Source organism: Cyanistes caeruleus, chromosome 5 (assembly GCF_971803275.1).
Source record: "Cyanistes caeruleus chromosome 5, bCyaCae1.hap1.1, whole genome shotgun sequence".
In the NCBI taxonomy this organism is placed as follows: domain Eukaryota; kingdom Metazoa; phylum Chordata; class Aves; order Passeriformes; family Paridae; genus Cyanistes; species Cyanistes caeruleus.
The window spans coordinates 46,131,191-46,259,021 of record NC_141705.1 but is presented as its reverse complement, the minus strand read 5'-3'; the positions used below and the strand labels follow the sequence as shown (position 1 = coordinate 46,259,021).

Genomic DNA, 127,831 nt, shown 5'->3' with positions numbered 1-127,831 from the left:
GATTTAAGTTGAAGATTTAAAATTTTTTTGTTGTTTGTGACCAGCTGCTGTTAAATTAATAAAACTTAAGAGCTACAACAATTGCCTCAGGTTAGGTGATCAGATGGTGTATATTAACTAGATATGAATTGTCTGAGTTTGTAGCTGCAAAACCTGCCAAACAGATTTATTATTTGAGTAATTGTTGCATTACAACAAACCTCATGTTCATGGCCAATCTGTTGATTAATAGGTGGTCTGAAGTGTGCTCCTGCAATAAGCCTGAGGAATCAAGTGCCAAGTCAGGCAGCCTGCTGAGGGTTTCTGGTGACTTAGACCCTGAGATGATGTAAGTTCTTTAAAGCAGGCTGGCTGTTGTCCTTTCTGTGAAGCTCACAAATTGCCAGTGCAGTCAATTTCCAACAACTCCTTCCAGTATCATTATCCCTTTTAGCTAAACAAACAATGGCAACTGAAAAGCAGTGAGAAAAGTGGAAAAAAAACAAGATTACAAGAAAAAAATATTTTAACATCTGCTTTTATTAGAGACCTCTTGTGGTGGACTTTTGCCTGTAAAATCCTTTTCCCACAGGATCTGCAAAAATGTGGTATTCATAGAGTGTTAAGAATTTTCAAAATACATTCTTTGAAGATTTGTACTGATTGTTGCTAAGTTACATGACATCTGATTGTGGAAAAGGACTATTTTTGCGTAGGTGATATGAAGGAATCATTTAATTTCCCGAGCTTCAGATATTGTACCTTGAAATGAGACCTCTTGTCACATAGTGGCTAATCCAGTCATAATAGCTGGCAACTTGTGTGTACACACCAGGGTGACGAGACTCCCCACAGCTCTCACCCCAGCTCACAATGCCCCAGACGTAGGCCACGTTTTCTGCATCAAAGCAGACCAGGGGGCCTCCTGAATCACCTTTACAGCTGTCTGTGGAGCCATCATAAGTACCTGAAGTGGAAATAAAAAGCAAAAGTAAGTTAAGGTACAAGCTGGCACACAAGGCAGAGAAATTTTTCAGGTCTCTGTCATTTCCTGACAGGTGTTTGTGTAATGGTCGCCAGTAAAGAAGATTCTGAACCTCTTCAAGTTGTGTTACTACTCATTTCAAGTGCAGGGCCTCTCTTTATACTTGTGGCTGGCCCAAATTCTCATTTGCTTTTTCATCAGTCTTGTTCTTGCAGTGCAATAGAAAAGAATTCAGCCACACTCCCTACTATAAAAAGTAGCCCATAAAAATGGAACAAGGTATAAAGATTTGTAGACTGCTTCCTTTGGAAGTGAAGATGCTACAAATGTGTGTACGCCTCCGTGTCTGCCTCTGGTGTCCTCTCTACCCCATAACCCATTGTCCAGTTTCATCTGTACAATTATTTTCTCTACCAGCTTTATGGAAACAGAAGGGCAAGTACAAGAAGGAGAGCACATGACTCCTGGGATGGGAGGGAGAACAACTGTCTCTAAGTGTCCCCACTGCAGAGTCTGTCTCGATGAGAACCTTTAGCAACACCAGTTACTCAAACACAGTGTTCGTGAAAAAAATTAATCAAGATGGATGTGATATAAACAGAAAGGCTGCTACAGAGCTAGAATATGTTTTTTTCCTATATACTCAGTAAAAGTTTATTTATTTCTAACCTCCTTACTACACTTTTGTGATTGGCTGACTGTCCTAGTGTGAAGGAGACCATGCTAAGCATGAGTTCCCAAACTTTTAAAATGTAACCTCTTTATTGAGTGTGTACCATACTGAGAATGAATTATGTGAATTTTTCAGAGTTAGGATTACTAATCCTATGAAACAAGATATTATTGCCTTTAATTGGTTTAATTAATACTTGCTTGTTTACTAACTCCTGTGAACACCAGCCCTTAATTTTAAAGATTTTATTTGCATCAGGGAGAGGATGTTAACCCCAGATATCCCCTTCCTGAATGTGTGTCATGTGGTAAAGTATAATCACTTGAAATATATTGAAGAAAAGGGAGATGAGTTACAAAACTGGTGCACTAAATAAACCCCGTATCTTACAGATGACATCCTGAATTTATCACAAATTATTTCACTTTTATATCTGCTTTTAATTTTCTTGTTGAGTAGATTGTTTAAAGATTGCCTCTACTTTTTGATTTAACAAACAGTTGAAATCATCTGCCCTCTAAATTGAATACTCAGTGCTCCTTTAGTCATGTATTTGTGAGAAGCAAAAAATGTGCATTCAAAATCTTCATTTTAATACTAGGAGGGACAACCAGTTTCCTGGACAGACTAATCTAAGTTTGAAATTGTATTTTCCTGGCATGCAGTGTGGTAGAGGCAAATGAAGGTCTTAAACAGATGAGGAGTTCTATTCTAGGCAACAGGGCTGTGTGTTCTAGGACAGGCATTTGCTTAAATATGTTGCTGAATCAGAATCAAATATAGTAAAGGTAGGAAGTTCAGTAGGCTGTAATGTGCTTGTCTGATTAGAAAAGGTGACTCAAATTACATGCAAAAATTTGCCCAAATAATCATAGAATCTCATCATGCTGTCATCTGATCTCTGTTTACAAATAGGTGCATAGTGGTGGATGCCACAGGCTCCAGTGGCTGGCATTTAGCCAACAGTGATACTGTGATAGTTTGTTTATTGTTCTTCTTAAGTCTAGAAGATTCCTAGCCAGTATGTCTGGTCTAAACTAAGAGCTTGATGGTAGAGAAATTATAGTAAGAAAATTGATGCTTACCTGCACATGCCATTTTTTTTAAAAATCGTCCTGGATACAATTCAGAGCAATTGTGAAATAAATCAACACTTCCCCACTTGAGGATATATGTTCTTTTGTAATCTAGAATAAAAAAATATTTTCAAAATTTAAAATGGCAAGTACACATTAGGCACATTTAATATAATAATTTGAAAATTAGTTATTTACTTATTTACAGAATATCTTCTTCAGTATTATAAACCAGAAATCTTAAACTGCCACTAATATTTACCCCATGTGAATTACAGTGCATTGGCCATGTATTTCAAAATAAAAGCAGAGTGGTTTAATTGCAGATTAAACTTTCAGTACTTTCATTTAGTGACGTTTTCACCCTTTCCATTTCCTTGCATTCCTCAGGGTTTTTTTCATATGTTTTCCACATCAAGGTTTCCAGGCACTTGGAAACATGTACATGGCTTTTTGTGAACTGGTGATGTGGTTGTGATTCCTCCTTATTACCTTTTTTTCCATCTCAGTTCTGTCTTTATGGAGCAGGTACTGAAGATACGGGTGAGCTATGTATTCACAAGTCTAAAGAGATTCTCTGTTCTGTTCTGTCTGTTAGCAATTCCCAACGTTGCATTTCCTGGGTGGATGCTACTGAGTATGGAGAGGAGAAACCTCACAACCAGTATGTGGTAGCTCCAACACCAGGCTGTAACACTGTGATACAAAGCAAATGCTTCCCAAATCTTTGAAAGCATGATTATATTTGGCTTATCTGTCTCTGTGAAAGCTTCTCTGGGCTGAACCCAAACATGGCAGAGACAGGATGTGCTGAGTTTCATGACTGCTGGCTGTAGCTCAGATCCTGTTGTGACAGAGGACAGGCTGTGACTATGGGCCCCTGTGAGCTACCAAACAACGTGTTACATGTTATTAACAGTTCTCCACAGCTGATAGAATTATTAGATGGACAGAAGGAAAATATCTTACTTTCAGGGCAGTTTTCATCCAGGTGCGTCCTCCATATCAATCTACAAAGTGGCTGAAACAGCAGAGGAAGCAGTACAGAAAAGAGAACCCAACAGTGATACTGAGTGCCAAACCACAGCCTACATTTTCTGTACTCAGCACTGAGTGCTTTGTGCACAACTGTTCTTCAGCCTTTTCAAAATAAAAGCTCACCACAATTAGAAAATGAATTATACAAATAATGCATTCCTGAAGCAAGCACTAAAACAAATACCTTTCTCTAGTCCCCATCCAGAAATCTTGCATCTGTCACCAGTCTTAAACATATACTCTGACCAGGGGACACAGGCAGGTATGCTGGTGTCTTCCAGGGAGCATTCACTGTGCCCAAAAACTTTCAGTTCCAGCAGAGCAATGTCATTTTCGTAAGTTGATGCATTGTAGTTTTCATGAATTATCACTTGGTTTACTTTGAAAGTATTTATCTCTTTGTCGTACATCACTGTGCTCAACATTCCAACCCAGACACGGTAGAGATGGACTCGATTTGCCCTGGGAAAAAAACAGTGAAATAAACACAAACCTTACATTTCAACTGGTTTAAAACTATTTCATTTTATGAAAGTTTCCACAGAATAAAGATCCACATTAGATACATATATTTTCTTTCTAGACTTAATTGCCCAGGTTTTTCTGAAGTGTAGCAAATTCAAGGCAGATGACACATGCTGAGTACTGCAACTAATACAGAAAATGATTTTAAAGCCAGGCTCTGTTTAGTGTTGTGACAAAGAGAAAACAGATGTTTATGCTGCTCTGATAAAAGAGTGAGCAGATGAGGATGGGACTGGCAAATCTATGTGTCTGCTCTTGGCGTGTTCTGGGTAATATATGACTCCAAGGACATTCTTTCTCTGGGAACAGATGCTGGACTTCCACAAGGTAGAGATGAAGAGAAGAGGTCCCTTGGATTTAATTTCAAGCAGAGTGGTTACAATGAACCTCTCCTGCCCCCTGCTATCTGAGTGAAGTATGCCATACCTCTTCAAACTCATTGTTACTTTTTATCTTTCTATTCACTGCCAAAACACTCTATTTTCTCTGAATTTTCCTCATCAGTAATGTGTGTGAGTCAGTGTTTTAAACTGTTCTATTCAACAGACAAATAGAAATTAACAAACAGGTAGCTAAGAAGGGCAGTAATATCCAAATCAATCTTTCTGCCTTGCAGCAAGAAAATTATTTCAGAATTAGTTGTTTTTACCTGACACAGTGAGCAGCAGTCAGAACCCAACAGCCACCAATATAAACCCCTCCACAGTGCACTGCTGGACTTTCATTGCTGATGTCTTTAATTGCCACTTGCCAAGGAAATTCACCCTATTCAATCAACAAACAGAAATAATGAGAAATCATTACAGTTGTACAACTTTTAGTGCATAAATGGAAAAACATCTCTTGGTATCACCTAATCTCCTTGACTATGTCTGATTTTAATAAAAGATCTGCCATCCAGAAGTTGTAAATTTGGCTCCATCAGATATAATGGATATATATATATATATGAAAATTCAGTTAATTTTATTCAGTCTTCTGACTTCGTGCAACGTGTCCTTCCCTACAGCTTTCAGTCATGAAACCCCTTGTAGTCAGAAAAACAGATGGAGGATCTGACCTGGTTTGAGTACATTTTTGCTGTATTCTGTTTCAAAGACACAAATTTTAATTCAATTTTTACAGAATTGTTATTTTTGGATGTACTATTAATTATTTTTCTGAGTAAGTTTCAGTGTCTACTTGTACTTCAATGTTTAATTTTGTAACTCCATATTTTACTTTATAAATTGTGCTTCTCTTTACTTTCATTCAGTGCAATGCCACCACTGCTGCAAAACATGACATAAGCATTGTAGCTGATTTTGTTATTTCCATAACTGTAAAAAAGGCAAATAATGCCCATTTAAATCAATGCTGAATGAACTAATATCTGGTAAGGTTATTTTTTTACCTTTCCTGCAATCTCTCCACCTACGATTCTTTTCTGTCGAGTTAGCGTGTGATTCCTAACACCGCAGTGCACTTGGGGAAGGAGCGTCTTTATCATTTTTCTTTCTTTAACAAAAAGGAAAAACGTATTTCAGAGTTCAAGTATACATTCTTACTAAAATTTGAGTGCTGTGAATATGCCAGTAGCTGAAATAGCAAGAAAACAAGGACCAAAAATTTTGGTGCCTGTTTTTGCTTTGAAAATTGCTTGTGTCTTAGCATCACAGTACTTCTCTCCATTTTCCAATACTGCTTGCATTCAGGCAAATAATTTTAAGGGTGTTCTCCTAGATTTGCTGAGAGTTTACCTCAGCTGAGAGTTTATCAGCTGCCAAAACATGCAGACATAGGTCCTCAGCTAGGATGAATTATTATGGCATTCTTGAAATCAGGGGAAAGTGAGACAAGCAGTAAATCCCAGAGTGTGTATCAGTAAATCACAGAGTCAGAATACCTGAGTGTTCTAGATCTGAGCAGCTGGCTGGTAGCTAGACAGGCACTAATAAGAGAGTATGCTGTTGATTTTGGAGGGTTAATTAAACTTACCTTCATCCATACTGTCCTTTTCAGCACCTTGTTCTTTGCCTGTAGTAGAATAACAAAATATTAAAATTACCTGTAAACATTTACTTGAATATATGTTTGTGTGCTGAGATCATGGAACACATTTTAAATCCCTAACAGCATATTGTTTACATGGAGAGCAATACTTTCCAGCCTGGTGCCTGCTGTTTCCTTTTCTGCTAAGCACTGTTTGGCTGCCTCAGCCTAAAAATGACCAACAGCCAGCAGATACTCATTTGTAAGTACAGAACATCTACTCACTCTCCAATCCTAGGGAGCCCTTCTGCCAGGAAACCCTGAGAAATGGCCCTTGTTTTGTTTTTGATCTCTGGGGAGATGTCCCATTCTCCTCCACCAGGAACAACTGAAATTTCTCCTCCTGCCCCATCAACAATCTGAAACTTTCTAAAACCTAAAGGAGCATTAAGTAATAGGTTTATTTGGTTTTTTTCCCCCCAGTATAGATTATGCTCTTGGGTACTGTGTGCCTTCTTTAATAGGGTAAGGGAGGATATTCAACATGAGAGGTAAATTAAATGCTTGCTGAATCTGGTTTGTCAGCTTTTATTCAAAGTGCCCATTGAATTTGGTCCCTAAACAGGGGCTGAGCATTGTGTCTGTTCTCATGTCACTGACAGTAATGTTTACATTTAGAGTTCAGTTTACCTGTACTAATTACCATTTACCAATAGTTTTTACTTTTTTGGCCTTAGACTTTGTCTCTTGAGAGCAAGGAAAACATTCTAATTTTCAAACAAAACATAATCTTCAACAGAGGGGAACAGCACAGCAGAATCACTATCCTGACAAACTAGTTCCTCATTTGTGAGTATTCTTGCTTGCCCTCTCTACACTTTCTTAGGGGATACCAGTTTGATAGCTGGCTACATAAACAGAAGACATAATCTGCCTTAAGCTTCCCAAAACACCATCTGTTTCTTCCTCCCTTTAGTTTTCTTGTCATGCCTTTCCAGAAAGAAAGGAAAGAAAATTCTATGACCTTTTCCTCCTACTATGCATAACATTGGAAGACTGATTCTTGCATAATGAATAAAATAATAATATGCACTGTGTAGCCTCTAGTTAAAAATGAGCTGAATGAAAGGAACAAAAACATCTTTCAGAAGAAAACCTGCACAGAGATGTCCAGCTTCATCCTCTCCTGTGAGGCAGTCGATTTCTTTGTTGCAGACATTCTTATTTGGAATACAGATATTTGACCGACAGTGGAAACTGTTGTCTCTGCACTCTGTAACACAGGAGAATTTCAAATGTAAATCACAGGATCATTTGGTTCAGCAACCTCACTCGGTCAGAGAGCTTTTTAAAATGTAAACCAAAAGTATATCCATATTACAGGGGACTTGGCATTACAAAAGCAGATTCTGTGCATGTAAGCAAAATGAATACTTGGCCTTCCTCACTTCAGAATCTTGAAGTTATAACACTTGAAAAATGTGGGTCTCTGTTACCACTGCAGTAGTGTACTGCTAGACTTGGTGTCACTCCATACCACTTTCATCCATAACATGTCCACACTCAACCTTAGCCAAAAGATCTTCAATTTTGCCAGCATTACTGATCACCTCAAATGAGGAATTGATGATGCTTGTGCTAAATCCCACCCCCACCAAACCAGAGACCAAGCTGGTTTTTGGCTGAATGAGCTAAAGGCCTAAAGGCAGGGTTAGAAATCAAGAGTCCTGATAGGAAAACACTGGATGTAATAACCTACATCTTCTAAAATTCTTGGTTATATGAAAAGATATTATGAACCTGAGACCTCCTTTCTTTTAAATTTTGTGATCCCTTTGAATGATGTCAAAAGCAAAGCAGTGCTTGAATTCATGGCAGAGTCTTTCTAACTAATCTAAAATCTTATGTCAATCTACTATTTAAGATATTCACCTTTAATAGAAAATAAGGTAGTTCTCTAAACGTATCCAGATATCCCAAGATGATCCAAAGAACACTGAACTCAGTTGAAATACTTACTTTGTTTTCAGAAAGCATTGTTTTCAGTCCATTCAGCTGAAACAGCACTATTTTTGTCACTTTGAATCCAAATACATGTCCACTAAATATATGAAATCATAGGTATTTATTACCTTTTTTCTAGAATTACTGTGACCACATTTCCACAATTATCTGATTAAACTGACTTACAATTGTAATACTACAAAATTAAGGTTATGGAGGGATAACGATGGGATTTGTAACCCACATTGGCATTTGGCATCTGAAACCAAAGTTTGAAAGTATTCTCCTGCATTCAGGTCATGCTAGATCCATTCCTCATTTCTAATCAGAATTTTTACAGCTGGAATTGCACATGCTAAAAGAATGCTCATGAATAAGCAGTGTGCCAGGAACTCTTCACAGATGTTCCATGGATGATTTTACATTAGTAATAAATTCAAGAGAGATCTTACTTTGGTTTAAAGATAGTTCATTGGAAAACCAGTGTCTTTGTTTAATTACTATAAATTTTTTTCCAAGAAAAAGTTTTCATTCTATCAGGACTAATTTTTTGTATCAGCCTCCTAAATGACCTCATTGTATTTTCCCATTCTCTGAAGAAATCCAGATTCTCAAGAGATCACTTGTCTGCTTCAAAATGGTATTTCATTCCTGCTTTTTTGCACTTGCCTATGTATAAATAATTGTAAATAACGCAGTGACTTATGGAAAAGAGAATTTAGCTGTTATATCACTGGAAAATTTTTTTGTGGGTCGATTTCTGCTGAAACTATTTTGAAACACCTGACAAAGGAAATTGTTACCTCTGCAGCACAGTTCATCACTCAGGTCTCCACAGTCATTGATCCCATCACAGGTTTTATTCAGAGAAATGCACTTCTTGTTGACACAGTGAAACTCCCCATCTGAACAAACTGTGCAGCAAGATGAAAATGAAGTTAGTGTGGAATTGACTGCAGGTTCATAATTGCCCAGGGAAATACTCTGCCTGCATATTTGATTCTGTCAGCAGTTTGGCCTATCAGCAGTAGGTATGCTGGGGCCCAGTCAGGTAAATAGGAATATTTTTTTTATTGTTTTGGTTACCTTTTTATCAGGGTTTCAGTGTGACCACTCGTTTTCTTCCTCTAAATTCTAGTAGCCTGGCAAAAGGGAACTGAATTTCTTCTAATGAAAGGACTGGTGAGGACTAAACCAGAAATGATCAGTTCAAACCCACTGTTAAATGATTCAAGGATTAGGATGATGGAGGTTCCCCCTCTAGAAAGAACTCATCAAGAGTCTGTGCATAACTACTTCTGTAAGAAAAAATGAGATGATTCATAGCACTTCTAGTCAGCAGCATGTTAGGCTGATGCTCACCAGTACCAAAGAAAGCTCCCTACAGAGAATGAAAAGCTGTTAGAATTCTAAACAAGGCTTTAATTCCCCTTTTACAGTGAGAAACTGAGGAGACAAGAGACAGCAGTTTCACTCTGTAGTCATGCTTGTCTGGCTTCGGTGCTAATGGTGAGCTAATTGATGTCCCTCAAACAGTGAGCACCACATTGACACCTGTTTCCTCTCCAGTTAAGCCAGGAGAGGTAAGATCTGTGGGATACAATATACCTTGGTGCCCTTGGAAGGGATGGTGGAACAAACAGAACCATGGGAGAAATAAGTTTTCTTTGGGGAAATATCTATAAAAATACTTCAGGATCAACAGTGCTTTTTCAAAACTCAAAACTATCTTGACTCCAGATTGCCTCAATTGTCTTAAAGTCTGCAAAAGGATTATTTAAAATAATCAAAAGGCTTCAGGGCAGGTTTTCTGTTGCTGAGAGGTCAGCAAATTGGTCATTATTTAAAATAAATTTAAAATACAAAACCACCAAATAGATATTAAACTAAAAAGAACTACTAACCTCTGAGATTCTCATGGCACTGCAGGCTAACCAGTCCCTCATTACTAGCTCTTGGTTTCATCTCTATGTGACATTCAGCAAGACTTGTCTCTAGGCCCCTGCAACTTATTTGCAGACAGTTCAATGAATTTAAGGCAGATTCTGTGACGTCGAAAGTGGCTTGGTAATACTCAGCACCTCTGTGAAGATAGTAACAAATTATATAATTTCACAATGGATTGTCCACTGCTTTTAATTATTAGAATTTATATGATTTTCCTCAGAGTCAAATAATTTTGGTCATGGCTAAGAAAAAGAGCAGACTTCCCATGGAGTTATCTTGGGGTAAACAGGAGATGTTTGCTTTGGAACAAAAAGTGCTAATTTTTGCAAGCTGCTACATAGAACTATCCCCAAAATCCATATGTAGGACTGTGAAAGTCACTGTGTATCACGATGGATAGAAGTCTCCATATGTAGCAAAACCTGTAAGCTCAGACCTCTATCTCTGTGGACCTGGGTGAGCCGTAACTTGGGAGCCATCCTGCATGGGGCCAGCTATTCTTGTGCCATAAAAACCAGCGAATACTGAGGAAGCTCAGGCCATTGCAAGGCTGGGATTGATAAACTTTATCCTTCTTGGTTTTACCTGAGCAGTATTCTCCTAACAGTGCATGTATCCCCTACCTAAAAGAAATAGGGATCAATTAAATAATTAACTAGAGGGGCTTTCAATGAGACTCCAGGGCTGAGTGCTCTGTCTCAGGGCAAACCCTTCTCTGCTATCTGAAAATCCACTGATCAGGACTAGAAAACACTTGCTTCTCACCTAGAGAGGCATTGCAATATCAGTTTTAGTTTTTTAGGTACTTTTTTTTAGGGTCTTTTTTCGGTAAGGTTGGGGGGCAACGCTACCTAAGTTAAATTAGTTGTACAGGTGTAAAATTATTATGTACAGGATACAGAGGTAACTTCATGAGGAGCTGAAGACACAGCTCGAGCCATCAGTGTGGTCACAGGAAAAAGAACAAACTCCATGTGGCTTCAGCCATCCCTGGAGTCAGAGCAAGCAGTGGCAGCAGGGGCAAGGGGTGAAGGAAAAAAACCCCTGCTCTGCTCCTTGTAAGCCTGGCTAATGCAAGTGGCAAAGCACAGCTGTACCCTGTTGTCAGCTGTTTTGAGAAACCTTTCTCTGCACACAGATCATTGCTCAGAGCTACTTGGGGATGGTCTCTGCATGCACTTCCCTTATCACAGGCCTGAGAGAACACCTCCACATTGACCTTCATCTTTATTTTAAAGTAAAACAGTTATAGTTTGTATAGTTGTAGCCTGTAAGAAAACACAGAAATCTTGTTTACGCTTTCACTCTCAGGTGTCAGTTTAAGAAGTTCTATCAGAATATTGTAGCCAATGTATTGTTCATGAGTTTTCTGTCTTAACTGTTGTTAAGATACTTCTGTAAGCATCACTACTTTTTGAGATCCCCTGCAGTTATACAGAGAAAAATTCCCCAAACTTACAATTCAAAGCCAAGGTGCCTGCAAGCCACATTTGCTTCATTCATAGTCCACCCACTACTGCACACAAAACTGTTATCCTTAGTATTCAGGGGTTTTACTCGAAGCAAACGTGAATCTCCATGACCCAGAGAGACTGAAAATGTTTCTTAAAAAATAGAAAAGAGATAAATGAAAAAAAAATCCCCAAACAAAATCATATTATATAGACGTATGTAGTCAAAAGACAGCACAAAACCAAATCAGGACTAATTTTGTATTTACAGACAAAGTTCATATGGAAAGAACAGTAGACTTAGAATCAGAAGCTTCAGGTATTATTCCTGACTTTTCCTGAATTTGTGTCTTTGAGCCTGCTAATTTCTCGGAACAAGTCAGTTTAAAGACAAATGAGGGTAATGGGTCCATAAGAGTAATTGAAGATCTACCAAGAACAGGTTGCATTTTAGTATAATGACCTTCTTTAGAGGATTTTTGATAACCAGCCAGTAATACTTGAAGTGAGAGGGCCAGATCCTACTTCTACTACCTGTGCAGCAAAATGCCTGCAGCAGTCTGTGCAGCAAAACTAGCAGCAGGGTGACCTGGGCCTGTCAATCACTTCCTTTTTAAATGAAAATCAACAGATACAGCCCATTTTCAGTATTTTTCATTTTCTGTTTCATGTTGTTACTAGTGCAAGAAAATGAACAGCCTTTCTGAACTGTAAACAGTGTAAGCATCTCCTCAGCCACCCCGATGGATAAAGTTCAGAAAGGAGGTGTTAATACCTTCAGGCAGGCATGTTCCCTTGTGCAGAAACTTTGCTTTGGGTTGTTGACACTCATAGCTCTTTAGCTGACAGTAAGTACGGAAGTTCTTTCCACTGGTAGAACAAACTGCAGAGCCATTCTTTGGGCACTGGTAGGGAAGCTTGCAAAGGCATTTTCCCTCCACACATCGTTCCCATGGGTGACAAAAAACTTTTTTACAGGACTTGTGGGTGTACTGGTTGCTTAAGCATTCTTCTATGAGGTAGTTGTCTTGCTCAGCTGGCTGGGCAGGCTTAACCTGTTGAAAGTGGTTTTCCTCAGCATTAGATGCTGCCTTCTCCAAGGAACACAAAAAATAATTAAAGTAAAAGTAAGATTAGGGATTGCACCAAGAGTTTTGCAGATCCCTTCAATGACCTCAGGAAAGTGTCTATTTATAAGCCTTTTCCTATCTAATCAAAAGTTCCTAAATAGCATTTGTAGTGTTTATCCCCTTGTCTTTCTCAGTTTTTCTGGATTCTTTTTTTCTTTTTGGATCATTTACCCAGTGTGATCTTCACTCTTACTGATCTCCCACAAACTCTATACTCTTTACTTTTCAAACATCAGCTGAAGTGCACAGCAGATTATAAACATTTTTAAAAGCATTGGTTTATAACACATCCCAGCAATGAGACTGTAAGCAGATTAAAACATAAAGGAATTTAAGCACCAGATAAATAAAAAAAATAGCAATTTTGGTTGTGTTTTTTTTTTTTTTTTCTAAGATTTGTTTTATTGGACTGGTTGACTATGGATTTATATATCACCTGTAAATATTTATGAACTACTTACAAGCAAATTAATCTATAATTAATGATTTGTTTTGCAGAGTCCACATGACCGCTCAAGTAACAAGTACCTCAAATACCTTAACAACTATCTCAAAGCAATTTGAAAATTAAATGCTCATCCTTATCAGTTTCTTTCCTGTATTTTGCACAGCAGTGGATCCGCAGTGTGGTTGCTGGCCATCACTGTACTGCAGATACAGATTCTGACCCTCCCTCTGATGGCCTCTGGGTGAGTGGCTCTGCACCTGTGCTTGTGCAGTTCTCTGGTGGCTCTAGTGCTGGCTGAGGGCTTTTACTTACAAAGATCTGCAGGGTAGGATGGCTCTTGGAACATGACAAATATATATGGATGCACTCTGTGCAAAAATGGGAGAAAAACATTAGTCCTCAAATGCAACTTATCAGCTTTGACTGTGTCAACAGAACTGAAGTTTAAAGTTCTCATGAAGAAATCCTGCCCACGGTGAAGTCAGTGAGGATGTAGTTGGGGCAGAATTTAATCCAATACCTCTCCTTTTCACGGTTGTATAATCTTTTTAAATTTTTCCTCCTATTCTCAGGTCAGCAGAATCCAAACTACAAGCCGGATCCGGCTTGGTACAACTCCCGTATTGTGCTAGGGGTTCCTCCTTAACGGGAACTACAGGTGCTGATGTTTATCTCAGAATTTCTCTGAAAGACTTGGGTTGTGCTGAGTGCCCAGCCCAAATGGGCTTTCCTGGACACGTCTGCCCGGAGACAATCTGCAGGAAACCTTCTGGCAGTAGGATAATACCATGCTGCCAGACTGCAATCCCATTTCTCAGAAAAGGGAGGTGGGGAAAATCACAGAGCCTTTCTGTGGTCAGCCATGCTTGCAAATTTGGTTTGGGATATGATCGTGATTAAAATCTTTTTCAGAAACCTGTCAGCATAAGCTCTAGGTAGAATCAAAACATGAAAGAGAAATAACAAACTTCAGACATTCAGCCTGGACTAAAACAAATGTATGAAAGGAATCTTTTTCCAAAAAATCAATTCGCTTTGCTTTTATAATAATAAACTGTTTATTAAACGTTTTTTAAAAAAATCCTGCTAACACAATAAAACATATCTTACCTCTGATCCACAAAGACAAAAGAGGCACAAGAAAGCCAAGCAAATTGGGAGCATTCGCATGATGAAATTTTATCTCTTTCTAGACAAATTCCTCTGGCTGGGATTCTTTTGACTGTCAGCTGTTAGATTTGTGTTTAATTTTTAACCATTAGAAAAATATTTTGAAGAGCGTTTAGAAATAAAGTACAGTACCCTCGACTATTAACTGATAAATCTGATCTCTTCAAAAGATCCTGCCTTAACTGGTTTTGTCGTAAGTGTATGACGAGATGACAGAAGTAAAGCCCTTGAAACAAATTATTAAAAGGAAGCGCTTGTTGGGGTTACACTTTTCTTTTCTGTGCGCAGAAGACTCCGACCGATCCACCACACCGGCTCTCCTGATTGCGGCCGTCCATGGCTGTCAGGTTATTGTGAAAAAGCAATGTTGTTATACACGGTGCTGATATACGCAATGTTGTTACACACAGATCAGCTCTGTGGGGAGCGCTCCCGCCATCGCCACGCCCATCCCACAGCGGCGCGGGAGTCATGGGGAATTTAAAGCCGTTTGCGACAGTGTCGGCCGGCTGGTGCCCTTTCATTTACGGCAGGCAGCCCCATTTGCGGCAGCGGGGGTGTTTCCGGGCGGGGCCGGTGCGCACGTGCAGGTATGGCCCGCGCGGGAGGAGATGGAGCCCCTGTCATAACCGCGTGTCTGTCTGTTCGCTCGCTCGCCAGTCACCCCTGTCTGTCTGTCATCCCTCAGGGAATGGCCCCGCGAGCCGGGGTCCCCAGGCCCTGGTTGCAGGCCGCGCCCCGAGGACCCTGAGAGGCGCCGCGGGTGCGCGCCCAGTGCGGCCTCCGGAGGGAACCTCCTGAGGTGTAACGGGGCCGAGCGGAAGGGTCGGGGCGACCCCCGGTACCAGCACAGGCTGGGGATGGACAGACAGAGAGCAGCCCTGCTGAGAAGGACCTGGGGGTGTGGTGGGTGCAGGATGGACACAATCCAGCCATGGGCACTCCCAGCCCAGAGAGCCAAACCTGTCCTGGGCTGCCTCCAGAGCAGCATGGGCAGCAGGACCAGGGAGGGGATTCTGCCCCTCTGCTCTGCTCTGATGAGACCCCACCTGCAGGGCTGCACCAGCTCTGGGGCTCCCAGCACATTAAAGACGTGGAGTGTTTGGAGCAGATCCAGAGAAGGCCACGAAGGCAGTCACAGGGCTTAGGAGCACCTCTCCTCTGCAGTCAGGCTGAGTGGGGATTGTTCAGCCTGGAAAAGAGAAGGCTCCAGTGCCTGAAGGAGGTTGCAGCAAGGCTCTAGAGGAACTTTTCACAAGGGGACATAGGGATAGAATAAGAGAAGATAGTTTTAGACTGAAAGAGAGTAGGTTGAGATAGGTACTAGGAAGAAGTTTACAGTAAGAATGATGAGGCACTGGACCAGGTTGCCCAGAGAAATTGTGGATGCCCCATTCCAGGGAATATTCAAGGCCAGGTTGCATAGGGTTCCCTGAGCAACCTGTGGAAGGTGTACATAGCAGGGAGTTTGGAAGTAGGTGATCTTTAGGATCCCTTCCAAACCAAACCATTCTATGATGTTCTCGCTTTGTGCCACTTGTGAGGCTGGGGACTGTCATCAGCCTTTATACAGATGAGTGAAAAAAGTGCTGATTGCTGCTAGTCACATTTTGCAATTGGATGTTGCAGTGGATGACATCTTGGGTGTAAACTTGATTTTTCATAGGCCAGCATGTTTGTATTGATGATTGAAAAGGATGAACCAATAAATTAACAAACCAGGCTGACAGGAGACTGTAATTTGTAAGGCAAATCAAATGTGATGTATCTTTTATATCTTAAACAACTGATTTTTTTGTTCACAATGTAGGAAACAGTAGAGAATGTCTTTTCGTGGAAGAGGAGGTGGAGGAGGAAGAGGAGGTGGCTTCAGCCGTGGAGGTGGTGGTGGTGACAGAGGTGGCTTTAACCGTGGCGGACGAGGTGGCTTTGGACGGGGAGGTGGAAGAGGAGGCTTCAACAGAGGAGGATATGACCAGGGCCCTCCAGAAAGGGTAGTTTGTAAGTTACATGGAGAAATTTAATTTATTTAATTTTGGTTGTCTGCTCCAGCTCTTTAGCTTGTTTGTTCTTTATTTCAGTTTTGGGAGAGTTCATGCATCCCTGTGAAGATGATATAGTTTGTAAATGTAAAACAGAAGAAAACAAGGTGCCTTATTTCAATGCCCCGGTGTACCTGGAAAATAAGGAGCAGATTGGCAAAGTGGATGAAATATTTGGACAGCTGAGAGACTTTGTATCCTTCAAAAAAAAGAATGACTTAGAATATATATTTTTTTTTAATTGACTGGATATTAAATGGGATTTCTCTAGGATTTTAATATAGTAAAGGATTTAGCTACCTGTTATATGTGAGATTTGCTGCAACTGTTGGTCTCAGTAGGTGCTTCATTCACATTAAGTGCCTCTCTTAGAGCTTTTTTGATATGACAAAGTACTTGAAGTCAGTCAGAGATTTTCACTCTTTCCCAATACTGATGATATCTCTTGGATCCATGGTTGTCCAAGTTGTTACTTTTTCTGGCTAACTGACCAAGTTTTCTGCTTTAGATTACTAAGCCATAACAGAGTTGGATCAAGGGCCTTGGGGTTTTTTGTGCATTAGGGGACCTTGGTCATGCTCCAGCTCATTATTTTATTATAAAATGAGTTTATACGAAGATGTGCTGTTGCTCAGCACATCAGTTGTCCAGTTTATTACTTAACCTGCCCATAACAGTGGGATGTGCCAGGACATCTTTGGCAAAGCCAGCCTGGCACAGAGACACTGGATGCATTCTGTTGTCACTGCCAGATAGATAGAATCCATGACAAAAGCAGGATAGCTGGGGGAGTAACCCTGTAACACGTCAGTCAAGACTCAGCCTGTTGGTTGAGCATCAGTTACTAGCTACATGCATTTTCCTCTCCCACATTAAATGTGAACTATAATGTGCATGTTTAAATCACTTTTAATCACAATTGTGGTGAAATCTGGCTGAATTTATAAAATACTATCTTAGAAAATGTCTGAATGTTCCTTCCATATACGGATCAAAATCACTGTTTTTAATGTTTTATTGCTGCAATGCTCCTTAGAGAAACCAACAGTATTTTTCAGTGAAACTGTCCGAGAACATGAAAGCCTCTTCATTTAAAAAAATGCAAAAGGTAAGTCAGTCTCAGTAACAGAATTTTACTGAAAGTCATCAGTTAGCTAGGTCTCATTTGTCAGCAGATAATAAAAGTTTTATTAAGTTTTTAATAATTTTAAAAGCTGGTTGTTCTTTGCATACATAGGAATTTAGTTCCTTGTCCTTTTCAGTTTTTTGTTTGCCACATTATTCCTTCTCCCTGCCCATGATGTAAGAATCACACAAATATCACCTATACTTTAGCAGCTTTTTAATTCTGTGATTTACTTTTTGTGTGCTTTCTCTATTTGGCTTTTTGCAGAGGGCAGTTTGACATGATGGGATAAAACCAAATTGTGGATATTTGCAGAGGGAGATATCAATTTGCTGTTAGTCTTGGTATTTTGAAAGCCTAATGGAACTCTCTTCTGCAGTTTTACATTGATCCAGCAAAGCTGCTACCTCTTCAGAGATTTTTGCCAAGGCCCCCAGGAGAAAAAGGTGCTCCCAGAGGAGGTGGTAGAGGAGGACGTGGTGGTGGACGTGGGGGAGGAAGAGGTGGTGGTAGAGGTAAGGTCACAAGAATGAAAGCTACAGAATGTTATTTGAGAGTTATTTGAGATGCTGTGGGTTGCTTTGGTCACTTGTTCTGTGGAGTATTTGTGTTTTGTTTTTTAAAGCTGCTGGTGAGTTCTTTAATATCAACAGCTGTATTGCAAATAAAAACGTTGCTGTTTGACTATAGAAAAGGCAGTGATACCTTTCAAGTGGTGAGACTGGCTAAATTACAGCTCCAAAGCATAAGGAGGAGAGAATGCTGATTTATAACAAAGCCAGAAAGCTTTTTGAGCATCACCTATGATATACTCTTCAATTAAAGCTGAAGTTTGTTTTTTCTTACATCAGTTTCTTGCCTCTTTTCCATGTGTTTCAACATGGTTTGATTTCTTTGTTTTGATGTTCTGTTGAGTTGTAATTAGTTGATAACAATTACTAGTAGTTGTAATGAATTACTGGTTAATATATGTAATCCATTTTTTGCTCTTGTAAATGAAGTTAAGTCTCTTTAGTATTTTGGACATGGTTTATCAGATATTAAGCAATACCTAAAATGCTCCATATGGTCCCTAGAAGAAACAAGGTACTAGTAATTGACCTGGTAACTGTCTGGCAATTGACAGTTTCTGGTTTTTGTTGTCATTCGTTTCATTTCATTTCAGAAGCTGTCAATGAAATAAATTGTTGTACATAACCAAGAATTTATATGCTCCTCAAAGGGTAATTTCTTTCTTTTGTTTTAGGAGGATTTGGAGGAGGCAGAGGTGGAGGAAGAGGAGGAGGATTCAGAGGAGGTAGAGGAGGAGGAGGAGGATTCAGAGGAGGAAGAGGTGGTGGAGGAGGCTTTCGGGGTGAGTATGTGTGTTCTTACCTTTTAGTAATAAGAAAAGCTCCTGATTTCTTAAGCTTGTAAATACTGAACAGAATATTTTGATTTTTAATGTCTTATAGATGTTTATAGTTCTATGCAAGAGATATCTGTGCATCCTGGTGGTTTAAACTGAAGCACAGCTGTGCATTTGTTGATGCATGTGTAAAACTGTTATTTTTTCACATTTTATTCTATCAATTCCTTCAATGTTATGTATAGAATTTGCTTTAAGCACAACTAAGATAAGAATTGTTTGATGTATTTTTCTTTTCTCTTAAAATAGGAAGAGGACATTAAATGTGGAGCCATGAGTATCTCCTTCCTCATTGTCTTATCATGTCATCTGCAGAAGCAAAGAACCATGAAAAATTTTTATAAAGGACCCTGGAAATCTTTTTATAAAGAACTTGAACTACAAATGACAGTTACTTTTACACTTAATGACTATTGGACACATGAGGAGAGTGTAGCCACAGGTGAAGAGCTGAAGACTGCTCAGGATATGTGTAAACTTTTCTAACTAAGCCACCATTTGCTATTATTCTTAAACTGCTTGTGTCTGACAAGCAGTGCAGTCAGTGCTTAACTCCATGTTGGAGTAAACAGTCAGTTGAAATGGGTTTTCCAAAGACCCTGCAGGTTCACTGCATGCACATACTTCAGTGTGAACCTGTGCATGACTGATCCCTGGTTCTCATCCTCGGTTTATATTGAATCTTCTGGGATGCTCTGAAATGGACATGCCGTTTAAACAACCTTTGTGAATCTTTTTTTATAAATTAAATTTCAAACTTTTGTGTTGGTTATTTTTTAAATGCATAATAATGTATAAGAGAGAAGACAGCAAAGTATATTTTGTGAATTTTCTGTATAAATATTAATGAAAGCCAAATGCATTAAGAACATAGTCTTCTTAGAGACTGCTGTCTAATGAACAAGACAAGGTTAATACTACACTTCAGTCATCTGATGGTACCTAATTACACTGATATTAAAATGCTAAGGGTTTTTAATGGGCCCTGCATCCCCCCTTAGCCTGTTTCTCTTGAGGTTTTGGTGTTCTGGTACTGCACCTGAGGATTGTTGGAAAGGTAGTGACTGTGTCTTCCTAAGGATGGATGAGACCAGGGTGTCTCTCTGCCCTGGAACTTTGGAATTTAAATAGGTGAAAATAGAACTTCCCTGGATTTCTTTCAGCTTGAGCCAGGAGTCTGTTCACAGACTCTCCTACCAAGCACTTCTGAAAGGGGCCTGTAGAGTAATTGTGCAAGTATTTTGAACATCTTGTTCAGTGTGAAAAAGGTTCCTTTCAGAACTGATTGCACCGTTACGCTTCTTAATTGGTGAATGCAGTAACAGGCAGTTTAATTATGTTAGCCTTCTGCTTAATAAAGGCAACAGGTAATTTTTCAGTACCAGGATAGGACACTGCATGTTTTAACAAATGTGACCATTTGTTAATGTTGAACAAAACTTGAAAGAATGGAAAAACAAATGGTATAGAATTCATTTAAACATGAATAGATGCTGCAAAGGATAATAGATAAAAATGTTTTTCAGTTTAAAAAACCAAAACACAGAACAATGATTTTCTGCTAGGTCTGCTTTTGTGAGAAGAAGCTGAGTCTACTCTTAACCCCAGGAAATGAGGGATTCCAGGTGTTTTTTTTTCCTGGTATTGCTACAAGCCTAGCTTTAGCCAGGTCAGTTAAATCCAGAGCTGTGAGAATGATTAGGCTTTTGTTGCTATACAGTGCTAGGCCTAAGTGTGTCAGAGCTTTGACTCGAGGCTTTGTAAAATTGTCTTTTATCTAAATTCTTTGCAAGTAATTGCATTTTGGGCATTCCACGTTGCAGCTGAACAAGAGAAGCCAAGTACAGCTGCAGTGTCAGGACTTCTGTCATGTCTGCAGCTGTACTGTGCAGGGTTTCTTCACTGATGCTTCAATAGCAGACAGCTGGCTCAGATCTTCTTTCCTTATTGTTCTGACTTTAGACGACTAACATAAGACAGTCCTCACTCTTATACCCAAATTCATGCTGCTCTTCAGGGACATGGTTTTTCCCAGGGTCTCAGAAAGCTCCTGCCATGACCTGTGAAGTGCAGGGTGTGACAGGCAGTGTTTGGCTGCAGGCAGTGTTGCCTGGCAGCCCAGGAGCAGATGTGTGCTGAGTCTCTCAGCAGATGGAGCAGTGAGTCAGCCTGAGGCATTGCAAGGGCAAAGCAAAGGCTTTGACCTCTGTATGCAGAGGGGCTAAACGGCAATATCCATTGCAGCTCTGGAGGAAAGATTGGCCTCTTGATTACAGGGAAGGGATTGTGGTCCCAATAGAGAAATGCATGAGGAGCATTATGGCATGGCCTACATATACTAATAATGCTGGATGGATTTTATGCAAATATCCAGAGAAAATTTATAATCTTAGATCTCCACAAAGGTTCTAGGATGTTCCTAGGATGGAAAAATCATATGAGGAAACTGGATATGTCTTCCATATGCTGGTGCCTTTTTTTCCTTCTCCATTCTGGGGAAGGGGGTTATTTGCAAGGCACATTCAGTCCCTGTTCTGCATTGTCTTCTCTGTGTCATGGTGTGAGCCTGCCCTCCTAATATAAGCAAGATGCTAACAATAATAGATCAAAATGCAGTCTCAAAGAAATTAAGACATCTTATTTGCAGTGTAATGCTGTAACAAATTAAGACAGAGGTCCCCTAATTTTATATGACACTTTTCTGTCAGTCTTGAGCTTCTAGTTCAAATTCTAGCTGTGAGTCTGTTGCATTTGCTCCTGGTCCTAGTAAGTGAAATGTTCAGGTTTTATTTATATCCGTAATTACAGATGCTCTGTGCTGCTGCTGCAGAGAATAGGCGAGGGGCTCACATGTACTGTGACAGAAATGGCAAATTTCAAGGAGTTGTAGTGTCTGGGGAAGAAAAGTCACAGTGCAGTCTGAAGTGAGGGGAGTTGGGGGTAAGGTGTTCGTGTAAGATCTGGATGACAGTTTGGTGTTCCCTGTATTCATTCCCCTTTCTCTGGTAGCTTCTGCTTTGGAGCACATAGCTGGGCTATCTAAATAGCTTCTCACCTGCCACCTGCTCCAGCAGCACAAGGGGAGTTGCTGTCCTGGAAATTCCGTTGAAGCTCACGTGGATTTCAGAGCAGCTCAGTATGCAGCAGTAGTGCTGTCACCTACCCATGTCCTCCTCCACTGCCATGGCAGTGTTTGACCCAGTGTAGGGTCAGACTTCCAGCTGATTGTGAAACTGACACCTGGTGTATCACCAGGATTAGATTGCTAACAAGTAGAAGACCTGGTACCTTTTGTCCATGCCATAGCAAAATTGTGGGGGTATTTTTTTTTGTATTTGGGATCTAAATCCTTAAACAGAGGGTACCACATGGAGGTGTGTTATAAAGCTTAAATCGTTAGCAATTGAAAACGGCTTTACTGCCCCTGCATTCCTTGCAGAGCTGTTTATTTTCCTTGTGTTTTCTGCAGAGGCTGGGATAGGGTGGCTCAATGTAGTTCACAGATTTGCTATGTCACTTAGAAAAATTTGATGAAGTGCAGAAAATAATTGGGATATTTATGTGTAAGTCTGCAACATTGGCAGTTGTAGAACAGGAAGGATTTTCTCTGGCACTGACTTGTATATGTGGATGTTTGCCTGGAGAAATGCTGGACTATCACACATGTACTGGTGTGAAGTAATTTTCAGTTGTGTAAAGCATTGTCTTGGAAAGAAACAATATTGTTTATTAAAAAAAAGCATAGCTATTGTGTGATGTGTGGCAAGTAAAAATCTTAGTGGAGTCATGCATTTTTAGGGCTGTCAGCTGAAAATCTCTATAGAGTGAAACCTCTCTAACCAACAGTTTAAGTCTAGTAAAAATCTCTGCGACTTTTCTCTGTGACAGACTAGGGGAAAGAAGGAAGTTATTAATTTGTTTTCCTTGGGGTTTGATCCACTTGCGTCTGTTTGGGAGAAGATTAAAGGGACATTTTGCCTTATAGAGTGCTCCAGCAGTGAAGGGCATAGGAAATGTGGGAGGGGTTTGGTTTGGGGTGGGTTTGTAGCGGGCTGACTGCTGGAAATAGGAAGAGGGTTGGGGTTGGTTTTGCTTTCCAATTTATTTTTAACGCACAAGGTACGTACATTTCTCTACTCACATCATTCATGTGTTTTTTACATATTTTACATATAACAGAAAGCAGCATGGTAAACCTCACATTGCATTGCCCCACATATCTATAGAGATACAAGCAAATTGAAGAATGGATTTAAATAGATGTTACATTTTGCTACTGATCTGGGACAAGTGGGAAGGAAAAACATCACTTGATTTTATAAAGTGCCTGTCTGACACCTGTAAAGCTATGTTATTGAAGGATAAAAATAGCCTGAGGTTTTGGATTTTATATTCTTATACCTGTATTAATAAGCAATGTGGTAGGACATATTTTACCTGGCTTAGAAGCTGTGGATTTTTTTTTATACTTCAATATTTAATTTCCTGTTTGATCTTTTTGGCTTTATTTTATGAACTACAACGTTCCAGAAAAAAAATACTTTTGATGATGTTTGCCTTTAGTTTTGACCTTTCTCTGTCAATTCTAGTTGCTGTAAAATTAATCAAATTTGAGAAAAGACAGATACAATTGGTACCTAGGATAGACTGAATGTATTAGAAAGTTATATTTAAATCAGCAAGTATAAAATTTCTTTTGTTAATTGCTACTATACATCTGGAATCCTATCTGAGTAAAAATTTCTGAGACATTCAATATTGTAAGCTCTGACTTCTGTGGAATCTGCAAGATCTGAGGTGCTTTTGAAAATCTTGCCAAAGTGTCAGAGGAGGAAAGCAAACCTAAAACTATTGCCATGTCTTTATCTTTCAGGGCAGAACAATGTTGCGTGAGGGAAGTAGCTTCATTGCCAAACAGATCATCTTTCCTTTCAGAACCCTCCCACCCTGTTCCTGCCTAATCTCTTCTGACAGGAAAAATACTGTAATAATACAAATGCCCTGAGAGCTTTGAGTGTAGATGTGGGGCATTGAAGAAAACATTTGTTCTTAGGACTGTGATGTGAAATCATGTGTGATCATAATGATGGCTAAATGCTGCAACTGCACAAGTTTCTATAAAAATTTTCATACCTTTAGGTTCAAAAGAAAGATGCAGGATGTTTCTTTTGGAGAACTGAGGAGTGGAAGGGAACACTCTATGAATATTTCAGAGGTTAGAGAAGAGACAGCTCTTCAGGTATACTTTCTATGGGATGACTGCATTTCTGTGTCTCTGCACCCTTACCACTGCTCAGAAGGCCCAGCCCCAGCCTGGGACCTGCCTGACCTACCTGTGAACCACACACAAGTGAAGAACCACTGGTGCTCATCTTTGTCACTTTTACACCCAATATGAATACTGACTGAAGGCAAAAACTGTGTGAGGCAGGACTGAAGGAGGGCAGCTGCTTTCTGGTACTGGCTATCAGAAATTCACTGGGTATTATTGCAGCTATCGTTATGCATGGTTTCTTAAAGTCTTTGCTTTGGTGTGCTGATCATTGTAGGGAAGAAAACATGAGCTTTTGCTGCTCAAGTCTTTGAAAAATGCCCAGTAAGATGCTTTGGAAAATTTGCCCAAAGTAAGCTTTTGTGTATTGTGTTTAGGAGAGTGAAGCACATCCAACAACCATTTGCTATAGACCAGGCTATTTTAGAAACATAGCGACTGAGTTTTCTGAAAGTCATGTTTTGCTTAGGAGAATACTGGAATGTGTTTTTCTTGTGTCTGTCAGAGAGTTTAAATCAAACAAAGAACCTCAAAGGAGTAAGTCTTTAAAGATTTGAAGGGATGTGCTTTAGAGTAAATGTATCCTGTTTTTAAGGAAACTGACATTTGTCTCTTCGTGTTGTACTGCAGGTTTTTGTGCTTTGCGTGATGATGGGAATTAGTTCCAAGCCAGGCTGATGATTGATTGAACTGAGTCAACTTTTGTTGAGGTTTCCAAAGCATTGCACAAGAGGTTTGAGGGGAGAAAGTTTGGGGGCATGTGACCGTTAATCTCATTAGCAGTAAGACTGAAGTTTAAGCATACTGTTCAAAATTCACTCTGTTCTGTGCTGCTCTTTGTTTTAATTAACAATCTCCTGCATAGATTGGGAGCGTAAACTTCTTTCCCCTTTAGTCCAATTAAATCATGCTTGGAAGCTGTCAATGGTGGGGGGAACTCCTCCCTACCCCCCTTCTTTTAATTTTTCAGTGAGTCTGTTGAATAATGAAAGAATTTGCCTGACAGGGTTTTGTAGTGTTTCCTCTTCTTGATGAATTATTGCAGAGGATAGACGACAGTCTTTTGTCGAAAATGCATTGGAATGACTCATCCAATTCCTCAGAAAGTGACAATGAAGCTCATTCAGCCTTCACACAGACTGAGCACAACATAGTTGCTGCTTACTTAATAACAGCAGGTATGGGCATTGGCAAATTGTTGCGTAACTTTTTAAAATAGAGCTTGTAGATCTGAATGCTCATTTCGTACAGCAACCGTGATGGTATTTCATTTTGTATTGGGCAGCTGTCTGATGGCTTTTCTCCATGTTTACTGACAAGTTAGCAATCAGCTGCCTGACTGAAATATGCAGAAACATCTGAAGTGTGCAGAATCTAAGTTTTCTGCTCTATATTTGAAGGCAGCATTGTGTCTCAAAAAATACATTTTGTTGATATGTAATTATAGAAGAGAGTGAGAATTAGTTTCTGCCAGCTTGCAAAAGAGATAAAAATAGAGCATAGCTGTCACATCTTGCATTTTTCTGTGATGTGCTCAAAGCTGTCTTGAGATTTCTCCTGGGCCACATGTTTGTAGTAATATATGTGTAGTCTGAGCATGTGAGCGGGTGTCTGTTAGGGGGATGTAAGGGGAAGGGTTGGAATGTGACTTAGAGGGAGGGAGCTGGTCATTAATCAGAGAAGAGCAGATTCCAGTTGCAGCTGTATTTTTCACCAATGACATGTGTTAGAATCTAAGTCACATCATGTTTGTTCCCTGTGACTGCAGTGGTCTTTGGCTAATCTTGAATGATTATACAATTGTTTTTATTCTCTCCTTAAAAACTTTCTTATTGTATAACCACAATTTCTTCAGTAGTACTTTTCTGAAGCAGTGAGTGCCATAATAATGAAATATCCACCTAACCAAAACTGAAGCCTACTGTGTTTAAAAACAGGCCTTCTAGACCTTTATTATGGAAAATCAAATCAGTTTAGTCATTATTCATTGACTATACCATAAATTTTCCCATGTTGTAGTTAGGTTTTAAAATACTTTAAATTATTAATGTATTTTACATTTACATATCACTGATGGTTGCAGTTTATTTAGCATACATGTCTGAAAGTGGTGAGTATCAAATTGCTGTTCTGGAAAAGTGGCTATGTTTGGATCCAATAATTTATTTAAGATCTTTGGAGAAATTAATAGAACAGCTACACAGAGCAGTAGGCTTCTTAAGAAGCTGTAAATAGATAAATAATGGTCAAGTATTGGAAGTAGATATACCTCTTATACTTTCATTAAAATTGATTATGTAGTATGTGACAAGGTGATATTTTCTGGTAGTTTTGACCAGCTGATGTTCAGGATCAAAGCTGTCATTGGTGATCATAGGTTATCAATGGAATTAGCCAGAATCAACCCAGCTCTTCTTTCTTTAATCTTGCATGGAAATTAAATCACTTGTGAGAAAAAAAAGTTGGATTACTTTGTGGTTTTAGGTTTTTTTCATTTTTTATTTCTAATTATAGTTGGGGGAGTCTAATAAATCTTTACTTTCTTAATGAGAAATGTTTTTGACAATTAAGTCCATAAAATACTTGAAAGCATGATTGATTGCTTTGCAAAAGCCTTACCACAGCAAATTTCACATCTGGAAGACTTAAGCCTTGTTAATAAGTATAAGAATAAGAATGAAGTCTGGGTACAGTGTTTGTCATTATGCTTCCCTTTAAAAGATTTAGGTGTTTCTTTCTTGTTTTCTGAGAAGGAAATAATTGTTAAGCATTTCCCATGTCAGAGTATTCATATCTGTAATTACAACAGGGATACTCAGGCTGCAGCAAGCTATGCTGTGTTTTTCTGCTAATAGTGGTGAAATACTCTGGTATTTTAAAATGCCAGCTGGAAAGGTAAATTACATGTTGTACATGTACCTGATTTTTTTTTTTTTTTTTTTTACTTTGATGCTACTACCTCACATTACCATGTCTCACCCTAGACTATGTCTCTCAGCACCATATCTACACCTTCCAAGGGGTGGCAACTCAACCAGTTTGTTGGGCAGCCTGTTCCAGTGCTTGATAAGCCTTACTGTGAAGAAATTTTTCCTAATATCCAAAAGTACTCTTCCCTGGTGCAACTTGAGGCCATTTCCTCTCACCCTATTGCTTGTTCCTTGGGAAAAGAGACCAACTCCCACCTGGCTTCACCCTCCTTTCAGGTGGTTGTAGAGAACGATAAGGTCACCTTAACCCTCCTTTTCTCCAGGCTGAACCAACCTGGCTCCCTCAGCTGCTCCTCAACAGATTTGTGCTCCAGCACTTTGACCAGCTTCAATGCTCTTTTAATAGATTCTGCTTAACTGCTGCCTGAGAAACTTCATTCATCTGCTTGACCTGTTCCTCAGAAATAGAGAAGAGAGAATTTCTTGTGTCCACATGTTTTTTTCTCACTTTATTCAAGATGGAATCCATCTTCTATTTTGTTCTTCAAAACATTCTTTTTTTTTGCTCTACTATTAGTTTATTTTAGTGATAGTGACATTTTTAATGAATATAGATTCCACTTTTTCATCTTTTTTTTGTTGTTTCCCCTCTCCCCCCACCTTACTTTTAAGACTGGACACTGAATTATGAAATTTAAGTGTGTCTAGAAGGATCTTTTCTTCACTCTGAGGGTATAAGTTTGCAGTCCTGTTGTATGTCAGATTTCATTATTGGTAGCTGTAATATCTGTTAAACCATGCCTCCTAAGAAGCCTTTATTATTAAACTTGTAAATCTCCTTTGCTCCCTCTCTCCCAAGAGAAGACATGCTGTCTGTCAACAGGAGAGCTGACAGAACTGTCACTGCAAGTGTTTTTTTTTACTATGGTTTTCATTTCAGATCCTCAGCTTCTTGTTTATTTAAATTTTAGGGGTGCACAGGAACAGTGCCATTCCTGAAACGTGTGAGTAGATGAATATAGTAGAAGATGCCATCTGTGTGGCCAAAAGATGTCTCCAACAGGAGACCTGCCCCTGAGAACAGACATGTTTGGTGGTGTTAAAAGAGAGAAAGCTGAGGGTTAATTATCATTTTACCTCATTTGATTTTAAAATTACTGAATCTCAGGGTTTGGCAGGGGCCTTCTGCTAGATCAGGTGCATAAGCTTATTTTCCAACACTTTTTTTTTTGTTGGTCACCAACCTGCATTCTTCTTTACCATGGAGGTCAGCACTGTACTTTGTGGCCAGAGTGTTTCGAGTGCAATCCTAGATGCATTTGAATTTCTGCGATGCTTGTTCTCATTGCATCAAAAGTCTTGGGTTTGGCAAATTCTCCACTGTTGGCGCTTACTGAATCCGTCTGAAGGTTGCTTGGAAAAGCTTTTTTCTCCTTTTCTATGGTGTCTGTCCTCTTTGGAAAATTGTACTTGACTGAAAAGAAGTATTTTTTGGGACTTACATATTAAAATAGACTTAATTTTCTTCTGCATGTGTATTACTGACTGGTATGTACCTTTTGTAAAGTTTTCATTTTTCTGTTTTTACAGGTGTGATAAGCATTTTCAGTAACATTGTTGTGTTAGGCATCTTTGTTAAGTACAAGGAGCTTCGGACAGCAACCAATGCAATTATTATCAACTTGGCTTTTACTGATATTGGTGTTAGTGGCATTGGTTACCCCATGTCTGCTGCCTCAGACCTGCATGGAAGCTGGAAATTTGGATATACTGGATGCCAGGTATTGCAATTCTGTTAGAGAGAAAGTTTTCAGCACTTAAAAGCAAACTGAGAAATAAGTAATGTTATTTTAAGAGGTAAGGTGGAGATGCAGAATGATCCAGAACTCTGGACCTGAAGCTGATGTTCTGTGATGTCAGCAATTTCTGGAGACAGTATTTTGTGTGAATTTCACTTTAATGTTTTCAGATTGTAAATACAAGCTTAAAGTGTAATCTTATATTTGTCAACTCGACATTTTAAAATAGCTTTAAGAAGGCTTATAAAATCAAATCCTGAAATAGAGATGGTTATAGTAGCAGAGGCACATTTGATGATTTTGCTGATAGCTAAAAAGCTTTGATTGTGACTACTGTGTTGATGGTGAGCTTGACAGATCTCGGTGAGTTGTGCTTGGCAAATGCATGTTCCCTTTGGATGGGACCTAATAGGATATCCAAAATGAACACCTCTAAGGCTTTTGGTCTCCATTAAAGATTTAGCCTACCTTTAAGAGCTGTCTGTTAAGAATAGACTGACTGAAAAACGTATACTTCCATAGCAGAGATAGTGGCCTTTGCTCCCTGTGTATTGTGATTTTAGTTTGCGTTATTGATAGACTGTTGGGCTTAAGTGCCCAGGAATACAAGTAGTGATGTGAAGGCATATACTGAAAATGTGTCATAAGGCAAAAATTTTGGACATTATATTTTATATAATGGATGCTTATCACAATCTGACTTCACTTGCCTCAGTAGACAGTACCTTCAAGCTCAAAATTCAGTCATTGTTTGGCAGGAAGGCTCACTTTTAATATCTTTGGGTTTGGATTGACTTGTGGTGTGTTCAGGTTAATGAGAGATCTCACTGATTGGAGAGTTAAGACCACTTGAAGCAGAACTCATGTCAACCTAAACCAAATGAATCCTGTGATCTGAGATGTCTGAATGCCATGTGTTTCTGTTATAACTGCTGGTGCCGTGTGCTCTGGCTCAGAGCTCTGTATTACTGGGGTGACAGTGGTAACACAGCCCTCCCAGTCATCCTTCTGGTCAGGATTCCCATGGGATGATGGGGCAGATGCATTTGGAGCATGCTGGGATTGCTCTGTGAAAAAGATCTGACTCACAAAAATGGAGCCTGAGGGGGTAAATCAGTGGGCCATATAGGTGAAATCATCACAACAGATGAAAGAGTGATAATTCAGAACCTCACAACTGCTAAAGCTGTAACTCTTTCTGTTGGACCAAATGCTCCTCAGGTTTCCATAATATGTATTGAAAACATGAAATAAACACCTCCAAATTTCTGAATCTCAAAATTTTCTTATTGAAGGACAGTGTTTCTTTGATTTTGAGACTGCTGTCTTTAGGATTTCTAATGTGCACACAAGCAGGTGCTTTTGAAATGTTTACTTTTTAATGAGCCACCTTCAAATTTCCTGTACCGCATTAAGACCTTCAAGACCTTGCTTATGGAAGAGAACTCTGGCTGAATTGTGTTGACTCAGTACACAGGTTTATGCTTGTATCTTTGAAAGATTTCTCAGACATTATTTTCTTGCTTTAATGTGTGTTTTAATTTCAGATCTATGCTGCCTTAAATATCTTTTTCGGGATGGCGAGTATTGGTTTGCTGACTGTTGTTGCTGTTGATCGTTACCTGACCATCTGCAGGCCTGACATAGGTACTGACTTAGGGTCAAAACTCAGTCACCATTGGGAGGAATAAAATTCTGATTTGATTATATTGCTTTCTCATGAATGACTCCATAGTTGCAGTGCTGGGTGGAACTTGAACCTACAGTACCTGGTTAAGTAAGTTATTTAGTTGGCATACTGCTCATAAAAGTGAAAAAATAATCATTAGGCTGTTACTCTGCTTATAAATTATGTTTCTATGGCCATTTTCAGTCTTTAGAGGGCCACATCCATACAGAGAAGCACACAAAAAGCCTCTGTCAGTGTGAGGTTTTGACCTCTGTCAAGCAGGTGTGTGCCTCTATTGTTAACACCACCCTGGGTGTTTTTCTCTCCTCTGTTAAAGCTGTAACAGTTAACTCCTGCCCTGCAATTTTCCAAGGATGCACTTGAATGCAATGTTGCATAATAAGCTTTTGGCCTGGGGATGGGGTCAGGTATTGCCTGTATGCTGAGTTGGAAAGGGTGATGGTGTTCAAGTGGCTTTGAGATGTCAGTCAGCAGAATGAAACAGGTATGCTACAGTGTTTGGGACTAGGAGCCTTGGGAAAGGTCTTTATTAGCTCGATATGTGCTTGCTGGAAGCCACTTGTCACTCCAGTTTGGCACTGGAAAGAAGCAGCAGATGAGAGCTGTTTGTGACTGTCTGTGCTTGTCTGCAGGAAGAAGAATGACCACCCGTAGCTATGCCACTCTCATCCTTGCTGCTTGGATAAATGCAGTTTTCTGGTCTTCCATGCCTACTGCAGGCTGGGCCAGCTACGCTCCAGACCCCACTGGAGCAACGTGCACAGTAAACTGGAGGAAAAACGATGCGTAAGATTCCCCCTCATGCTTTATTTTAACTTGCTGGCTCACTGAGGTCTAAGATTGTTTAATTCACCCCTGTAGGAGCATAACTTCTTTCTGAAGTATGAAGCAGAATTTTTAACAATAATTTAAAGCAATAACAATAACATGGAGCAAGTCTAGGAAAAAAACCCCATAGGAGTTGAGATATGCTTCAAACTTCAATGCTTGTAGTTTCTAAAAAAAAAAAAAGTAGCTAAAGAAAATTTTCCTTATTATTTCAGAGCTTCTTACAAAATGTCCTAATCAAAGCAAAATACCAAATTCTTTGGTAACTTTTCCTGGATGGCTATTTGTAAGTTACTCTGTTTTGTTTTTCTGTCTTATCAGGTCCTTTATTTCCTACACAATGAGTGTAATTGCTGTTAATTTTGTTGTGCCCTTAACAGTCATGTTTTACTGTTATTACAATGTTTCCCGGACAATGAAACAATATGCCAGCAGTAACTGCCTGGAGAGCATTAACATAGATTGGTCTGACCAAGTAGATGTGACAAAGGTAAAGTAGTAAATGTTTTGTTTTAAGCATGTTCTTTGTTTTAAAGTCCTATTGTCAAAGGAATGGTGCAGCCTTTTAAGCATTTTGGTTTCATACATTCCCCCTTTCCTTTTATACTAAATATTAGCTGGTACTGAGCATTGGTAAAAACTCTTAGCTTGACTTATCACACTAGATTCTTTATCTTTGGTCTAGTACCCTTTCCAGATGAATAGCTACTTTGAAGGCTGGGAGCATTGTGAATTTTCCTGGCCTCTCTCCTCTGTCATTACATAGAAATGCACCTCCAAGGTGCCCTAGGAGGACTTTTACTCTGTGTCTGCAGAGTCCTTAGGCTTCCTGCTTGGTTCACAGATGTGTCTGGTCTGAAATGGTTTGGTAAGTCTCAACTGAACTTGTGGCCTAGGAATGAGAGTGCATTTCCAGCTCCCAAGATGTGTAATTCCAATCCCTTGTTCTTTTCAGTCTATTGAGCTTATCTCTTATGTAAGCAGTAGAAAATGTGAGTTATGGCATGAAATGATATATACTGCCCTGGAAGGCTGACATTCTTTTAATGTATAAAAGTCCTTGAGAAATCTTGAAGTTCACCAGCTCCTTTGATTTTGTGTAAAGATGTGATTTATGGTTGGGCATGATGAAAAAGTGTGAGAGAATTGGACAGAAGAGTATGTACCTATGTTTTTGAATTACTTATCAGGGCAAACAGCATTCCTTGGAAAACTTTCTCATTGCTAAGTTCTGAAGAATAGTATTTCTACCTTAAAAGAGTTGAGTGTTTTACTTTTGTGAAGAACTTTAAGAATACTTGAAGCTGAGGATTCAGTTAAAAATTTAGACTCATGTTTGTGAAGAAAATGCATTTTTCCTATTTTTCAGTTGAAGATACTAAGTTTAATAAAAAGGAAAAAAAACTCTTTGGAGTTGAGCAAAGAGAAAAAAATTAATGCTTTGGAGTTAAGCAATATCCTTCTTTAGAACTGGACTGCTATCTGCTTTTTGCAAATTAGCATCCTCTAAGATTTCTATACACCAAACTTCTAAATGAAAGGGCTCTTTCTTACTTTTTGGTATTGTGTTTGTATTTAAACTGGGATCTTCTGTGAGAGTCACTCCTTGTGTATGATTATGCTCTAGAGCAGCTCATTCAGAGTAGCAGTTTACATCTTGTTTTTGATTTTGTTGATCTCTGAAAGACTAATTAGGGGCGTAGGTGAGCAGCACTAGGGAATCCTGTGTGTACACAGTCCTGCAGTTGTTGTTGGTTTTCTAGCGGTTTATTTTGTCCTCTTGATTCATTTGAGATTTCCATTCCAGTTTCCACTATTGATTCATGTCCCTGACAAAATCCAGAAAAGTCTGTCTCTGTTGATACCTCCTACCTTCTACTACCCTCAGTTTGTCACTCTCCAGGTCTGGCTGTGGCATGGCATGTCCTGGGATGTGAGCCCCAACTTGCCCAGGTTGTTCTCTCTGCAGGCAGGTAGAGAAGACGTGACAGCTCAGATACCTCCTCTGTACTTGAACATGTCTTTAATGCTTTATTAAACCAGGCAGACACTTCTGGGTTCCTTAACTATATGTCCTAGAACATTTACTTTCTTTTATTTAATGGTACCATACTTAAGCCTTATGAAACATGTTTATTAACAGCCTAATTAAATATTTGGCTTACATTTTTGTCTCTGTTCATATTTGTTGTTTGTAAGAGCATCACAGAGTGACTTGTTACGGGGGTCACAGTTCATGTGTGAGGTCCTCTCTGGTAATTTAAACTCCTGATGGGCAAATTTAACATAATGATCAGTGCTGATTTTGAAGGAATGTTGTATGTAATGAAATGACACCATGCCAAACACATGGCAGTGAGGTGTGCTAGTAAATCCCCAAAGTGAGATTTCTGAGTAAACTGTCAGAATGTGTCAGGTGTGCTTGTTTATATATTATTTCATTCAGGATACGTCTGTTTTCACCTGGTGCATGTGCTTTTGTTATGAGGTTTTGTTGTGAGGTCTTCATCTTGAGGTAATACTGGTTATGTACCTGTTCCTCTTGTTTTACAGATGTCTGTTGTGATGATTATAATGTTCTTGGTGGCATGGTCTCCATATTCTATTGTGTGTTTGTGGTCTTCCTTTGGAGACCCAAAGAAAATTTCTCCTGCGATGGCCATCATAGCTCCTCTCTTTGCAAAATCTTCCACATTCTATAATCCCTGCATTTATGTCATTGCAAACAAAAAGTAAGTGTTCTGAAATTAGTAGCAGTCTATTTCATGATTTTAGCATATCATCTGAGTATAGGAGGATCACCTGTAAAATATGGCAAACTGATTAGTGAAGAGCAAAAGGTACACCACTGTTAACTTGCTGAAGATGACCTTTTGGCCAGGAAGGCCTAAAATAAATTGTTATGATTATCATCAGAATATCCTGAATTGGTACATATTTTTGAGAACATATAAATGTAGCATTTGAAAGTCTCATTTGTGTTTCCTCAAGGGGAGTCAGTATGGAATTTAGATTGCATCAGTAATAGCCTGGTTTTAATGACTGTGGCCAAAGTGTGTTTGTCTTAGTGATGGGTAACTTGTGTAGATTTTCTTATTTGCTTTTGGATGTATCATATTCTGATGGATTAGGATGGATTGACCTCTTTCATTAAAGTAAATAGGTTAAGCCTATTCTGATTTGAGCAAGCATAACAAATGCTCTGATCAAGCCAGTGCCTCTGACTGAGGACTGTGTTTTGCAAAGAGGCATTCTTCCTGTCTCTGCTACCAGCCTTCAAGCAGAGCCTGTGATCTCTGCCTAGGCAAACATACCTGAGCCTGCTGGGACAATGGAAAAACATCTGTGTTTTTTCCCCATTTTGTAAGTTCATCTTTGTTGTGGCTGTATACTCTTCTGGGATAAACAAAAGCTGCTGTGATCCCTATTTAAGAAATGAAATTAGGTTTACACTCTTTTACTTGGAAGTAAAAAACACCCAGGTCCTTTTCAATTCCAAGTACATGTTTTTTTATTAAGTTCATTCTATTAAAATTGAAAACTGTTGTAATAGTTAAGACCATCTTAACCAATTTTTTCCCTTCTATTTGGTTCTCCAGCTAATGATCTTTCTGTTTTCCCTATCTTGCCCTTTGCAGGTTTCGGAGGGCAATCCTGGCAATGGTGCGATGTCAGACAAGACAAGAGATAACCATAAACAATGCTTTGCCCATGAGTGTATCTCAAAGTGCACTGACATCGCAGAACTCCAGTCATTTGCCTGCATAAGTTACATGGAAAGGAGTGAAATCTGGGTTCAAGTTAATGAATCTTTTGGACAATTTATTTTTGAATAATAATCTTTCCCAGCTAGCTGTTTTGTGTTAGTCACAGTAATCTTTTTAGAGAAGTTAAGAAGACAAAACCTGCCAAGACTTTAGTTTTTGAGAGTGAGGTTTATGGTCCAGTATTTCTGTCACGAATGAAAAATGGTAGCAGAGTGGCCACTGTGACTCTTACAGAGTTAGACAAGGTGACAGAGGGGCTAGGAAAGACCGAAGCACGAAGTTCTTAGGTTCAGTAACCCCAGATTTTTCATATGTATTAATTCCTTTCATGAAGTACTTTCCACCAGCTTCCCTTGGAAGTTTTCCAGACTTCAAATATTTTGGGTATTCCCTATGGCTCTATATGTCCATACCAAGTGTTCATGTTGATATGCTTTGCAAAGTTCTATTTCTGTGAATATGTTAGGGTGTCAAAATATCTACACTGACCCCATAGAATTTTTTATTAGGATTTAGGATTTTAAAGGCATTTCAGCATATTTAAAGTATTTTAAAAATTTGACTGGCAGAACCAAATTAATTTGTAGTAAGGACAACTTTTGTTTTGTAAGTAGATGTTTCTAGTGGTTGTGACTGCACAGCAAATCCTGAAAATGTGACAAAATGTACCCTAAAGCTTCACACTTGTGAGGCACATAAAACTGAGTAAATATTTATGGTAATATCTCATCACTTCTAAGTCAATGTTATGTTTATATAGGTCTGGTGTTTAATTTTAAAGAAATACCTTTGTCAGTATGAGCAATGGATTTTTTCAGGGTGAAAAAGATGATTGTATAGATTTAGCTTCAACTATTATGTGTGTGCTCATATGCAGTTTGGCTTTGCAGTGTAAAATTTATTTAAAGTCTATATGTATTTTTGGCAAAACCCTGTTTTTACGGGATTTTTTAAAAGCTCTGGAATCTAGGCTTCCTATTAATTTTCCATTTTCAGTATTAAAGAAAATGCCATGCAATATCCTCATGGTGTACTAGATTTCCTTCAGGAACCTTGGAACGCTTTATAGGCAGTATAATACACGCACTGCCTCTTAGGAGAAGAAAAGAGATATTTTATTGCACACTAACTTTACAATCTACATGTCAAAAACAACCTTGGAACATGGTTTTATGCAGTAATTTGAAGCAGTGTGTTGTGACAGAGTATATAGAACGAGCTGGTTTAACTGATGCTGTTCAGGATACATTTGAAGGTTAAGCAACTACGGATCTCGGCTAATCTGTTGTAATCTCCTGTTACTAAATGGATGGCTACATTCACATTTGTAGCACACTGCATGAGTGCCTAGGAATAAAGCTTTCACATTTCTTCATGTCAGTTCTTCTGGGAGGAAGCCATGTATCTGTTTATTTGCTTCTACCTCCTAATGAGTTTTTTTGAAGAAGTTCATGGCTTTTGTCCTTCACAATGCACTTGCGTTTACCATGGCAGAAGTGATGGCACTGGAACAAGGTATATATTTTATTATTTATTACATAGGACAATCTATGAGGAGAAGGGTTGAAGAAATTGGAGGAAACATTGTCAGACACTGCAAATTATTTCTAGCATAGTTACAGTGAAGGCATATTTTACATTAGCGTTCTATGACTTGCAGCATTCCTGAGCAGGAGCAGATGGTGATTATGGCTTTGTACTTAGCAAATAGCTACTCTAAATCTTCATTTATTGTAGGAGGCAATTTGTTTCTGCTCCATGACATTCCTACTATTGCAATAACCTTTCTATTTCTACAAACTACTTAACTAGCAGAAGGTGATTCCGGTTTAAATAAATACAATAGTTTCCTATTTCTTTTTTTAATCTGCAGTAAATCATGTAATTTTTGATAATAAGGAGGTTAATTTGAAATGTGGTGACCTGGTATTGTCGTGTCAATTTTAGGATATACTCTTTGTCATTGCTATTTATTGTCACAGCCTATCTGGTATAAAGCTGCATAAGGAAAAAGTAAAATAGAGGAATAATCTAGAGAAAAGGGGGGAAAAATTTAAGGATAGACTTAAAATGCAGGGAAATCTTCAAGCTAGTATGTACAAACAATATACTCCAAAGAAATCGTTTCCTGAAATCAAATAGCTGAAAATGCTGAGAAATCCCATTTCACTGAAATCATTGTGAGCAGAAGGTTCTTTTCATCTCTATAAAGCAAGTAATTTGTGCATAGACATCAAAAAGAGGGCTAGAAAGCTCTTCTTTACTGAATTTTCTTTGGTATATTTTCAATTTTCAGTCTGTTCTGAAAGGTAAGTACAGAAAATACTTTGAATCTTCATCATACAGAAAAATTAGAGATTATTAATCTTAATTCTGAATTTTAATAATTTTAGTGGGGGGCATGCAGTTCCCACTTGAGATACATGCATGTATTGTTCCTTGTGCAATGGCATCTGTCTTTCAGTTGTCAGTAGAGTGAGGGGTGGACAGAGGGTGGTGCTTACATACTTTAGAATAAAGCAAATCTAGGTTTCATGTGAAAAGATCAGTTCTGGTTTGTATTCTTTTTGTCTTTAGACACCATGTTCGTGGAGTTTCTTCAGCTTTCAAATGCAGAGGACTGTTTTTGATTTCTGTGTTCTTTGTTCTGGTGGTAGTGTTGCAGAAAGTTACAACATTTGCATTTAAATTTGAAATTCAGATTTCTGAAAAATAAATGCAAATATGAATCTTTCCCTTTTTTTTTTTTTTTTTTTCCTTTTTTTCCCCCCCCCCTTGCTAGGTCTGTACTCTGTAATGACCCTGACATGTATGAGATCCCTGTGAATGTTCCTGTGGATACTGTAAAACTTCGTATAGAGAAAACTGTCATACGAAGGATTCCGACTGAAGCCTTTTACTACCTGGTAGATCTCAAATACCTGTGGGTCACTTACAACTGTGTAGCCAACATTGATATCAGCAGCTTTTATAACTTGAAACAACTGCATGAGCTGAGGCTGGATGGTAATCTGCTTTCAACTTTCCCTTGGGAATCCCTGGCAGAGATGCCCAACTTACGGACTCTTGATCTTCACAACAACAAAGTGACCAGCATTCCCGCTGATGCTGGCCGCTACCTGAGAAACCTCACCTACCTGGACCTGTCCAGCAACAAGCTGACCACCTTGCCATCAGATCTCATGGACATTTGGCCTCCCTTCTCAGGAGCTATCGTGTCCAAGAATACAGATATTCTGGTGACACAGAGAGTAATCTTGGGTATGTTGAATAGCCCGTCTCGTTCCTTACTAAAATATACCTAAACATTAAATTGCAAGTGAGAGCAGTTAGGGGACCAGCCTAGGATTCAGGAAAGGGGGTTTTACTCAGGTCACTCTGGTGGTTTGCTCTGTGGTCATTGACTTATTTTCTACTGATAGCAGAAAACCATAAAATGAATACAATGATCTCCATGTGTGTTGTTACCTCAAAGCTATAAAAATGAAGCAAAAGCTATGGGAATCCAGTTTTCAGGAATATAGACCATTCAATAGCCGTATAAATACAGGACTTACATTGCGTTTCTGGTGACATTTCCCTCATCTCTGTATGTGTTTGCAACTGTAAGCATGTCCATTTGCAACTGCTTTTTCCAGAAGCTCCCAAGCCAAGCAAGCAGCTAGAGCTGATGCTCATATAAAGCCTGTCCTGTGACACAGTGCTGCAGACAGTGTTGGTGGCTCAAAATAGGGCAGCTCCTGGGACCACTGTAGACCTTGCATTACTCTAAAGCTGACTGGTTATCCTGAAGTTTTTCACAATTTACATATTGAATATGAGAGAGAATAGGAGTCTGGTCCCTATATATTCACAGTACTTTTTATGGTGTTTAAGGTAAGTATTTAAGAATAATTTGGTTAGACTGGTTTTTTTTTTTCATGAATTGATCCCCTTCTCTAGTGTGCAATTGCATCAGTTCTGTTTGTGGCATTGTGCTTTATCTGACACTTTATCTCCACTTCCTAGTCTTGCCAGGGTAACCCCTTTCTCTTCTTCAGTCTTGAGCTGGAACAGTTCTAGCAATACTGTTCTTTTCTATCACTGTTTACATGTAAGTACATATTTTGATGTGTTTGTAGTGCAGCAGGTGGAAGGAAGGAAAACCAGCTGGCTGTCTCTACAGCCGTAATTCTGTAAGCACTGGTAAAGATCTGTCCTGCATTGTACTGCCCAATATTTCCAATTTCTTCATCTAAAGCCACAGTATTCAGTGTCCATTTGTTCAGCTGCTTTGTTTCACAGCAGAAGCTGCAGCTTGAAACACTCATTCGGATCATATTTTATATAAGTAACTAAATAGATGCAGGTAGGCTGCATGACTTCGTAAGTATGGCAACTGTAGGCTTGCATCATTAAAGGGTTTTCATTTATTCAGAATTTAAAAAAAAAAAAAAGAAAAAAATTAAAAGCTGTAAAAGTGAGTCCATCTCAGTACTCCTTTCCCTGTCCTCACACTGAAGACTACAGGAGCTGATTGTGCTAGTTCTAATCCTCATGATCTCATGTGGGAGTCCCAGAGGCTAAGTGGTTTCCTTGTCTTATATAGCCCTCACCACTTCAGACAAAACAAAAGGAACTAAGGAAAACAAAATAACCCCCAACATGAAAAAACACCAGAAAAAATCTCACACCCTCACACACTCTTCTCTCCCCTTAACTCTGGGAATTATCTGCAGGCTTCCTTGGTGCAGGCACTTTTCCAGCCTCCTGTAGCCCCAGCAAACCCTCTGGTGCAGGCATTGAGTTCTTTGAAGGCTTGTGTTGTGACCTTTGGACCATTCTCTGTTGTGAACTACAGCTGGTTTTTAACACAGGACTCCAGAGAGGAACACACTGGGTTTAGACAGAATTTTGCTTCTCTTTTTATTACTGTTAGGTGCTAAGGGAGACTCTGTGCAGCCATTATAGATTTGCAACTGAGAATACAAAATGCCAGGTAGTACTTTTCCTTGTGTTACATTGAGTAAATTTACCTTGGATAAGCTGTGAATGAATTAGCTGTATTTTATCTTCCATTGACATCATAGTTTTCTGATGAGTGTATCCCAATGCAGACAGACGTTACTTGCTACATAAGAAACTCTATAGTGGGTAAGGAAACATCCCCTTCCTCTGGAGATTAGAAAGTGCAATGCTCTTTATGTCATAAGGTATTTTGACAAGTTTATTTAGACTCCACTGAGTTTAGTGCTTCCTTTCTGACAGACCTCCTTTCTGTACTGGGCTTGCTGGAGCCTGAGAAGGAAGTGCATCCCATAGATATTCTCCTCCTCCTCTTCTGAGCTACAGATAGGTGTGACAGAGATATGTGGTCAGGAAGGACCTAGCCTACTGGGATACAGGTCCACAGGAGCTGAGCCATTCCAGTAAAGTCAGTGCTGCTGTGGCCAGACCACCCCAGAGCCTTCCATGATAACTTCCTCCAGTGCTTATCTATCAGGGTAGTGAGAAAGTTTCTCCTAATACCTAACCTCAATCTCCCTTACTGCAAGCTAAGCTGATTACCTCTTGTCTAGGTTTTCCTTCCCTGTTTGCTGTCCTAACTAACCACACCATTTCTTTCACCAGCTTCTAATATAATGTGAAGGCTTTTGTGGGTTGTTTGGTTTGGTTTGTTTTTTTCATTTGCTTGTTTTTGGTTTGGTTTGGCTTTTTTTTTTTTTTTGCTGTGTGTGTATTTTTATTTTCTTTTCATTTTCTGCCATAGTTACTGTTCCCTTTGGACACCTTTAGGTTTAAAAGATATTTCTCTTAAAATATGATGCTCACAGTTGCACGCTTTGATGCTCAGGAGTGTCCTATGTGCTCCAGCCACTCTCTGTGGGAGCATCCAGCCTGACCTGTGTACCTACATGGAACCCTCACTGCAGCCAGAACTCTGCTGGAAGCTGGAACCCAGACAAAACTCAGGTTTTGTCTAGTCAGGAAAACAGCAGTCAGATTCTAATTAGTGTAATCAATTATGACTTGAGTTGTCTTCACTCCTGGTTCTGGTAAAACAAGATTGTCACGTGTATGTAATTAACAAGATCAAAACCAGCAAGGCCCTAAACTCATATGTTTGTGCAAATGTATTTTTTAAAACCAGGAGGCAGTTTTATCATTGGTGTCTTGTTTGAGCAATTCCAGTTTGTCATCTCTGTACTAAGAGGTTTGAGTTTTTTAACTACCTCTCACTGTATGAAGTTCCTCTGTGTGTGCACTATGCTAAATGAAAGAGGGTTAGGGAAGGATTCCTGGCCCTCTGGCCAAGTGGCTCACTCTGACTCTCATCCACATAGTTTAGGGCCAGCTCTCTTTAAAGAGAGTGTCTGTTCCACACTTTGTAAGATTTAGCCCTTGGTTCTCTGTGGGCTCTACAGGATGCTACAGTGACTCTCAAATGTAATTCTGGGAATGGGGGTGGTTATTCTTCAGTCTAACCTGCCTGAAGTTATGTGAGAATGACATTGGAAGTCATTCATCTGTGCTTTTGGAATCTGAAATAGCAGGGGTATATTGTATGCCTGAAGGGCTGACAGACACGCGGAATAGTTGAAAGGTACAAAACCTGCTGTGCTTGCTTCAGGGAAAATGACAGGATAGAGAGAGTCATCCTTGGTGTGGTCTAATCTATAAACCTTTCAGGAAGCAACCCCTGGAGTGCTGACTGTCCCTGGACCCATGTCTTGGGAAGTGCCCTTTGGAACAGCTCAAAACAAAGCTGTGGGGTGAGCTGAAAATTAAACAGTGCAAATGATTGGGGGATCAGCGTGTGAATTCATCTGGCCCTCTTGGTTAACTCTGGAGCCATAGCCTGATACTTTGATCCAAATCACAGCTAAATTTCAGCACTGGCTGCTGTGCAGAGAATTACATTTCTGGCAGGAATGATGGCAGTAGCATTTTCCATATGGTGGACTCTAGTGAGTCACTGAGAGGAAGAGAGGAGTCCAATATTTGACAGAGTAGCAGTTATGTGAGATCTTGCCTCTGTTGCATGCAGAGGTGCCAAAAATTTGGAATACTGCAGGTCTATGAGGCTCCTACCTGTTATGCTAAGCCACGGGGTAGATGTTGCTTTTCCTGAAACTACTCCATTAGCAGCTGCCATGTGGTGAAAATGCTGCGACACAGTGTTGGATATGGAATTTACTGTTTAGAACCATGGATTAAAATGTGTAAGTTCAGTTGGAAAGAACCTGGGGTATGCTGGCCCAAGGTGTGGTGAATATGTCTATCAGCCCAAAACTTGAATATTTTACATCTTGCTATTTTGCAGCGACTGAAAATAAGTGTGTTACACAAATTATGGTCTGAGTCTGGTTACTGATTTACAAATGAAGTTTTACTCATAGCTAAAGTCCATATTGACACAGCCCAGGGGAACCCTGCTTACTGAGAAGACTACAAAAATGTGCATGCACAGACACACATATACATAAGTTTGCCATTGTATGTGCAAGCATACATATAAATGTGTGAGAGTAATTATAAAATATGGTAAATCTAGAATAAAGGGTTTTGGAGAATTTTAATATTAAAATAACACTGCATTGGTATATTGCAATGCATAAATATTTATCAATGTTTGTTTTGCCTTGGCTAGTATTTCTTTCTCAGATCAACAAGCTGCCTTGATATTTCTACAAAAAAACCCAGGGTTTATAGAGACATTCCCTTTCCTCAGATACATGTGTCATCAGGGATTTATCATTATTTTCATTTTTGCTTCTTAAGAAATTATTTCTTATATAAAAGATCCCTAATATTTTCCATTTTCTTATTTCCCCCCCTTTTTAACCTTTTCTTTATTCTTTCACATGTTTGTTCTCACTTCTAACATCCTGTCAGCACAAGCTGCTAAAGTTCAAAATGCCCCTTGTAGTTTGGAAACTAGGTTTACATTCATATTTCTGTTCTCTTCAACACTAACTGAATTATAATGAAATGCAGTGTTTTATCTTGTTTCCAACTCAATAGTGCTTTCATCTTTTCATTTTTGGAATTCACATAACTTGGTGATTTACAATGGCTAGAAATAACGTGAATACTGTCAGATATTGGCAAGACACAGATAAACAGAGGGGCTGTGCTGCGGGGGCAAGGAGCTGTGTCTATTATATATATTTATATAAGTTCTGCATCTTTAGGAGTTTCATCAGGAAGCATGATGGATAGGAAAGATGAGGTGTCTGACTGACATTACTCTTCCTTAGCTCTAAATTCAGGCTGTCAAACCTGTGTCCCAGGCTGGACAAAACATCCAATCTAAGGATTGTTCGTTGTTACTTCATCATTCCTTTTATTTTGTCAGTTTCTGATACGTATTATTATAATAACTTTGGCTTTTCTTCAGGGCACTGGGAGAATATGAAAGTTGTGTAGCTACATATATTAGGAAAAGTTCCTTCAGTAAAAGGGGGCTCAGGGAAGTGGTGGAGTCACCATTCCTGGAGGTACTTAAAGGACATGTGAATGTGGCACTCAGGGTCATGGTTTAGTGCTGCACTTGGTGGTGCTGGGTTAGCAGTTGGACTTGATGGTCTTAAAGGTATTTTCTAATGTAACTTTTTTGGTTCTATTTCAAAGACTTCCGAGTGCTTCAAGTAGCTTAAAAACAATAATAAACCCCTTCCTTTCCTGCAGTAAATTTCTTAGCATAGTGAGGAAAATTGCAAGAAAGTGAGAAGAAAAAGAAAATTACAGGAGTATTGTCTCTGACGACAGAGCTTCACTAACTGAAAAGATGAGGACAAATAGCTACATATATGTGCTTGACTGAGCAGAATTTTTATAAGCACAAGCAGTTGATGTGTCTAGATATAGAAAACTCTTGGATAAGTCTCTTTTCTCCTTATGAATATACGTGTGAAGTTCACAGGAAAATTTTTTAAGTTTTGGAGCTTTTTTTTGAGGAAAATCAGTTGCTGATACACTTTCCTTTGACTTCCCTTTCTCTGTTCCTGCAAACAATAAGTAGTCAATAGATGTAAAATCTCTTCTGTCTGGAAGGGGTGAAATTGGATTGTGATGTCAAAGTCATGGAATCTCTTCAGGTCAAGTCTTGTTTTAAAGAGCAGGGATTAATTGGGGTTTACCACAGTTTTAACCAATCGCTACCATTGCGCTTAAAATAACCTAATCTTGGTCTGGTTATAAAAGGAAAAAGTAGTTAATTACTCATATATTCTTTCATCTGCAGGTTTTTATTCCAGAACAACCCATCATTTTTCCAATAGCTGTTTTGATAATTCTTAACGATACACTCTGAAAAATATTTGCAGGTGTTCAGGGCTCTTTTTTTCTTTCAATACTGGTTTGACTTATATGACTTGTTTGTTGTACTGATCAGTAAATTCAGTAGCATAGGGTCCTTGCATACCATCCCTTATTTCAGATCATAAGTTTTGTTTATTAGTAGTACTCAGAAAAAATTAGAAAGACATATTAAAAAATATAAGTCCAGCAAGAAAATACTTGAACTCCTGAGTGATATGCTGTGTTGTATTTTAGCTGGTGAAGCCACTGTTGCTCTATGAAGGTCGACATAGTGGAGCAGTCAATACCAGCTGAGGATTTAGACTGATATTTCTCAGAAATGGCTATTCTCTTCCAACATCATAAGCTCACAAAGAGGGAAAAGCTTCTTATTCATAAACTGGAACCAAGAAGCAAATGTTCCTGGCTCTGACAGAGGAGAGACAGGGTTCTTGTGTGCCATCCTAAAAATATTGTAGTCATTACAGTGTTTTGTGGTCCTTCCTATTTTCTATTCTTTTGCTATTCTTCTTGAATATATTTCAGAGGCTGTAGTGAAGCCAACTTCTAACAGTATTGGTGTAGTTCAGAGCCAGATAAAAATTCTGTTGGCCTAAAGCGCTTTCTCCTTAGCCTTTATCCCTTTTTTTCAAGGGGCAGGGATGTTGGTGTAAGCTCTAAACCCTTAAATCACCGTATTCTCCTCAAGCATTGAAAAAAGGGTCAGGGAAGGTCAAGCTGTAAGAGCCCAAAGAAGGACTAAGAGCAGAGGAGAGTGACACTAAGCAATAGCCCTAAGAAGCTGTCTTTCCAGGAGGCACAGGCAGGTGAAAATGTATCATCAGTCTTAAGACATATTTTCAAAGAGGTTCTAAATGTGGTAGATAAATAGCAAAGTTAAGCACAAGTAATGCCAGCACATCACTATGCTCCTGTAAACTTCTGTGAAAAAGAAGTTTAGCTTAATAAACATTCGTACTGTTCTCCCTAACCTCTGAAAATATTCCCCCACCAAGCAGCTGAAGAAAAAACACAAGTTGAAAGAGAAAAGATTAACCCAGAACAGGTCCAATCCTTGATTGTATTTGGGAGTAGTCATGTGTCATACTGTAATCACAATATTCATATACTGACTGATAACATTTCTTTTTTCCTGCTTCCCTCCTTGCCTCAGGTTTTCAGGACAACCCATGGTTTTGTGACTGTCGCATTTCAAAGCTAATTGAATTTTCCAAAATTGTGGACACCTCCGTTGTACTTCTTGATCCATTGATTTCATGTAGTGGACCTGAGAGCCTGGCAGGAATCTTGTTCCAGAGAGCTGAGTTAGAGCAGTGTCTTAAACCATCTGTGATGACCTCTGCAACGAAGATCACCTCCCCGCTGGGCAGCAATGTCCTGCTACGCTGTGACGCCACGGGGTACCCAACACCACAGCTCACTTGGAATAGGTCAGACAATATTCCAGTGAACTATACAGGTATAACTGCTCTTTTATAGGAAATGGGAGAACCAAAAATTGTTGGGTTGCTCGTGCTTTGAGATCATGGCAATGAGTAACAATGGGCCATGTATTGTGTCGAGCTGGCAATCGTATCTGTGCAGCAGCTGTTATGAAATTCTCTGTCTAGTTCTCAGTCTTAACAGGTCCAGCAGACTGTTTTGATTCAGGATGTGGTGTGTTACAAGAACAATGTGTGTGGAAGGGAGAAAAGGTTGAAGTGGGGGAAGGATAAAGGGAAATGGAGTTTGGGTTATCTGGACCCCTAACTCAGAAGCTAGAAAATAGAAAGGAGAATTTTTTGCTGGAACCTGTGTTCGAAAATATTTGTGTTAAAAAAACCAGTCAGGCCATAATTGAATGGCTTAAAATTCAGCATTGTAAACAAAAAATTTCCCAAATTCATGTTTTCTGTGTGCAAATGATGCAAGGCTATAATTGTCTGACATCATTCTAGCTGCTGGATAGATATTTACGTAGTTACTTAAAGGTAAAAAATGCTACTTGCTAATGCCAAAGAGTTAGCAGTTATCATAGGTCTGACGAAGGTAAGAGAACTGAAATATCTTAGGACAAAGGTAATTTCCAATAGCATTTTAAGTGGGTAGCGTGGTAAATGTCACAGGAAGTCAGCGGGTCTTGTATTTAAGAGTCAATAGCAGCTTTAAGACATTTGATGTCACTTTATGTGGTTTTGTGTTTCTTAGTGAAACTGCAAACTAGTTACTACAGACACTTATTTCCATTTTGACCCAAGATGAGCACTTGTATTTAATAATAGAGTATGGCTGGGAATTCCATAGTTTGTTTCGGAAATTTGGTTTGGTGGTTGTTGTTGTGGGTTTTTGACTGCTTGTGTTTAATTTTAAAAATTTTCATACAAGTCATTCCTTCTAGCAAAAAGGGAAGTAGTCTAATAATGTTTATTTCCTCTTTACTTCCTATGCATAATGTTTTACTCTTTGCATTTTCCCACAGTAATTCAAGAGAGTCCTGGAGAGGGTGTCAGATGGTCCATAATGAGCTTGACAGGAATTTCGTACAAGGATGCAGGAGAATACAGATGTAAAGCCAAGAACTTGGCAGGAATGTCAGAAGCTGCTGTGACTGTCACAGTGGTTGGTGTAGTTACTACAACTGTGTCACCACAGAAATATGGGAGGAAGCCAGAGGCTGAGAGGCAGAATACAACTCAGGAGGAATCCAAGCAGGAACCCGAGAGGACAACCACACCTCTTCCCACCACGCCGACCACTACGGCTCTGGTTAGCACTGAAAGATCAACCAGCATGGCATTGCCTGACAAAAAGCAATCCAGACTCATGTTAGATGGAAAGAAAGTTTCAAAGGCAGGGACAAATGGAAACAAAAAGCAGATTGGAGATCCAAGCAAGAAGGGTGGGGATACTTCACTGAACGCAGCTGGTACTGCTGAGCAAAATGTCACTGTGAAGAACCTAAGAGTGATCAGCGAAACTGATGAAAGAGTGACCTTAACTTGGAAAACTGTCAATGCCACCGGCAATTCCGCCGTGACTGTGTTATACTCCAAGTATGGTGAGAAAGATATGTTGCCTCTCAGCACTGATTCTAACAAAAACAAAGTCACAATCGATGGTTTGCAGCCTAGTACTCAATATATGGCATGTGTCTCACCCAAAGGCGTGCCACCTACCAAAGAGCAGTGTGTTGTTTTCTCCACTGATGGGTTAAATGATGAAAGCAACTCTGAGTTCTCTATTCTGATAGTGGCCAGCAGTGCAGGCTGCGTGGTTGTTTTACCTTTGATATTTTTCTTACTCTACAAAGTTTTAAAACTTCATTTGAAACCAAAATCTGCAAAGGAAGCTGAACTTGCAAAAGAGACTTATGTACAATTTGAAACACTGTCGCTGAAGCCTCGAACACTGGGTGCAGGAGACCAGCTCTGGGCACGAAGGTACACAGATGAGTCAGAAAGGCTTCTCCTTTGCTCCAGGTCAAGCATGGATTCTCAAATGACCTTCAAAAGTGAGGGCTCCAGGTCTGAGTATCTGTGCTGAAAATGGGTGAGGGTGGAGATGCAATAAATAATAGGTAAAATTAATTTAAAATGGTGATCTGGAAGCAGGTTGATGCTAGATGGTGGTCAGAATACGTTATCTGATGTAGTAGAGTCTTACTGGATGGTGGTGGGTAGGAGAGAGAATAGAAGAAAAATGTTGCCTGGATTTTTTTTTTTAATGTTTGTGATTTTGGATGTGAAGGAATGGTATTCTTCCAATGAAAAATACAGCATGAAATGGTTCCATGGTTAAAGGTATTTTATGGTTTTATTAAAACATTCTGTTTTCTCTCATTTTATCACATGATGTGCTAGGGGCATGTATCAAACATGAATCACAATCTTCTTGAAAGCAATCAGCATAATAGGAAAACCGTTTTAACTACTTCTGTTGGATCAAAACTTCATTTGAATATCCAGATTTTCTTCTGACATCAGCTTGTGCTTTGAGGTGTCACACAGCTGCTTGTACAATATCTTGGGTAGAGGTATTCTCAGGTCAGTCAAGATGGAAGTCCCAGTTTATGGACTCTTGAGAGGTACAATACACATTGTATTGTCATTTTGCAGATGTTATTGCAAAGGAAGCTTTAATGTCCTGAAGCTCAGGTAAAGATGAGTAACTCTGAGAGACACTAGATAATTATGTTAACCTACATCAGATGATCTTATTGAAAAATCTCAGCCTTAGAATTTACTTGGATGTGTCTGTCTATATACCTCAATTTCAGAAATCTCTGTGCAGAAAATTCTGTGGTTCTGTGTAATACAACACACATTCTTATATGTCAATATATTACACAGCAAATATTACATTGTATTGCAGAGTACTATTGCAGTAATGTAATACCTTTTGATATTAAGTAAGAGGAAATTTTGTCCTCAGGGCATGTTGAATGTGAAGTTTAATGAGCATAGTGAAAGTTAATTGTGAGTGTGCTTCCCAATGTTTAAAAATCTGGAATTAATAGTAACAATGAATTCAGAATTGCCTGTTAATGATAATAATGAATAGTCTATTCTGAGCCTGCTTTTTTTTTAATGCCTGAAGTAAATAAGAGAACTTTTGTTGTTCTAGGTTCAGATATTATGTTTAGAAGTATGTGTGAACTGTGAGCCACAGTTTTTCCTGAAAATTACAGCCGTGTTGTTTTCTTGGACATTTATGCCTGGAGGAACTGTTTGTTTTGCTAGGAAATTGGGAATTGACATTTTCCAGAGGGAGAAATATTACTCAAAGCTACAAACCAAAGTTTAGTTTGTCAGCTTTAAAACAGTAGCATTTCTCATTGTCACTAATGTAGGATGAAATTTTGCCTGCTGGAATGCTGATGAGCTTATCTTGACTGGCATAGCTTGGTGAGAGGTGTCAAAAAAGCCTCTGACACAAAATCATGGCAGGAAGTGAACACAGTGAAAAGTCTCTGGTGTGCAGTGACCAGGATCAGTAAAATGGGTATTTGAGAGTATGGGAACCATAGTAAAGAGTCAAGTGAGATGTTCAACAGTGCAAAATTAGCTTGTCTGCTTAGAATTAGCCTTGGTGTTCCTTTCTGTGTTACAAGTATGTGTGGTTAAATATCAATCTTTCTTCTTTTTCCATGAATAATTTTGATTGCAATGAAAATAGTTTTAGCTTTCTAAGCTATTTTATTTTGGCAGGGGCTTTTTTTTGAAATTTAGGATTTTTTTAGGGAAAAGAGATTCTCTGTGTGTCAAAACTAAGGTTCATCTGACACATTACTGACAAGCCAAGTTTGAACAGGACCTGAAATGTTACAATACTTGCCTTCTATTTTCCTGATAGACAGTATAGTTGGTAGTTGTTGAAGGTGTTTGCAATTAAAAACACCATGTTTCTTGTTAATGAGAACAATTGTTTTAACTTTTTTCCTGTAGAGTATTTGATTTCAGGTTTCAAAGCTCTAAATCTAGTTCTGGAGTTCAAAAGTGATGCCACCTGACTTGTAGGTGATGCATCAGTATATCAAACGGAAGTGGTGCACGGTTCATTGGAGAGAGCTCACTTGTGAACGTTAAACCTTTTGGTTTGACTAGTGCTTGTGGAATTAGCATGTCCTAAAGTCAGAAATTCATCTCTGGCCACATGGGCTATCTGTATATCAAAGGTGAAATTTAATATCAAGGACATGTTCTTTCAAGAAAACATGTTATACATTATTTTTTCCACGGTTCTTGAGACCAAAGAGTTACATAATCCAGACATGCTTCTGTAACTCATGTGAAAACACTGAATGTGCTGGGGAATTTTGGCAGGAATTTGACACAAAGGGCAAATTACACAATAAAGACATTTGCACTGTATCACCCAGGATTGGTTTAATTAAAGGGCTGAAGAAATACTTTGCTAGCAGATGTAATTTTTTATATTGTCAATTGTTAACAATGGAATCATTGTGGGATTGATTTTGTCACCCATAATAATGTGTGTAATGTCTTCTGAAATGCAGTACTGGATCAAGTATCAGTATGAACAGTGTTGATTATAATCTGTGTAGGACAATTTGGGGAGGATTTAACTGGTGTTTATGTATCGCCTTTCATATATTTTGCACTTTGTTTTCTGAATTCATCCTGCTTTTCACCAAAAAGGTTAGATCTCTTTTTATACATTACCTACAATGGCTGTGTCAAAACTGGATGACTAATGAAATAACTATGTAATGTGAGCTGAATTCTAGGTAAACCTCATTTTTACTTAAGAGTTTTAGTGGGTGCTAGTACTTATCATATTAAGCCATAATCTTGGCTTCAGTGTGCACTTACTAAGCCAAACTTAAGGCATCTGTGCATCTATTTTAGTCCTTGCCATTGCTCACAGTGGGCTTTATATTCCTTGCACCATCATCAGATTCTCATACTTTTCTCTGGGAGGGAATTAAGAGAGAAAACTCTTTCATGTGTAACATGAAAATGTCTGTAATAGCAAAACTATTCATGCTTGGACTATGTCTAGGAGACTAAACAAAGGGCATTTCAAACTCAATACCTTTTCAAAGAAGTAAGTAAAATAGAAGTTGTTTTCATGTGAAAATAAAAAATTGTTTTTATACAAGACACTGTGTTTGCCTATCCCTTTCATCTTTTTTTATAGCTTTGGACAATACCTGATGAATGTAGCAGTGGGGACAAAAGGAAGTCTGAAAAGAAATGAGAAAAAATACAGAAAGAAGGCTGAGAAACAACAGAAAGGTGATATCCTAGAGAATTTTGTGACTGTGTGCCAGAATGTCCTTTTGCTTGCAATTCTGCCATGTACATGGCAAGGGTGCTGGGGCATCTGCAGACAGGTAGCTGTAAAATCATGGATGAAGATACTGCTGGATTATTGCAATGATTGGATCTCTACACATGCTCAGTTTTGACAAGGTGAGGGCAGCAATAAAACTGGAGTGTGGAACAATGTCACCGGGGGAATTTGAAGAATGCACTTGAAGCTGGTCTTGAAGTCTGCCTGTGCCCCAGTGAAAGTTGTGAGAGGTTTTAGGAGACCACTGCCTTTAAACTGAAAAGGGATGAACAAGTAGCTTATGAGTTTATTGCAAGAAAGAGGGGCTTGCATCAGCAACTGCTCTGGAGAGGTTCTGAAACCAAGATATACTACAATCATCCATCTTGACCTATGATTTTCTTTTAAAAAAAACCAGTTTGTTAGATTTATGGCTGGGAGGTAAACACAAACTTGAATCTTCTTCAAGACCACAGACTAGATTTCAAAATGAACCTTTTATAAACAATCTGACTGTGTGTAGATTGGAAATTTGCTGACATGGATGCCTTCTCTCACAGAATTAATTGCATTGTTCTAGGTGTTATAGAAAGCCACAGAAGCTCCAGGTCAGCATTGTCATGTTTCTTTGTTGAAAATGAGAAGTTCTCCATAGAACAGGTGCTTTTTCTTTTTATTTACAAATCACTGAATTTTTTTTTTTACTCTGAATTTCAAGATATCAGAGCTCCCTTCAGAGTGGAGGCACAAATAATGTGTCATTTTGATATATCTGAAAGACTCCCTTGATAAACAGAGGAAAATCAAGCTGAAATAGTAGTCTGAAACAGCCTGTATGAAGAAGATTTTTTTTTTTTAATTTTTTTTTTTCAAAGCTGTATTATTCATAAGTTCAAAATGGGAATAATTTCAATCGAAAAGGCAGAAAGCAGTCATGAACAAAAGAAATATAATATTTCCCTATATAGAAGTTAGTGCACTTTTCCCCATTCTCCATTTTTTACGAAATAACATCCTAACCTGTTGTTTAAAAAGGAATGTAGAATTGCTGCAGCAAGATAAAAATAGCACCTGTCAGGTATGTATTTTAAGCATATTTGTTCTAACTTCAGATCTGGTATTTCTGACAGACCCTTGATTGACTTAAGAGTATTACAAAAGGAGCTGACTGTGCAAACAGCTACAACTAACCTCTCATGATAATGGAATATCAGTTTACTGATGGTGTGTGTATGTCTACATTTTTCAGAAGAGGCTCTGACAAGAAAATACTTTATTCTAGAATATGATGAGCTATTATTTGACTGAAATATCTTCTTTTTTTTAAGGAGGAGTCAAAGAAATTTGGTAGTGGTGTGGTTTCTTGTTTTTGGGTTTTTTCTTTTTGGTTATGATCTTTTATGGAACTATGACTGAGAGGGAACTTGGTGAAATGCTTATGCCTGGAGAAGGCTAAAATGGAATGTGTTTTCTTAATTTTAATGCAGGAGAAAGGAGCTTTATATGTGTGTGTGTGTGTGTGCATTGAGGGCAGGAATAGAGTATTTCAAGCTTGTTGCCTCAGACAAAAAGTGCAAGCAGTTTCTTCTGAGGCCTCTGGTATGGGCTGCTGGCACTTGAGAATGCTACTGGACTAGATCGAAAGTAAGGACAATCCAAAATGACAATTACTGGTAGATTTGGTGCAACTCTAGTTTAAATTCAATAGGCTGCTTGTTTGGTCAAGTAAATGAGTACTTTGTTGATTTTTAATTTTTATTTTTTTTTTGTATTTTCATTCCTTTAGACACACAGTTGAAGGAAACCTCTAGTATCCTCAGACAAATTTATCTAATACTTCAAAAAGTAATTTCAGGAACAAATCTCTAGGTCAGGTTCTTTCTTGACTCTCATTCTTTCTAGTTTTGGAAAAGGGGAGGAAAACAATATGTATAGTCTACTTTGTATTATTTTCTAGTCTCTAAAACAGTCATGCCTTTGTTCATGAAAAAAGAAATCAAATCCAATATTCATAAGTACTGTTTTTTGTAACCTGATTTAATTAATGATGATGAAACCTAATACCGTGGACTGATGGGATGGAATACTGAGTTGTGTCTTGAATTTTTTCCTGCTAATATTTGGCCAAATGTTTGAGACTCCAAAAATTACTTGTACCAACTGTATTTTTGTTTATAGCCCAGTTTCTTGTGTTGAAGATCATGTGGAAGTTAAATCATACAAAGACAAAGAAGGCAATATAAGCACACAGTAAACAGGCAGCTACCTAGCATGGCAAATTAAATTCAGAATAACACTACTCTCTTGTTAATGTTATTTTTCTCTTTGCATAGAGCCTTCATCAATGTCAAACTAATCCTGCAGTGTATTGCTTGCTTCAGATTGCACATGAATGACATTATCTGGGTTTTTTTTCCAGAGCATTGTCTCAGATCTTGAGCAACCTGTTCTGGCTTCTCACTGATTCTCCAAAAAAAAACACCACTACTTGGTGTTTCTTGTTCTCTGGCATAGAAGTGACATGGTGGAGTGATTTTATCCCTGCTGAAGCATGAATGTGAAAACAGGAATTGTAACACTCCTGTTTGTTCTGAGCATCATGTTTAATAGCTGAGGATTAGAGAATGTAATATTATTCTGAATTTAATTTGCCATTCTCTACAGCTGGCTGCTTACTGTACTCTCATCTTGTCCTCTTTCTCCCTCTGTGATTTAACTTCCACATGAACTTAGGCACAGCACCTTGCAATCATGCTGTTTGCTCTTGTGTCTGGATCAATATCTCCAAAGCACTCAGGTCCTAGAGTTCTGTGTCAATCATTCTGGGTTCAGCCTAAAATCTGAGCATAGCGTTTTTCAGTAGAAGTTTGTGCTAAATTACTTCTCAGCATTAGGAAAGGCACTCTCTAGAATGGCAGAGGCATATTTTCATACATAAAAGTGCTGTTTATTTGTTCCTTGCTTGAGCATTTTTTACTCTTTGACAGAGGAGCAGACATTCCCTTTGGATAGAGTAATCAGCACAAAAACAAGGAAAGAAACATATTTCACAAGCCAGAAAAATAATGGTCTTTGTTCTGGTCAGGCAAAATGATTGAATAGACATTATATCCAGTAGCTATATGAACTATTTCTTTCAAACTGTAAAAGGAATTCATGAGGAGAGGTAAGTAATAAAGTTCCTTGTTTATTGATAGAAAAATGACTTTTTCTTGTGCCTTTGATAATGACTTAACACTAGAGAATGCCTGAGTGTGGACTGGCAGAGACAAGAGTTTGTCTGGTCACAAGGTGATGAAGTTTTTGGTTTCTCATTACTGAAGATTCAGAGATTTAGAAATGAAATCTGAATCAAATGATATGAGAGAAAAAGGGTGATTCTTAAAGCTCATTGACCTTAATAAAGAAACTAGAAGAAGGATCGTGAAAATTCTTTTAAGGGGTGATCAGCCAGAAATTGTGCCAAAAAAAAGAATAATGTTAAACAAGTGCTCTTTTTAAAATATAAGACTTGAAAAGCCCAGAATTGATGGATGCACATTTAGAAAGGTCCTTAGTATAAGCAGAATGCATAAATGATAGGAAACAACAATTTTTATTTTAACTATCTATGTGCAAGTCTGCCTTAAAGTTGAGTACTAAATTGTCACCTGATCAAACACAGATTCTAAATGAACAAAAAGGCTGTGGTGGAGTGGTATGCATGAGAAGCAAGGGAGATTCCTACAGAAAGCGACAAGTAAGATTAAGTAAAGAATAAAAGCACGCTGCTGAACAATGTGCAGCTCCCTGAGAGGAAAGACTTTATCCTCCAATGGTTTGGCTTATAAAGACATGGGCAAGAACTGAGAGGAGAAAGAGTAGTAACAATTCACTATTCCAATCATGCATCCAGGAAAGACCTTCAGTAGAGTTTAGAAGCCTGACTTGGGGGATAAAAGACTCTATTATTGTCCATGATTTTTTCACTATATTAGATATCAATTCAGAAGCTGAAGTAACTGCTTTGCAACAAGACTTGTAGATGGGGAGAACCTAGATTGAAGGGAAGAAAAAGAGGAAAGGAGCTGCAAGACTGATACCTTTGTTTTCAGTGGAATCTAACTGAACTGTAAAAATTAGATGTGCCACATGTTAAGTGGGAAAAGCTAGACCAGTATTTGATAACAGCTGGCAGCTAGAAGGAAAGTTGAAGTGAACATAGTTGGACAGTGCTGCCTGAATGATTTCCAGTCTTACTGAGTAGAATACTGAAACTAAAGAGAGAAATAAACTATTTATGTAGGTGATGTACTTTCATTGGATCTGTTACACTCAAAACATACCTTGCATGTCTTTCTGTGCATGTCTTTCTGATCCTTCCCAGTTATAGTTTTGGGCAGAATGAACTGACAAAACTTTAAATATAGGAAGCCCATTACAGTACAAATAACTTGTGATTCATCAAAAGGGCAGGGGGACAGGCCTGTGGAGGAAGTTGAAATCAAATGTCACCACCTAAAAATATAGCTGAAATGATGAGATTTCTTCCTCTGATGAATGTTTGGAGCAAATTCCACAAAAGGCCGTGTTCTTTGTGAACTGTATGATGCCAGCCTTGTGTGGGCTGGGGAGAAAACATAGGAATAGGTTTTGAAAAGATGTTCTAAGTGATTTATTGACAACATCCTGGGAACTGACATTTGACAATGTTTTTGAGCCCACAGCCATTTCAGCAAATGCCAGTAGTGCAAGATTTAGGGGGGTGGTGCTCCAGTTACAGTGAGATGAATACTGTCACACGTTGTTTCAGGCAGTGTTCAGACACCAAGAATAAGTAGGCATAAATAGCAGGAGTGTCTGGTGAGAGGCTGGGGCATGAGAGAGGCTCAGAATATGCTTCTACATCTTGATAACTTCAGCAATGTTTCAGGAAGAGGGAAAGCCTCTTGCAGTATTGATAAGAAAGTAATAGATAAAATGTCCCTTATTAGTGTATTTTGAACCTATCCCAAAAAAATCCCATATTCCAAAAAAGTCTCTGAGGCTGACTGACTATTTATTGAGGAGACCATAGATAACTGAGATTTTGAGCAGGGTAGAGGAGCCTGTGGAGGTTGAATAGTCTCCTTTTGTCACTGCACAAACCTGGTGTTGATAAAGAATCACTGATGACTGCAGACAAATGAAAATTTTCCATGATTTTTTGAATTTGCCTTACAAGCCATCCACAACCTCTGTTCTGCCCAGCATGTTTGTGCAAGAGAGCTTTTTTTTTGTTTATGTGGAGGTGTTTCATAGCAGTTCCACCATCCTCAAAGTTCAGCAGCTGATGAGAAGCAGTGCTTCCAGCTGCCATCAAGTTGCCACTCGCAGAATTTAACACACCCACTGTGTAAGAAATGATGCTGCAGAAAGGAAAAGTGACTGCTGTTCACAGCGTAGCACACCAAGTCCTTCCTTAGTGTAGGCTGAATTCTCTTTCTAGCTGTGGAAATGCTGCTTCTCAGCAACTCTGCAATCCAGCTGGTCACAGAAAACTGCGTTGGGTTCAGCACTCCAAACTCCAGAGTATTATTTCAAGCCCTAACAACATTGCCTGACTGCCAAGAACTTTGCTGTCAAAAAGACTTTTCTCCCACCCTAAGCTACTGAATAGGTACTAGGTTACTTCTATGAAAAGTCCAGTTGGTGGTTAGTGAGGAGAAAGCCTAGCAGTTTTGGAGGTAGGTTTTCATGGTAAATCTCTCTATATTAAACACATGAAGCTAAGATATGACAGTATTTTCCTGTCTGTACATTAGTCTGCACAACACATTTAATCTGATGAGTACTGGTAAAACCAGAGTGATGTGAAAGATGAATGTTGTCATTTATTCATTTTGGGTGCAGCAGTAGCAAGAGTTCTCAATAGCCAAGCATCAGTACAGGCAAGCCACTGAGCATTAAATGCTTTTAACATTTTCCTCTCTTGAAGGGTTCTGCACTTAATAGGTTGTTTTTCTTCATCTTATTACAAAAGCACTTATTACAAAAGTAGCTGCACAGAACTGATCCACAGAACTCTATGCCTTGAATAATCTTTAATAACTGATAACTTTTGAGCATTTTTTTATATAGCATATGGGGCAGGTGCCCTCAAAAGCACCTCCTTGAATAATCTTTAATAACTGATAACTTTTGAAGGTGTTATTTCTTCATTTAGATCAGTCAAGAGAGGTGCCTGCTTTTTGCAGTAGAGAAGAAGGAATATTGATGCCAATTGCTTGCTAGTGTTTGCTGGTAGAACTTCCTGTAGACTTTGGATTGGGGAAAAAAAATGTCCATGTTGTATTCTCACACAGTGGCAACCTGTTGACTGTGACAGGTGTAAAAGGACATGACATAAAAATCATATCCTGAGGCCTTAGTCAGATTGTCCTCTTCTTGCTGTTATGCTTGCTAATATTTTCTAAAATATTAGAAATATTTTCCAATTTTTCTCTTGTTTCTCAGTGTCAGGTCTAAGTTAAATAATACATGTTTTAAAAAAATAATACTTAAGAAGGCCCTGGATAGCATAAGATAGTAATATTCTCTTAACAAAGGACCTAATAACTTTTGCTTTCTGAGGGATAAAATAGAAATGTACACCTTTAAGCTGTGGTGATGGTTAACACAAGAACCTGTCATTTCCATAAGGTAGGTCTGCTCCAATGTTTTTTATGTAATCAATGGGCATTTGGTATGAGTGAGCTCGGGATCAATTTCTCCTTCATGTCCAAAAGCAAAGAGCTGTCACTTTGGGTATTTCATCCTGAAATGTGAAGGTAAGCCTGTGATCCAGCAAGATTTGAGGAGAGTCCCTGCCCTTAGTCTGTACATTTTGCAGCTGTGAGTGGCTGTGAGCATTGGGAGTGCAAGCAGGAATGAGTGTCTTTGACTTCTGTAACTCTCTCCCTCGGTATATAGATTGCAATGGAATTTTAGTGTTTGCCCCAGATATTTTAGGTGGTTGGGTTTCTTCTGACACGTTCTGCCCTGCCTGCCAGCCCAGCTCTAAATAAGGCAGCTAAACACAAACATGCAAATGGAGAAGTCTCTTCACCATTGGGAGTGCAGGCTCCCAGAATAGATTTCCTGTGCTCCTCTCCACTTACTGGGGTCTTATTTCACTTTGGAAAACTGGGCACCTATGGCTAATTTCCAAAGCACTGCCCATGAGGTACACCAACCATCTCCACACACATTGCTGAGGAGGATTTGAGTGGGGGATCCTTTTTATATTCTTGTCCTAATGCCCACTTGTAATATTATACAGAATGGCCCTGAAATACTCTCTCTTTTTTAATAAAGATGCTAATAGGTTGGGTTGCATCTTACAGATGGTGATTTTTGGGTTAGATACACTGTTCACTATTACAGCAATTTTGGTTTGGTAGCTTGTGAAGTGACTTGAGAGTATGGAGCATTTTTTTATATAGCATATGGGGCAGGTGCCCTCAAAAATGCTCTTATAGCACTAATAGGATTTTTATTTTAATAAACATAGCTTGCACTGTGAAAAAGACGAGTTTCTACAATACAGTGCACTGATTTTTAGTATAAAAGCACTACATACATTAACATACCTCCTTTGAAGGAGGTGTATTTTTACTGTGTTTTTCCATATAAAAATAAACATATATTGCATTCTGAGGAAAACAAGTGATATTTAAAAGTTTTCCGTGCTTTGCAACACCACTGTATTTCCGATGCAACTCACGAACAAATCCAAATTATTTTTCTCTTTTACCTTGTATTTTATGTCCTAACTTTTTCTATGAGATTTCAGCAGGAATAAATGAACAACTACTTTGCAATTTTGAGTGCAACCTTACATGCAAGAGTCTCAGTGTACTTTATAAGAGCTATTAGGTTAAATAACCTTTCTTCATGTAAAAGGAAGTAGTGGACCATTTGCACAGCATGCCAGGATCACTCTGGAAGCCTGTAGCAGGGATGTAGGCGGAATGAAGGAACCTTTTAATGAGCTATGCAAGTGGTTATAGCATCCACATCTCTATGCATCCACAGGCATTTTATTTTGCAAAGCCTAACTGTGACTGATTTCACTGTTTCTTTTCCTAGCCTGGTGTAAGGTAAAGGCTAAGCCAGCCAATACACTCTGGCAGTTCTGTAGCTGTTGCTTCCAGGAATCTATTCATTCACCCTTCAGCTAGACAGGCATTTCTTGTGTGCAGCCAAGGAGACATTCTGTGAAAACGTGTGTGAATGGTAGTGAACACTTGGCTCACTGTTTGTTGCTTACACAACCGTTTTATACTCCTCTATTGCAAAGTGGTTTTCCCCCATCCCTAATGCTTAGCACAGTTCTTAGTACCTGCCTGATCAGTCCCTGAGACCAAGCCTTTGTTAGGTCATTTCAATTTCTTTGAAACTACTGTAGAAATAATGCAGTTTCTGACTCTGCAGGCAATCTCAGGGGATTCCCGTAGTGCAGGAGAGTTTCACAGGACTCCAGAGGGAAATTACTACTGCAAGGAACAGTTTCTCCCCTTTCTGAAATCACCACTGTCAGCTGAGTCTAGTCTGGAGCTTCCATATTCACACTCCAACCAGCAATATGGAATCTGTTCAAAGCTTTGAAGTACAGAATCATTATCTAAAAGCTAAATATAATGTGGGTTATTGCTTGTGCTTAATGTCCCAGCCTTTTTCCCCATCGCTCTTCTCTCCTTGTCCCTGTTTAGATGGAGAATTGACAGCTGTGGCCTCAAGCAGGGTGTGTTTGGTAGCTGCAGGATTTGGATGCCAAGTCCTGGGATATCACGCTCACAGAGGCATTTGGGGCTGTGATAGGCTCTGGCACTGCCCTGCCTGCAGCTGTGAGGCTCCCTGAGGTGGTGTCAGGTCAAGCTCTGCATGGCAGAGGGCTTGCTGATCACTCTGTGGTGCTAGCTGCTTCCCAATTTGGTATGAGAAATCCACTCTGACCACTGTGGGTAGGGTCTGACCCCCAGATATTATTTTGCTTTTGTTCTATATTGCACCTGTAAAATTGCCTCACACAAGAAATGACATTACATCAAAAACGTGTACTTCCAAGTGCACCTTTACTTTCAGTGGGCTCTGAGCAAATCAGGAGATGCTCAAATATCTACTATTCATGAAAAGGTGGCTTCTGGAGATTTCTTGAATCTGTTCTATTAATTGTAGGAAAATTGAACATTCCCAGCAGCCAGAAGTATATTTTTACTGTACCTGCTCTTGGTTGCCCACCAATTCATGGGCAAACCCCTCTGACACCAGCTGCATGGACATTTATAGGAAATATATTTATATTTTGTATTTATAATATATTTATAGCAAAATGACAAACTTCCACAAAGAGGATGTGGCTGCAACACACTCAGGATGTCATTGCCTCCTTCAGAGTGTTTGAGTATGGCAGCAGCTGGGAGCAATCTCCTTTCAGGAGCTCAGTACTGGGCACTGGCAAGATCCCTGGTAATTCCAGTCTGGGATTCACCTCAAGTGCTTTTGCTGTGGAAAGCTGACTATAACAATGCCTGTTTCTACTTCTACTCCTATTTATTGTCCATCTTGTTTGATTCTGACTATGAGGTGTGCTAGGCAGCTGTAAGCTTATGGAGATGTGGTTTTCTGTAGATGTGCCAAACTGGTGCTACAGATGCGCCGGGTGAGATGGAATTAATTTGACATAGTGAACTGGATTGGTAAAGTGCAGGGATTTTGTTCCACATAGCCAGCAAGGCAACTATGAAACAAAACTATAAAATGTTCCCTGCTGTTTATTCTTTATAGTCATAAGAAGAATAAACCATCTAAAAAGGTCTGTAATGAGGAGGAAAAAGTTGACTAAAAAAGTAAATTTAATTGTTCACCTCCCCAGGCCAGAACTTATGGGATAAAAGAAGTAAAAGTAGCAATATCTGTGATAGATGGACTTCAAATAAGAGCCTATGGACTGACAGATAAATTCCTCATCTCTTACTGGTATCAGTGTAATTGGTGAGTGCTCAGAAGCTCTAAAAATTAGTGAAATTAGATTTCAGACAGTGCTTTTGTTCTGAGAGATCTCTTAGAGCAGCTGTTCTAGTATGTGTACTAGAAATCTTTTTGCTGTGAGGGAAACAGCTATCCTTGAGAAGGAAACAGCAAAACACAGAGAGGATACATTTTTTTACTCTGATAGTGAACTAATGCCATACCTGTCACTAAGATCCTTACTTCAATGTTCTCACATAGCCAGCTGCACAGATCTTATTCATGGTAAAAAATGATTTGCTTTATCTTCAGTTTTATTTCCACCTCAGAGAGCCAACTGACTCTTCAACATGCTATTTTAACTACTCCTTCATGTCTGCTAACATCAAGGCCTAAAGTAGTCATCTAACATTGATAAATGTCATAAGTCAGTAATGTGCTATGTAGCTTCCCCAGAATGTTTCACTCTTGTTCTGGCTGGTGGGATAGCAGAGAGAGTGTATTTAACTTTCTTTCTGGATCCTTTTGTGGATTCCATTGTGGTCTAGCTGATGAAATAATTATTTACTGTATAGCAGCTGGTGAAAGGTGCCTGTTAAAATGTTAAATTTAAAACTGCTTTTAAAAAGGTAGTATTGGCCATAATTAACATTATGTTTTGAACATAGATTATTTAAACTTCTTCTTTTGCTTAATATCAGTTTGTAGCAAGAAAAAATGCAAGCCTAGCAGAAAAACTGTGGCACCCAAACTTCCAAAAAGTCCAGTGGATATTTGTCATAACTGCTGCTGTGCAACAGACAGCTGGAAAGAGATTACTTACAATTACCCTTGGTTTTCAAAAAGCTTTCATGATTTAAAGTCCCAATCTTTAATTAATTTTATTAGTAAATTAAATTAAAACATCAGCCAAATATTATCTCCAGACTGTTGAAGTGATGAGTGACATGCTTGAGGACAAAGCCAGAATGGCCATCATACCTCAGGAGGAGATTTCAGGCATTCCTGCTTTTAGAGATCACTGGAGTATGCCAGCCTCTCCTGCTGTGCCTCTCTCTGCTCTGACAGGCAATTTAGTATTGCATAATGTCCCTTTTGTCAGAATTATAGATGATGCAGGCTGAACCTGCTGGAATGACATTAACAGTACTGAACCAAGCACTGATGTCAGAGAAAATACAGTGATCAGTCAGCTAGCCCCACACTCACCCTGAGATCAGGCTTTAGCTAGTAGGTGTAAGGCAGGCTTAGGCAGTTGTTGGGTGTTTTTTTCTGAGGACTGTGAGAAATCCCCACTATCATCATACAAGTTGCTTGTGTCAATCAGCTGCTTCTCTGGTGGCAATACCTTTTCTGACAGGACACATACGTGAGCATCTTGTCCCAGGGGCTGGCAGATTTTCTGGGGCCATTGGAGAGGTTCTGGAATTTGTTTTGTGGGATCTGAATGTTCCTCACTGATCTGTGCTATTTGTGCTAGAGATAGCTGCTACACATTTCCTATGCTACATCCGTGAATTCTCATTTAGTAATTAACCTGTGTTGGTGGTAATTTGGATGATGTTGACTATAAAATTATTTAACCACATTAGAGTATGCCTGGGGCCAGAATGAACCTTTCAGAGTCTGTCAGAAAAAGAAGTCCAACTGCTGACAAGCTAGTGTAATGTGTAGTGAGCAAGAATAAAAGGCAATATATGATCTAAACAATGTGCTTATTAATACAATGTAGATAATGAAAGCACTGGGAGGCTGAGGGAGGGCTATTTCCTCCACAGTTTAGGAGCAGTCAGAATATACTGTCCTTGAACTAGAGCAGCTGTTAGCCAAGAAGCACCCCCTGCATTTGAATTGCTAGCTGATCTTTTCCAACTTTGGTAAAAAAAAGCCTTCCAAAGCCAACCAAGATAGTGAGAACTCCAAGAGAAAGGGATAAAATGTTTGTTTGCTGTAAGTTCATGAGTGTCTTGAGTCACCAGGTCAAATTCAACTAAGTTCTTCACATTTGATGGACTGGGATGATTTTAAGATCATAGGGACTGATCCTGCAGTGAGCCCTACAAATTAGGGTTCACTGCACAAATAGATTGTTGAGCTATTTTGGTCTAATTTATCATAGGAGTGCCAGACTAATGTAGATTTCTGTACCTGAAGGTGAGCACAATAGTTTGCTTTTTAGAAACTCATTTGATCAACTTCTGAAATGCTAAATGACTTCAGGTGTAAAGGAAATATTGAGAGCAGTATGCTGAACCACCTGGTGAGAAATAATATGGTTTAAAACTGTAGGTGTGGCACAGCCAGATGCATTTAATACTTTATTGAGCACTTTCTGGTTTGTTTTAAGGGGAGGTGGTTGGTTCCATCTGCTTTTGAATGGATAGCTAACTTCTTTGGCCTAGGTCAAATCATATCATACTGTGGGCTTGGTAGCTAGATCTGGACCAAGTTAAATTTGGAGTTTACTGGTAAAAAAAATAATTCCACTATTAAGATGCTTTTCTTCCTGTTTTTAAGCTGTTCCTATACTTCCAGGATGGTAAAATTAACAACTTTAATTGGTCTCTACCTCGCTAAAGTGAAAGGTTCTCTTCCTTCAGAAAAGGTTGCTGTGGTATGGGCATGTCAGACAGTTCTGTATTTATATTTAATTTAGAGGGAAAAAAAAAGGAAATTCTGGGATATGCCTTTGACTGTGTTTTGTAAAGGCAAATGTGGAAATGGAGCAGTGGGTTAGGGTTAGGGTTAGTGGGGGAAGATTGAGGGTGATGCTCAGAAAAGACGTGTGTAAATGAGAGACAAAAAGAGTGTGAGACAGAAATTGTTTCTGGGATTTAAAAGGAAAGGGAGAGCTTATTCATTTTGTCTCCTTCAGTGAGTTTGTCTGAGTCTGCCCTGGAAGAGGTCAGGGATGTGCTGGGATGGCCACCCTCACGGTCTGGCAAACACTCTGCTGGTGGCTGCTCGCAAAGAAGTGACACATTCCTTTTAAACTGTTAAGGTTGCTTGCTCCCAGCTTCAGCAGTGAAGAAAATTGTGTAAGGAGGAACTGATGACTGCAGAATTAGTAAAAGAGGTTCATGTGGAACATACCACAGTTCCTGGGCAGGATCCTGTAATCCTAGATGGGATGGCATTATACTGTGCTTTCACATTGTTTGCCCTTTTGTATTCCCGGGGACTATTTGGAGAAGCAAATGCTCTTTGGCATGAGTCTGGCCCTGCATAATTTACATTACTGTTATTGTATTTTATAGCATAGCATGTGGGATAAAGACTCGGTTCTGAACAGAGTATATGGAAATGTGGCTGCCATTTGTCAGACTGGATTTAATTAGTTGCAGTGGCTGTAGCAGTGAAAACTGAGAGACCAGAATGTGCCTGCACACAGGCAGAAACATCAAGAAACAGTTACTTTTAAGGGAGAGTGGCCCAATTTATAATCAGGTTATAATCCTATTTTCTGACAGCACAAGTCTGGACTCTTACTGGTTCAGACAAATATGGGGAGAGGAGGAAAGGGGAGAGGAGAGGATTCTGAGAGACAGAACTCATACAGTTGTAGGTACCTTCTAATGATGTTGCTGCATCCAGCTGTTGTGTTAGTATTCATTCCAGCACAACACTCCAGAGAGAAAATCTTAAAAATAATCAAAGGAAAGAAAGAAGTGACAGAACCAGATTGCCTGACAGTAGTTAGCACAACAAAGCCTGGCACAGCCAACCATTTAAACACAAGCTTAAATCTCAGCACTTTCAAAATTCAGTAAATCTTAGAAGCACAAACTTATGCTTGTGCTCTAGAGCTTTGCTGGTCTAGGCTGATGGACTGGGAAAAAAGGAGATTTTTTTCAATGCTGAAGAATTATGAGCACCTGAAATTTGTCTAGTTTATATACCTCAGTGGAACAGGTGTAAAAGAGCATTGCATCCCGACAGCAGCCTTGTACAGCACCAGTCTGCATATAAATAACTGCAACATCTGTGGGTGATGCAGGCTCAGAACACATTACCCCAGCCCCTGACAAAAGGTATTGTTCTGGAAATGCATGGGGGCCAAATTCAGACCTGAGAGAGGTAGTTTCAATTCAAAACTACAGACACATACCCTGAACTTGACCTTAAACTGATTTGGATTTCCAGTAAAAAAATATCAGAGAAACAACAGGGATTTTTTTCCCTTGATTTTTGCATGAAATGTTTTGATGACAAAATTTGTTTCTGGTGGTAAAACACACTATGATATTAAGAGGAATGCAACTAATCATGATTGAACAGGAATTGAATAAATTTGCCTACCATCTCTGTGGAAAAAAACTTAGCTGGCAATCTGCAGGTACTTCTCACTCAGGAGGCGTTGCTTTTCTAAAGAGACTGTATTTATTATGGGTGGCTGGATATCTGCATGCTGGCTCAGTTCCCTGTAGTAAGGAACTGACCACATTACTATTTGCAAACACAGGGTTCACTCAAGTGGTACTAAAAAGAGAAGAGGTGGGGCAAGCAGAGCTTTAAAAAGAAAAGAGGAGTCCATCCAAGTCTGAATGTAAAAAACAACTGTGTGTCGGAGAAGGACGGTACCTGGAGATTTTGCTCCCTGCACTCCACTGAGAGCTGTGCTGAAGATTTTTCTGAATTCTCTGCTTTTAAGATTTAAACGGCAGCTTTGTCACGAGGAAATTTGAAGTGATCCTTGCAAGCATGGCTTTAAAGCTGTGTTAAATTTGTGGCAAGAGTGTCAGGCATTTCATACTTGGCTTCCAAGAGAGAAAAAAAAAAGAGACTAGAGAGAGAAAAAAAGCCCTGATGTGTGTAGGGAAGAAATCTCCCAGGAATTTCTTCAAGGTTGTAGTCAGACACAGTAAGGTCTAAAGTGACAAGAAAAGCAAGGCAAAGATAAAACTTGAAATTGTGATAAGATGTCTGAGTCTAAAGTGGCAGATTGCAGAAAACTTTTGGGATTACACATGCTCATCTTGTCCTGGATATGACTGAATACAAGCTAGTTTTTCTCTAGTGACAGCTCAAAAAACCCCTCAAGATTATGTTTCTCTTCCTTGTTGCTTTTTTGCCAGTGGCTTTTAAAATTGGTTTTGTCAGCCTCTCAGCTCTGCAGCACTGGAACTGTCCTAATGGATACAGATTAAAGCCTGAAAACTCTGCTTGTATAGGTAAGTTGCTGAACATTCCCAGACTAAGAAAACTTAATTTGTATTATCTTAATTTAGCTTTATTATTTTTGAAGAGTTTTTTTTAATGGATTGTTTGTGATTTGTGCTGGCAGAACTGATAAATCAACTTCTCAATATCTGCACTTCTCAATTTGCACTTCAAAATGAACAGAACTCCTTTTTAATTTTTTTTTTTTTATTTTTTTGTTTTTTTCCAAGAAATCAGCACTTGTCTGTTGGTTTAACTATCAAAAAGCAGAATAAGTTTTCTTATGTTCATTAAGTGATATGAACTGTTCTCCAGTTACCAAAACTCCTTGACATAGCTTTAGCGTCTCCATAGTTTCATAGTACATGAGCATGCATGTATTCATGCTTCAATATATGTGAAGTTTGAGTATAGGTGCATTTTTTATTTCTCTATACGTATATAAAGTGTGTTTTAATGATTATGCATTAGTGTCCATTTAGATGTGGGCTAGGTAATTTTAAAAGCTGTTTTTTCTGTGCCTATTACACGTAGATGTGTGTGCTCATAGCAATAACACATCTCATGGACTGCAGGTGTACTTTGTAGTGTGGTAGGGAGGCCTGGGAGAGATGTGCAACACTGACATTACTGTACTCATCTCCACTGTTTGGAGCATGTAAAATTGCAGGTTCCAATTCTTCACAAAGTGCAAGACTAAGGATGACAGAACACTTCTCCCTCCCCTGCTACCATGAGGTCCAATTTTTTCAAGAAATCCAGAGCCAATGAAGCTGTGAGCTTTGCAGTTAGGAGATGAGGAAATGCTCTGAAAGGATTCAAGCAGCTCCTCATACTTGGAGTTAATGCTTTTGCCTTGGATTCCTTGGGCTTCAGAGGCTCTGACTCAGTTCTTGTCACGATTCTAGTGATGTAATAACAGGTGCTTCCTCTGTGCTTGCTGCCAAGAAATACCATCTCGAAAGCAGAAAATGGAAGCCTGCATGTTAAATGCTGTCATATTGAGGGGGGAGGAACTAGGCATTTTTTGTGCATAAATTGTAAACCTGACTGAAGGTTTACTGAGAGCCAAACATACCTAGGATACTCCTACCCTGATGCTTCAGTTCAAATGAGAAGCACACTTCTTGAAATTATCTCCATATTACCGCCTCTTACTATGCTAGCTTCACGTTGAAAAGCACTCTCAAAGTGCACAGACTGGACTCCCTTTAGGCAAACTTAAACCAGAGGGTGTTCCTGTAGGGATCATCTTTCCTCTCTGCTGTTGGTGGCCATTTGGTCCACGGGACCAGCCTAGACCTGGTTCTCTGTAAGCTGAGGCTGAAATACACGCAGTGGATGTGCCGTATCCTTAGCAACCGTTGCTCTTTACACAGCCTTTCCTATAGATCCATTCCATTTGCTAGCATGTACTTAGCTTCCAAGAGCTGATTAGGATGTCCATTAGTTATGGCTTCTGCATTACTGGGTTTCCCAATTAAGAGCTTGTGTATAATGGGAGAATCCTACTGAGATGAAGGGAATTGCTTGGATGTTGTTTAATGTGTCAAATAACCCACTCTAAATGTTAACATGCAAAAGGCTGCAAAGGTCTTTTTCTTTTTTTTCCAGTGGACATATTTTGCATAATGATGCTTATTTCTTTTCCATTAATGAAGACATAACCTGCCCTGCATTAATTCTTCTCTGTTGAAAATTAGCTGCTGTATGAATGGAGGAGACTAGATAAAGCACTGAAACAGATTGGCCAGTAGCTCAGCAAACTCTCCATGAAACAGCAGCAGAAGAAATCTACATAAGGGCTGACGTTACTCTGTGACATACTCTGAGCAATTCCACATGACATAGAATAAGTGAAAAATGAGATGCATTACGGTTATTTTTCAACTGCAGACCCCTGGATTACAGGGGATTAAGCAAAGGTGAAATTTTGACATGAAATGTAAGACTGAAGGATGTTTCAGTGTAAGGGATTTCCCTTTCTCTTTCCTCCACGTACTGGATACACAACTAATGTTCTGACCAGAAGACAGGATGTGCTATATTCTAGTTCAGTAATTATGTGAGACAGAGGGTCCAGTGGAAGCAAGTGGCAGGAAGCTGGAGGCAGGCTTTGAAGGTAATACTGGAGATGAAAGTGGTGAGTGGGAGATGTGATTCATACCACTGAACTGTGAACAATGACAGCAAGCTGAATCGTGGCTTGGCGACCATTCTTGGCGAGCTGTAATAGATACAGCAATAGCAATTGCAATCTGAGGCTGTGGTGGCAACCTGCCAGCCATAAGGACTCCCCTGAATTGAGAAGGTGTCTGCTCTTTGTCAGTGAACTGTTACAAGTGATACTTGCCAGAATGTGTGTAGGCTTTTCTAGATCTGTTTTCCACACTGTGGCTTCAGACTAAGGTCTAGGTTGTCTTCTTCCTACATGGCTAAATAGCACACTCCTTAATTAGCTCCTTTTACTTCTATGGATATTCAAAGATCAAAGACCTCCTCATCCTCTGGAAGTATAATGAAATCTAACCCTAAATGTCTCACATAATTTTATACAGTTATTTTAAGAGAGATTGTTTGAATCCTGACTTGGTATGACAAGAGAGAAGGGGCCTTTCTGGGGGGCTGTTAGTCCCAAAACAGCAAGGCTTATAGGAAAGAAAATATGGGACAAGAGATCCCAAGGTCAGACCAAAACTATTCTGATGAATGAATGTATCAATATATTGACAAGTTATGGTAGAATTGGAAGCACTTCTACAATTTTTGACATGCCATCTTGAATTAATAGCTTATTTTAAAATGCTATGAAGATTGTGGATCAGTCACATTTAATAACTCATCTTTTGTAGACACCAATGGAAACCAATAGAACCTTCTACCTCAGAAGAAAAATAGTCTAGCCTACAAAGAAGCTATTATTCCTACAAAGAAAATGCTATGCACAAAGAAAAACACGTGCATAGCTGGTCCCAGGAGAGCTTTGATTTGTAACATATTTGACAATGTAGGCAAATGTGGTACACCAGAGGATGGGCCTGTGTCTGCTGGAATCAGTTGCACTGATGCACCACATGAACATCAGTATTCTTTATTCTTTCATGGTGCATAGATGCTTTCCCTACTCAAGACTGAAAATTTTTTCCTCATGTTTGTCTAAAAAAGGCCCTAGACCAGCCTCTTGCATTATCAATTTTAGAGTAGATATTTATTCTTGTTAGTCTTGGGCTACCCTAGATAAATATATTATCTTCTGGATACTGCAAGACTGGAGGTGTACTTTGGTTTCAGGGTTGACTTTAAATACTGTGTAAGTTTGAAAAATGAAGAAAGATAATAATTTTTAAGATACCCAGCAGTACTGTAAAAAAGTCTTGCAAGAAGGCAAAGTAAAACCCATATTATTGAAGTTTTGCCTAATCATAGGTTCTTAAACTCAGCACAACTCGACCAAATTCTGGCATTAACTGCTCAGCCCTTGTCAATTCTACAGGGCTAACATGCTGCACATTCCTACAGAGCTACAGCCTGCAACTGAAGGTGACAACTGCAGCTATCTAGGTCAGCTCCTTTGGTCAGATGCTTCCTTCTGTGTGTCAGGCTTTACACTTTCCTCCTGTTCACCTCTCTCCTACCACAGAGATGAAGGACATTAAGTTATTACTCTTTGTTTTACACCTTTAAATTCCCCTTAATTATCTAAATCCTGTCTTCACTTTATTCCATACAGCCTTCTGAAGACATTCTATTAAAACTTCTTGTCTGTATTCTGAGAAATATGAAATGCCAAAACCTTTTTAACTCTCCTTTCTTTCTTTGCAAGCATCTCATAAGGAACAGTAAGAGTCAATGAAATGTGCAACTGTTCACTACCCCTGTTGTGATAGGGATAAACCTGATAAGATGTCTCTGCTTCCCTCTGTATTTCAGAAGAGCTGCAGTTGAGGTGTGTTTTTTCCTTATTTTCAGTAGCTGTCTTCCAGCGAGCTCAATTCTTATTCTACTGATTTGGGGAAAGGAGCCTGAAAGTATTTTTACCAAATAGTAGTCAGGAGTTCTCGAACATAGGTATGAAGCACAGACGACTTCACGAGAACATTCACATTCAACTGGATCCAGCTGAATGCAGAGAAATATTATCTTCAGCTGTAAAAACTTGGATCAAAATAGGAAAGAGGCAAATATGTTATAAGAAAAGACAGAAATGGCATCACCCATCACATGATGCCTAATACTGAAGGGGGCTAAGGGGCAGACTCCCGAGCCAGTGGCTACTATTGAAAAACTCATTGTTTTACCCAGTGTAAAATAGCAGTTACTAATTTTGTATTGTTTTAAAATAAAACTGACTACTTTTTAGTATCTAATTTGAAATCTGATTTTAAAGGGAGATGGATGACAGTACTTGATGATGCCTCATGGCCTCTGTCTTTGAAAGGCAAGTTAGTAATAATAAGTTGGAAGCTGCATGATCCAGGAAGTAGAGTTCTATTTTGTATCTACTAATTTACACATAGAATTTATTTCACATAGGATTTATTTCTTAGGCAGATTTTTTTTTCCATTCTAGTGAGCAAACAGTTGGGTTTGCAGTTCAGAAAGATAAAAGAAAAAGATATTGTAGTTCCTGGGGATCTTTTTTGCCCTTTCTCCACAAGATGTCTACAAAATGATGATACAATTTAGATATTTTCTAAATTGTAATTAAATTCTAAATTTGATTCTATTTTATACTTGATAAATCATACGTTCTCACTTGCTGTCATATCTGTGACATGATCATCTCTGGGCTGGAAGACACCAGAAGTTGTAACCCCCTCATTGTATTCATATTGTATTTCTTACCATCGTACATGAGCATTTCACAACTTCTACCCTCTCAAAAATTGTGGGTGATCAGGTTGTATTTTAAGCCTCATTTAAAATTGGAGATAAAGGGTACTGAACTGTGCATCATCTGCTTCATTGTGACCTGCTGATAGCTGGAGTGTCTTTTTCCATTTCTAGCTATCTTCTGTCCTCTGAGCTGGATGCTTTAAACAAAATAGATAAAAGCAATGGGCTGCTCTCTTTGTCACCCAGATGAAATTCCACGTTCAGCCTTGTTGAAAAGGTTATAGTGGTGGTTGGATACAGTGGTTTGAATTAATCACGAGTCCAACTCAACAGGAACTAAATTTGCATGAGGTTATTTGAGTGTATGTATCTGCACGTATACTTTATGTATATAATGTATGCATTGGGGGCCATAATGAAATTCAAGTTCTGGCTCACTGTGGTTTCTCTGTGTCCCTGCCAGGCATACTAATGCTTCAACCTTCTGCAACCAGAGCCTTTCTCAGGACTCTCAATAAAGTAGTATATTTGTATGCAAAGTCTTTGAGAGCTGCCAACATCGTGATGACATGATTCATCGTTTTTTGCTGATTCTCAAGGCATTTTTTGCATAAAGAAGTCTTTGAGAACTAAGCAGAACCTCATTCTTCCTTTCAGGGCTGGCTGTCAGGGCACTGCAGACAGCTTTTGTGTTCGCTAAGCCGATTTCTTTCACAGGGTAAAGTTCCCACTGGGGGATGTGGTTGCCAGGACACGTAAAACAGCTTCAACAGGATGCAACTCCATGCTTTCCTTTGGCACTAAAAGTGCAGATGAAGGCACTGCTAGTTACACCTGATGGATGGTTTTGTGATTGAGTTCTCCTAAACTTTTAAAACCAGCCTTTTTTTGTTTGTTTTGTTTCAGGGTTGGTTGGTTTGGTTTGGGTATTTTGATTGGATTTTTTTTTTTTAATTTTGTACTTTAAACAAGGAAGGGAGGGTGTTGGGCATAGGATCCTCTTCCATTGTTAAAGCCATAAAATCCAAACATTCACAATGCTGTGGCCTGTTTCACAATAACACTGTGTCTCTTGGCTCTTGCTGCCTACCGCTGGAAGGGCACAGTCCAGTGGCTGAGCTGCCTGTGGCCACTGTGGCCCTGCTCCTTTATTGGGCTCCTTCCACCAGAGCCATTCTTCAGCTGGAGCCATGGCTTGCTTTTCAGTATGTGTGGGATTTGCTTTACTACGTGAATTTTGGTGGTGATGGAAATGGACAGGCTGATAACCCTGAAATCTCTTCAAGTCCAGTTGCAGGGGAAGGAGTGAAAATTCCTGTAGCCTGATCAATCAGTGCTCTCGTTCTTGGAGAGTCAGTTTTGTACACTCATATAAAGCTAGAAAATCTCTCCTGGAAATAAAGGGTCATTGTCCTTTTACCTTGGTCTGTTGCTCAGTAACCTGTGTTTGGTAAAGAATGTCTTCCCAGCCTGACTTTGACTTTAGAATATTCTCTGCCTTCAGGGTTTTCCTTGGTAGCTAGTTCCCTTAGTGATTCACCCTCCCTTCTAAAAGGTGAATTTAATGTCTTCATTTGAATTTCCTGGCTTTAGTTCTCAGCTATCAGTGCTTGTTAAATTGTTCCTGAAAAAAGATTATAGTGTTTTTTAGAAAATCTGCTACTTTTTCTTTGTGAAGGTATTAATTTGTGGTGCTTAATCCTTCTTCCAAGCTTCTTTCTGATAATCTAAGTGTTCTGAGCTCTCGAATTTTCTCATAGAAAGGCACTTTTCTTTACCTTCAGATCAGGCTTTCTATCATTGCTGTATACACTTTATAATTTTTCACGATCCTTTGACAACCTTTATCTGAGAAATACAAACAGCATGCAAATATAGTCTGACCACTGCCACATAGAGAAGCAATTTTTCCCCCCTCACAGTCATTAATTTTGCCTGTGTTTATTTGTGTTGTTACTTGAATTTTCTTGCCCAGTAGCATGCTAAGAGGTCAGCTTTCTGTCCAGTATGAACACAAATCCTTCTCAGAGAAAGCAGTCTTTCAGATCCAATCTACAGGCCAGGCCTAGTTTTTTAACTCTTAGTTAATGTGCTCTTTGTTGTGATTGAATAATAGCTCAGCAGTTCTTCACACTGCTTAATCAAGCAACCTCCCTCTTTAGCAATCCTATATCTGCACAGTTTCCTTTTTCACCCATACTTGTGATTTCCACAGAGAAATAACTTCAGGTTCATTTAGCAAGCTATTACTGTCAAAAAAGTATATTGACAAACATAAACTGCATTATCAACCCATTCTCACACCTGCTGGTGGCTGGATCAGGTCAAGTGTCCAGCTGAGTCAGTCAGTTACCTGATTTAAAACCAGAGCATCAGGGAGAGAGGCAAACAGTGTTCATGCCTAACACTGGCAGCAGCAGGACAAGGAGCTGAGGTCACCACAGCCCTCCCTTTTGGGCTATCAAAGAGCTCTTTAGCTTCAGTGACGTCCAGGCAGTCTTTGCCAGGAGTATCTAGTTTAAGTGGTGAGCTGGAGCCCATGGTGTCTGTAGCCCATTAACACACTTCTAAGCCCATCAAACTTTCCTAGAGGGGATTTGGAAGAGTTTCTCTTCTAATGCCGTGGAGAATGGAATGTACAATCCTAGTACGTGTGGGAAAATATTCTCCTGAAAGCTGATTGTTTGAAGAAAATTGTGGGTTAGAATTAGAGTACTTTATGGAATTACATTGCTGAAAATGCTTCTGCCTTACCCTTGTAATCTGTTAAACAGAAATCAATTGCATTCTGATTGCATTTCATACGTTGTCAAATTGCTTCATCTGCTGTTTGGAACACAAACTTGTGGGAAAACGCTGTAAACAATACGGAAGCTTTCCCTAGTCGGTACAGACAGGTGTCTGAAGAGCATTGACATTCTTTTTGAACACCTTTGATACTTGGGCACAGAGGAAGCCCCTCTGAACACTTTTTGCTACACAAAGTTTCTCAGAGCGGTTAAAGGAGACTGGCTTGCAGAACCACAGGGTATCAGAGATCTGGTTGTGTAGGTCTCCCTAAGTTGCTGAGAAAGTTTCTGTCAAAGTCTTTTGTGAGTTGGTTAAATTCCTGTTCCTTGTAGTCAAGGTGCCCTTCTTTAAATTGAGGGAATTCTCACATAACACACACAGACCTAGTTTTGTTTGTGAATCCACGTCCTTTAGTGACTTATTCAAATATATCTCTTTAAAACATAATGTGTTAAGTCCTTTATTCCTGCATGTGTTGAGTCACATGATAAAATACAGAACAAAAGCCACTGACATCAGCTAGAACTTGGGCAAGAAAAAAGCTACTCCTTAGATCAACAATCACACAGTAGTTGAAAAAGGAAAGTATACAAGGAATATACCAGCATATGGTACTGTCAGACATTAAGTACCTTGGGAAGTAACTATCAGTGTTTGTTTTCAGCAGGAACTAAAATTTATCTCAATTTTGTGGGACAACTATCCATGGTACTGCAAATTTCTTTTCCCCTTGGTATAAACTATTCTCCTCAGTGGTAAACTTTTTCTTTTTTTTTTTTTTTTAATAGACTCTTTGTTTAGGACTTAATAGTCATTTCCTCAACCCATGATAAAACTCCATAAATACGTTAAATGTCTTTCAATTCCTAAAAGTTCTAGCCTAACCTACCAGTTAAAAGACTAGTTTATAATTAATTTGCTCAGTGCCTAGGTTTGGGCTTGTTTCTGTCAGAATACAGAGGGTATTTTAGTGTTTTGTATGTCTGTTTGAGATTTGACTCAAACAAAAGTGAGCTCAATGTTGAGCTCAATGCGGTGACAGTCTGTTTTCTGCCTTGCTGTTTTGCAAATTCTGTTAATTTGCTGGCAAAATTATTACTGTTGAAAAAGGGATAAAGATAGAAGGAAGCAGCTGCAAGCAGCATTTGCATAGCAAATTATAGCACAAATCAAGACAAGCCTGTTCCCTGTGTTTGAGCAATTAGAGACCCGTGCCCAGACACTGGGGGAAGGGTAATTTCCCTTGAATGTCAAAAAACCCAACACCCTCTAAAATCACTGTGAATTTGTGTGACAATGACAAATTAACCACACCCCCCCATAATTCTGAAACCAATGTATGAAGCAGTACAGCCATCAAAATTTCATTCTTTAATGATGGGATATTGAATTTTGTGACAATTTATTATTAGGAAAGTTTGTCAAAGGTACTCTTTCTCCTTGTTCTTTGCTGACTTGGCTAGCTGAATTTTCCTGATCTTTTTCAAATACCTATTTCAGATATTGATGAGTGCCTTGAAGGTGGTTTGGGGACCTGTGGCCAAACCTGTATCAATATTCCAGGGTCATACATCTGCTCCTGTTTGCCTGGCTACTCCTTGGGTATTGACAAGCAGTCTTGCTATGTGAACGGTAAGGACATTTCCTTTTTTTGATAACTGAAAAAGGGCTTTAGAGATTCAGTTAGCACTCCTTTTCAAAATGAACCGTCCCTGCTGGCCCATGACTGAGGTTCTCTGGTTTGCTGACAGACAAACTGCCTCTGCTACGGTGTGGGTAAGTGGCAAGGCCAAAAGTGGATGCCATAGAAGAATGATGATGAAGAATATAAACTATGGTGGTGGAAAGATGAATGAACATATGAGAACAAACAACTAAACAATTACTTCATGTTTGCCTTCTCTGCCAGTTTAAAGCTGTAAACTTCCTTATCCCATCCTTACTTCCAAGAGGACATGGCAGTACACACAGTTCTACTGCCTTGGCTGCTTCCAGTCTGTTGGCCTTGGTGTCTTTCCAGTATGTTTATGTTCTAGGGGCAGTGCTGTAAAATTAGAAGCAGGAAGCCCTTATTCTTGATTTCATCCATGCTACTGTGAGTTATTTCTCTCTGTTCCTCTGACCTGAGTGTATAAATGGATTTTTAAATGTGGGAGATGCCTTTAAATTTAGAAATTTTTAGCTCTTCTAAGAGGAAAATATTTTCAGTTACAGCCTTTGATTAACCCTCATTTTGTCCTCAACTGATGCTACCCAGGGGAAAAAAAATGAGTTGGATTTTATTGATTGACTTAACCCTGTACTGCTTCTAGAGTATGAGGTGGGAGCACTCTGAAGTTCATCTCTTATCTCTCCACTTTGACTTCCTGAATTCCTGGCTTTGGCTCCTATCTGGGATACACCACAGCTCCCTTCTGATCCAGGACCTCAAGTTTTCTACTTTTTGACTAGTATTTACCCAGGACTATCTTGCTAATGCAGAGATGGGATGTGACAAGGCACGTTTCTGACCCGAGAAGTGGGAGCTGTACTTGAGTCCCCATGTGTGTAGATTTTGGGACCATGAACACAACCAGAAGTGTTCTGTAGAGCACCCAAACTCTCACCAACACAATTATTTTAGTCCAGGCCATGGAATCATCATAATTATCAGCAACGTGTAACTCACAAAGACCCAAACTGAATTTTTTGTGGTCCTGCCTAAACTTCCCTAGCTCCTTTGCAAGCTCTCCACTTCTGAACTGAAGTGAAAACAAATGTGTTGTTTCCCAGTGATATTTGTGCACTCCTATCTTTCAAAGAACAATCTTTCGTTCATATTGGAGTACTTCAACTTTTTAACATGATTTTACTAACATTCATAGTAACAGAAGAAAGTGACTATGGAGCTACTGTGATGGATAAGGAGCCCTTCAGTCAGGTATAAACCCTTATGTGGGGGATACACCAGGTGAAATACTCTCATGTTTTAAAGACAGGAAGATCTTTGGTGCAGATATGGTTTACCTGATAATTAAACCCCTGATAAAACTGAGCCCTAAATCTGACTGGTGCCTCTGAAGTAAAAATTAGATTTGTTCAGTTCTTGTTCCATTTAGAGCCCTCATTCACAGGCACCTGGCAGGGAACTCGGGGAGTGGAAAGAACAAAACCAAAGTGTATAAATATTCTTGGTCAACTAATTGGCAAAAATGCAGACAATAGCTGTCAAATCCCTTAGATAAATCAGCCTGGCTATTCTTCAGCTTTCATTTACCTTTTAAATGAAGCAACTCTTCATTGTTCAAACATGGGGCTGCTCAGTTCAAGCAGCAGCAGAAAAGGGAGTAATTAAAATCCTGTAAGAGCTGCTATAATTAGGTGATAGCTTCAAAATTTGAGATACAAAACATTCTGCTAATATAGAAACAGTGTCCTGGCCATCTTCCCTGTGAACAAGATAAAATTACATCTTGGGTGCTCATCAGAACTTTCTTCACTTGAAGAAATCAAAATTTGTCTCCTTCCTCTGCTTTAAAAGGAGAAAAGAACCTTGCAACCATGAAGGTGAAGCATCTGTCTAAAATTTGTGGAAGTGCTTTTTGTTGAGTTTAAAGCCTCAGGTTTCATACAAATAGTAAAGATATTTAGTTAAAAAAAGATGGGAACCTTGTCAATAAAACCAGTTTAATTTTCAAATGTATATGTGTAAGAAAACTGGAATGCATCCATTCCCAATAAATGAGAGTTGCATCTTCCTTGTGGAATAATTCAGCAATTGATTACACAGGTTTGAAAGCTGTCCTTCTGTTGATCTACCAATAATTGTTTTTCAAAGTCAGTTGGTTTGAGGATTACTTGTATGCCAGGATCTGTTTTAGGCAACCATGTTATAAAATTACAATATTGCTAACACAATGGAATTTTTGTTTTGTATGGTTTTTTTAGTAGTAAATTACAGAATTGACTCGATGCCCACAGATATGTGTGTATATATATAAACAAACAAAAAAGAAAACAACAAACCCATGTTTATTTTCAAAATGGAAGTTAAAATGTGTTGGTTACATAAGAACTGCTTTCCTATATGCACTTGACAGACAGCCTAAATGAAAACCCTTGTGGTCTGGAAATGTAGTTAAGGTTTCTTGAGCGATCTTTAATTGTGCTCTACAGTGATACCTTAAAAATGACAAAGAGGATTTGATAAAACTGAATCAGCCCCAATCATTATGCCATACTGATTGTACTTCCATGCTTTTCACCTTGTTTTAAGGTTGTGTCAAGGCTATTGGGACCATCCTAGCTGCTCATCACTTTCATCCTTAATTGTTTTCCCGGACTATGGGGCATAATTGGAGCTCCTTACATTTTAACATATTTTATGTTAAGTTAGTGTTACATCCTAACCATTTGCTCACTACAGATGGAGTTTTTGTCTGCACAAAGTTGTTGCTTTTGAGCTGTCAGATTTTTAAACACAGATATTTTCCTTCAGCCTTCTGCAGCACAATAAACCTCCTCAGTCTCCAGTTTCTTCCTTTGCTCTGTCTTAGGATCTTCAATTTCCCTTTTTGGATAATTAAAGGGAGACTCCAGGCTACCTCTCTGTGATAAATTCTTGCCATAGCACAACGGTTCCAAGTACATGGCATATCCACGGCAAACTTATTTCAACCTCAGTTGGCAAGCATGCAGCAGTTGTTCTGACCTCTGACTGATGTGTAGAATTTGGGATAAGTGGTAACAACCACTGTAGTTTCTGTTTCCAAACTTAGATTTTTGCCATAATTTCAGCATTAAATGTGTAAGGACAATTACATTTATACATTACTCTTTCTTTGTGATACACCTAGAAAGTTGTTAATAAGAAATGAGACAGCTAAGTCTTGAACTTTCTCTTTGAATAGTATGCTACTGATGAGAATTTAATGCAGCAAAAATGGAATTATTATCAATTCATTGATCTCATTTTGTTTTCTCCAGACCCAGCACCATTCCTGCTTTTTAGCCATGGAAATGCCATCTTTAGAATTGACACTGAAGGGACAAATCATGAAAGACTGGTTGCTGATACTGGTCCATCAACACTTATGGATTTTCATTATATAGAAGAGAAAGTGTATTGGGTAGACTCTGAAAGGCGACTGCTTCAAAGAATTCACCTGAATGGCACAAAACAAGAGGTAAACTAATCAGTTCTTTGGAATTCTCCTAGTTGATGTGTGTAAACCCCTCTATGGAAACCATCTGCTCCTTGGGTGCAGTTCTGCCTTTACTGTTCATTGATTACCACTTTACTTTTGCTGTTGTAATAGTTCTGATCCTGATCCCAGGTTGTTTTACTGGCATTTACATTCAGTACATACAGTATTTCCTGTGGATCAGGTGAAGCTGAGTTAAAAATGAAGGAGAGGAAATTCAGACAAACTAAGGCTTTGTAGACATTAATGTTTCTATCAGTTATAGATTATTCTTTAGCATTACAAATTTGTCTTCAAGATTATGGTAATGCAAGCTCACACAAATGCTATGAGAAGAATGTGCTTGAATTCCTACTAATTTTTTCTCAAACCTTTTATTGGTTTCTGTGGTTGCATAAAAGCTTTTAGCACTTTATTCCTTGTTCAGAAAAAAACTGTGCAGTTCATTGCATCTGGCTGATTAAGAAAGGCAGACAGGCTGTTGTGGCTGAACTTTATTGCTGTGAGAGTTCTTTTGTTTGAGAGAGGTTGCCAGTATCATTTACCTATGTGGAGTTTCCACTCATGTATTTTAACTGACTTTAAAGGATCAGGGTTGGTCCAGCAGCAGAGTGTTAGGAGACTTCCATCTGTAACAGTACAGGCCTGGCTGCTTCAGAGTGTGCCAAATGTGAAAAGTTGTAGCTAAATATTTTGTATTTATGATACAATCAAGTGTATTTCTTGTGCAGGTTTCTCCTTTTGCAGGGAGTTACTCTGTTCAGAGGGGGTATGTGTTAAGTGCAAAGACCAAATGCAAGTGATGAAAGAAGAAGAAATAGCTACAGGTCTGAAAAAAATGAAGCAGACAAAGGAATTAACTGGAAGGTTTCAGTTGGATATTCTGTTTCCTGTAACAAAAACCAAGTTTAGAGTTGTCATTAGGATTCCTCTTGTCAACTCTTTTTTTTCTTGTCTACAGAGACTATGTTACATAGACAAAGGCATTTCAGGATTTGCTATTGACTGGATAAATCAAGACATTCTCTGGGCCAACAGACAGAAAGGAACCATAGAAGCAACAGACATGAACGGGAAGAAACGCCGAGTTCTTCTAAGAGCTGTTGGTCGTCCCACAAAGATTACCATTGATGCTGAACAAAGGTAATTTTAAAGGGGTTAGTAATATCCTTGAAATGGACTCCAAAGACGTAAAGTACTATGATTATGGTCTCAGGGAATCATAGAAATGGGTTGGAAGAGACTGTAAAGGTCATCTAGTTCCAACCCACCCACCACAGGCAGGGACACCTTCCACTAGACTAGGTTGCAAAAGTCTTATCTGACCTGTCTTGAGCAATTCCAGGGATGGGGCATCTACATCATCTCTGGGAAATCTATTCTAGCACCTCAGCACCCTCACAGTTAAGAATTTCTTCCTAATATCCATTCTAAACCTACCCTCATTCAGCAAAGTTTCTGTGTAGTATTGGAGAAGCAAAAGGAATGATGCCTGCAAATGCTGGGAGTCACTTGTGCTCCAGACCCAGCACACTTAGAACATAAATTGGTATGTTTACTGGAAAAATAGTCTAAACTTTTTTGTTCTGAAACAGTTTGCTGCTGTTTCACTTGTTTCTTTATCAGTGTCTCTGAATATTGGCTCTGAATTCACTGTTGCTGCTTAGCATCACTAGTAGTCTGGCCTTCATAGAGATGTTCCTTTCAACTTCAAGTAACTTACATGAAGAACCACCCTCACATGTGAGGCCTGGCTTCTCAAGGGTTACAAGTATGAATCATCACAGTGGTCTCTCCATGCTAATTTCCCCTTGCACAAAAAAAGCCTCTTGCATTAAAATTTAAAAAAAAAAAAAAAGAAAAAAAAAGAAAAAAATGCTTGAGCAGAATTTGAAATGCTTCTGTTTTGTTTAGCAAGAGCATGCCTTTGTGGCCACTTTTGATTTGCATTAAATCTGCTCAGCGGTGTGTGCAGTTATTTTAATATTAAGGTTCATGTGTCCTTTCCTGACACATTTGTACATAAACCAACCTTCTGATGATAGCAGCACTGCTAATGTTCTTTGGAATCTTGCCATATCAGCAGGATTTAGGCCCTGGACATCAGACCTGCCTTTCCTCAAATTTGCAGGAGCTCCCCATAGATTGGAGGCGATTCCAGTTTCCTAGACTGACTTCATGGCTGAACAAAGCAGAGAGACAGACAATAGTGCTTGGTGGTTAAGCTGGGCTGATTCCTGTTTCACCTACTTGAGGGAAATTGCTACTACCTCTAGTAATATTTGTTTCCAAGTGTCTCCAGCAGTACCAGTAGTTCTAGTACCATACTGAGAAATTTTGCATACGGGAGCAACTAAATAACTAAATAAATAGTGTGTAGCTGTGATGTGATTTTGCAAACGTAGCATTTGTTTGTTGTGGGATTTTTTTTTGTTTGTTTTGTTTTGTTTTTTAAGCATGCCTGTCTTGCCTGCAGGCTGTTATTTGTGTCTTCAGATGGTACAGTTTCCAGCATTCACCGAGTGCCCCTCAGTGGAAATGATATGATAAATATTTTAAAAACCACAGAAAAAATAAAGGCCATCTCCCTAGATTTGATTGACACAAGGCTCTACTGGATCCAACACGACCTCGGAAAAGAGATTTCCCATATTGGATCATGTGACTATGACGGTGGAGCTGTTCGCTTCCTCAGAAATTCTGTCCGGTGAGTTTTTGTCAGAAATGAAACATTCATTTCAGGGATGCAGTTAAGCTCTCTCCCTTATTCTCCCTTTCACTGGGTCAGTTCACAACATGAGGAGTATGAAGTGTAGAGCAAATGGCCTGTAACTGTAACATGAATGATGAGAAAATGGAAAAATGTCGCTCTTATAAGGATAATACTGCCACTCAGCGCTCTCCATCTTCCAAGCTTTTAGCAAATGATATCTAATCCTTAGAAATCCTCTCTGAGTGTTTATTAGTGGCCCTTTTCTGCAGATAGAGGAGCCAAAAGGAGAGATTAAATGATTTATCCAAGGTCACAGGGGGTGAGCTCAGGTGTCTGAGCTGTGCTCAGGAGACTGAATTCCATCCTCATCTAAGCCTGTTGTCCTCCTTAGCTGCTGGGTGGGGAGGCTTGGCCCTGTGCTCAGGCTCTCCAGAAGCATCAGCAGATGTGGTGAGAACTGTGTTGTGCAAGAGAACTGTCCCAGTCCAGTGGCAGTGGCTGAGGGGGCTCTTAGACCCAAGTCCTTTTGGTCTTTGTGCTATGCAGGGGTGCAGGTGCACAGTGGTGGCCATGGGGTCAGTGAGGGGATCAGGAGAAGGAAATGACACCGTCATTTCTATCATTATGGGAGGTCACCATGTGTGGAAAAGGGATTTCCAACAGCAAACTGACAAAAATAGAGGGTTTTGCTGGCCTGCTGATTTACATATGTGGTCCACCATTTGTGTGTGATGAACACAAAATTGGCTTCTCCTACATTGCCAGAGTCATTGGATTTTTCCTTACTTTTTTCCCCTTTCTCCCTTGGGTTGGTTGTTTTTCACTGAAGCATTAATCCCTTAGCCTGGATGATCTGCATTCTCAGTTTTCCACCAGGATTATGTACTGGAAAGTGGAAGACAAGATACTTTCAGTATTTCTTCTGCTTTCTCTCTTATTTAAAACTTGTCCCTTTTGTGATTCCTGCTAGCTGCTATAACTGGCCAGAGAATGGAAACTAAGTTCCTGAGATAGGAGAAGCAGCAGAAGATGGATTTTAGAACTTCCCTACTTCTATCCCTCTGTCTCCACCCTCAGACAGTCAGAGTTGTCAGAGCTTGTTGGGTAATGTTGGAACTTACCTGACCTACATCCTTCAACAAACCAAATTTCCATTTTGGTTTCTGGGTGCATCAGAAGCAGGGTCACACTTAGGCTTTCTCTCCCAGTTAAGTCAGTCCTGACCAATAGATCATTAAACCTGTGAGAAATGCAAGTTATCCATTTTGTGTCTATTTCTTGCAAATTTTCTGGATTATGAGTGCTGAATTATTTTGGGATTGTCTCTGCACCTCTTCTCATTCTCATATATAGAAGATACTATACTGTGTATATATATGTATAGATATACATAATACAAATAAAGGTAATTTCAGTGAACCTGACTGAACTAGGCACTCAGAAAACGTTTGAGTGAGTATTTAGGGATCAGGTAATGTGCCACTTTGCTCTCTTCTCTTGTAGACATCAATTGCTTGGCTTGTCTCTCTTTGCTGAGCACCTGTACTACTCAGACTTGAAGTCTGGCATGATATGGAGAGCCAACAAATATACTGGAAAAGTTGTAGTCACAATTAGCCTGAAGCCATCGTTTTTCCCACCAGTGGAGATAAAAATAGTGCATCCATTTAAGCAGCCAGGTGCAAGGATTGATTCTCAGGATTTGGGTAAGTAAATGTAGTGCTACTATTTTTGAGAATAATAATGTCGTACACTTTGACTCTCTGCAGTAAGAGTTTTCTCTGGCTAAATTCTAGACCTCAGTGAAATAAAGGAGGTTTTTTTTTTTTTACTTCAGTGGTCCATAGTTGCACTTGGTGTGTGCAGCTCCAGCTGAGTGACAGGGTAGAAGCATGCCGAGCATGAACTGCTCGTTTTGTTAATCTATATACACATGCAGATAAATGGGACTTTCTCATTCTTTTGCCTTTTTTTACACAAAGATACTTTTATGCTTTTCTGTTAAATGCACAAAGCATACAGCTTTTTAACCCTCTGATTACATTATCCTCACCAAATGTCTGCTTCATTCTGGAAGTTTAGTCTAAGGCACATCCAAACAACTCTGATTATTATGGCAGCAAAGGATTTTAAGCACAGAGTATGTTCTACAAGTGGATGTCTCATCTTTGCTGTGAAATGATTCAATTAAAAGGCCAGCAGGTCTTAGAGAGTCTTGAAGCTTCTTTTAGAACTATTGGATAAGAGATTCCTGTCTCTTTAATTGATACCAGTTGCAGTCCACAATGTGAGTTGGTCATCTTGCTGCCTTTCTCTGTGGATTCAAAAATGAAGGTAATTGACTATCAGTAGTTCACCTTCCTTGAGGATTCCTGCTGAGGCAGTAGGAAGTGGGAGATGTCCAGAGGAATAATGTCTGGTCCTGTAGTCTCTGGGGAACAGAGAATTCTTGCTTTATTGGAATAGCTTTTGTCACCAGTTTTGCTTGGATAAGAACAGTGGAGCAAAGAGTGTGGAGGCATTTGTGTGTCAAGCAATGGTTGCACAATTCCCAGGGGAAGAGCCATGGATTCCCAGAGATATAAAGACTTGGGGAGAATGTAGTGTTTGTTTTAGTTTATCTAAACAAAAATGAAACTGTAAATATATCTTTGAACTATTCCTAAATAACTACTACAAAATAGGGTTTGTTTTTCTTCATGCCAACCAACAGCTTTATGCAGCACCATGCAGTCTGCGGTCTCTGAAGACTTATTTGAGTGGGAAAATCAAAATCTTCACCCCTTCAAACGCTTTGTTTGCAGTGCCAAGATGTGTTGAGATGCAGAAGTGTTCCTGGAAATCAAGCTTACCCTTGTAAGCACTGGGAGTCTCTATTCAGAGACAATACTTGATCTGTCCTTACTTTGGGGAAAATGGTTTTCCTGGCAAATGGAAGCCCTTTTTTCTACTGACGTATTTGGTGCTCTCACACAGAGGAACTAGGGCAAGAATATGCAGATTAATTTCAGTGACTGTGGGCACTTTATTCTTTACTCCACTTCTTCCAGAAGCATTCTGCCTTCTGGCATTTCTCTTTCCATGGAAAAGGGTTTTCGCTGCTTTTAGTAATACAGAACCCACCAATGTTTTCAAATGTTTTCTAAAAATTTAGCAAATTTTTGTACCCTAGTAAGTGCTGTCAGCAGTAGGCTTTTTACAAAAAATTCCAAATAACTTCTTGTAAAAATTTCTGGGAAGTGATGGAGTAGAAAGAAGCTTAACAGGCTGAACCTTTTGGACTTTGTATGTGCATTGCTTGGCTTATCCAATGCAAGAACAGGGATGAAAGGAGGACTAATGAGCCTGGAGTTCAAATGAGATTTATAGCTGATCTTACAACAGAGAAACCTGGAGATAAAAGCATACCTAGACTAATTGGATGCTCTGTACAAGCTAAGAAAATGTACATTGCAATGTAGTGTCAGCTGTGAATTATCAAACCTTCTTTAAAGCAGATAACTAGTGAGTTCCTTCAGATGAAAGGGAACTTAGGGAGAAGTGTGCAACTGATATGACTTGATTTTTTTACTGGAATTTGAATTATTTACTTTGCTACTTAAATTCCTCATGTCCCCTCTTCCCTTTCTTTTTCAAATGACTTCCTTGGACTGGTCATGGCCAATAAATAGAGAGAAGAGCATCAATTCATGTATGGGTTTGTTGTAGCCCCACAGAACAACTTTGGTGTGGCACTTTCAATAGCTTAAAATCCAAAATACCAGAAATACCTTAAAATCTCAAGTACTGCCTCTGGAATTCTTGGAAAGAATCTTTCCTAACATATTAATAATATCTGGTATACTTGGAAATTTTTTATATATTTTTTTGAGAAATTACATTGTGTTTCTTTCCAGTGTAAGATACTAGCATCAGGCTAATATCTGAGTTGTGTATTTCCATGTAAGAAAGGTGATGGGAGGGAATAAATCCCACAAAACACAAATAAGTTAGTAAATGTGGTTTGTAATGATGTTCTTCCAGAAAATATTATTATAAACTTTGTGATTCAAAACTTAATCACCATTCTCTTTAAGCTTTGAAAGGAGATTGAGTTTTTATGTGTTGATATGGCTACTTTGAGTTCTAGTACTTACTCAGTTAATAATTTTTATCTTGAGATTGTCCAGATGACAAAACTATAGCTTCTGCTATTTATTCTATGACTCCCAGGTGTCTTAGGTGTTTTTAGACCACTTAGGTCGACAATGGTGCAATCAGGGGTAGAAAAATCAGAAACAATGATAAGCATACAATGCAGCCTTGAATGTGGTCTTGTTTGTGGATTCTGTTGTTTTATGGTTGCTTGCACTTGCACTTTTGTCATTCTAATGAGTTCCTTATTTGAAGATTAGACTCTCCACTACTGTATGTTCCTGATTCAGTTGCAGTAGAAAAGGATTGTCTCCAAAATTAATTCTACAAAATGAAAGGCTGACCTAAACCCACACAAAATTCTCTTAAAGGAGAACATGTTAAATAACATAGAAAATATCTACCTAGTCATCCATTCATAATTTTGAATTTAATATATGACCTTTGCTAGGGAAGACTTAGCCTGTTAACCAAATGTGTGCAAGGTGTCTGTGCCTGTAGCCAAGCTGCAGTGACTGTCTGGGAAAACATGTATTATTACTTTTATAGACGTTATCTGCCATTGCACCAAGGGACCAATGCTTTCTCTGTTGTGGCTAGCAGAAGAATAAACTTGGAGCTTAAATATTATGCAGTTTTCCATCTCTTGGAATTTAGACTGTGAATTGGAAATGGCACAAGAGAATTGGTCACATATCCATTTCTTTGCCTGTATGAGCCCATTGTGTCTTACACATCCCAGGGCAAAGACAACGTTTTGTGTGGCTGCACACCCACAGCCAGTAGCATCAGTTCAAGCAAAAATAATAATTGTGGAGACAAAAATCAAATCATGAGTGCTGCATATCTGTGAAAGCACCAGCACCAACAGATAGCTGAATGAAGAAATGAGGCTCCACAAATCCTCCCCATGAAAAAGGATACTGGAGTAGCTTTTTCTGTGAAGCAGGAGAAATAGGAAGCCTCCTGGGGACCTGTTTGGCACATTTTTTCTTTTTCCTGTGAAGAAAGGTTCTGAGTTTGAAATTTGAGCTCAACATTTATAAAGCTTGTATTTCTCATAAGTCCACACCAATACAATGGTTCTCTAGAATGCCCTAATACCTTTTGCCCAAATAAAACACATGGTCATTATAATCTCCCAGTTATCTTTTCTATTGAATAATATGAGTAATAATGTGGTAATAATACTCCAATATAAATAATAACAATAACAATAATAATTATAATAATAATAAACAATAATAACAAGCAGTCGTTGTCTGCTGTTTCTTAAAAATGTCTCTTCTCTCTCTTTTATGCATGTGTACTCCCTCTCTGGTCTTATTTTTGAGTGTTTTACGAAGTAATATATATAATACTGTGCAGGACTGGGGGTGTAGGAAATTTGAATTTTCCCTTTCATAGTCACTGCAGGTATGGACCCAAAACAAACTATCCCCTGCTTCAGGCTCTCTGTGGATCTGTTTGTGCTGACATAGAGCTCAAAATGATCATTTGCACACACCTACTCCTAGTATTCCAAGTACTTTCATTTTTAGAGTGATTGGTTTTTTGCTTGCTTTTACCAATGGAAAAAAAAGAAGTTATTTTGTATTAATAAGAAATTCCTCTGCTTGGTTGAGCAAGCAGGTGTTGAGAAGAAAATACATCTCTTATCATCTTTCTACTGGAGGTAGAGGTTAATATGATAAGAACTCCATTCTACTTACACTGTTATATTGTTCTTTCAGAAAAAGGAATCTGTGATTTGAACAGAGAAAAGTGCAGAAGAAGAATCTGCAGGCCAGACTCAAGGACTCATCGGTGTAAATGTTCTAGTGGCTTTATTTTAAGTCGAAATAAACAGTTTTGTGAAGGTAATACATTAATTTATCATCAGCTTTATTCCATCAGATGAAAAAATACTTGTTTTTTTTTTCTTATTATCTTGACTTTGAAAAATTATTATGAGCTTTTAAAAAATTCAGTGTGCAATTTACGTTTTGTGTCCTTCCAAGTTCTGAAATAGTTAAAAAAGAGACCTATGAAAATGTCACAGGTGCTATTCTTGCGAGAAATTTTGGTCTTAGTCTGATTGGTAAAGGAGCTTCAGATAATTATAAATTCTTATGTGTGCCAATTTAATTTTTAAATAAGGATGAAACAGGATTTATCATCAAAGGCGACACATTGAATAATCCAGCATCAAGATGTCTGTCTGAAGTACCATTTCAAAAAGGACAGAAATTCTCACCACGTTTCTAAATATTTTAATCTGACTGTTTTATTAAAAATCTTAAATTTCTATTAATAATAGCTAACATAATACTTTTTAAAATCATCTCTTTCCCTACATGACTAGATTTTATAAGACATAATCATATATCATATCATAAGGCATCAGAATTCCTAGCTTAAAGGATTTACAAAATTGCCTGAGCATCAGCATTCCAGTTTTCAGGAAATTCTCAAGTTTGATTTCTGGATTTCAATTTTAGATTGTGAATATCTGAAATACTTGTGTTTTGAGGCTTTTACTTCAGTCATGTTGAACCCAAATTCTTAAAAATAATTTATGTTGTAAGAAAGTGTCTAATGTACATTTTTTGAATGTGTGCAGGATTTAAATGGTGGTGAAATCTATATGGAAAGTAATCCTTTTGGAAATCCCCTAGGCACCTATGCTGGACACACAGAGCATGAGTATGTTTTGCTAGGAGGTTTTTAACACTGGCTTCAATGAGGTCTGAACACTTGTTTTCTTACAGTTCATTAGGAAAAACATATTTTTCTGTAATGAATGCAAAAAAAAAATGTACTTTTTCAGACTGTTACCTTGTTTCATTAATCTATTCCCTATCATTGGCTGATGGTGTTATTCTGACACAACAAATTCAAATTTTTTTTTTCCAGACATTAATGAATGTGGCTTTTGGAATCACGGCTGCACTTTAGGCTGTGTGAATATCCCTGGTTCCTATTACTGCACCTGCCCAAGAGGCTTCGTTCTGCTGCCTGATAGGAAAACGTGTCATGGTAAGGAGCTGTAATAGACAAACACTTGGAGTATCCTACTGGAGAGAGTCCTCATTTAATGCTGGAACTGCTGAAAGTTTTGTGCATTGCGTTGCTTGCTTCCAATCCCATGTTATGTAAGCAGGATCGGCTTAAACGGAGTGAACTGATTGCAGGTGTCGTGTTCAAGGAAGCGTGAGCTACATGTGAGAAATTGTATACTCTTCTTCAGAGGAGGGAAAAAATAACAAGTCATGTCTCCAGAGAGACCTTTTCTCTGATTAGGCCCAGTGTCACATTCCAGGTGGATAAGCAGTTACTTATTTTTAAATGTGGCCTCTGAATTTGGCTCACTCTGGAAGGATTTTCCCAGTCTCTGATGGAGCAGCTCACAGCATCATGTATTTTCTTTTCAGATCGGGGCTGAGAGCGTTGCTAATGTGTATGACATTAGTGGAATTAAATGTGTATGCTTAGCCTAGAAATGAATGAAGCCTTTCTAAAGTAAGTGTAGAACATGTATGAAAAGCTTTCAAGTTTTGAGGTCTTGGGATATTGTCAGTCACTTTTGAAGTGAAGCTTATGCATAGACAAAGGTCCTTCTACTTTATTTCCATGGGAAAAAAACAGTGCTGTAAGGCCCAAGCAGGAGTACCAGCACACACCAATGGGTTCAGTGTGGACCATGGCAGGATAAGGCTCAAGGGTATATTAAATATCAGTACTGGAGAGTAAATATAGCCACAGAATCTACCAGACTCTAGTAGTCAGTCTATTTTAGACTCCAAGAGTCCTGGGCAGGGCCTGGAGTTGGACTCGATGATCTCTGGGGGTCCCTTCCAACTCAGGATATTCTGTGATTTTCTAAGATCCACTTCTTCCCCTTTTTTCAAGAGGGAGCCAGGAGCAGGATTCAGTGACCCAAACGTGGAGTCCAGAGGGTGTGTGACAGCTGCAGAAGACAGCCAACTGCAGCAGAAGAGCTATGGGAGGTTACTGGGAGGTGGAATATCATTTTGTGTCCTAAACAACATTTAGACACAGTTGAGTCCTACTTTGGATGACCAACTTGAACTGTATGCCTGCATTTTGGGTGGCTCAAATTAGATAGAAAATAATGTTTTTCTAGCACAGTCTAGGGATGCAGAATGGACAGTGTGACTCTTTAACTACTGCAGAACAAGGCAGATGTTCACCAACTATGCAACTTGAGAGAGAGACAAGATGAGAAGTTCAAATGCTGGCCAGATATTTTGATACTTTGTCCTCCGAGTCCTTTACAAAGCTCTTCATCTTCATCATAAAGCCACAAACTCTGGTCAGAAAGAAACTCAAATTTTCTGGACCCTATTCTCTGTGCTTAAGTGATTAGCACAGTCCAGTATGCAGTTACCCTGGAGAAGCAATATTTGCAAGAGCCATGAAACATTTAAACCAATGTGTGAAGTTGATTCATAGAAGCAGTTGTGGAAATCTTGCATTAGTTCCAGTCACATGGCACTAGAACTGGGACAAAGAGATGGAGCACTGCAGTACAGAAGGTGGAAGTAGCACATCTTGTAAAAATGCATCAAAGAAATACTAAAAAAAAAATGTTGGCACTACAGCATTTCTAATAACAAGTAAAGGAAAAACTACTGCCGAGTCCTCAGATGGTTTTTCCCTTATAACTTCTAAAACTGACACTAAGGAATATATTTTTCTTTCAGCAAGGTTCATCTTCTGTTTTGATTCATCTTAGCTCTTTTATACTTGGAATATTAGGAAAGTAGTTCTTCCACATTCTCTTTGGTTTTTATATTTATTCTTTCATATAGATTCCTTGTAGTTTTTAAAACCTGATCCATTTTTGATGAAATGTAAGAAAGTTTTCAAAATTACTTCTATTTTGATAAAGTTAATATCAGAGAATTTTGGAAGATTTAAGGCTGATAAGTATAATGGTTTCAGGACTCAGCAATTTTGTTTTTCTCCTGGGCTGTAATTAGGAGAAGGTGTAGAAAAAATTTGGAAGAGAAAAACTGAAACACCACCTAACAAACCACAGGAAGACTGCAGAAGCGTTGGACTCCCAACATCACAGTTTTATTTATTTATGTATTTATTTTCCTCACTTATTCTTCTTCTTTTGCTATTTAAGAAGGTGTTAACACCTCTTATTGGGGGATTAATAAAATTTTTTATCATCATTTAGGATTTTTCTTTTCCTCCTTTAATTACTGTAGAGCTAATTACCTGTACAAGTAATGACACTGGCTGTAGTCACGGCTGCCTTCAAACATCTAAAGGCCCTGTTTGCTTTTGTCCAGAAGGATCTGTACTCAAAGTGGATGGCAAAACATGCACAGGTAAGTAACATTTTTTCTAGCTGCAGTGACTGCCAAGCTCTGTTTATTCTTGGCACCAAGAGCCAGACATGAATTAAGGCATTTTACACTCATTTTGAAATGATTGCACAAGAGAACAGAGTGTAAGGTGCTTTGAGTGCTAACATGAGCAGCATTCATCTTCATTTTTAAATAGGTTTTTAATAGCAGCAAACTCCAATATTTGCTGGCCAATTATTTTGCTGTCAGCACAGGTCAAGGCATGTCACAGATTTTTATCGTGGGAGACATCTAACATTTAACTTGAGAGGACATAAATGTACAAAATTGAGACTTGGGTTAAACCTGAAGATAATTTTATTGACATCATGCAGCCCAGGTTCAGAGTCACTCTAAATTCCACAAATGGAATTTTTTGCAGTCAGAATACTTGAAGCTGCTACACTCAATCATTCCTCATTTCAGCAATTTTCCAAATTCAGGAGATTGCAGCTTCTCATCTGCATCTTTTCAGTCTGAGGGGTCAAGATAGATCCATTACTTATGGATATAGCTATATATAAGAGCTATATCCATAAGTAATAGCTAATAGATAATAGCTCCATTACATGCCTTATGATATGAAAAATTCTCTTTCCCTTTTAATCCCTTTCATATTGTGGACTGTACTTTATACATAGATTCGGTCATTATTTCCATTTTGCTAGCTCATGTTGGTATTGAGAATATAACAGAGAAAATAGCAACAGAATGGTTTCTTTTTACATGAAATCTTGGTTTGTTTTATTAAAAAGTATCAATGTCATCCTAGCCTAATTTACTTCTGAGGAGACAATTGCATTAATTTGCTCTTTCTTTGCATGGAATACAAACTCTGATAAAATTACTCTGTCGTAAATGGGATGAGATTTGGATGGGAGAAGAGTTCTCTGAAACACGTGAAAGACCCTCTCTCTTTATGTACCCCTGTGTTACAACACAACACCTTGTGTTTTAAGTTTTCAGTAAAACTCTGGAACAAGTTACTCCTAATCTGTTTTCACTTCACTAGGCTTCTGCTTTCAGCAGAAAAAGCCTACTTTCAGAGGCCTTTAGGTAAATGGTCCAGTCACTGAGATGATTTGCACTGTAGAAATCCTGAGCAGAGTGAAACATTCTCTTATACTTCTGATTTTGTTGTATTTTATTTTTTTTTAGAACGGCACAGTAAAATTTTACAAATGCTCTGTTTAAGGTTGTACATCTCCAGATAATGGTGGCTGCAGTCAGATATGCTCTTCTTTAAGCCCATCCTCCTGGGAGTGTGCTTGTTTTCCTGGATATAAGCTTCAGCGAGACAGAAAGCACTGCACAGCCATAGGTTGGTGTCTTGGTGTGCCTGCATATTTCTGCCAATAAAAGCAAAACATTTTTGAGTTCTTTAAGGTGGATGACACAACTGGGATCCCTTTTTGCACTGATTTTTGGTTACTTTGTTAAACTTGGGAAGTATTAGTTGTTAGGAAAGACAACATATTTTGGAAATAAACCAGAACAAGCACCAGTATATGGTTCTGTTTCCTTCACAGAAAGTTCAACCTGTGATCCATCTTCAGCATTTCACTCTGGGCTCCCATAGCGTGGAGCTCTGTCCTGCAGTACACAGGGTTTTGTGCCTTCACATAAATATGGGCACAGTTCCTGCCCAGTGCTACAGAATTGGGAATGAAGTCTCTGTATTTGGAGAACGGGGCAGGGAGTAATTTGTTAAAGAACTTTGCATATAAGGATATTTCTCCCCCACTATCCCCAGGAAGCTGAGGTGTTTGATGTGCACTTTTGGATTCCAGACCCTTCTGTTCCTTCTGAGAAAAGGGCAGACTCTGGTGATCTGCAAGGTATAAGCAATTGCCAAAGAGAGAGGAGGAAAAAGAAGTTTTTGGTTTGTGCCTGAGATAAGGGGAAAACTAGATGTATATTTTTTTGGAGGACAGTATCTTTCTTGATTTTACTACAAAAGCCTTCTCCAAATGCAGAATTAAAGTTATTCTGGCATTTATGGTGATGCTGTGAAATGCAAAGGGATGACTGCCTTGAGGCTAAGGCACTCAGTGTGAAAAGCAGCAGGACTAGTGACTCCTTCTGTCAGAAATATTGACAAAATACAATGCTGTAAACTTACATTCACGTTTATCTTTAATTTTGTAGGCAAGTGGAGTGTAGGGAAATCGCTTCTGTTCCTCATTTAGCCTTTTACTGTTATTTATTTACAATGCTACTTAGGTGGCAATGCAAGTTAGAGATCACTTTGAACATAGTGCAATTAACGTACTGGAAAATTTTAATCGACAGGTCCTAAGCCATTTTTGTTATTTGCAAATGGCCAAGATATCCGCCAGATCAGTTTTGATGGAACAGATTATACAAGTTTACTTGACTGGCAGATGGGAGTAGTCTTAGCACTGGACTCTGACCCGGTGGAAAATAAGGTAAGGCATTAAAAATGAGAGGATTCTGGAGTGTTGCAAGGACAAAAGGATTGAGCTTTCATGTGCCTTAACCTTTCCTCTGTCAGTGATCTGGATTAGGCATTATGCTGCCCGTTGCTCTGTTGCCTGTCTAGGAGCACAACTGGTACGGGCTGCCAAACATTAGTTGAAGAGTTTCATCCTTTAATTACTTATTTTTTGTACATTGAAAATGATAATTCACAGAGAATTTGGATTTCTAAATTCACTTCAGGCATGATTTCAATTTTAAAGAACTTTAGTGTGGTCAATAAGTTTTTCTCCATTAAGACTGCAGTGTTGTTTTCTGGATATATTGTGGGTTTTTTTCACAGTGTAGTGGTACAAGCAAAGGTATCTTTTGTTCTATACTACTAGCTAAATCTGTATGATTCCTACTAAATGTTGGTGTAATCTTAACAAGAATTATTTCCCATGACCTGATATTATTGAGCAAAACTGCTGAATGCTCACAGAGTCTGTTTCTCTTCCTAAATGTGTTCCTCACACGCTAGATAGTGCTGTTGGAAACAGAAGTCTTCTCTGTATAAAGACCTGTTAGCCTGTGTGGCCACATCCTAAGGTCCTACTCCTTGCCTGCAGAGCTGGGAAGGAGTTCAGCTGCGCCTTGCTAAACCTTCTGTGGCAGATAGTTATATTTTCCCATGGAGAGACTTACTTACACTGTGAAAGTGTTGCAAAGGAATACTGGATGGTATCGTGAAAGCTGATGAGGAGCTCAGTTAAGTTGTTGGAAGCATCTCAAGGCCCAGATGGACACAGCTAAACAAATGTGAATGTTACCAGGAGGAGCACTTCAGGCCCTTCTGGAGCACTGCCACTTGCTATTCCTGAAATAGGGCCCTGCTGGAGGGGCAGCAGCTGCCCTGGGCTGTGCCAAGTGTGGGTCAGCAGTGCCAGTGGCTCTGGTGTGCACTGGGATCCCCTCCCGTGGTGTTGGGGGGGCAGTACAGAGGTGAGGGGACAGGCAGGGGCCAGCCAGGCTGCAGGAGCCCACAGAGCTGAGTGGCCCGGCAGCACCTCTTTGTGCTCCCAGGGCACTGAGCTAGCTGGCCTAGGACTAGAGGCTCCCTCCTTCTTTGTTTGATTCATGGTTAGCATCAAAGAAAAGTTATTTTGCTGTTACCATTCCCAAAGAAAGCCTCAGCACTGCTTTTCATATGGTTGTGCTGTACAGCGTTTGGCTCCCTCTGGTATTGGCATGCAAGACAAAATTTACATCCTTGCAAAATGCAAACCTAGCTTCCCTACCAGCAAAGAACATTTCTTTTGACCCCAGACTAAGAAACCTCTTCTGGAAATGTTGGAGCCTTACAGAATAGACACTGAGTAAAAAATTAAGATAGCTGCAGGATGAAAGAGTGGAAAACAATAGAAGTAAATTTAATAATTCTTTTTCCCATTCCCAGCACCTTGATAAACATAGAGTGCTACTATCTTCTCCACACTTCTCACTTTTCAACATGAGCAGCCAGTGAAATGACAACGTGCTTCTTTCTGCCTGTTCCTACTTTTGCTTCCTCAGCTGTGCTTCATGTGAAGTAGCTGCTGGCTGAAACAAAACCACAGGATATTCAGAGGGCTGTATATAGGGCAGGCAGGATTTACAGCTAAGCACAAGCTGCCTGTAGAAGTCATCCTGGTTGAAGGATAAGTGCCTTTTTATTTGATCAGGGATCATGGGTTACCTGTGCAGCCTTTAGTGAATAAGCAGTTTAGGAAATTTTCCAGATGAAAAAAAGTATTTTAGAAATGGAGTTACTAGACAGGGGAGGTAGAGTAGAAAGTGCAATGAGAACTAATGACACCTTGTCTGTTATTTATTCACAGATTTACTTTGCCCACACCGCCTTGAAATGGATAGAACGAGCTAATCTGGATGGTTCAGATCGTGAAAAGGTTATTCATGGAGCTATAGATACACCCGAGGGCCTTGCTGTGGACTGGATTAACCGTAAATTGTATTGGACAGACAGAGGGTACATGCTCCACAGTTCATTTATGTTGAAGCATGCCATAAAATATTCGGAATAAATGCCTGGTGATACAGAAATAGCTGGGATATCACTCTAATTCAGTAGTGCTTCACATTCTGATTGGGTAATTTTAGTGGCAAGTATATGCAGTTGGCAGGTTCTTTAAAACAAAAATGCTGGAAGCTCACTTGCAGTCTACTATTGTATTTTTATCTTTCTCTTTCCAAGAAGCAAGGGTTTGGACTCAGTTGCAAGGAATCTAAAGCATGCACTGCATATATGTATGTGCACATGTGCATGTGAATATATATCCTTACACTCTTCTTTATATACATATGCTGCATGTGAGTGTGTGTGTATGTGTAGGTATATGTTTGTATATACATATAAAAAAGAATATTACTGTACTGAGTACATCTTGGGCAGAAGTCAGTGTTGTTGGCAGCTAGAATCATGATATTGGAGAGTCTTTGTCGATTATCTCTGATAAAATAGGAATGACTGCTGCCAGACCATGTAACCACCTTTCAGCTGATACCTAGCCTTAGATGCAGAGGGAAACAAAACTGACCTTTGATTAAAAGGCAGTTTCAGATCACAACAGATAATGAAGACTACTTGAAGAGTGGCCATGATCTTTCAATATGATCCATAATTTGTTAGTCAATAAAAAAGTAATTCTGAGTGTTTAGATCACCCTCCTTCTCCATTTTAAATATTCTGCTAGTCCACTTCCTTGCTTTTAGGTACTGTATTGTCACATGATTGAGCTGCTGTTGTATGCCAGTGTTTCTTGTGAAATGGGAGATTGTGGTGCTTCTCTCCATAAGACAGGAGTTCAGGGAGAATATGAGAATTTGAACCTGTGACTTCCTTCTCACCCACTGCATTTACCTGTTTGTATTTCATATTTGCAAGAATATATTTCTCCTTCCATCTCTGAGGGGCCTTTCTTTGAGGGTTCAAGGTAGCGTGGAAGGCTGTAGGCTTGCTTGCAGGTAGAGGCTGATATTTATTTGGCAAGGTGAATATTGCAGCAATAAAATCAGTTTTCTGGAAAAAAAGTAAATTGAAAGATTGGCAATGTAGATTCTATACTTGACTTGGCCACAGATTTTATGAGTAATATTAAGAACCTTAGTCTCGTTCTTTCCTGCAAAAATAGATGCAGTATGTAAAATGACCACTGATTTCTGGGTGAAAAATGCTATGTAAAAGTACCATTTAAAAAAAATTCTTTATACATTTGGTAATGGTGTTCAGCTAGAAGCTGGTTTTCCTCCTGGCTCCTTTTAAAGCTAGCATTTATCTGTTAGTGATCATACTTGTAATTCATTTTTCATCCAAAGAAGGAGAACTTCATGTCTTCTGCAGAGTAGCAGGTATTTTATCATCATGCCCTGGACCAGATAATGAAGCTGTAACATGAATTACTTGTTGATAAAACAACTAGGCATCCCATATCAGCAGGATTACTTCTGGATATACTTCTTGTCACTGTGAAATTATTTATTACAGCTAAACTAAAGCAATGCAAACTCGTAGTATGTTCAGCCCAAGAAGGTAATTAAAAAGATAGCAGGGAGGACCTAACAGTGCTCTGTGTGTTGCAGGAAGGTGTGCATTGAAAGGAGCAATCTGAATGGAATGCAAAGAAAAATGATCATCTGGGAGGATCTCTCCCAGCCTCGAGGGATTGCCATTCACCCATTTGCAAAGTAAGGCGTGACAGACAATAAACCATGTTATTCTTGTGGATGACTTTTAAAAATGAGCATGCAAGCCTTGCCCTTTTGCCAGCCAAAATAAGATTAGTCTCATGTTGGGTTAGTCATTGCCTTGCAGAGCTGCGTGAACAGTAATGTTTTATTGCAGGGTTTCTTTCATGAGTCGGGCCATGTTCATTTTTCATACAGATTTTAGAAGAAAGTAATTGGAGTATTAATAATTCTGTGTGCAATTTAAGCTAAAGAAAAGCATGAACAACTGAGGTCTCTGTCAGCTGTAGGTGTCACACTACAAACTTTGATGGTTCCATATCTAGTAGTGTGAAGAAAGTAATCATTTTTAACCAGTAGTGCTTACGATACAACCTTTTGTTGGTCCATGTTTCAGTTTCAGAGGAAACTAAACCTAATTTACTGTTCTGGAAATTTGTTGTTTTAAGTGCACCTTGTATCTTCTTAACTAGTGTTGACATGATCCCAGGTTTTTAAACTCTTGATGAAATTCAAGAGTTTGAATTGACTATTTCAATCAATGTCAAAGTGCCATGGATTTTAGTCAATATGCTTGTAGTAGGAACATTTTAAATCTGGTCCTTTAAATTTTGCTTTGATGCTCATATCCTGCCATAATTAAGTACTGATGAATCAGCAAGAAGCAGGTTTGGGGAGGGTATTTTGCTAGCTTGCCTCTGCCTATAAAAGACCTGAAAGAATCTTTCAGTAGAGGCTGAATGTTATAGAGACATTTTGCAGGAAAACTTTGAAGAAAGGTAGCTTCTGCCGGATTGTTTATTAGAATTATTGGTAGAGGCAAAGCATACAAGGGAAAAGGGAGGAGGAAACATCATTAGAACCTTCTTTTTTAGAAATTTAATGTGAAAGGATGAACAGACATTATAGCAATTGTCCATAGCTGTAAATACTAAAGAAGGATGTGAAACTCTCGTTAGAGATCTTGAAATCCTGATCCCTTCATCAGAACAAAAATGCTTGTGTAACTAAAGTTAAGTGAATCCCTGGGTTATTTCAGTAAATCTGACAGAGGCACCTGGAAAGTTGAGCCCAAACTTCAGACATTATTTGCAATTATAACTATCTCCATTTTTAGTTGCCTTCTAGCACTGTCTCTTCATTGAAACACTGCTAAACACTCAGTGAGTAACACACAGGACTCTAGAGGAAGATCCTGAGAATCAGGACCTGATATTGGTGTGTTTTTCAAAAACATCCTGCCTACTATTGCCTGTTTTCCATGGGAAATGGGTAATTTTGGTTTCATTAGTTTATTGTTGCACCCCTGTTTAGACAGAGTCTGGATAATGCATCGTTTTCTGTTGTCTGGGTTTGCTAAACTGCTATCAGCTGTCACATGGAAAATCAAAAAGCAGATATGAAGAGCTGTGGCAGTTAACATAGTCAGGAGTTGTTTTCCAAATGTTTCATGCCAGTGAACAGAGTGAGGATTCTGCATAAGTCCCAGTGCAATCACCTGGGGTCTTATGGCAAGAGTGAAAAGATCAGCAGCCAATATGTTTGTTTGAAGCGTGCACTTTTTCTCCTGTGAGTCCAGGCTATATTGCTTTGATCTGACCTTTCTGCTTTGAAAGAACTCCATGGAGAGGAGGACAAACATTTACTTACTGACTTCCTGTATTCATTTTGTTTTCTGAAGGAGATTATTCTGGACTGACATGGGGGTCAATCCGCGGATTGACAGCTCTTCATTAGAAGGCTTCGATCGCCGTGTCGTAGCCAGCACTGGCCTGGTGTGGCCCAGTGGGATAGCTCTTGACTACCTGGCTGACAAGTTGTACTGGTGTGATGCTAAACAGGCTGTGGTTGAGAGCGCAAACCTGGATGGTTCTGGTCGTCGAATTCTTGCACAGAATGATGTAGGTGAGGCTTTGGGGTTGATGATTACCTACTGCTGCTGGTCCGTGTGTGTGTCTGCATATGTGCATGAAAATTACTGGCCAGCTGCTGTGCTGTATATCCTATGCTATGCTGAGGTTAATGACAGCACCTAAGTTCTTCACTCTGTTACCCAGCTGACTTTTACTCATTTTAGCAAAAGCTAAATGTCTTTCTACCACTCTCTGTTTTTATTCACGGGTCACTTGGCATTGCACAGAGAACTTCTCTGTCTTCACAGAAAAATGAAAAGATTCAAAAAATTAAAAACGTGATTTTCTTTTCCCATGCATGGCTGCTTATTTTAATGCAGGTTTTGCTGTGTTTATTGCATCAGTAAGTTATACTGATGTAAGAAGAAAGGGAATTAATCTGTGTCATTAAAGTCCTTGAGCAGCAAACTTGCATCTGCAATGCTGAACGCTGGAAGGATTCTAAACACACAATAAATACCAAATGAAAAATGATTTTACAATATGCTGGTAGTTTTTATGGCTAAGATTTCTACTGCTTGACATGTAACTGGACATGTAACTTAACATGTTGTTCTGGAGCAAGAGAACAGAGGTGTTAGAACAAGGAACTGATGTTGTACCATGTCTAAAGTAAACCATGCGTTTAAGAATCTTGTACATGGCAAATCAGTTTCTGGAAAGGACAATTCCTTTTGGTCTTGGGATCCCTCTGGGGACCATTTTGTAGGTGTCCATGCAGAACATGGGCAGAGTGAGGACTCGTAGCCCAAGGCCATGACTGCCATGGGTAATTTCATGGTTATTTTGTCCAGCAGCCTCTGTTCCAGTCTGTGCCCTGGGAAGGATTGTGTTCATCACCTAAGCCAGGTACCCTCCCAGTCCTCTGGAGGTGAGCGGAGTGAGGTCCTGGAGGAATCGGTGTTCTCCAGTTTATAATTTACATCCAGTCTATATTTACATCAAAAGGCCTGAGAAGAGAGAGTTTCCAGCCTTCTCTCTCCGCGTGCTGCTCGTGTTCTGCTGTATGCTCTGCCTTGCAGCAGATCTGAAAAGGAGAACCTTGAAGTCTGATCAGAGTTTCATTTTGTTTCTCCATAACAAGACAGTGTATTACAGGGAGAAAGCAGAGAAGGAGAGCTAGGAGCACTACAGAAACCATGAGAAGGGAGTAGTGATACGGCTGTTTGGGGGTGAGATAAAAGGACATCAACATCTGAATGCAAGGAAGTGAAAAAGATGACCTGTAGTGGTATGAATTTAGAGAAGCACGTCCTGATATTTTCCTAATGCTGTTAGTGAAGACTGGAATTCAGTTTTTGCTCTTGAACGGCTGTACACTGGAGGACAGGAAGGTGGCACCTCTTCATAGGATTCTGCTGTAACATGAATTTTTATTACAGCAGCTCCCTCTCGTGGCGCTTGTACTGAGAGCTCATTCGGTAGAGCTGCATGCTAAATAGGTACAATATTTCTGCTCTTCCACCTAACCCTGTTTTCAGCTGTAAGCATAACAGCCCGTAATAACCTGCCCAAAGCAATGAAAAGCACAACCATCCCTTTTGCTTATGTAGTGGGTCACATTTGCGCTGTTCCTGCTATCTCCTTTAACTGACACTGTGCTTCTGACTTAATCCTTAATGTATTTGCAAAATAAGAGGTTAACAAATTGCTGTTCAAAGCAGGGTGCTGTTTGTGAACAGTGCAAATTACAGATACTAAAATCGTGAGGAAACATTTGCATGGGGACAGTATCTAGATCTTGGTCTAGTTGCTCAAATTTAGTAGGAAGAAAAGATAAGAACCAAGATCAGTGATTAAACATGTGTCAGTGGAGGTAGTGAGGTGCCAACAATACACTCTTCATAACATAACACTAAAAAACACTTAAGCAGTGTCTTAGAATTTTTTTGTAAATGTCTGGTTTATTCAGTTTATTTGTGGGGTGAATTGAAGATATACCAACACATACTCCTTCCCCAAGGCTCTCCTTGTTATCTGTATTGGTTATCTGTTGTTTTATTTGCTTGTTTGCTTGCCTCTGATTTTTAATTTTTTTTTTTAAGCTAATACATGTTGGGATCTGAATTTCATTACTGAAATTAAACATCACCTAGTTGAGGTCTACATCAAGAATCAAAAGCACAAATCATTAAAATCACGCGCTTAAAAATCTTACCTTTCAGAGGGGCTCAGACTGCAGTGGTAGAGTGCAGTTCCACTGGGGACCACGGCAAAGCAAACCTGCTTCATCCAGGAAGCATCCACTCTTCCTGAAGCCAGGTGTACATCCATGGAAGAATAGCATGTGTTCTTACCTTCCATCTCAAAAAGCTTGCCCAAAGGCCACCTTGAAAGCAGGAGGTTCTTGAGTGTATAGAAAAAATGCGTAGTCCCATATAGACTAATGACAGCTTTCTATCACGAGAAATTAGAAAGAGTCAGAATCATTTTGTAAAGAACTTTATGTCTGTCATTACTTCTATGAAATTGTCCTTTGGATTCTGAATTGCTGAGCTTATCTCTGGAAGTCAAACTAGGGATCTGAATTTTCCTAGTGCAGATAATATTGTGCTACAGAGGAAAAGTTCCTGTGCTCTGAACTTGGGTGTAATTTCTTGCAGCTACGTTTAGTCCTGTAATTGTTATATTTCTGGTTGAAGCTGATGTCTAGGATCCTGCTGTCATCAGTGAAAAGAGAGGAAGTTACTGGGATGACCTCTTGCCTCCTGTGGTTTATGTTAGCTGGCTGTATGCCCCTCTGCACTGCACTTGTGTGTACTTTTGGCACTTGCAGAGGCCACATGCTGGCTTTGGGGCCCTACCAGGAGCCAGTGGCTGCAGTGTCTGTAGCTCCCAGGCTGCCCCGTGCCAGGATGCTTGTGCAGGATGACACATGCCAGGAGCTCCTTTCCTCCTTGTTATGTGAAGACTGCAAAAGGGGCTGTGTACCTCAGCAGCTCTCTGCCAGGCCACTTGGTGGCAGAGGAGGGAGGTACTCGAGTTCTGAAAGGCTGGTCCCAACGCTGCCTCAAGAGATGATGTGTGAGGTAGAAGCATCTTGTGAACTAGATGTGGTTGGAAGTCACCTGAAGTATAGAGCATGTACTGAGCCAGGCAGGTGTCACAGCCCCCTTTGCTAAGAGCACAAGTAACAGTGGTCCACTGTTCACAGACTCTTATCCCTCTCCACGAGAAATGAAAGTGGAGCACTGGCTATGGCTAGGCCCCTGTGTTAGATGCCGATCTATATGCAGATAATGCTTTCCTTTACAGGGTTTCTTGTGTATGTTCTGCAGATGTGGAAATGATAAACCTGATGTCTTTGTAGGCCACCCTTTTGCTGTAGCGGTGTTTGAGGACCACCTGTGGTTTTCTGACTGGGCTAGGCCATCACTAGTGAGGGTGGACAAGAAGACCGGCCAAAACAGGGTACGTCTCCGAGGCAGCATGCTGAGACCCTCATCAATGGTTGTAGTTCATCCTTTGGCGAAACCAGGTATACTGCAAAAATTAAGCAGCCATTCCCTTCCAGCCTCCTCTTGTTCACTGATTCCAGCAGAATAGATGTCCTTGGGTACAGGATTATCTTCTCAGAAATAGGCTCTTTAGAAAGCCTTGCATAGCCAGACTGGCATTTATTGAAAGCATCATCTGGGCACGTGTCCCAGGAATGCTGACAGATTTATGTTCATGCCCAAGAATAGATGCTGATCAATTGCCATGAGGCTACCACAGTCTTCTAATTCCTATTTATCCTAGTCTATTAGCACCCCGCACACACCAATAACAACAAATGACATGGGGAAAGATTTTGCGAGATTTACTAGTTTTTGATCAAATAAATTGAATTTCTGTTGGGAACAATCTCCCTGTAAGAAGAAGAGTAATTCAATAGACCAGGATTGAGAGGTTATCACAGGTTCCTCATGTCCTTGAAATATTAGGACTCTAAATATTAAAGGAAAAACAATAAAGGAAATAAAATTAAAAAATGTGGTACATACATTAGATACAGAGTACATTAATCTCGTTTACTGTCAGGGGCTAGCTGATAATATCCATGCTTTACTATGTGCATTTGTTGTTATACAAAAAAAAAAAAAATCAGTACTTACTCTTTTTCCAACTGCTTCAACTCTGCATGTCTAAACAGAGATGTTGACTAAAGAAGAAACTTATTAATTTTCCTGTTTTTCTTCATTAGGGGCAAATCCTTGCCTTTATGAGAATGGAGGCTGTGATCAGATCTGTGAAAACAGTTTTGGAATTGTCCACTGCAAGTGCTATCCAGGATTTGGAAAAGCTCAAGATGGAAAATCCTGTTATGCTCTGGATTCTTCCAACTCAACAGAAGGTACAGTCCTCCAGTTCCCAAAAAGAGGCCCCTCAAACCCTTGAGGATCCTGACAGGTAGCACTGGAAAAATTCACCTTGCTCTAACATAAGGAATGTTACATTTCTCTGGAGAATGAAAATGCTGGAATGTTTGTTCTTGGGACAACAAGACAACAGGCATGTCGTCTGACCACTGTAATTTTTCCCTAGGCATTTTAGCAGTGAAAAAGGTGTGTGCAATGCTGACAAGTATTGTGAGCAACGAGTCACATTTCTTCTCTTTTGTATTTGAGAAAACTCACCCATGAGTGCTTTTAGGAATAATTTGATATCAGAAACAGGTTTGTCTGGGAGGATAGTGATGTTTATTTTAAAAGGAAACTGCCATGGTTATTGGAAAGTAGACAAGTACTTGAAAATCAGAAGGCTGTTTCACTAGATTTAAATAGTCCATGTCACTTTTTTGTTGTCTTTTTCAGGAAGCATCTCTGTGAACAAGGAGTTAATGCCAATGCCACCACCACCACAGACTGTGCTCCAGAGCAGGTGGAGCACTCGGATTTTTAAGGATGCAGACAATGGGGAAAAGAAGAAAATGACTTTTTTTATGGCTGAAATCATGGTATCAGGTAGAGTCTGATGGTTATCTTCCTTATGCTTACTCTGAGGCTCTGAACAGGTTTATAGGGCAGAAAGAAGTCATATACCTTAAAGAAAGAAAGGTTCATTGTTGAGACTGGTGGTATTCAGGCTCTTAACCTTCTAACAAGAATTTGAGTCTGTGAAATTATTCCAGGTAGGAATATTTTTTTTTCTTTGTGTCTATATTCCTTGGCTATATCAACAAAGTTTTATAATATTATCCTGGTCTAGAGAACAAACATTTCTAATTTGTAACACTTGAAAAGTCTCTCCTTTAGGTTTTTAAGTATATTGCATTCCTCTAAAAAAAGTTAAAACAAATCCACTGAATTCTACATATCTTTGGTGACGCTAGATCATTAAGTTTTGCAATAAGTTTTGAATAAAATATTCAGAAATCCTGATACTAAATGACATGTCAACTCCATCTAGACAAAGAGAACAGCTGCAGTGATTGTGTTGGCTGGTCATTATTAATCCTGGAGAGCTAAGTTTCAAACTTCAACTGTATGTTTTGGTTTTCTTAGCTGTTTGTTTTTCTGTAATAGAGATGTACACTACCTCCTTTGATATTTCCAAATCCATCTAGTGTTTTTTTGTTTGTTTGTTTTGCCTGTGCTATAGATGAAGACGACTGCACTGCACTAGAATGTTATGTCAATGCAGAGTGTGTTTTGCTGGAAGACGGTGCTATGTGCCAGTGTTTGAAAGGATTTACCAGGAAGGGGAAATCATGCTATGGTAATAAAAAACATTTTTATAACTTTTGAAACATTTTAGAAGAAGGGAGAGGAAGAAAATCTATCTCCTTTCACACTGGCAGCTCTGTTGTGTGAGGCATCAGAGAAAGGTCAGTAGTATGAAAGGGATGATGAGCAGAGAGCATGTGAGATGAAAGGGCTAATTATCACATGCCTTTTTTTCCCCCTCTAGCCATGAGTGTTAATATTAATCTTATTAATATTAACAAGCAAAACCAGGGATAATAGAAGTATAATGTATTTATTTGTAAAAATTGACTAATTATAAAAGCTCACTCCATAGACATGATAGTTAATGTCTAATTTACACATAAGGGATCTCTTCAAAATTAGTATACCTGATGTAATGTTTATATGAAAGTGCTGCTTTAGTTTCTTTCTAGCACTAGAAAAAGACTCTTACAGCCATGCAAAACATTACTCAGGGCGGTCTTTAAGCCTCTGGACTTGTTTGCAACATGCATGGAAGAACTGTTTTGCTCTCACAAAGATCAAGAGAAGAAGGTGATAGGAACAGGAAAAAAAATACCATTTGGTGGCTAAGCATGAAGACTCAGCAGAATTTTTGTTACTATGGAAAGGGAAAAAAAAATTGCAAGCTGAAATGGTCATACATTTTTTTTCACCATAGTACTTTTTCTTTTTTTAAGCCTATGTGTTCTTTCATAAAAAATAAGTTTCTAAATGCTCTTAGAGGTCTTTTCCAACTTAATGGATTCTATGATTCTATAACATAAAGCAATTTTTGAATCAGATCATTTCCTCTGAACAGGTTTTTGAAGCAAATTATATCTGTGATCTCCAGTTGGTAGTACCTGGTTGACTCCCTTGGATTTTAGAACACCTCCATCAAACTTCATACCAAAAAAGACCACAGAGTCCTTCTCTTCCCATTTGCTTCACATGTGCTTTAAAACCCGGGTGTCAGCATGGTCTGAGGGAGATCCATGGTGGATTATTCAGTTTATTGGTTGATGTGGTGGCTTCCTGACGCGAGTGTCCTGTCCCTTGTTTTGCCCCACAGACGTTGACGAGTGCGCTGTGCGCATGGACCGCTGCAATCGGAGCGTGTCGGACTGTATCAATACGGAAGGGGGCTACGTCTGTAAATGCCTGGAAGGCTACACTGGAGATGGAGTCCATTGCTACGGTATGGGCATGTGTCAGGGCTCTGCTCTGTCTGGAAGGCATTTCTGCCTTTGTTATTCCTTCCTCCCTGTTTGAAGTGTGGTATGCTCAGCAACTGATCAATATGCAAAGCCTGTAGTTGTCAGTGAATATCTCCTTTCAGTGTTTGCACTCTTTTTAGTGGCTGTAGAAGGAGAGAGAGGAAGAGTGAAGGGGAGGAGGGAAGTGGAGGTGAAGCAGTAGAGCTTTATTGGAAATCGTTGCCATGAATATAAACGAAAGCAGGTATTGAGTGTGTCATAATACTCATCAAATAATGCCAGGTCTGTTTAATAGGCATGAGGTTCAAGGTGTGACACTGACAACTTGAGTACATTTAGAGTCTTGTTAATAATCAGACCCACTGATTTTCCCATCCAGCTCTAATGCCAGGTCTTTAGTTCATTCCCTACGTCTCTTAAATTCTTAATCCATTTTAGTGGTAAATATGAACAGGAAGCTTTTTCTTTCCAGTATTTGACTAGCACACAGTTTGTTCAGAGCCTTATGAGAGTCTCGCCTTCTCTTTTGTCCTTTTCTTTTCCTTTTTTCCTTTATAGCTTAATTCAAAGCCCATTAAGTTTGAACCAATTCTTATATAATCTTTACTGGATTTGGTTCTTCAATGCTGATTAGGGTGACTGAAAAATTAAGAACAAAATCATTATTATGGGTAGAGTGCGGAAAGTATCAGAGGCAGAAGAATCGAGAAGGCCTTTTGCCTGTACAGGTCAGAGAGAGAGCTCATGTCTTTGGGGGTGTTTGGAAGTGCACACAGAAGTGACAGGGTCCTCTTGCTGACCCAGAAAACCCTAGAAGGCAAGTCCTCAAGCAGCCCTTACAGTCTTACCTACCACTAAACTGTGGTATAGTTGTTCAGGATGTAGTACCTTCCACTGTGATTGAAAACCAGTCCATTATCTTCCTGAAGTCTTTAAGTCCAGAAAATAGATTCTCAGCATTTTACAAAAGATACAATATTACTAAGGTGTAAACATAACTGAAACTAAGTTTGTGTTCAATGATTTGACATGTACTATAAAAACCAGAAACTGGTAAGTGATTTTGTGCTTCAGTTGTGAGTGCCTGCATGCATGCACAGCGTCCAGGAATGTGATGGTATGTCCAGTGATAACACACAATGAGTTCATGCTGTGTTGGTGAAATGACATTTCTTAAAATATGCTGCAGCCATTTTGTTCCCCCCCTTCACTGTGCTATATTTCACCTCTGAGCGGAGTGCTTCAGCACTCAGCAATGTGCAGGTGCAGGCTGGCAGAGGCTGCTGCCCTGGGCTTTGCAGAATAGAGGAGAGGCAGGAGAAGGGAGTACAGCAGAATGAGGGTGAGAGATGTATACAAACCTAACATGGGCTCTGAGCCTGGACAATCTTGTCATCAAGGGAGCCTCTTCATAGTTACTCAAAGCCTCACTCATTGAAGTCTTCACACAAACGGAATTAAACCAGGGGGGTTCTAGGCACTTTTCTTCTGCTTAAACTCTTTTTTAGGCCGAACTAGGTGGGTGGTACAGGGGTGGGCAGCTCCCCACTCAAACCCTTCTGCTGTGTTAATGCAGGAATGCCAACAGGCTGCAAACTATGACTAGGAATGCCAGGAGAATACATCTGGTACAAATAAGTCTCCAACTCTGCTGTACTTGTTACATTTCACGGGGAAGCCCTTTCCTCCTTCTCCCGGTAGAGAGTTTCTGCAGCATGCTCCTGTTAGAGAAAGTATGCTGGTTGCTTTTCCAAAGGTTTTCCATGAAGGCATATTTGCAGAGGGAGAGGTCTCCGGTGCTTTTCCCCACTGCCTGGGGAAGGCAGTGCTGCAACTGCTGCCCTTTTAGCTGATGCTCTGAGGCATTTCATTCTTCTAACTGCAGACTCTTTGGGTGACAGATATTGATGAGTGCAAGACGGGGTCCCACACCTGTGGAGAGAACATGACCTGCACAAATACGGAAGGAAACTTCACTTGCTCGTGTGCTGATCACGCTTCTGGGACTGGCATTGGTTGCAGTGAGTAAACTGAGTGAGCAAAGAAAACTAAATGGCCCTAAATTAAGAGCTGCGTCCTTGGATAAATTGTTACACCTGGAAACGAAAGGATCTCTGTATAGTAATACCCTGACCAGCTTGTGGATCCATTTAGCATTGCCTTTCGGAGGCTGTTGTGTGCTGGACTAAGGAGAACAGATCCGAGTTTAGTTAGGAAATATCTACGTTAAGGTTCAATGTAAATTCTTACTATCTAAATGTGACAACAAATCTATCAAATGTTTTTTACACTCAACAGCAGAAGTAAATGCTCCTTGGAAGTAACATTTTTTGAGGGTAATTTCAGTCTGTGCCATTTTTCAAACTCCCTGTGTGTTCTGTTACTCTGCCAAAGGCTAGCACAGGAAATGCCCATGATTTAAGTGCCTTTTGATTCTTCAGTATAAGCTTGTCTTTCAGTTCCAGTCACTGATTGTTCAAAAGGGCTCTGAAACTACTTAGAAAATCTGAGTACCAATTTACTGAAGGGAGCTGCTCAAGGTGCAGCACTAACAACTATCTGACCCTCATTTTAGTGCCTCAATGCGATAGCAGCATTTTCTGAAAATGGGTGACTCGTTTTACTCTGTGTCAGCCCTCTTGGTCAGGATGAATTTTGCTCCAGATTGAGTGACTTTCTGATGATGGAGGAACATTGTGTGATTGTCACAGAGCTGTTTCTTCAGAAAAAACAAGGAAATTATGGCTTTCTTAAATAGAACACCTATCAAGATTCCCACTCCCATTTCAGTCACTTAATCTTTCAGTAGTTTCAGGTGTCACTCAGGAAACGATGATTTTAAATGATGCATGACTTGGAAGTAATGTTTCCTAGGTCCCTCATCTGTCAGTCTGATCCCATGTCTTTATAGATGTTAACACACTGTTTTAGTTCTTTACCTAATAAGCTCTTTTAGCAAGATGAAATTTTCTTTGCTGAATGCACGCACACCTGGGGTTCACTATAATCACTCATCCCTTTCCATTCAGGCTCTTTGCCATGGCAGTTCTCCTGCAAATGAAATTTTAAAACCCAAATGTCATTGAAGGTCATGTTGCAATAAAACTGGTGTGAGTCACAGAACTGACCCCATAATTGTATGAGAATGATTAGGTGTGTCTCTACTAATACTGCCGGAAATTCTTTGCCATGGAGCTGTTTTTTTCTGACCTGTAGATTTGTTGTAGCATCAAAGCAGGCATGAAAAAACCCCTTTTCTGTAAGGGCACGTCTGTGGTCATGCTGTGCAGAGACCTTAGTGCTACCTTTAAAACTAGCTAGTTTGGATAGGTGTGTAGGTGGCAGTATGTGTGATTCAGAGCAGGCTGCAGAAGCCTTTGGCAGAACCATAGGGCTCCCTGCTCCCCCAGTGATGCTGTGACCTGTACCTGAGCTAGCCTGCAACAACAGAAAATGTGATCTGCCATCACACAGAGATGCAATTAACTGGATGGCAGCAGAGTAGAAACAATCTGCTTAAGAATGGTTGCTTGTGAAATCTTCTGAGTCTGAGATCCAAGCTCATGAAACATAGTCACCTTCACCTCTACCTCTCACTCTGGTAATTTATACATTTACCATATGCCAAAGCCGCATAAGATGCAAAAATCATTTCAGAGTAAGCACCTGGACAGTTGGTGCAGTTTTTCTTCAGAGCTGGGATCACTCATCTAAACACACAGAACCCAGTCAATCACTGTAGGTCTTCCACTGTAAATCTAAAATCAAGCATATTTAGTAATTTGATCAAAATTACTGCTTGCCTAAATTTGATAACAACATAAGAAAATAGCTAAAACACAAGTAATTAATAGAAATCGGTTATTTTTACCTAGTTTAATACCTTGAAATTCTGGAACTCTTTTGTAAGATTATGTTATGAATGAGGCCAGAAGTTTGAGATGTCCTTGTGAAATGCTCTGTTTCAGAATCTACTGTTCCCCCAACTGCTGCCAGCAAGGAATACACCACAAATGCTGTGCAAGGTGACACTGTAGGATGCCCTCCTTCCTACGAGTCATACTGCCTCCATGGTGGAGTGTGCAATTATGTTTCTGATCTACAAGACTATGCCTGCAAGTAAGTACAGAAATTTATATTTTCTCTGCTGAAGAACAGCACCCTTGGAATGCTACCCCCAGTTAACTGCAGGCAGTGAAGAGTTTGTCCATGAATGATCTGCTCATCACCCACGTCACTCATTAACATTCAAATCTTCTCCTTCCTGTAAGTGATCAGTGTAATTTTCAGTGCAGGGCCACTCCATTCACACCCGTTGCAATTAATAGTAGGATTGGATTTGTTCCCTAAGCACTTGATTTTTTTACTTTGGAAATGGGAGGTAAGCTGTTAAATGACTTGCAAAAGGTGCTTGCTCTCTCTCCTGTAGATGTCCTGCTGTCCCTGCTGGCCTTGCTGTTCATGTGTAGCCTTCACTGGGATGGAAGAGGACACCTCAGTCTTGTCTTCTCTGCCTGGGGCCAGGGAGCAATCTTCTGGTGTCAGCATCTTCCATTACAGAAGGGCAGAAAAGGATAGGGTATAATTGCCTTCTTAAAAACAGGGAGAGTCTCAATGAGACCTCAAAATTGAGACCTACTTCCCCTGTCAGTATTTTTAATTCTCTCTATATTTTTTTGAAGCCTAATTCTGGGTTCCCCAAGTGCAGGTACTGATGAAAGCAAGGAAAATCTCATCTCTCCCAAAGTCAGCCTTGATTTGGTCAATGTGACAACCTAGCCCCATGGGGTAGTCATTTCTTCCAAACATTTAGTTCTGGCATTTAAGTGTATAACCTGATTGTATTTGAAGCTGTATGCAGAATCTTTCTTCAAAATCAAGCATAAAATCTTTACAATGGGACAAATCCAATGCCTGCCTCCTTCCCTGGGGTCACAGACCTGTACAAGGGGTGGATGCTGTTCCAGGGTAGGAAAATCTCTCTCTGTGTCTCAGGATTTCCTATTTTGAAATATGAGTGGTCTCCCCTGCCTACAGACCTCTGTACCTGTAAGAATATGAAAGGAATGTGTCTCATGTAGGTATATGGGAATGAAGTAGATGCTTTGTGCTGTGGATTTCTTGAGCTCAGCAAAGTCCTTGGGCAAAGACTGACAGACTCTGGAGATACTCATAGTCATCTCTGGTACTCGTTTTGAATTTTTCATGTAACTTTTAGAGGCATAGTAAACTATCTATGTTCACCTCAGAAGTTTCTTGAAATTGAAGAGTCTAAACCTGCAAAACTTTCAAATTGGATCACATTTTTTTTTTTTCTCTTATTTATTAGGTGTCAGTGCATAATGAGAATTCAATTGTACATATTTTTCAGTTTTGGAAGTGGAAGCAGTTAAAAAATTTAAAAGGAGTCCTGCTTTAGCCATGCTGTTGGAGTTTGTGTGTGGGGGTTGCTGGATTCTGTCCCCGATGAATCCTCACTAGATGGCAGCATTCATTCATGTAGGCTCTGATTTATTAACTACCAGAGGGAAAGAACAGAAAAAAATGTTACGCAGCAAAAATCAAATACCTAGTGTGATTTGTATTTTAATTAATAAAAGATCTTACACTAGAAAGTAGATCTGCCTGCATGTTTGAAATTCATTGTAATTTAACATTTAAAAATTATAATTTTTTCTGCCTTCCCGCACACATGCATTCTAAATTGTAACAGAGTGAGAGTGCTTGTGCCTGACTTAGTAACTGATACAATGTCTTCATGTCTTCATTAGATAAAAGCTGCTGCAGGTCAAATCCTGCTTCTTTTTCTCATTTGGAGAAAAGCTCTTGGACTTGAGTAAAATTAGACCAATTAGAATAGTGATGAGTTGAGCCTACATTGCTGAGGGATTGTTATGAATGGAATAGACTTTAAATTTTTTCCATTTATTATTAATGTGTCTTGCCTCGCATACTAAAACTAGGCTGGGATTATTTTTTTGATGTATTTCTCACTTTCCAGTAATTTTGATTTGAAGGTTTCATGCATTGATAGGAAGTTTCTGTGTTGGGTTTTACAATGGTAAAACCAAACAAATAAACAAAATCTGCCTCCAGAAGAAACTTATATTAAAAGTAAGTTTTGAAGATATTTCTAAACTGTATGCATGGGTTTTTAAAAACAGTTTCACTCATCTTAAATTTTAAAGTAAAGTTTCGGATTAAAATTGCATTATTATAATCTAGTCACTGTGAAAATATGAGTCAGTCCTGTACTGCCTAATTTAAAGAAGGGGAAAAAAGAAGAACTTCTTTGCTGCTGAAAGAAGTTAAACAGAAAATCCTAGGGAAACACTAATCACACAGCAGGATTTACAGGATTTAAGATTTTTTTTTTCCTACTTTTTGCCCATAGGAATCTGGTAATGACAACCTCTCTGTATAATTCTATAGGCGATCCAATACCAGTAAAAAATAAAGTTGTTTTTTTTTAAAAAAAAGAAAAATACTTTTAATACTGGATTCTACAGGTTTTGACACCAAAATTTAAATAGAATATAAATATATATATATATATATAAATATAATTTGAAATAATTTCGTCTTCCCCGGTGCTAAACTCAACCAGATGTTTTTGCAGCGGTGGATAATGGTGCGGGGCTGTGCCCTGCCCTCCGCTGCAGCGTGTGCCCTCTTTCCTTGGCAGCTGCGTGACGGGGTTCGTGGGGGAGCGCTGCCAGTTCAGCGACCTGGAGTGGTGGGAGCAGCGGCTGAGCACCGGGCGGGCCAGGGCCCGGAGCATCGCCATCGCCGCCTGCGCCGCCCTGCTGGCCCTGCTGCTGCTGCTGGCTGTCCTGGCTGCCTCCTGCCGCAGGTACTGCTGCCACACACGGGCTGGGCTCCTGCTGCCTCCTTCTCCTTCTCCTTCTCCTTCTCCTTCTCCTTCTCCTTCTCCTTCTCCTTCTCCTTCTCCTTCTCCTTCTCCTTCTCCTTCTCCTTCTCCTTCTCCTTCTCCTTCTCCTTCTCCTTCTCCTTCTCCTTCTCCTTCTCCTTCTCCTTCTCCTTCTCCTTCTCCTTCTCCTTCTCCTTCTCCTTCTCCTTCTCCTTCTCCTTCTCCTTCTCCTTCTCCTTCTCCTTCTCCTTCTCCTTCTCCTTCTCCTTCTCCTTCTCCTTCTCCTTCTCCTTCTCCTTCTCCTTCTCCTTCTCCTTCTCCTTCTCCTTCTCCTTCTCCTTCTCCTCCTCCTTCTCCTCCTCCTCCTCCTCCTCCTCCTCCTCCTCCTCCTCCTCCTCCTCCTCCTCCTCCTCCTCCTCCTCCTCCTCCTCCTCCTCCTCCTCCTCCTCCTCGCTTCTCCTCTCCTGTTCTTTGGCTCTCCAGTCTCACTGGCTGTGTGAATGGAACGGGAAGTCCTGGCGTGTCTGTCATGTGTCAGTAACTAAAAAAATTACTTATTTCTTGTTGTGAGATATGGATTAGAACAAGAGCAAAACAGGCTTAAAACTTAAAAGGAATAAAGACCTCGGAGAGATGCGAGATGGGAGGAGAAGGGCTAATGACAGATTTCCGGGCAGCTGGCATTAGAGAAATAGAAAACTATGACAAAAATAGTTTTCTCGTGAGAAACTCTATAAGTTAACAGAAAGAGACTTCTGTTTCTCTACAAAGACTGATGAAAAGACTGTAGCAAGAATTGAGACTGTTTTTAACCACCAAAGTTTTAAAGTTATTTGTTTCTATGTTGTCATGTGTACAAAAAAATAGTCAAGATGTGGAAGATAAAGGGGTTTTCTGAAAGGTTATTCTGGTGTTCTTATTCTTGTAGTTCGTTAATAAACTGTTTTTATTCTTTTTAAGTTTTAAGCTTGTTTTGCTCTTGTTCTAATCCATATCTCACAACAAGAAATAAGTAATTTTTTTAGTTACTGGCTTAAAACCACGACAGTGTCCCTTGCCCGCAGAACTCACGCCGCTGTTAAGTGAGCCAAAACACGCGGAGGGAAGAAAGAACAGGCCTTATCAGAGCTCAGGAGCGTGCCATTTACTTCTTCCTGGGTTTCTCTTCGCAGCTCTAGGTGTCTGAAGCCGTCATGGTAGTAGGGGTTGGCTCTTCTCTGCCAGCTATTCAATGAGTTGGCTTTTGTTTCCCATTCAGTGCAGAATTCCACCTGAAAATTTCTTTGCCGTTGACCTTCCCAAGGCAAACTTAGGGAGTGATGCTTCCAGCAGTGAACGTGGAGACAGTTTTCCTGGCAGTAGAGAGAGTAAAATCAGGGAAGTGAGTCTAAGCACATCTGTTGTAAAAGTACTCCCTGGCATTTTCCATGGCTGTAATGAATTGCGCAGATTTGGGATTCTTCTTGTGGCAAAAAGAATCCCAGCGGTCACTATTTAAGAGCCCAGTCTGATGTGAAATTAAATGTCATCGGTGTCCCTTAGACTGGAAAGTATTAAGCATTTAAGCTAGAGTCTTCTGGCCATGACCTTAGCAGACAGCTGTTCTCAGAGGCTGATTTAAATGCTGGATTTTTGTTTGTGGTTTAGGTCAATTTTAAAATTAGGCTCTCCTAGACATAAGAAGTTAAATATGCATGCTAATATTTTTCATTCTTATTTTATGGTTCTTTGTATATTTAGTCCATAAAAGTAGGGAAGCTGCAGCATTTCTTATTTTCTATTAACTAGTGATAAGGGTCCAGAATTAAAGCTAAGTGCAGCCTGTTTTTTTCAAATAACCTGGGATTCAGATTCTGATCAGTGGATATATAAAGAACACAAAAATTGTGAGATTCTTTTATTTCTCATATATTTTGATCATATATATATATATATATATATATATATATATATATATAATATGATTTGTTTGAAAGTATGATAGCATTAAATTTCTTCCCTTCCTCTTTTTCTCCCAGATTTATGTTTATTTCTTGCCAAATGCTTTTGATCAATATAACTATTTACCACAACAACAGGTTTTCAATTACACACTTGACTGAATTTGAACTGCAGCAATTACTAGTATAACTAGATAAAAATTAAACCACTGATCTAAAATCCCTATTTAACTGGAGTCTGGGAACCAGTATTGGGGTTGAAATTGCTACACCACTTTTTCAGATAATCTGCCGTATTTCAAAATGTACAGATTAAGTCTCTAATAGTCCTGTTCCTTCCCCTGCAAAATGGAGATGCCTATCTCCTTTTAATTGAAGGAAATGAAGCTGGAGGTCTGCACCTGCCTATTTGAAAATGTGGGAACTGAAGGCCAAGCGTGCTGAAGTATTGTGTTGGTTTGTTCAATGACTGCTGTCTGCTGAAGAGCACTGTGTTATTCTTAATGTTGGATTTATGCAGTCTGACAGTTTCTTACCTTCCTTGGGAAGCAAGGAAACAACTCTTTTCCACAAAAGAAACCCAAACCTGAATCGTAGATTCGACACCAACAATTTCTCCACCTCGGTTGGCCAAGGCCGCACACACAAAGCAAAATTAATTTACATTGTATTTTGATGAAGGAAGCAATATATGGTAATTATGCTGTGTGACCTTTCCCAGTCAGTATATAAAAGCTATATAGAAATAAAAGGCAAGTTCCTAAATAAAAGCAAAATTCCTATTTTCTTTGGTAAATATCTACTAAATTTTATTTAAAATAGATCAAGTAAAAAGATGTTATAACCTCAGACTTCCACAATTTGAAGGCAATAACATTAATTTTGTTAGCTGATGCTTAGAAGGGCAAAAATGTAAAGTGAATAAAGACGTACTGATTTGGATCTCAAGAGAAGTAGAATAAAATGTTTTATTTGGGCCTACACCGCTTTACAAGTGATTTCTGTTTAACTGCAAAAATAAATCTTTGAATTTATGGAACTAGCATTTTATAGCTGATTATTCATACCTTTTCTAGCTCCAGACTGTACTCCTACCTTATTTTCCCCTAAAGCCAATTCTGTGGGTCATGAAGATCTTATTTCTAAGCTTTTTCAGACTTTCAGTTTGTTTATTTCATAGGAGCTTCTGAAACTGTTGCTTTGCATAAATGATGCAGATGAATACAAAAGTGACTTTCATAATTGTAGCTACCAATAGTGTACAAAAATACAGTTAGATTTTTATTTCTGAGCTTCACCCACAAACATTCTTCATTGCATTGGCTGAAACAAAATTTATAAGATAAAATTATTAAAAATAGAAAAATGTAAGAAAATGGAAGGGTCTAATTAAAATTATGTGGCCTATTGTTCTTTCTATTGAATGACCCTTTACAGATGGCACAAGCATTTGTGTGCTTCTCACTGACTTCTTTTTCTGACAAGCAATTTGTTTTAACCACTGTGTGGTAATGGGTAGCAATGCACAAATATAGCAATGGATAGCAATACACAGTGAGAGAAAACAAAATATACGTACTTCTGTGAATACTCACAGAATAACATGTGAAAAAAGCAGCATCTGTTCCTCTCAGAGCAAAATAACTTGCTTCAGCTTTTGTTCTGTTGCAGAAGTCAGAATTTGTATAAGAAGAATCTCTGTGCAGAAGCGATAAGAGCCGCCAGCAGCCGCGCTGACAATGAGAGCGTAACACCTACTGGCAACAAGTCTCTGGTAACTACGTTAATGTGGAGTGGAGAGGGAACCAGGAAGGATCAAAGGAGTGTTAGGGATCCACTTGAGATTATCCATCAAATAATTCACATCTTAAATACATTAAATAACTGCTAGAGTCATCAAGTGCTTTGCTGTGAACCCTAGTTCATCTTACCTCATTGTTATCCCTCAAAGTTCACAGCTGCCTGGATGTATTGCAACCATTAGCCAGTGTTATTGTTAGCTTTGAACACCACAGTTGGGGAACTGTGTTCTAAATTGAGGAAATGGCAATGTGATGACATGGCATATCACACAGTTATTTTCACAGGAAAGTATGCCCTCTGTAAAAAAAGCCTTCTTGGGAGCCAAGTATTGTGTGTGCTACATGAGATGTTGAACTCTATTTTGAGGCTTGATGAAATTAAATGTCTTGTATTAGAAGCTGCTGCCTTGTAAAGAAAAACAACCAGGATTTTATCAGGCAGCTTGGTAGGATATATAAAGTTCCAGTTTTACACTGGTGTAGGTAAGAATGTTGACGTGGTCTGGTTGTACAGGCCTGTGGCTGTTGTTATTTTTGAAGATGTATTTAGCCCTCTAAGATCTGGTTTAAGAACCTGATTCTGACTGGAATTAGACTAACATTACACTGCTGGGTGATCAAGTTGGAACTTGAAGTTGTCAAGTGACATTTGTGGCATCTGTGGCTACCTCTGTGCACAGTCTGAGACTCTTGGAACGGCCTCCAATTGCTTTAGTGAGAGTGTCTGGCAGGATTTGTGGGTGGGTAGCCACTGACATATGTTGGTAGTACTGAATGGACTTGACCCTGCTACGGCACATTGTTCCTCAGCTGGTCAACTGCATAACCTTATGTATGTTTTATTATCAGCACCTTTCCTTCAGGTATTGGACAGCAAATGAGCTGAATCTTGGCAATGCCATGATTTGTTCACAGCAGAGGTAAAATCCACAGTATGCAAAATACCTGAGGTACAGAAAAGCAGAAACTTTTGTTGGGACTGAGGAGAGTTCCCTGCGTGGGAGCAGTGCTCTAGGAGGCCTGCAGCCCATCAGCTCTGTCCCCACCTTCTGTTGACCCTGCAGTTAATGCTGGTCACCAGTGACATTTTTTGCTGAATGTAAGGTAACTAAACAGCAATGGACTGAATCAACAAAAAACAAATCAAGCTTTTACATCTATTGTACATTTCTGTTACATTTCACTATGCACCAGGAGGTATTGAATACATTAATAAAGTAATTTATTGCAATTTATGGCTTGTTGCACACTGGAAGAGGAATTCACTGACCCTTTGCTAATTACTGGTGCTTACTCAGTAATGGATTGCTGTGGTTTCATGCATGTGATTTTCTCTGTGCTGATGTAGCCATTGATCGTTAAGTTCACCAGGGCTTCATGCATGCATGCACTCAGGTTAGAATATCTGGAGTTGCCAAAAAGCTGTGGGAAGTTGTCCATTCATACTATTCACTTCAAGTAGGTTATTGGACAGCTTTATGTAAAAAAAAATAAATAAAAAAATGTTATACTACATCAGGGAGAGAATATATCAACATCAATGATCTCAAAAAAGGACTTTATATTGGGGCTGTATCTTGTGTATACACAAGATACAGTTACTTGTACAGTAACGGTAAGGAGCTCATGAATTCCACTCATTTGGTAGTCCTCACTGCCACTGCTCATTTATGAGGCTGATGAGAGGGAGTGCAGAGGCTTGCTTGTTCTTGCCTGTCTAGGTTGATGTAGAGGATAACAAGGCTTTGTGCTATCACACACATCAAAAGTTAGGTATCATGATACTGAAATTACACCTACAAATCGTCTAAGCATCACTCGCTTTTCCCTTCTTTTCTGCCAGGTGATGGTGCAATTAGCTGAGGGTACAATTAGCTGAGGGCATGGCTGCATTATTTTTTGACATTCATATTAGAGTTCCATAAGCCAGGCCCCAGTTAGTCCTACTGATATGTATGGCTTGGTAAACTCCTGCATGTGCCTGGATTTTGATGCTATTCTGAGACTTTTCATCCACCGAGTGTTTAGCTTTGCACAGTCAATTTTGCAAATTGCAAACATATTTTGCAGAACTGTGTGTAGCTGAATGTCCACCGGGAGTCAGTCACATGTGGGTTAGCAGCTGTAAGAGCACAGATTTTACATAAATTTACTGATGCCTAAATAGGTGCACCTGCTGCACGTGTATTCTATCCACATAAATCCACCAGTTATCCAGCTGGACCCCTGAATCTGTCAGTCTTTTTGCTGGAACATCTTATTTACAGATGTTTTCTCTTCTTCAGCATCTCTGCTCTGTAAACCTCCCCTCTTTACTGTTTTTTCATCTTTCCCTCTGTATAATTTCATCACAGTGCTTTCATCTACCCCTGTTTTTTCTGTTTTCCCCCTGGTCCTTTCAGCATGTTCCCCAGAGGGTCTCATCTTCTGACTTGCACTGTCACTGTGGTGTGATGGAATTGCAACCTGCAGGAGATGCTGAGAGCCAGGAAGGGAGGCTTTCTTCCTTCCCTGTGTTTGACACAGGTTTCTGCTGTCTGGATTCCTGCAGATATCTTTAGTGCTTTAAAAATGGCCCTCAGTAAAATGTAGAGGGTTGATTTTCATGAACTTTTGTCCTTGCCATTGGAAATGTTGATTTGCAAGGCGAGAGAGTTGGTAGTTCTTAGCTAGACTGAGACTGTGCGCTTTCCAAAGAAGGACTGGGACAATCATCAACTCAAATGTTTAATTACCTGCAGGGGAAGGGTCATCCCAGAAGCCAGGATGACCCTTTTCCCTGTTCTGTGGTTGGTGTGTGTGGCCCTTTAGTTTGCCTCTTGGGTTTCAGAAAACCGATTCATTTTTTATTAATTTGGGCTCTCCATATTTTGTGCATATTGTATGTATTTGCAGTTTGCTGTTTTTAAGGAGGGTAACAGTTCTCTGGAGAGTAAAGCAGTTGATCTAATTGAGTGTGAGACAGCAGATCCTCATCCTGCCTGTCCTTCAGAATCTGGTGAGTAGGATGTCCTTCCTTATTAGATCTACCTTCACCTTGTACCAGCAGGAGCAGTGGCTGCCAGAGGAGACAGAGAAATCCAGATTTTGTTTCTGGCAGAACCCATGTTTGTATTGATATGAAGAGACTATTCAGCCCTTCATTTTGCATATTGGTTGTGAGAAACCACACTTACAACAGTGCTTTCACACAGAACAAGCCAAAGGTTTCTTGTGATAGAATAATATCAGATGTTTGCATTAAAATAGACCTTCAGAGCTTTGCAAGTGAAGTTATGCCCATCATATTGTTGGGGAATGGATATCCATGGAACAGAACACTTTGACAGTCCTTATTCATTCAGGCAAGATAACTGGAAAGGTGTGAGGAGTCCAGGTTTAGCCCCATGCCAGCAACTGCAGTTCTGCTTTGTGTGTTAAACAAAGTGTTTGACGGCTTTGGGAGTATTTGGTGTTCGAACAAAGATGAGATGAATAGAGGAGATGCGCCTCTTGTCCCTGGTCCAAAGGCAGCAGGTGGCACAGAAGTACAGAACAGGCTTCCATGGCCCTCAAATTACCAGCTGAACCACTCTGAATTTTAGGAAACAGTTGGAATAATTAGGAAATTGTTGCCTTCTAGGTGGCAACTGGATCTCAATTGCTCAGATGGTGAGAACTGATGTAGAAATAGCACCCTTAGACATTTGTTTTATTTACCATCTATGCTTCCTAATTGCAGAAGTTTATTAGAGAAACCAGTTTGCCTCAGCCACTTAGAAATATGCAAATACAAATGTTTGAAGATACAAACATCCAGACAGCTTGCAAGATTTTCAGAATTGCCAGTCCTGTCCTTAGGCATATATTGAGCAGTCACTTTATTCATCAGCAGAAAATGTACCTCACATTTACTTAGATGCAATGATATTGGGAACATGTGTAGAACCTTGCTATCCAGCAAAGGAAGACTGATGTTTCCCATTAGGAGACTCTGTTTTCATTTACAGCTTTATCGGGTGCAGGTATTGGAACAGAAATTTCCCATGACAGGTGTCTGATTTTTTCCTGAAAATTTTAGCAGAAGATATTCCACTCTCTTAGACAAGATCAGTAAATAAATTGGTAATTTTTTTAACATGTTAAAGAGAGTTCTTATGCCATTCCAGTGAATAATTCTAATATCTTTTGACTTTGAAGCAGAGACTTTAATTTTGACAGGCAGGTAGTTTTGGCATGCCTTTCTCTGTTATGTATTAAAATAGAAAACCATGAATCTAGCCTAGGACAAGTAATTTCTTAAAATCTGAAGCAAGTTCTTGACTTTGTCTGTTTTTTTTATCTTTTGTTGTGCTTTGGTATTGAACCTGATTCTGTGCATTCTTTCATAGCTTTCTTCTCTCAAAGCTGCCACTACATTTCTTTTACCTTAGCTGCTGTGAATCTTTTCACATGGCTTTCAGTAATACATATCCATTTTCTCCAGAGGAAGAACAGCCTGTAACATATGACAAAGCAGCAGAGACTTGTGCAGAAGAGGAGAAAGAACAAGGCCACAGAAAGGAGGGTCATGTTGGTGAGAAATTGCATCAATCCACGGGAGCAGCAAAGGGCTCTTTCCAGGCTTCCTGGAGCATCCATCCCAATCCTCTGCCTGAAAGGGAGCCTTGCAATCTTGCCCCAGCCAGCCTGCTGATGCAGCCAGACTAGAAGCAGTCTGTGTTTGAATGGGAAAAGGAGGAAGTCAGCGAAGGATGGGAACTCACAAACACTGAAGCAACACTCATTTTTTTTCATTAAAATCTGCTTTAGAAAAAACCTGCCATTATTCAGAACAAAACAGAGAAATCTTTGCCACTCCTTTCCTGTCATCTCTGCTTGGAAGAATTACTGTGAGGAACTTGTTGGCAATGAGTGCTCTATAAGTATCACTGCTGCTTCATTAACTTCATTAACTGCCTTCCAAAAGGTCACTGGGAAGAAGATAGCCAAGTGGGTGATTTATTAGTGATAAGAATTTGCTAAGGGAAGCTTGTTGCAAGTAGTGATCTTTCCACACACAGAGTCTAGAAACTGCCTAGAAAGTGGTACACAAGGACAGCTGCAGAGAGACAGGAATGGAGGAGAAAAATTAGTTCAAAATGGATCTAACTATTAAAATATTTTTAATGGACCCTATATGCCTCTTCCCAGTGCCGCTGACAGACCAGTGTAACTTGGATTTCACCTGAGATATTCTTGTGTCTAGCAAGCACCAAATCTTGGCATTTCTCAGGTTTTATGTACTGGAGGATGGTTTGCAGGCATGTGTTATTAATGATGGGCAGCATTTGAGGGGATAAGTGATTCATTCATTTTTTTTCCCCCAGTCTGCACTGGTCCTCCAGAGCATAACAGGATTACTTGTGGGCTGAGGAAGTGTCCGCTTTCATCCCTGTGGAGAGGCATGTGCTAGAGCTGTCCTTGTCTTACAGAGGTGTGCCTGGTACCAGACCTGGTCCATTATATAGGACTGAGTGTAATGACAGAAGTCCAGCCAATTGCTGTTCCAAAAGAACAGGATGAGTGGGACAAAACCACAAAAAAAGCCATCTCGGTTTGGACTGATTTCCACTCAACTGATTTGTGCTGCCTGTTAAATCTGAGGGAACAACTGGAAAACTGAACCAATTTCTCTTCTAACTGGATTTCTAACACCTCTCAGGTTGTTTACTCTCTTGTAAAGCTCTGTTGTATGCAGGGATGAGGTCAGCTGTTTATAATGAGATTAACTCTGTTGGTGAGAGCATGGTGCTGATAACACCAAGGGTATGGGTTCAATCCCTGTATGGGCCTTCCACTTCAGAGTTGAACTTGATGCTCCTCGTGGGTCCCTTCCAACTCAGAACATTCTGTGATATCAAGTGATTTTCACCAACTCGTCTTGACTTCCTAAGGACATTTTCAGAACGTTTTGGAAGATACCTGGACAGCAACTAAATTACTAATAATGATTTTATTATTTGTAGGGGATCTCTCAGTCCTCTGATTTTGAAGCCTGCTGTTGTAACCTTTAAACTCTGCTACAGTGCCCACCACTAATGTTCCTTGTAATTCATAAGATGGATAATAGTGGCAAATGTTACTAATTTCTGTGTTTACTAGTCTGCTTTTCTGAGTTCTTTTTGAATCCTGACAGAAAGGTAAGGAATGTTGTCACTTTTTCACTTTTTTATTTTATTTTTTGTTTTCTTTTTTACCAGCTCTGTAGGCCAATATGGGAAAGAGTATTGAAAGGCTCTTACCTCTTATCCAAAATAGTTCCACACTGGAGTAACTTTGGGAAATCAGTTTTGGTTTATGTCAGTGAAACTGTAAGAACACTGAGTCCAAGTTGTAGGAGTTACAGAAATAGTAATGCTGGTTTTGTAGAGGGTTGTGACTTATTTAACTTCTAAAGTGATTTTTGCTGGTGGTTTTGAATTGTTGAGTCTGTTTTCTAACCACATCAGTTCTGGATTCAGAACAAACTTGTAAACTACACATTTCCAGAGCTTAGTTGGAGCTATTATCAGTGAAAACTCATTCTCTTGAGTGAATGGTAACAAGAGTACTTCCGCAGAAAGAGAAACAGCTGAGATGTGTTGGCATCCTAAACTGTTCAAGAGCAGGCAACAACTGTGTTGAATCATTAGGATTTGGTAGATTTGATTTTAAGTCTGATATTGTTTAATTTCACTGACATTGTTCAAAGCATCTAGTTGGGACTGCCTGGTCCTTCAGTTACTGATCTTCTGTATTTTAATGTGAAGAGGGTCCAGGTCAAAAGGCCCCGAATCAAAAAAGTATTTTGCTCCCATGAGAACTACACAGTAAAAAGACTTTGATCCCTGCACTTTGAGTTTCTCCGGTGAAGTAGGTTTGTGTGCTTAAAATGCAAGTGTTGTGTCAAATGGCAGTCAACATTTCATTGGAAGCTTCCCCAGTCACAAGAAATAAAGATTTGTAACCTTGAATCTTGAATGAATAAAGATGTTTCAGACTCCTTAAAAATTAGTTTGCTATTCTGTCCTGGGGTTTTTTTGTTTACCTTGCTTTCCTTCCAAGGATCTAATTTTAAATTTGATAGTGTTCTTTACAGAATAAGATAGGGAAACCAAGCTGAATTACATGAATTACATGTTTTTGTAATTAAAGCGTTTGGAGTTTTAATTATTTCCTAAACTCAGCTCTAAACTCAAAATAATCTTTAGTGTAAAAACTTGAAATGATATTTCAATACAAATATAATATATTTGCTTTATTTGTATGTTTGTAAAGTTATTGATTTATAAAATAAAATTTAAAAAAAGACAAAAATCCTTGGTGTCTCTCTTGTTTTAAGAGAAGAGAGTGCACAATTCTGTTTTCAGTTGCCCCATGTCAGGTAAGTTGAAAGCTCCACTGGTTTCATACAGCCCTACAGTCTGTAATGTGTTGGTGCAGCATGTGCGGGTATCACAGGTTTCTCATTCTCTGCCCAGAGAATCTATACTAATGAGGATTATCTACTGCAGCTCTCATGTTGATCCCAACTTGAATACGGTAAATTTTCATTTTTATTTTATTTATATCCTCCCATAAACCAATAAAATCCATATTTTTTTTTTCTCACATTTTAAGGGACTCTTAGGAATGCTGATACTTATCAATCAGGAAATATTATCCATGGCTTGAGAATATGTTTTCAAATTGGTTGCCAATATGTTCTTTTCAGGCTTTACATGCAGGTCAGTTAAATTAAAATAGTTGAATCCTGGAGGTTGCTCAGCTTCTTTTGCTGAACTTTCTTCATCAAAAGTGCTTCTTTAAATTATTAGAATTTCTGTGTATGTAACAAACTTAGTATTGATCTTAAATCCTATTGGTATACTCTGACTTTAAAAAATAAAATTACCCTGTGCTATATTAAGCTGTAAAAGCAAAATTTAGAAATATTTTGGGAGGAAAGCTTGACAAGTCCAAAGTGAAAAAACCTTGAGCCATTTTAAAGAACAAAGAGACTTTGTTTAGTTCAGGAAATCTTTATTGAAATTACCATTTCAATCCACTAAAGCTATATTTTCATTGTAAGAAAGTGAGGAATGATTCATGCTCATTCATAAGGGACACAGGAGATGCAATGGCTCCTAGTCATAGAACTGCATGACACATCTACTTTTACATCCCTTTTTCAGTCACTTGCAGCTTTAAGGAGGTTTGTCTGTTCAGGCAAAAAAATTTTCATCTTGCTAATCTCTTTCAGAATGAAATCCTTCCCCCTACCAAAAAAATTAAAAAATAATAAAATTCTATGGAAAAAGTAAAAAGTTATTCAGAATGGGAATAATTAGGGGAAGCCTATGCCTTCTCAATATATATCATGTTTTTGTCATATTGAGAGTAATTTTATCTCATGTTATTTCAGGGTGATGCCTACAGAGTCCCGTTAGTCTTCAGGACACACTTGGTGTTATTGCTTCACTCCCTGATAACTGGTCATCTTTATCTCTGTGCATGTGGAAAGGAAAGAAGTTAGTGGCATTAGAAGCCTCCCCCAGAGCCCAGGAATGCACCCCAAACACAATCTGCGAGGGTGATAGCCTAATTTGGCTTATGTTTCTCTGATCTTTTATTGAGACTTCTGTTTAGTGCCAGTTTTGATGTGGACCAGAACCAGCTAATTTTGTGAAGACCATTCATCATGGGATTAACTTTCAGGCACTCACTCCTCAGTACCGAGGTGGACTAGGTTCAGACCCATGAAAAACCTTAGTCCCTTCTAGCCAGATCCTTAATATCCTGCAACTCCAAGATTTTGGAACTTGGCTTTTGAGGCAACTGCTGCAATAATCATGTATAAAGATGCAGAAGTCCTTTTGCAGTGGCTCTGTGGCCACTGTCACCTCTTCCTCCTCAAGGCTGACAATTTTAGGTGTTACAACCAAAACATCTTCTCCTACTTTCTCTTTGGAGAGGATGGTTGTGGCTTTCCATTCTATTAGGTGTAAGCTGAAGCTAGCCCAAGGCCTAGAAGGAATATCTACACTTCATAGATCAAGACCCTGTAGTCTGGCAGCTGTCTGTTTTCCAGGTAAGAAGTTAGGGTGTCATCTTCAAGAGGAATTTTAAGAACATCTGAGTCCTAGAACTGTTTTTACTAGTGCTCACTGCTGTGTGACACTGCTAGCTTTACAGGTATCCAGTTTTATACCACATACACTGCCTGAGCTTTATTTCACAAATAGTCTTGTCTGTGTTACCTCTAATCTGTCCCCATCAGCCTGACCCTCACTCTATACTCACTGTAGTTTTGGGACCCTGTCTGACAGCCAGTTTGCAGTCCATGTTGCAGTATTGACTTCACCCGTGTGGTCTTTATCCCAACCCATTTGGACTGGCTATAAAAGAAAGTCAAAAGATTCCATGTAAGGGAATTACTCACTTTTATGTGAGCAGATACTGGAAACAGAACAGCTGGAACCCTGGTCCAGTAATAAGTTCCCTAGGTATTAGTAGGATGCAAAAAAATGAAAAGAATACTTAATAATTTTTAAAATAATTCACTGCTCTGGGAACCCTATTGATTAAAGACAACAAGTTTTATCTGCTACATTCAGTCTACAAAACAGTATGCACACCTAAATGGGCATGACCTTTGTTACTGCTAATTGCACAAAATAATACATTTGATTATGATGTAATAAATTGAAAGAATGCACAGCTGATATTTCATGAGTCTATTAACAGTAGTTAATCATAACACAGTAAACGTAGTGGAAGTGTGCTATGTATAAATTCATAATTTCTTCACTGAAGAAAGAAATAGACATATTTACACCAAGATTATAAAGACCATTCTACTGTTTACTTCTTCTTCACAAAAGAAAGTTGGACCCAGTTCTGTGCAGCCTTTGTTCAGTGTGTGTGCCTGTAAGTAACTTTAGAAGAAACATGTATTTTAAATGGCTCTTGAAAGACAACCATTTGAAAAAAAATCAATAAACTAATACAGCCAGATGCCGAACATCTCACTGGAGACTAAAATAACTAATAACTATGGGAGATTCAAGGATCCCTACAGCATTTGTATGAAATAATAATAATAAAGTTCAAACATTTCCGCTGACCTTAGTGTTGCTCATTAAGGCTTTTAGCAGAGACCTGGATACAGTTGCATTTAAGCGAGGTGTTTGGAATTAAAATACAGATAAAAGGAAAAAGGTTAATCCAGGTCAAGGGAACAGACCAAAACTGGGATTGCGTAAGATTATAGAATCTTTCCTCATTTCTCCAATGGTCAACAGCAGTTAGTTTTAAGTAACACTCTTCCCTGCAAAATCTCTTAAATGAGCACCTAAACGTGGTATTAACTGTCCTTTCTGTGGGAGTTGTCAGTATCTTTAATCACTATACAATGGTTTTTTACCTCTAAGAGAGTTTTGTTGGCCTGAATGCAGAAATGTGCTGAACACTACCTTCAGCAGACAGAGATATATAACAAAGCCCCCCCTGTTGCTTGTTGTATGTTGCAATCCTAGTAGTTCTTTTCTTTTTTCTCATACCAAATATCTGTATGAATTGCAGGAAGAACATCAAAACACACTCTGAGCCCACTTTCGTAATAGAGAGGCAACCTTGACCCCAGAGCTGAACACTACCAAACGCTGAGGCAGCTGGATCTGGATCTTACCTTGGGGCTGAACATAAAAATAAACCAAACCTAAAGTCTTTGTCCAGACAGTGATTCACTACTCTTCTTCTGCATCCCATATAATGTTCCCTCAAAATGCA

General features: G+C 39.2%; 5 protein-coding genes across 9 annotated transcripts; 4 read left to right on the top strand and 1 right to left on the bottom strand.

The window, feature by feature from the left end:
• Positions 1–501: 501 nt before the first annotated feature.
• On the bottom strand, positions 502–14,916 carry CFI (complement factor I). Of its 3 annotated transcripts, none has more exons than XM_023924728.2 (12): positions 14,338–14,916; positions 12,425–12,704; positions 11,658–11,802; positions 10,156–10,334; positions 9,055–9,165; positions 7,404–7,520; positions 6,254–6,292; positions 5,670–5,773; positions 4,926–5,041; positions 3,936–4,213; positions 2,723–2,824; positions 502–946 (listed from the first exon to the last, which is right to left on the bottom strand). In XM_023924728.2, exons 1-12 carry the CDS (start codon positions 14,395–14,397, stop codon positions 729–731), a joined length of 1,749 nt encoding a protein of 582 aa, XP_023780496.2. In that variant the 5' UTR covers positions 14,398–14,916; the 3' UTR covers positions 502–728. The 3 variants fall into 3 exon arrangements, with proteins under 3 accessions (XP_023780496.2, XP_023780495.2, XP_086744419.1); XM_023924727.2 differs by having other exon boundaries at positions 12,425–12,740; positions 14,338–14,891; XM_086888293.1 differs by lacking the exons at positions 11,658–11,802; positions 12,425–12,704 and having other exon boundaries at positions 14,338–14,874.
• Positions 14,905–22,746, top strand: GAR1 (GAR1 ribonucleoprotein). Of its 2 annotated transcripts, none has more exons than XM_023924729.2 (7): positions 14,905–14,987; positions 16,208–16,398; positions 16,479–16,633; positions 17,488–17,547; positions 17,945–18,080; positions 18,812–18,919; positions 19,223–22,746. In XM_023924729.2, the coding sequence occupies exons 2-7, from the start codon at positions 16,221–16,223 to the stop codon at positions 19,234–19,236; spliced, it is 651 nt and encodes a 216-aa protein (XP_023780497.2). In that variant the 5' UTR covers positions 14,905–14,987; positions 16,208–16,220; the 3' UTR covers positions 19,237–22,746. The 2 variants fall into 2 exon arrangements, with proteins under 2 accessions (XP_023780497.2, XP_023780498.2); XM_023924730.2 differs by having other exon boundaries at positions 14,982–15,199.
• A 90-nt stretch (positions 22,747–22,836) lies between these two features.
• On the top strand, positions 22,837–36,279 carry RRH (retinal pigment epithelium-derived rhodopsin homolog). The gene is made up of 7 exons (XM_023924732.2): positions 22,837–25,423; positions 28,766–28,956; positions 30,522–30,621; positions 31,297–31,450; positions 31,814–31,982; positions 34,046–34,224; positions 35,131–36,279. Exons 1-7 carry the CDS (start codon positions 25,318–25,320, stop codon positions 35,258–35,260), a joined length of 1,029 nt encoding a protein of 342 aa, XP_023780500.1. The 5' UTR covers positions 22,837–25,317; the 3' UTR covers positions 35,261–36,279.
• A 231-nt stretch (positions 36,280–36,510) lies between these two features.
• LRIT3 (leucine rich repeat, Ig-like and transmembrane domains 3) lies at positions 36,511–51,162 on the top strand. Its single transcript, XM_023925734.2, has 4 exons — positions 36,511–36,774; positions 38,042–38,520; positions 45,716–46,021; positions 47,021–51,162. Exons 1-4 carry the CDS (start codon positions 36,659–36,661, stop codon positions 48,082–48,084), a joined length of 1,965 nt encoding a protein of 654 aa, XP_023781502.2. The 5' UTR covers positions 36,511–36,658; the 3' UTR covers positions 48,085–51,162.
• Positions 51,163–65,756: 14,594 nt separating this feature from the next.
• Positions 65,757–124,378, top strand: EGF (epidermal growth factor). Of its 2 annotated transcripts, XM_023924733.2 has the most exons (25): positions 65,757–66,476; positions 75,592–75,723; positions 79,057–79,256; positions 80,236–80,417; positions 81,751–81,981; positions 83,491–83,693; positions 87,855–87,980; positions 89,017–89,139; positions 91,344–91,466; positions 92,680–92,805; positions 93,777–93,913; positions 95,783–95,931; positions 97,542–97,646; positions 99,328–99,551; positions 102,870–103,037; positions 103,746–103,895; positions 104,356–104,505; positions 105,143–105,259; positions 106,304–106,429; positions 108,350–108,469; positions 110,417–110,567; positions 113,134–113,301; positions 116,931–117,033; positions 119,957–120,059; positions 121,527–124,378. In XM_023924733.2, the coding sequence occupies exons 1-25, from the start codon at positions 66,350–66,352 to the stop codon at positions 121,748–121,750; spliced, it is 3,768 nt and encodes a 1,255-aa protein (XP_023780501.2). In that variant the 5' UTR covers positions 65,757–66,349; the 3' UTR covers positions 121,751–124,378. The 2 variants fall into 2 exon arrangements, with proteins under 2 accessions (XP_023780501.2, XP_023780502.2); XM_023924734.2 differs by lacking the exon at positions 119,957–120,059 and having other exon boundaries at positions 65,848–66,476.
• The last annotated feature ends 3,453 nt before the right edge of the window (positions 124,379–127,831 follow it).

What these genes read in the sequence shown, in the direction of transcription:
- CFI (XM_023924727.2), bottom strand. Translation starts at nt 14,397, where the DNA reads ATGCGAATGCTCCCAATTTGCTTGGCTTTCTTGTGCCTCTTTTGTCTT. An exon ending in TGATGAACTGTGCTGCAGAG is followed by an intron (nt 7,521 to 9,054) that starts GTAACAATTTCC and finishes CCTGTGTTACAG; the next exon opens with AGTGCAGAGACAACAGTTTC. An exon ending in AAAGGACAGTATGGATGAAG is followed by an intron (nt 5,774 to 6,253) that starts GTAAGTTTAATT and finishes TTTTTGTTAAAG; the next exon opens with AAAGAAAAATGATAAAGACG.
- GAR1 (XM_023924729.2), top strand. Translation starts at nt 16,221, where the DNA reads ATGTCTTTTCGTGGAAGAGGAGGTGGAGGAGGAAGAGGAGGTGGCTTC. An exon ending in TTGGACAGCTGAGAGACTTT is followed by an intron (nt 16,634 to 17,487) that starts GTATCCTTCAAA and finishes AGAAACCAACAG; the next exon opens with TATTTTTCAGTGAAACTGTC. An exon ending in AGGAAGAGGTGGTGGTAGAG is followed by an intron (nt 18,081 to 18,811) that starts GTAAGGTCACAA and finishes CTTTTGTTTTAG; the next exon opens with GAGGATTTGGAGGAGGCAGA.
- RRH (XM_023924732.2), top strand. Translation starts at nt 25,318, where the DNA reads ATGCATTGGAATGACTCATCCAATTCCTCAGAAAGTGACAATGAAGCT. An exon ending in CATCTGCAGGCCTGACATAG is followed by an intron (nt 30,622 to 31,296) that starts GTACTGACTTAG and finishes GCTTGTCTGCAG; the next exon opens with GAAGAAGAATGACCACCCGT. An exon ending in AACTGGAGGAAAAACGATGC is followed by an intron (nt 31,451 to 31,813) that starts GTAAGATTCCCC and finishes CTGTCTTATCAG; the next exon opens with GTCCTTTATTTCCTACACAA.
- LRIT3 (XM_023925734.2), top strand. Translation starts at nt 36,659, where the DNA reads ATGTATCTGTTTATTTGCTTCTACCTCCTAATGAGTTTTTTTGAAGAA. An exon ending in AGTGATGGCACTGGAACAAG is followed by an intron (nt 36,775 to 38,041) that starts GTATATATTTTA and finishes CCCCCTTGCTAG; the next exon opens with GTCTGTACTCTGTAATGACC. An exon ending in GACACAGAGAGTAATCTTGG is followed by an intron (nt 38,521 to 45,715) that starts GTATGTTGAATA and finishes TCCTTGCCTCAG; the next exon opens with GTTTTCAGGACAACCCATGG.
- EGF (XM_023924733.2), top strand. Translation starts at nt 66,350, where the DNA reads ATGTTTCTCTTCCTTGTTGCTTTTTTGCCAGTGGCTTTTAAAATTGGT. An exon ending in TGAAAACTCTGCTTGTATAG is followed by an intron (nt 66,477 to 75,591) that starts GTAAGTTGCTGA and finishes TACCTATTTCAG; the next exon opens with ATATTGATGAGTGCCTTGAA. An exon ending in CTGACCCGGTGGAAAATAAG is followed by an intron (nt 93,914 to 95,782) that starts GTAAGGCATTAA and finishes ATTTATTCACAG; the next exon opens with ATTTACTTTGCCCACACCGC.